A 144,179-nucleotide genomic window follows, 5' to 3' on the forward strand; every position below is an offset into this window, starting at 1 on the left:
GCCGAGAGAGCATCCTCCTCTCAGTGCGCCTGCGCCGACTGAAGACCAGTACGGCGCAGGCACCAGATTTTGAACGCAGATAGGGCCAGCCAAAAGACGAGCGCGTTCGCTGGCCCTGTCTTTATGAAAGGAGGATGCGGCTGCTACCAGCAAGTAGCCGCCCTACTTGCTGGTAGAGAGCTCATTTACATATTATAAAAGTCTGTTTTTTGAAGAAACGACCCAACCAAAATGAGTAAGAGCACTATATATTAATATATCGCATTATAAGGAATTTAAGTTGGGAAAAAAAAAAAATATGACTTTAAGCAGCTGCTGCCAGTAGATGAATGAATCTGGTCAGGTCCTGGAGCCGGGGGCGGAGCTGGGGACGGGGCCGGGGACGCGGCAGCGGTGGGTGGAGACTAGAGAGTGAGACCGCAACTGCACAGAGTCCGAGACTCAGATCATCAGATGTGAAGATGATGTCCGGTAGGGCTGCCTAGTGCCTACACAGTGCACAGCAGCGCAGCATACACCAACTATTACCAAAATGAATGGGAGACATTTTAGTTGGGGGGGCACAGCTTGATGTAGGGGGGGCCGTGGCCCCCTCTGGCCCCCCCCTGGCGACGCCACTGTCTACCACACCACGAGGCATAGCTTCAGAATGAACTTGTGGAAGCCACCCTCGTGTGAAACAGTTCAGCCCGCTCAAAGGCTCACAACAACAACGTGATTTTAGAAAATTTATCCATCCTCACTTACATTAAATCTGTTTCCTTTAACAAACACTGGATAGTTTTTTTTTGTCCATATCCATTATTAAAAACATTAACTGGTTAGTAACTGAAATCCACAAAATCTCAAAACTATACCACCAATATAAAAAAAAAAAAAAAAAAAAAAAAAGGAACAAAAATACAGAACCGCACAAGTTACGCTTCAAAATTATTTGCTACATTGAAAAGTTTCTGCAAATGATAAGACTCGGGTTATTTGTATTTGATTTTTTTTTTTCCCTGGTGCAAAATCAGCAGGTTTGACCTTCACAAAATTCTAGTTCCCATTCCAAAAGTGAGAGGGAAAAAAAAAGAAAAAAAAAAAAAAGGGAGCGAAACATGAGGTTTATGGGTCTCATTATTAAATAGCAGAAGTATCCAATACATTAAAATATAAAAAGTACAATTCATGTTCAGTAGCGGTGGGTTGGGTGGAGAGAACGTGAATGGTTGTGGAAAAGCTCAGAGGCTTTTCTGTTTGGAAAAGTTCCTTTCAGAATTTGCTCCCCCGTTGACTTGCAACGTGTCTTCTTCAGGTTTGTATTCTTGTTTCTGACGGCGGATTTCTTTATAGCGCAATGTGATGTCCCTGCGGAGAGAAGGTAAAAAGTTATCAGCAATAAAGTAATTTCATAACCTACACTACGGAGGTGGATAGAGAAATAAAATATATGAATTATATAGAACACGTCGGCGTGCTCTGTGTTCTCATACTGTGCAACGTCGGGTCACAAATGGTGTAATCTGAGGTCTGATTAACCTTTGGGTCTTATTAACAAGGAGGTGTGATCTGAGGTCTGACTGGGGGTCTACGTAACATTGGGGGTGTCATCTGAGGTCTAAAACATTGGGGGTCTGAGCTGAGGTCTGATGGAAAATATATTTTTCTTACTTTTCTTCTCTAAAACCTACGTCTTACCATATGGTGTTCTCTGGGTCAAATGTAATGTTCTAGTGTCATGATTAGTGTTGAGCGAGGCGAGCTGAGGATGTTTCATCCGAAGTCGCTTTGTTCAAAACTTCGGAAAAATACCTCACAGAGATTCGTCTCCGTACAGTATTAGAATGTATGGGCTCCGATGAGCTAAAGTTAGTTATTCACCAAGTTGCACGCGATTAACTTCGGTAGTTGATTTTTGGAAAACCACTTTAAAATTTGAAACCGAGCTCTGCTTCAGTTCCAACTAGTACCTCAGAACCAAAGCAGAGTTCGGTTTAAAGTGGTTTTCCAAAAGTCAACTTCACGAATAACTAACTCCGGCTCGATGGAGCCCAAACAAACATTCTAATACTGTACGGAGTCTGATCGCAGTGCAGTATTAGTCCAAAGTTTTGAACGAAGCATCCAAAGCTCGCTTCGCTCAACACTAGTCAGGATGTTACGTCATCATAGATGAGAGGGGAAAAAGAGCACATTACCTTCTTCAGGACTGGAAGGTGTGAAACCCTGGGTCAGTCTTGTCTAATGACTGGAGTTCTTTAAAACGGGCACGGCGGCCCATAGCAACCAATCAGACTAATCCTTTCATTTTTCAGAGCTCCCTTTTCTTGTGCAATCCATCGTCGTGCCTATTGGGTGCAGCAAAACCCATGCAGTACAGCTATTGCTCTTTCCACAAAAAGGAAAGAGCGATGCTCTGCTGTGGGTGCAAATGTCCTTAGAAATCAGGCAGAGGAAGTTCCTGCTGACTCTGCTCACCTGATAAAGAATCGCCATGCGGTCCACACTAGGACAAGAACAATCCCCAGAATCCAGCACTGCGCGACGTAGAACGGGAGCGGTAGTGTTATAGTATAAGGATCATATTTTACAACAATGAGGAACTCCGTCACGGTGATGGCAGCCACCATCCACGCCTGCTGGCCCAGCTTCTTGTGGAACTTCCTGTAGAGTAAACAGGGACATTTTTTGGTTATCTGGCAATCAATCAGCGAGTATTTCTCCACGGTCAGTAACCATTCATCCATATAACATTTTTGGAACCGGCAGACCTCGTCACCGCCTTGTGATAACAAAAAGTGTAGCCCTGTTGTCATACTGGATTACAGCTCACCTTCACTTGGTACCAGTGCAGAAGAAGAATTGGAGGAACACTGCCAGTTTGCACTGCATCCAAGCGCTACAATAAAATTTAAAGAGACTTTGGGGTTTTAGGAGGAACCCTGACAACATTGGGATCTCACTAAAATTAAGAAAAAAAACAGGCAAGTACTTTCCTTACAGATCCCGTGCAGCTGTTCTGGTTCTTCCGGCTGAGGTCTATTGACTCGGCTGCAGCAGTGCCGTCACGTAGTCAACACATGACCAGTACAGCCAATAACTGGCCTCAGCGGTGCACCCAAGGAGGCCAGCGATTGGTTACAACGACTATGTGCCCTCAACATGATGTCACTGCTGCAGCCGGGTAATTAGATCCCATCTAGAACTGGAGCAGCGGTGCAAGATCTGTGAGGTAAGTACTTACTGTTTCTTTTAATTTCAGGCAGATGCCAGGGGTACCCAAGCTTCCTCCTGAAATCGGACAACCTCTTTAAAGAGGTGATTCCATGAGCAATACTTATCTCCCAGCCACAGGAAAGTGTCTGATCAGTTCGGGTCAAAATGATGGGACCCCTACCTATCATGAGAATGGGAGTCCTGTCTTCTCCCATTTCAATGGAGCACCAGTCGCACGTCTGCCGCTGCGCCATCATCATAACACTGAGTGCCACTGACAAAGGATTGTCTCCAACTACCACCCCCACCTTCCAATAGGACGTTTAAAAGCATCATTCGTGCAGGTCAGGGGAGTAGCACCTAAGCCACACAGTGCCTTCAAAGGCTATGGACACCATCAAGGTAATTTTTTTATGACTGCATTTTACTCATTTTGGCCTTAAAATAATTTTTCCAGTTGGTCTTTGTTAAAAATTTTATACAGGTTAGAAATACAGGGGTTAAAAATCAATTTGAAGAGTATCACCTCTTCGTTCCATCAGCTGACTTTGCCATGCGATGAAAATTACTAGATGTACGCGTCACGATAAATACACGGAGGCCAATTTTTTCATGTTTTATGGGTCAGAAAAGAATTTCTCATATTTCTGTCATATAGCCATAAGAGCTTGATTATTTTCAGTAGGACGAGTTATAATATTGTTTTCAAAAGGTACCATATGGGTACTTAGGGCCTCTTTTATCAAAACTGTCTAATAGGGAGAACGGTCTTAGTGGCCCATAGCGATCAGAGCCCACCTTTCTTTAAAAAAAATTGGCTGCTATGGGTAACTATTGACTTTTTATTTAATTTTTTTATCATTTTTGAGTGGAGAAAGAAAATCTGCTATAATTTTAACGCATTGTGCAGTATAAATAATAATTTATCTTTATTCCAAATACCAGAACATGTAATTTTTATGACAAACCATTTTTTTTAAAAATTCACAGGAAAATTGAATTAATAATACAAGCATTATTGCCTGTTGGGGGTGAACTTTGCATGGTTGATAAGACAGGCATGGGGGCTTATGTTAGGTTCCCAGTTGACATGGAGACCCATCAATGAAGATCCCGAGAATCATAGATGCCACAGTCACTAAGGTGGTAAACTGCTGCCAGAGTTATCTCCGACCCCAGCAGCTGCCCAATCTCGTATGTACAATAGGCAGTACACACAAAAATACTGTGCCAGATATTTTTCTTATGCGTGGAACAGCAACCGGATTTACAGCTGTATACCTTAGTGGTAGTTAAGGAGTTAACTGCATAATATATGAGTGTCAATGCATGGCGTTTAGTGGGTGCAATAGACGCCAGCAACTTACTTCTAATTACTGACCTGATAGATGTCCCAACCTAGTGAATGATTAAAATAAAAAGCTCTATACTGCCATCCAGTGTAGTTTAAAGGTACTACACAATACAGAAAAGCATAACTATGGCTCTGTAATCGACAAATATACCTCATTGGTTATCATGGCTATAGCAAGCTATTTAAAAGGGGTTGTGCACAAATTTCCAGACCTCTCCGATTGGTGAGACCCATGTTGGTGATCATACTTACCTTTTCCCTGACGCTGGGTCCCAGCTCGTTTGCTCCTTAGCCTCCAATGATTGTCTCAGGTCCCTTCATGTAAACTTTCTGTTTGACGCTGCAGCAGCCAACCACTTTTTGCATCACATGACTATATGACATGACGCAAGGGAGGAAGATCCCCGCTGCAGCCAGTGGTTGGCTGCAGCAGCGTTAAATAGAAGTTTACGCAGAAGAACCCGAGACAAGCAACGGAAGTCGGAGAGCGAACGAGCCGGGATCCAGCGCCGGAGATCAGGTAAGTACGACGACTGAAGAAGATCATGAACTTACAAGTCGTCCATGAAGTCGTAGATCTCTCTCATGGCCACCCCGCCTACGTTCACGAAAAACACCAAGCGCAGCAACACCAGGTAATGTTCTGGAGGCATCCACAGGACGAATTTGAGGTAAAATGTGTTAAGTTCTGCCAGTAAAAACTGTAAGAAGAAATCACAGGTTATCAGACATTAACCCAAGTAGACTGCGCCGCCCAATTCAAAAAGGGCTGATTATGAAAGCCGCCTAAGTTAGTGCCCGTATTACGGCCGCCATTCCAAGCCTGACAGAGTTGAATGACCCAAACTTACAGCATCTTCTCTGCCTAGGATGCTGTATGATCGTCATGTGACGCGCGGTATGGCGGACGCTACTGTTCATAGCAGAAGCCACAGCACATCATCAAAGGGAGCCGGTCACCTACTTAAGACCGCTCATATCACGTTCTAGCACATTTGCCCAACATTAAAATTTTACCTTTATTGTGTCTGTCCCACCTCCAGTAGCTGAAAAAAAGAAAAAAAAGAAACTCTTTATAAAGATATGCAAATTAGGTCCTGGCAAGTGCCCAGGACCCTCTCCGATGTGCCCACATAACCGCTCCCCTTGCAGTCCTCTGGCCCGCCCTCCTTCTCTGGCTTGGAGATCTCACACGAGCGCCAGTCACCGCCGGGCCCGGGTATGATCATAGGGGCAGAGAAGGGCACATGCGTGGGCTGGCGGTAGCTGATGCTCGGGCGAGATCTCCAAGCCAGAAAAGGAGGATGAAGTAGGAGAGGAGGGCAGGCCAGAGGACTACAAGGGACACACCGGACAGCGGCCTGGGCACTTGCAGGACCCAATTTGCATATCGTTCTAGATTTTTTTCCCCAGCTTCTGGACGTGGGACAGACACAACAAAGGTACTATTGTTAGGTTGGGCAACTGTGCTATAATGCGATATGAGCGGTCTAAAGTAGGTGACAGACTCCCTTTAACTTACAACGGGGACCAATGGGTCCCATTGTGGTTTCTCGGTCATCTTGATGGAACAAATAGTGTTGCATAAAGTGATACGTTTTCAAGAAATCTGGAGAGATTGAGAACAGCGCCAAAAGGCTCCCCGATATTCGGACAGATTATCGCTAACTAGGGTTCTTACGAATAATCAGTCTGTTTAAAGGTGCCTCCGATTACCCGATGAACGAGCAAGATGCTTGTTCATTGGGTAATTTGTTCTTTCAAGCGGTCACCTAAATCGGTTGCGGGCAAAAGATCGGGATGTCTAAACTGCTTTTGCTGCCGGCAAACAACGATTCTGTAGGGGACAAGCGATGTCTCCTTCAATGACGAGCAGGACATTGTCGGGAAGGACAGTTTCCTTCACAACAATCGTCTGCTCCATCGAGCAATTAATACAAGTCTGATCCATTTAGGATCATTTAGGTCTGATGCACACAACCTGATGTTCAGTCTGCTTCCAATGCGCAGTAGTTGCAGATGGGATGCGGTCCCATTCATTTCAATGGGGCTACAAACCCTGCGGACAGCACACAGTGCGTTATCCACATACGCATAAAAATAGCACATGTCCTATTCTTGTCTGTTTTGCGGACATGAATAGGCATTTCTACAGGCATGCACACAGGCCGGGACCCATGTTTTGTGGATCCACGATTTGTCGACTGCAAAACGGATACGGTTCGTGTTCATGAGGCCTTAGAATCTTAAATTTACTCCAATGCCAACAGATCAGCAGCAGGTCGGTACAATTATTACATCGGACTTGTGACCTTTAAGCATTAAAAGGGGTCCGTCAACCCCATAATCGGTTTTACAGTAAACATATCGTCATGTAGGTGCCCCGAAACGTGGCCATACCTTTCCTGCGAAGTGCAATGATACTTACTACAGATATAATGCCACACACTGCCAACCATCTGCGGAGATTTGATGCCGGCTTCCATTCAAACTTCACCCAGCTGTAAGGTGTGAACTGGAAGGCTATCCGCTTCATTTTACCCCTAGACGGAGAAAGAAGCCCCCGGAAGTACAGGCTCACCATCCAGATCACCAGCTATGGCCAAGACAAGAAAGGCTTCGTACCAATCATATAAAACGGAGACATTTATTCTATTCCGGGGATCCTCAGGTCTACAGTAATCATGTCAGACATTTGTTGCTCTGCGTCAATCTTGAGCTTGCACTTACCTGTATGTAGGAATGTTCCACAGGCCCTGCCATTTGTACGGTTTCATAGAAAGCCACTTTAAGGTCTTCATCCCACAATAGATTCCCAACCCATTACACACGAGTACATCCATAATCCACTAAAAAGATGTAAAAAAAATATAAAAATAAAAATAATGTATAATGAATACTGAAAGTGTATATTTAACAGGTCGCTTCAAGGGGTCGTCTCACTTCAGTAAATGGCATTTATCATGTAGAGAAAGTTAATACAAGGCACTTACTAATGTACTGTGATTCTCCATGTTGCCTCCTTTGCTGGCATAATTTTTCAATCACATTATACACGGCTGGTTTCCATGGTTACGACCACCCTGCAATCCAGCAACGGTGGTCGTGCTTGTACGCTATAGGAAAAAAGTGCTGGCCAGAACAGTCAAGGCTCACATAGATCGCTTTTTCCTATAGTGTTCAAGCACGGCCACTGCTGCTGGATTGCAGGGGGGTCGTAACCATGGAAACCAGCAGTGTATGATGGGATGGAAAAACGTATCCAGCCAGCAAAGGAGGCAATATGGAGAATCACAATACATTAGTAAGTGGTTTGTATTAACTTTCTCTACATGATAAAAAATATTTGGTGAAGTGACAAAAGGGTTTTGACCAACTAACTGATTTACCTGAACTCAGCTCAGGCTGTCGGAAAAGTAGCTAAAGGGGTTCTCCAGGAATTAAGAAAGTGAAAATACTTTATAATAAATATATTCCCAAATACCTTTCATTATTTATAATGGCTCCTTTTGTCTGGGGAGCAATCAGGGGAAACAAAATGGCCGCCGTCCTATTAGTGCGCACAAAACCTGTCCTAATCATACAGGAAGAGAAGTTACTTCACAATAATGAGGAAAAGAGCTGCCTCGTCCTCCTCTCTGCTCTGCTCAGTCAGGGATTATGATCCTGAATACAGGTGAAGCTCTGTAGGAATGGAGATGATGAGGAGACATGAGAGGAGGGTGAGGTGTGGCTAATGAGCAGCAGCACTTGTATTACAGTCTCCATTACCACAGTCTGTCCTGTCCATCCTCTCTGTACTTCATGCCTTCCTCTCTGTATCAATTCCCAAGAGATTCAGCTAAAGTTCTTATCCGCTGTATTCAGGATCATAATGCCTGACATGTAGGGCAGAGGGGAGGATAAGGCAGCTCTTTACCTCAGTGTTGCGAAGTAACTTGTCCTCCTGTGTGATTAGGACAGGTTTTGTGTGTACTAATAGGACGGCGGCCATTTTGTTTCCCCTGATTATTGTTCCACAGAAAAAATAAGCCATTATATCTAATGAAAGGTATTTGGGAATATATTTATTATAAAGTAATATTTAAGTATTTTCATTTTCCTAATTTCTGGAAAACCCCTTTAACTGGTGAGAGCTGTTTTAGGTGCTGATATCTCCTGATTGGTAGCAGCTAGAAGCATGCAACTGGTCTTGTTTGAAAGCTGGTATTGACAGTATTAACCCAAGATAAGCAGGAGATATCACTGGTTAGAAACAGAGTCGAGAATAAATGCTATAAACCCCACTTTTACTTTCACTTTCAGCTGCATTCTCTGCATCCTGATTTCTAACAGTGATATCTTCCCATGTACAGAAGATAATGCTGTCATTCTGGTATCTCTAGCTGCTACTAAAACAGAGATATGAGCAGTTAAAGGGGTTGTCTAGGTTCAAAGCTGAACCCGGACAAATCCCAGTTTTCCCCCTAGGCAGCCCCTCTGATAGGAGTATTGTAGCATTTCATGCTCCGATGCTCTCCCTTTCCCTGCACTGTATCGCGCAGGACAAGGGCTGTTTGTTTATATTTTTTACACTGCTAGGCGGAGGATATCATAGATTGGCATCAAACATCACATCAGTCTATGTTAAATTCTCCCCTTAGTGTTTAGCCCTGACAACAGATCTAATGTGAATGATCCAACTGGACTGCTGCTATAGGCGTCAGTGACAAAAGCAAGGCTACAGTCACTGGGGCAGATTTACTAATAGATGGAGTAAGCTTAGACAGACTGTCCAGACCTGCAGCAGATTTAGCATAGGAGCTCAGGCTGGAATTGATGAAGGCCACATGACAAGTTATTGAGACTGACATTTTTGTGGGGGTATACCCAGCACTGGTGTCGGCTTTTGTTTTTGTTTCAATAAATTGTTTGAGATTAGGAAATCACCATCGCTGCTTCTACTTAAATGCCAGGCCTCTCATGATATAATATCACGTGAAGTTTTTACGTTCTCCATAAATTTCACCCAAAAGCCAAATATCCCTAACTTTTTGTGAGTAATATAGGTATCATGTGAGGTCACCGTCTGACACTCACTTACCATATAGGCAACTTACGTGATCCCACCAGCATTCACTGAAATTGGGCAGCTGATGCTCCAGGCTGTACTCCAGGAACTCAAACATAACGCTGATCATCATACACATCCACCAGTCTCGTATCACTAGTGTCTAAGAAACAAGAGGACAAGAATGAGGCCGGATAGAGACGACGTAGGCACCGCTGAGATATACTAAACATCCTTCCAACGACAGGCTACCCAATTCTAGAGAAAAGGCGACACCAAAAGGGCGATGGTCCCTCATCCCACCACATATGACTATGAAAACAGACCAAACCAAAAGCAGCGCTTGCCATGACTTACTTTGATATACCAGCCAAGGAAGTGTGCGGGCACAAAGCCATCTATCTTGTCCTAAAAAAACATCACAAGAAGGCAAATCAGTTGTAATACAAGTCAACGGCAGCAGCTCTCCATGCTGGATAATGGGAGAGGGTCCAGAACAAGGGGAGCCCCGCTATGGTGTCCATATACCCCAAGGGGCACAATTCATGAGCAGACAATCTCTTTTATATAGTTAAAAAAAAATCCCTTTCATACTTGTTTTCTGAGTGATATACATTATAAGACACTTGTGCTGCTTGATACGGGATGTCGAGAGTTAAAAAACAGCGACGCACCTGGCCACAGGTTGGGAGTAGTACTGCAACTCAACATTCACTTCAATGTAGCTGAGTTGCAATACCTCACACAACCTGTGGACAGGTGTGGCACTGTTTCTGGAAGAAAGCAGCCATGTTTTTCTAATTCTTAACCTCTTGAACGGGGTTGTCTCATCTCAGACAATGGGGGAATATCACTAGGACCCGCACCTATATCGAGAACGGAGCCCTGCAAAGTGGTGGCTGGAGGACTCTGGTCCAGCCACCACCAAGCCCCATTGTCTGAGATGAGAACCCCTTTAAAGCCCCATTTGCCGTATCCGTTTTACTATCCGCAAATCGCACATCCGCAAAATATGGATGCACTGCGTGTCGCATCCGCATTCTTTCCAGAGCAATGGGTTCGCAATTTGCAGACAAGTATAGGACATGTTCTATCTATTTGTGGAATGGATTATACGTATTTCTGCATCTGTATGTCCATTCTGCAAAATGCAGACCACGGACCCATTGAAAACAAGAGTCCCCAAATAAAATGCGGACAGCACACGGACCGCATCTATATTTTGTGGATCTGCGTGCATGGGGCCTAAAGGCGTCGTCCCCTTTAAAAACCCTGTGGATAGGAGATAAGTCTCTGATCGTCAGGGTCTGACTGCTGGAGCCCCCGCTGATCATTTGTCACACGTGCACACTGCCACGTCATGGGACCGCCCGAGATAGCAGAGTACAAGCACATGGCTGTCTCCAGCAGTCCTATAGAGCTGAATGAGGCGCAAGCACGCAAGCATGACCGCGGCGCCATTCAACTGGGAAAACACAGGGCCCCTGTTCTCGTGATCAGCAGGGACTCCAAGGGACAAATACAGCCCATCGGACACTCATCCCCTGCCGTTGTAAATGGGACAGCCCCTTTGGGAAACTGTTTTCCTCCCCGGCAGATAGCCCCGGGTCCGGGTCCCATTCTTGGCACAGCACATATCTCCCTTATGGTTCTGAACGCGGACATATTTGCCTTCCTCGCGCACGGCCCTGGCTTCTCGGCTTAGGAGTTACTATGTCATTTAGGAGCTTTAATCTGATAATCTCGTTTCTAAACACATGGAGACAGGAATGAACGCCCTCTCCGGTACATTGCGTCCGCAAATCCAGGAAATCTGTGCTCGTCTCAATAAACCGATAGATGTAGCAGAGCCGACAAGAATCAAATGTTTCTCTGTGTTCTAAAGCAGCAGAGGTCTATGGGGCCCAGCAAGGTTTGCACCGAATTGTCAGCACCACATGCACATTGTGCACTTGCTCGGAGTAATCGCCTCACCCTTCTTCTTGTCATTTTGTTACTGGAGTTTAGACAGAGAGATGACAAATCCTCTCCAATCCTTTCTAATCCAGGCTTGGGCCGTCTATGACTTCCAGATGTGGAATGTCACACATGGACTGCCGGCGCTGCCATTTGTGTGTTCTTTAAGTGGCCGGGGACATGCACAGCGGGTCACTTACTGGAGCTAGAGAGCCAGAAGAATAATCCTGCCCAAAGGCCGTGCAGCCATTGAAATTCGCAGCCCCGACTGCTAGAGGGCATCACAGAGGCAGATCTGGGTGCAGAGCGAGCATGATGGGTGCGATACAGCTGCCTATAGCGATGCATAAATTACGACCAGATAAAAACCCACAAGAACCAGAAAGCTCAGGATGAACACCGCTAAGGACATCCTTTCCGATAGGGACATGTTGTAGTGTATAGATATTTTAGGCCAAGTTCACACGTGGTGAATCATTTCTGCTGACGATTTGACGGTGCACCCGTGGCAAATCCTGCTCGTGTTACAAGTGGAATCTGTTGCTGATTTGCCCCAGATTTCACCCCAAAGCATTGCAAAGAGTGAAATCCCCGGTGAACTGAAAAGCCACAGCATGCTCTCATTTTCATGGATTTTTTTTCCTGGTACATGTGAATGGCATTTAAAAAATAAAATAAAAAAATCCATCCAGTTCTATTTCACTGTAATAATGGCTGCAGAATCTACAATGCAAATCTGCCACATGTGAACTTAGCCTAAAGATGCATTCACACGAGGAAATGAGGCTCTGACTGCAGCTCTCCGCAGCAAAATCCGCTCTTCCTGGTCTCAGGAACCAGACTTGCTGCAACTGACTGTCACACGCGGCCGTCATGTTAAACAGGATGCCTCATGAGCCAACCCCCTTAAAAAAATAAAATTACAAAAATAACTGGGGAAAAAACTGAAAATTACCACGGTGGCATCCTTTTCAGCTACAGACCCAATGATTCCCAGGCTCCTCTTCAGTCATCCAAGATCCACACGCATGTCAACCGTGCTGGCCAATCCAAAAGGCGGCAGAAAGGGTCTTGGACTACCAAATGGACAGTGGGCATCCGGTAGTCTGAGAGGTGGTGCGGCCATCTTGGATGTCAGAAGAGGAGCATTGGAATCGAGGAAAACGAGGGCACGAGGCGAGTGCTCTGTTCGTTTCCCAGTTAACGCAATTTTAATTTTTCTTAACCCGAAGAGTTACATTAAGGCTGGGAACACCTGCAGTTTTTAATGCAACATTTGAGCCAAAAGTGGATCTAGAAAGAAGGTGAAGCACAAGTCCTTCCTTTATATTTTTCTCTCTTGCTAAACCAACTTCGATCTTCGATGTAAAAAAAAAAATATAAAAAAATACCAAAACTGAAATTTTATTTATGCTATATAAATCATAATGTTTGTACCAATTTTTGAAGAAATTACCAAGTAAACTTTTCAGTAGATTTTCTTAAAGGGTCACTAAGTTTAGGTAACACTTTTGCTTGGTCATAGAGACTTATATAAAAAAAAACAAAAAAAACAAAAAAAAAACAACTTATGATCGGTGGGGGTCTGGGCGTGGAGATTGACACTGATCACTAGAACGAGAAGAGAGAAGCAATCACAAAGCACTCTATGTCCTCCTCATCAGGTCTGAGTGTGAAGACTGTCGCCGATCACTAGAACGAGGAGAGAGAAGCAATCACATAGCGCTCTCTCTCCTCGTCCTAGCGATCGGTGGAGATTGACCATGATCACTAGAACGAGAGGACAGACGCATACACAGCGCACACTCTCCTCACGGCAGGAGACGAGCTCATGAGAAGTCTATGGGTCTTGATGCAGTCCGGAGAAAGCGCGATATGTGAGCGCTTCTCTCCCCTCATTCTAGCGATTGGTGGAGGTCTCAGCGTTCAGAACCCCACCAAACAAAACTTTTCTTAGGTCTCCGGCATATAACGTTTTTACCAAAACTTAGTGACGCTTGTGGATTAAGGTGACAATAGTCTTACCCAGAGGTTGTGGTAGGGATCAGTTTTATTGTTCGGATCGTATATAAGGCAGTTTCCGCCATAATCTCTCTCTGGTAGAGGAACTCCCAATTTGGGGTCAATAAACTTCATGAATTGTCTTCCGTCGTGCACAGTCTGCAAAAATCAGAAATTGCATAAAATACAAAATCCATTAAGGCAGTCTATATTAGTTATACACGTATTCAGACAGCGCAAGCGAGAAAGCTTCTCTGTGACAAAGCGTTGCCTAAGTTTCCAATGGATCTGCTGCCCCTCACCCTGCAGGCTACTGGTGAGAGGACGAGATGCAATCAGCTATTTTTCCGCAGGAGAGCTGGGCATCTGATTGAGTTACTGTATCTCACAGGTATCCCGGTGAACAAAAACTGTACAAATGACAAATTCAGCTCTGCGATATTAGTAAAGCTGCCCACGGTGCCTTAAAGGGATATTCCGGCTAGATAGAGTTATCCCCTATCCACAGGATAAGGGATAACTGAGAATGGTGGTGGGTCCTACCATTGATCACAAGAACAGGGGGGGGCCCCCCATACCCAATAGAGCCACCTCTGAAATGGCCAGAACAGCTGGTCGGAATGCGTACTGCCGCTATATTTATTTCTATGGGTGAACTGGAGATAGAGTGCTATACTGCATCTCTGACGCTTCCATAGAAATGAATGGAGCGAGTACAGCGCTCTGCTATCTCTGACGCTTCCATAGAAGTGAATGGAGCGAGTACAGCGCTCTGCTATCTGACGCTTCCATAGAAGTGAATGGAGCGAGTACAACGCTCTGCTATCTCTGACGCTTCCATAGAAGTGAATGGAGCGAGTACAACGCTCTGCTATCTCTGACGCTTCCATAGAAGTGAATGGAGCGAGTACAGCGCTGTGCCATCGTCGGAATTCCCATAGAAATTAATGAAGCGGTGGCGTGCATTCTTACCAGCCGATCCGTCCATTTCAGAGGGGGCTCCACGAGGTATAAAGCCCCTGCTCTTATGATCAGTAGGGGTCCCAGTACTAGGATCCCCACCGATCTAATAGTTATCCCCTAGCCCCTGTGGATGGGGATAACTTTTTATAACCGGAAAACCCCTTTAAATATTTCTTGTCAATTTTAAAAGGATCCACGGGGCTGCCAGACACAATGTCATAGAGCCCAGCGTCACTTCTTCGCCAAACATAAATGGCATTGAGGGAGCTGGGGGAAAGCAGCACGGGGGCTCAGTGGTTAGCACTGGTGCCTTGCAGCGCTGGGGTCCTAAGTTTAAATCCAACCAAGGACAACATCTGCATGGAGTTTGTATGTTCTCCCTGTGTTTGCGTGGGTTTCCTCTCCAAAGACATACTGATAGGGAACTTAGATTGTGAGCCCCACTGGGAACAGTGATGATAATGACTGTAAAGCGCCGCAGAATATGTTGACGCCAAATGACACCGGTGAATAGCTTCATTCAGACCTCAATCTACAACTAACCAGGAATGGTATAATCCATGCATGAAATTGACATTTTTAAAGATGATCAATTGTGGCAGAAGAACATTCTTCATGGCTTTTCACGTTCATACGTAGGGTGGTTATAGCGAAAAGATTCTGGATTCTGAATGACAGCAGCTCTTAAAAACGCACCAATGGAAACTGTATAAGATACAGCATTAGCGTTTCTCAGAAACCGCACAACGTTTGACCATAGGTAGTGGCAGGTTGGCAGCTCACTTGCTATGGACATGAGATGAGGATATGAAAAATTCTATGGATAAGCACAAACGTATAAATAAATTCTAGATACATCTACATACAGTACATTAGGAAAGCCTTCAGACACTCACTTTTGTCACATGTTGTGGTAAAATTTTAAAAAATGCAGGGTCCCCCCATTGACCTGCACTCAATGCCCCATGAGAAAGAATTTTAGAAATTTTTGCAACATTTATTGAAAAAGGTAAAACTAAAATTTTGCATAGACTCAAGTATTCTGACACTTTAGATTTAGCTCTGGGGGGGTCTCCCATTTCTCTTCATGTTTGAGATGCTTCTACACCTTGACTGGAAGCCACTTGTGGTAAATTCAGTTGACTGAACACGATTTAAAAAAAATCACAGCCCCGTCTATATAAGGTCTCACAGCTGACAATGCACATCAGTGCAAAAACCAAACCACGAGGAGGAAAGAACTGCCTGTAGAGCTCAGAGACAGGATTGTGTGGAAGCACAGATCTGGAGAAAATGTCTGCTGCCCTGAAAGTTCCCAAGAACACAGTGGCCTCCATAAATCTTAAAACAAATTTTGAACAACCAGGATTCGTCCTAGAGCGGCCTGCCCCATCAAACTAATTAATCGGGGGGAAAAGATCCTTGGTAAGAGAGGTGACCAAGAACTCAGGGGTCACTCTGGCTGAGCGCCAAAGATTCTGTGTGCAGATGGAAGAAAGCAATCTGAGCTTTAGGACAGTGTCCAGAAAGAAGCCTCTCTTCTGTAAAAGACAGTTTGCAAAAAAAAAAAAAAAAAAAAAAAAAAAGGACTCTCAGACTGTGAGGACCAAGATTCTCTGGTCTGATGAAACCAAGATTGAACTTTTTGGCCTCAAGTCAAAGAATCATGTCTGGAGGAAACCAGACACTGCTCATCACCTGCCCAATAACGTCCCCACAGTGAAGCACTGTGGTGGCACCATGCTGGGGGGGACCTGGGGGAGTCCAGAGGCTGACTGTCCCCATCCAACCTCACAGAGCTTGGCAGAAAATCCAAAAATTCAGGTGTGCAAACCTTGTGGCATCATCCCCAAGAAGACTGGAAGCTCCAATCACGCCCAATATGCTTCAAACTAAGGCCTAAGTAAAAGGGACTGAATACTTAAGTCAATGAAAGATTTTAGTTTTACCTTTTCAATAAATTAGAAAGATTTCTAACATTCTGTTTTCACTTTGTCATTATGGAGGATTCAGTGCAGAACGATGGGGGGAAAACCTCTAAGGCTGCAACATAACAAAATGTGACGAAGGTGAAAGGGTCTGAAGACTTTCCGAATGCACTGTATATAAAAGGAGACCCAAAAGAAATCTGCAGCACACAACACACTACATTAAAGGGGTTGTCCAGGATTGGCCATCAACATCAGACCAGTGTCTTCTGACATTATGCAATCTCTGCTCCAGCAGCAGTAGAACTACGCACTCGGTCCAATGAGTAGTGGAAGGAGAAGGTAACCACAGTGCTTCGTCCACCACACCATGGACAGAGCTGTGCAGTTCCAGCACAGGAGGACCTCTGAAACATCTGATCGCAGGGAGTTTCACTACCGCCAATCATATATCGAGGACCTATCTTGAGAAGAAGGCCATTAATATCAAAATCCCGGACAAATCCTTTACAGGGGTTGTGTCATTTCAGCAAGTGGCATTTATTATGTAGAGGAAGTTAATACAAGGCACTTACTAATGTATTGTGATTGTCCATATTGCCTCCTTTGCTGGCTACAGTCATTTTTCCTATTCCCACCCTTTAATCCAGCATCAGTGGCCATGCTTGCACACTATACAACAAAGCACCGACTTTTCTGGTGGCCGGGACCACAGGAACGCACTTAGGCAAGCGCTTTTTCCTACAGTGTGCAAGCATGGCCACCGATACTGGATGGAAGGGTGGATACGAGCAGTGTATAATTGTGATGGAAAAATGTATCCAGCCAGCAAAGGAAGCAATATGGACATTCACAATACATTAGTAAGTGTCTTGCATTAACCCTTTCTACACGATAAGTGACATTTGCTGAAGTGAGACAACCCCTTTAAGGCTGGGATGTTTAGCCAATTATTTTAGGCCAGTTTCACACAAGCGTATTCAGTCCGGGAAACCAGCTCCATGTGAGCGGAATTTCCCAAAGCTCCTGTAACATTAAAAGGGTTTTCTTGGATTTAAATACGGATGACCATTCCTCTGGATAGATCATCAGTGTCTGATTAGTGCGGGTCCAACGCCCAGTATCCCCGCTGACCCGCTGTTTGAGAAGGCAGCGGTGCTCCTGTGAGAACCGTGGCCTTCGTCCTGTTCACCAAGCACAGCTCCGTACATTGTATATCGGCCGTGTTTGGTATCGCAGCCCCTTTCACTTTACTGTTCCTTCCTTCCTGACCGCGGGTCTATTGAACTTTCATAACTCGGTGCCTACAGTTCAGAAGACTCATGGTTAGGGCTCATGCAGACGGCCGATCCCCGGCCGGGCCTGCAAACAGCGGGTCCGCAATATACGGGCCCCGGCAGTTTGTGCACCGCATCACGGATGCAGACCCATTCTATCTATAGGATTATGGACCCATCAAGTTGAATGGGTTTGGATCCTTTGAGGCAGCTGCACGGATGGTGCAAATTACGGTCCCGAATGGACAGAACAGCCATCTGCATAAATCATTAAGATGCTGCGAGTTCAGAGAAGTATTGTTCAGTCGGGGAAATACAGTTCTCACGTGAAGTGAGTGAATACGTGCGTGTGAAACCGGCCTTACGCTGAATATAACTGATGAGATCTATGTGCACCGATCCAGCGTCCACAGCCAAATATAGCTGCATGCTGCTGTCCAGTCCAAGAAAACATCTGCCGCTATGACCGATGTGCTGGACGCCAGAAATGATTCCATAGAAAACCATAGGATCATTCTGGCATCAGTTTCCCTTCAGCTTATCACTACCCCAAAAAAAAAAAAAAATGGCCAGATATATGGGAACCCATATATCAACGACACTCAACCAAGGTCTATATGCTTCCAAACCTTACCTGGAAGAGTATGAAGATGAGGAAGAGCTCATACACCACACTGACACACAGCCAGAACCGCCAATAAGCTGCAAAACAGCGATGCAGACACCATTAATATGCTGCCAGTATATGCATGGATGCAACGTTTGATCTGATGACACGTGTACAATGTTCTGCAAGAAGCAATTTATAGCCTGCCAGTCATGACTACAAGGCATCATTCACATGAGCGTACTGTGGATGTGTTGTATGGATGTGTAATGTCCCCTATAGGAGATTATGGAGAAACAGTCAGGACCCTTAAGGAGTCCATGAGGGATAAAAAAAATATAAAAACTTTTTTCCAATTGGAGCATAATGGAAGTCAAAGGGAGAATCCCAGGCTCGGAAGAGAAGAGGGTGTCTGGTTCATAAAATTTCATTAAAAAATTAAAATAAATAAATTTGAAATTCATGAAAACCCCATCAAAATGGTTTGGAAACAGCATTAAGAGGATGGCTGGATGAGTCTTGGAATCCTATTATCTATGACATACAATAGATAACCACGCAAAGGCTATATGCCAAAAGCCAGGTATTGTCAAGCCAACAATCTATCCATGAGACAGATGACAGTCCGCATACCTTACAATGGCAGCCTTGTGCACTATGAGACATTCCAAACCAGCTCTCATCTGACTGAGAGCCAGTAAGCCTCAAAGTTGCTTCACATCTGTTGGATGGCTTGGGTGGACCTGCGCACCTAGATCATATCATTAGGGTGACAACGTTTTCTGCTTGTCCTAACATAATATTCAATGACCTTTCTATACAGTTTTGTCATGTAAAAACTCATTTGCATAAACATGGGCCTATGGGAAAGACCTACAAATGAGCAAATACTGGCTTTTTTTCAGCTGAAAAACCATTTGCATCGAAAATTCGAGATCTACACTACTCATGAACAGCGCCATCTATTGGATTCATAGTCTTGTCATAAGACTAAGAAACCAATAGATGGCGCTGTTCATCTTGTTGGGGCGCTAGTAAGGGGGGCACCTTGCTCAACAGAGTCCACACGCCGTGTATCACTCAGCCTATAATAGCCTGCGCTAACACTGAGGTGTATATCGGATTGCTGCTATCATTCACACATCTTCTAGCACTTTATCTGCGGTAATATAAGCTTGCTAGGGTGTATCTGAGGACTATTGCCCTGCTTGTAATGACTCATTAACAGCACCATCTATTGGTTTCATAGTCTTATGACAAGACTATGAATCCAATAGATGGCGCTGTTCATGAGTAGTGTAGATCGTGAATATTCTAATCGTGAATTTTCCATGCAAGAGGCTGAGTGCTACACGGTGTGTAGACTCTGTTGAGCAGGGTGCCCTAACTTACTAATAGTCCTTGTCATAAGACTATGAAACCAATAGATGGTGCTGTTTATGAGTAGTGTAGATCACGAATTTTCCATGCACATGGTTTTGCAACTGAAAAACAAGGCAGATTCTGCTCATTTGCATTTCCTTCCCATATTTATGCAAATGAGGTTTTACATGACAAAACTGTATAGAAAGGTTATTGAATATTATGTTAGAACAATCAGAAAACTTTTTGTCACCCTAATGATAATGATCTAGGTGTGCAGATCCACCCAAGCCATCCAACAGATATGAAGCAACTTTGAGGCTTACTGGCTCTCAGTCAGATGAGAGCTGGTTTGGAATGTCTCAGTGCACAAGGCTGCTATTGTAAGGTATGTTGACTGTTATCTCTCTCATGGATAGATTGATGGCTTGCACATACCTGGCTTTTGGCATATAGCCTTTCTGTGGTTGTCTATTGTATGTTGTAGATAATAGGATTCCAAGACGCATCCACACATCCTCTTAATGCGGTTTACAAACCATTTTGATGGGGCTTCCATCAATTTCTAACCTTTTTTTGTGAACCAGGCACCCTCTACTCTTCAGAGCAGGGGGTGCCTGGTTTGATGCTCGGGTCTCCCATTGACTTTCACTGTATTAAATAGTATTCGAGCATCCACAGTATTCGGCCGAGCACTCCGATGTGCGAGCATAGTGATGCCCAAGCCGAACAGCAGTTCAGCCGAGCATGCTCGCTCAACACTAGTATCTATTATTTCTAAATTACTAAAAGGTCACAATCCTTATCAGTACAATAAGAACTGAGCTATAATGAGTGTTCATAAGGTCAGAGAGCAGAGATAAAGAGCCCATCAGGTGAGCTGCTTCACAGAGCAGAGGGAAAATTCAGAGCCTGCTACTATAAAATCTCAAGGCTGCACAGAGACAGGGGATCAAAAATTCTAATTAAGACCAATTGAAAACATGATTTTTAGCTCGAAACGAGTGCAATGCAATAAAAAAATATTGCCCCCAAAAAGGTGTAAATAGCCTTTAAGACTGCCCACGATAAAGCTCTACCATATGGAGCCACAGGGACAGCTGCACAATCCAGCAAGAAACTCGGGACCCACCAACATACCTGGATGGGGTCTTGAAAACGGTCCATCTTTCGCTTGGGTCACTCCAAAACATAGGAAAACTAATATACTGGCAACAATTCCTCTGGAACGACAAGGGAAGAAACATGAGCATTTCAGGCTATATAAATACAAATATATAACAGTATAACCACCCACATGGGCAGTTTAAAAAAAATTTAAAAAGTCTCTCGAAAGTCCCGCTGTTCCAGCACTACAGCTCCCATCCCTGCTGTTTCAGGTCCATACTAGACCATAAGTAATGACTTTTTTCCCCCATTTACACGACTGCTGCAGCCAATCACTGGCCTCAGTTGCCATGTGTGCAAGAAATGCATGCCACTGCAGAGGCTCAATGGTCATGTGCTGTTCTCGACAGCGATTGGCTGCAGCAGATGCATGAACAGGAATAGAACATCATGACTTCCAGTCCGGCACAGGCCCGAAACACCACAGATGGAACCTGTAGTGCTGACAGAAGGAACCGGAAACTGCAGGGGCAGGAGCTGTGCCACTGGGGCGGAAACTGCAGGGGCAGGAGCTGTGCCATGGGGCGGAAACTGCAGGGGCAGGAGCTGTGCCACTGGGGCGGAAACTGCAGGGGCAGGAGCTGTGCCACTGGGGCGGAAACTGCATTGGAATAGGTAAAAAGAAAAAAATATTCCACTCCCCTGCACCTAAGCTTTAAAGGGTTATCTAACCAAAGAGAAAAAAAGTCATGTCATTATGGGAGTCAGCAAATAACGGGCTACCATAAAACTGCCCAAGTGTTCAGTAGTGGCCCACGTTGTAGGGGTACTCCCGATCTCTAAAAGGGGCGATTCTGCTAATATTACATGCACTTTTTACTTTTATACTACTTGTGAACTTGTCTGATGCAAGAAGCCGTCAGGAAGGGTTGACAAGGACAACAGGACAAAACTTCCTCCTGTTCCCTGAACGCAAGGAATAAACAGGAAATCTCCAGATCCAAATTCAGGTCACAACAAGTATATTTATAGTGGACACGTTTTATACTGATTTGTGGTGCAGGATGTCCAAACTCTTATAGACTACGGAGAAAGGAGAGGGGGCAGGTATAGTGATAACCGAAGGGGAAAGCTGCGCTCACCATCTCTGCGCATGGTACTGGGCACCAAGGCGTAAACCGCAGGATAAAGACCAAGGAACTGTCCACAAAACCATCCATTCAATGACTATGGAAGCATTTATTTTAATTTATTTTTATAACTGAAATGCATGTATTTTTACAGAAAAATCGTTTTGTTGCGCCGTTTGGGATAGATGCTGCAGAAACCAATCACTTGAATGGCTTAAAGCTCCAATACCCTGCATCGTCGCTAGTTAGTAGACAACATACAAGTAGATGGCACGACTGTAACCAAACAAGGGGCTGTTGGCACTTTAAACAGCTTTTCGACAAGGGTCCCAAGACCTGCAAGTCTCTAAACCGATATTGATGGCCTATACCAGTGATGGCGAACCATTTATAGGCCAAGTGCCCAAACTGCAACCCAAAACCCACTATTTATCGCAAAGTGCCAACACTGCAATTTACCTTTAGTACTACAGTCCAATAGCACATCTTCAATGTACTTTATCAATTAGCTATAATAGCCTGCCTTCATTTAATGCACTGCCTGTGCTGTATATAGTGTGCCATGCGCAGATGAAGGACAGGAAAACTGAGGCATATTGGTACACCATAGACATTTTCCAGGGTGTGGGTGCCCACAGAGAAGGCTCTGAGTGCAGCTTCTGGCATCCGTGCCATAGGTTCGTCACCACTGGCCTATACAGTATCTGTTTGGGGGGAAAGTGGTATCTTCATTGCCTCCCAGCAGCCTGTAGTGCCCCTTTCCCTCACAGCAAGCTTTTGGTAAATATTCAATTGCCTCCCTGGCCTCCAAAACAGTAAACCAGAAACAGAAGATGGCAAGGTGTGGGTATGCAGCTGCAGTTTCTCACCCAACAACATGAGGTGGAGTGGAGTGGAGATCAGGCTCAGAGGAGGATCCTGTCCACCTAGCAAGCAAGGAGAGAGAAAATGCACCAGCAAATGAGTAAAGCACTGCATTAGGCTAGATCAAGGGAGTGTCAGTTTTGATTATTCAAACCTACTGACAGCACTGGGCAGGAGCCACAGAGAGCAGGACAAACGTACATTTTGCTGAGCTTTTATTATTATTATTAGGAGTAGTGTGAATATGAAGCTTTTTTTCTGCTGGGTGCTGCTCCCGTGATTGCCCTGGAAATGGAGTTTCACTGTGAAGTGCTCTCTGCACTGAGCTGCTTCACAGCCCACCCCTCTCAGTAATGGCAGTAGCGTCCAACCAGGAGACCACCACAACCATTACTCAGAGCAGAGGATGGACACTCGCAGTGCCGTGCAGAATAAAACTTCATATTTACACCACTCCGGATAATATAAGCTCCACAAAGCGTATCTAGCGCTGTCAGCAGTTTTTCATTGTCATATGCAGTGCAGTATTACAAACCCATGTCATATAGGGGTTGTGCAATGTGATGATACTGGAGGACCTATCCCCAGCATAGGTCATCAAAATTTGATCGGTGGGGATCCGACACCTGACACCCTCGCCCACCAGCTGTTTGAAGAGGGCACGTCGCTCATGCGATTGCGTCCACTTCAATGTTGCAATATAATTACAGCGTCCTGTCCCATACAAGTGAAATGCAGAGGAAGCTGTAATTGCGTTGCACTGGCGCTACAAGCGAGGCGGCGCGCAGTTAAAGAGGAAGCAGCTCTCGCAAGAGCGCGTGACCTCTTCAAACAGCTGATCAGCGAGGGTTGTGGGAGTTGGATCCCCACAGATCAGACACTGATGTCCTATCCTGAGGATGGGTCATCAATATCATCACATTGCTCAACCCTTTTGAAGACCACTAAATGTGTGTCTACAAGCAGATTGGATTGACAGATTAGGCTACTTTCCCTTATAGGATCTCAATAGTGGGGGAAACTAGCTTCAGTTTTGCCCCCACTGTCATTGGGGACACAACATCAGTTCAGTTTTGTCCCAATGACAATGAATGGGGACAAAACTGAAGCTCGTTTCCCCCACTATTGAGATCCTATAAGGGAAAGTAGCCTAATCTGTCAATCCACACGTTGCACTGCTAAGACAATCTGCTTGTAGACACATATTTAGTGGTCTTCAAAAGGTCTTCAATGTGATATTGATGACCCAACCTCAGGAGTCACCAGAATGTATTCCGTTCTGTTTCATTACGTTCCCATGACGCACACGAAAGTGCTGCAAGCAGCGTTTTTTAGTGCGTCCTTGGAAACGGAGTAAGACGGATCAGTCATGACTCACAATATAACACATTGGTGACGGAGCCGTCCCCCATTGACGTACAATGGTTTTAGAGACTGGATCAGTCATGGCTATTTTAGAGATAATACAACCGGATCCGATCAGAACGGACGCAGACGGTTGTATTATCCAGACTGAGGCATTTTTGGCTCATTCATGACGGATCCCCCCCCCAAGAAAACTGCAGATGTGAAAGTAGCCTTAGATTAGATTCAGATTCTTGGCGTAAGCTCATTCAGCAGATTGGCAGGGCCCGGCAGTGAAAACATCACCAAATCTCGTCCTGTAAAAGTGCAGGGGGTGCGGCAGTTGCAGAGAGAGTAGAGCGTCTAGGTGTAATGGTAACGCCCCAGTTGCTCCTAGCGGCTCTTTTGCATATAATAAAGCATCATTTTTCTCAGCAATGAGGGCACATATGACCATGGGACCAGTGTACATGTAACAGGTCAGCCGGTGTCACAGGTACAAATCTGCTGACAGATGCCCTTTAAATACAAGGTACTTACTAATGTATTGTGACTCTCCATATTGCCTCCTGTGCTGGCTTGATTTATTTTTCCATCACATTATCCACTGCTCGTTTCCAGGGGTTACCGCCACCGCTGCGCCGCCTATAACAAGGTGGCCAGGACAGGAGCTGCTGCGCATGCATGTCTATGTGCGCTCCCACAGTCCCAGTAAATAGAGAGGCCTGAGCTTTTTCCTATAGTGTGCAAGCACGACCACCGCTGCTGGATTACAGGGTGGTCGTAACCCCCGGAAACAAGCAGTGTATAATGTCATTGAGAAATGAATCAGGCCAGCGAAGGAGACAACATAGACAGTCCAAATACATCAGTAAGTGCCTTGTATTAACTTTCTCCATATGATAAATGCCATTTGCTGAAAGGACACAACCCCGTCAATGTCATGTGAAGTGACGCATTTTCCCCTGTAAGGTGTAACGGAGGCATTAGGCGCAGCAGCTGTGCCCGACAATTCTCCAGACTGACTGGTGTCACCTCGGCGCCCGGCTTAGAGACATTCCGGTTTAATTACCCGACAGGTTACACAAAAGGTAATCCCTGAGCTCTGCGCTAAATCGTCAGATCCCACAACAGACCGTGCCCTTGAGATAGCAGCCGCCTGGTAACGAGAAAAACCGCCACCCCTTGTTATGAGCATGAGTAAGTGCATGGAAAAAAATAATAATGAATAAATAAGTCCTTGAGTCGTCGCTTCTCTGAAGCTATTCGAAAATCTATTCAGATTTTTATTTTGATCCCTCCCATTGCAGGCCAACGACGCCAAATCAGCCAGAACATAAAAACCATGGACGACTGATGTGGATGACACGGATTATCTTGTAACAATGGCGCCTGGTACATTAGCAGCAAGTGGTCAGGGCTGGAAGCAGGAAAAATGGGCGAGGATTTTGGCGACTTTACAAAGGTCAAATGGTGAAGGATAAACGCCCATCAGGACGCCTCTAGTGCAGGGGAATGCAGCGGTTACTGACCACCAAATGTGGTCCAAGAAAGGACAGTGAACCGGTGTCGGGGTCTTGGGCAAGGCTCATTGATGTTGGCGGGGAAATAACCCTAGCGTCCCTCTACTATTATTCCTACAAATTACCAATAAAATCGACAACTGACCCTTGGATGAACTTGATGGATTTATGTCTTTTTTTCAGCTGGATTAGGCTACTTTCACACTAGCGTTTTTCTTTTCCGGCACCGAGTTCCATCCTAAGGGCTCAATACCGGAAACAACTGATCAGTTTTATCCCTATGCATTCTGAGCAATCCGTCCAGGATGTCTTCAGTTCAGTCACTGTACAGTTTTTGGACGGAAAAAATACCGCAGAATGCTGCAGGTATTTTCTCAGTCCAAAATTCTGGAACACTTGCCGGATCCGGCATTATTCTACATTAAAATGCACTAATGCCAGATCCTGCCCTAAGTGTTCCGGAAAAACAGATCCGGTTTTGTGGTCTGCACATGCACAGACCTTTAAAAATGTGAAAAAGATAAATACCGGATCCGTTTTTCCAGATGACAACTGGGGAGACGGATCGGGTATTGCAATACATTTGTGAAACTGATCCACATCTGGATCAGTCTACAGATGGTATCCGTTTGCATACAGATTGCTGGATCCGGCAGGCAGTTCCGGCGAATCTAGCAACGCTAGTGTGAAAGTACCCTTAACTATGTAACTATATGAATGTCACAGGCGGGGCGTGTCCTTACGCTGACTGTACCAGACTGCGTGGGAAACATGCAGCTTTGATAAGGGGCTCAGTTATTTTCAGAAGTCCCATAGAAATTAATGGAAACTGAGCCGCGCATGCGCAGCCAACGCTCCTTTCACTTCTATGAGACTCCTGAAAATGGCTGCGCCCCTTATTAAGGCTGCATGTAGTCTGGTACAGTCAGCGCTGATAGGACATGGTCAGCCTGTGTAAGGACATGCCCCACCTGGTAACATTCATATAATGTCCCATCAGCAGTGACCGTACCAGCGAAATCCCATAGAGAAGAATGGAAAGTGCGCCGCGCATGCGTAGCCAACGCGCCTTTCACCTCTATGGGACTGCTGAAGACAGACAAGCCAGCTCTTGGCTAATTTCGGAACTGTGATAGAAACGAATGGAGGGTGGCCGCACCTGGGCGGTGTGCTCGCATTCACTTTGCAGGCTCCGTTCCAGAGATAGGTATGGGACCCGCACCTACCGATGGCGATATACCACCAATGTATGAGGTGAGACAACCCCTTTAAGACTCGACATCACAGAAGGACACTCCTCAGGCTCGGTTCATGTCACAGCATCCAATATAGTAACCGATCCTCCATCCGACGAAGCCATACGATTAATAGTGTCCATCGGGGTTCAGCTATTTGACGGCTAAAACAACTAGGTATACCTACAGTCAAAAGTGAGGGTGACCCTGATGGAGGTTCGGATCGCTGGAGCGGCGCCCAACAGGCACAGGTCAAATAGTAAATGAGCAACTATGACGCCTCATGGACGTTACCTTTTAGTATTGTAGGCCGTGTCGTGTGGCGTCTCTTCAAGTAACGTGACGTAGACCAAGGAGCACGTCAGGATGAACAGGACGGTCAGCGTGTGCGCTCTCCTGTAAGCAACGAAGAAGGGAGAAAAAACAAAGTTATTACAATGCGCTAATGATACATCTACATAGCGCAAGGCCTCACGCACTTGAGCGTATTTTGGGTCCATGTCCAATGCTCATTTTTTGCAGATTGCACGTGAACCCATTCATTTCTGTGGGACCGCAAAAAATGCAGACATGTCATCCGTGTGCCCGTCCCGCAAATTACAGAATATGTTCTATTCATGTATGTTTTGCAGACAAAATTAGGCATTTCTACTAGGGATGCACATGGGCAGCATTGTTTTTTTATTTTATTTTTTATTTTAAGGATCTTAGGTTTCCAGACCTCAAAATACATACCGTCATGCGCATGCATGGAGCGGCCGTCCGGGCACGCGTGCAGCCACTCCATTCACTTCTATGGGAGTTCCGGAGATAGATGAATTCCCATAGAAATGAATGGAGCAGCCGCACGCATGCAAGACCAGACGCTCTGTTCATTTCGGGGGTGGGGGGGGGAGAAGAGGCTGCAGGGGGTACGAAGCTCTCGTTGTTTGTGATCAGGGGGGGGGGGGGGGTGTCCCAGAGGTAGGACCCACCGGGTCAATCCCTTTAACAGAGCAGTTTAGTTAGCCTTCCTCTTCCGATTTGACGTTAATGGCACCAAACTAATAATTATCATTTATTTTGGGGGGCCACCTCCACACTTTCCGTAAGCCCACACATAAGCGGAGAGAGACACCTAATTTTAGACTGACCGCTGTTATCCCAAATAAAGAGGTCCTAATAGAGCAAGCTCCAACCTATGTATTACACAGTCGGCCTATCATAACGGCTACAGATTTTTCTATACAGGGTGCATTCACACGACCGTAATTCCGGGTCCGCATCCGTTTCGCGTAACGGGTGTGGACCTATTCATTTCAATGGGGCAGCAAAAGATGTATCCGTTGTTCCGTCCCGCAAAAAAATAAAAATAATAGAGCAGGTATCCGCAAAACACTTACGGTCGTGTGAATGCACCCTTACAGGGGGTCTTTCTAACTGCCCCAAAACAGAGCCTTATTCTTTGAAACTGTGAGCTGGACATCACTGCTAAAGGGGGACCCCAACATCCAACAAGGCAAGCAAAGATGGTCAAATGGAAAGGGCTTGAAAAGGTCTAGTCACGTAAATGGCGCCGAGCTGTAGCATCGTACGCAGCTGATGCTTGACCAGTGTGTCTAATACAGAGGTCCGCTACCTTTGGCACTCCAGCTGTTGTGAAACTACAATTCCCAGCATTCGTTTCTATTAGAGTTCTTAAAAGGGCAGAGGAAGTATGCATGCTGGGAGTTGTAGTTTCACAACCGCTGGAGTGCCGGAGGTTGCCTACCCCATGTCTAGTAGAACAGTGAAGGGCCACCATACTCCAGCAGGTGCCAAACCCCCTTCGTTCTGTTTAGCAGTGGAGGTCCGCAAGGTTGTCCATGAAAAAGAAATGTACTGTGCATTTTTGAAAGCTTCACCCGGATCTAAATAAAAGTTTACAAAAACATGTAATTAAAAATAGCTGTATAGCGCCACCTGCCGTTCTTTTCCTAATTTCTCCACCTCCGCAATATCGCTGAGGTGGTCACACATGCTCAATGCCATCCTTCAACTGCCGCCAGCCGTATCTACTGTTAGAATCGGTGATAGCTAAAGGGAGAGCGCTGCAGCAGAAAGGACACGCAACCTCAGGTGTGGCAAGGAGAGCGCTGCAGCAGAAAGGACACGCAACCTCAGCTGTGGCAAGGAGAGCGCTGCAGCAGAAAGGACACGCAACTTCAGCTGTGGCAAGGAGAGCGCTGCAGCAGAAAGGACACGCAACTTCAGCTGTGGCAAGGAGAGCGCTGCAGCAGTAAGGACACGCAACCTCAGCTGTGGCAAGGAGAGCGCTGCAGCAGAAAGGACACGCAACCTCAACTGTGGCAAGGAGAGCGCTGCAGCAGAAAGGACACGCAACCTCAGCTGTGGCAAGGAGAGCGCTGCAGCAGAAAGGACACGCAACCTCAGCTGTGGCAAGGAGAGCGCTGCAGCAGAAGGGACACGCAACCTCAGCTGTGGCAAGGAGAGCGCTGCAGCAGAAAGGACACGCAACCTCAGCTGTGGCAAGGAGAGCGCTGCAGCAGAAAGGACACGCAACCTCAACTGTGGCAAGGAGAGCGCTGCAGCAGAAAGGACACGCAACCTCAGCTGTGGCAAGGAGAGCGCTGCAGCAGAAAGGACACGCAACTTCAGCTGTGGCAAGGAGAGCGCTGCAGCAGAAAGGACACGCAACCTCAGCTGTGGCAAGGAGAGTGCTGCAGCAGAAAGGACACGCAACCTCAGCTGTGGCAAGGAGAGTGCTGCAGCAGAAAGGACACGCAACCTCAGCTGTGGCAAGGAGAGCGCTGCAGCAGAGGGGTGGGGGCACACCCCTGAGCAGTGATGGGGAGCTGCCAGAGAAGGGACACAACCCCTGAGCTGCCAGCTTGAAGTGAATGTAGCGAAGCAATTGGAGCAGTGAATGTGGAGATCTCTGGGTCCATGACGTACAGGGCTGGTTCCCTTTTTTTTTTTGCTTAGATAAACCTCGTAACTGCTTTATAATCTGTGCGGATTTTCTGCTGCAGTAAAAAAATTTAAATATATTACCTGCTTTGTGAATTTTAAATCTGCAACATGTCAATGTAGGCTACTTTCACACTTGCGGCAGAGGATTCCAGCAGGCAGTTCAGTCACCGGAACTGCCCGCCGAATCCGGCAATACAGACGCGAACTGATGGCATTTGTCAGACGGATCAGGATCCTGATCTGTATGACAAATGCATTAAAATGCCGGATCAGTCTCTCCGGTGTCATCCGGAAAAACGAATGCGGCATTTATCTTTATTCCAATTTTTTCGGTCTGCCGGATCCGTTTTGTTAATGCATTTCAATGGAAAAAAAGGCATGTGTTCCGGAATTTTGGACGGAAATAAAACCGCAGCATGCTGCTGTATTATCTCCGTCCTGAAAAGTAAAAAAGACTGAACTGAAGACATCCTGATGCATCCTGAACGGATTGCTCTCCATTCAGAATGCATGGGGATAAAACTGATCAGTTCTCTTCCGGTATTGAGCCCCTAGGACGGAACTCTGTGCCGGAAAAGAATAACGCTCGTGTGAAAGTACGCTTCAGTTGCAGCTTTCCACCAGAGGGCATGGAGTAAGATCAGTGGCAAATCCACGTTTCCCACGTAGGCTTTGTCGTCACTGGATTGGCTCAGATGTTACCAAAGGAAAAATAAAAATATATATATATATATAAAAAAGTAAAAATAAACGCTGGAAATTCCTCCCCGTGCGGCTTTGAATTCCTGAAAGCCCAATGTGGGCAGTCACATTATATACACCTCGGGAGGATCAAGTCAGTCGCCGGTCATCATTAACCGGTGAGCGCAGCATTATATCATTTGCGTTTTAATCCCACAGAAGAAAAAGCAAACTAAAGCCTTCTAATGCCTCTCCGTCAACCTAAGCGTGCAATTATACGGAATTTAGCCTCTGGCATCTAATGCAGCAAGGATCTAATCGTGGACGGCTTTAATATCTTACCTAGGACAGTTATAGTTCCCGCTCTCTGTTCCTAGTAACGGCAGCAGAATCAAATAATACAGAGCGAGAGAAATGTGAGTTGGGGGGGTGACAAGATGCATTGAAGAAATCAAATACCCTAAACTATAGGAGTTCTGTTTTTGGCCTGTTTATTCCTTATTTAAAATATAACCTTTATTTTCATCAAAACAAAACTTCCCCCAAAAAAAAAATTTGTGTGATTATTTCCAATGAAAGCCTTATACGAGTCCAATTACGGGATCGAGAAAAATGGGGTTACAAGAAATAGAGAAAATAAATAATCTAATTAAAAAATGGACAGATTCATGTTTCTTCATATGAAATAACGGAAGATGGGGGGGGGGGGGGGGGTCATTATTACAAAAAGGCCTGACATTTTCACCAGTACCACAGTGTGATGAATTTACATGGATTAAAGACGTTCGGGTACTTTCACACTAGCGTTCGTGTCATCCGGCAGACAGTTCCGTCGGAGGAGCTGCCTGCCGAATACGCAGATCAGTGTGACAACTGACAGCATTTGTAGACGGATCTGGGTGCGGATCCATCTACAAATGCTTTGCAAGAACGGATCCGTCTCTCTGCTTGTCATGCGGATGGACGGATCCGTGTTGCAGTCTTTTTCACAGTTTTCTCAGTCTGCGTATGCGCAGACCAGAAGGACGCATCCGTCCTTCAGTTGTTTTGCAATGCAAGTCAATGGGAATTAATGCCGGATCCGGCGTCTGATCAGGCATTTTGGACGCACATAATACTGCAGCATGCTGCGGTATTATGTCCAGCCAAAACGCCTAACAGTGACTGAACGGATTTCTATTCAGAATGCATTGGGATATGCCTGATCAGTTATTTTCCGGCATAGAGCCCTTTTGACGGAACCCTATGCCGGAAAAGAAAAACGCAAGTGTGAAAGTACCCTTAATCTGTTTGCACGAAAAACTTGCACTTCATTAAAAAAAAAAACAAAAAAAAAAAAAACACACACCTACATTCTGAACACGATCTGAAAAGAACGTATGATAAGGAGAAAAAAAACGTGTTGAGACCCCGGAGAGCTAAGTAAGAGAGAACGAAGGCCTAGAAAAAAAAAACTTTAGAACCACCATTCACTACTTTGAAGTCTAAACGAACACCTTTTTTGCAGTATAAAGAAATAGACACTTTTGTGAATTTGGTCACTAAGGACATAAAAGCGTTGAAATTACGAAAAGACCATATGAGGTCGAATTTAATACCGCAGGAAAGTGAAGCTTTGGATGCCCTAAGCAAGAATGACATGATAGTAACAAAACCAAGCGATAAAGGTGGTAACAGTCATACAAGATACATGTGACTATGTAAATATGGTCTTCAGATTACTGAATGATAGACAAACGTACCAATTACTTTCAAAAAACCCACTGAAGACCATTTACAAGAATTGAAACAACTTCTGATGAAAGCAAAAACTAAAAAAGTCAGATTAGCCAAGAGGAATTCCAATATCTATTCAATGAAAGTCCAACGACCTCAACCTTTTATGCTCTTCCTAAAGTACCCAAAAAGAAATTCCCTATAGCAGGAAGGCCGATCGTATTTGGAAATGACAGTTTGACGCAAGGAAAAAGTAATTATGTGGATCAAATGTTGAGGAATTTTGTAACTTCACTAAACTCATACATTAAAGATACAAAAGACCTGCCTTTGAAGATAAATGATATGTCCCTCTCTCAGAAGGCTTTTTTGACCAGCTTAGACGTTGGGTCACTCTACAGTAACATACAACATACTTTGGGAATGAATGCAGTGAAATATTTTTTAGACACCAACATAACACTTGTCTTATCAATACTTCAATTTATTTTGGAGCACAATTATTTCACTTTTCAGGAAAACAAAGGGGACCGCGATGGGAACGGCCTGTGCACCAATATATGCAATTTTTTTAAAAAAAAATTTCTAGGGTGGTGGGAGAATCAGTGTTCACGGAGGAGATGTCGCCTTATACCTGCCACATAATTTTTTGGGACAGGTATATAGAGGACATCCTTATTTTGTGAGAAGGCACACAATCTTGTTTTTGGGAATTTGTTCACATCCTAAATAACAACACGATAGGGATGATGTATACACGTGAGATTCAAGATAAGGAACTAAAACTTTTTAGATCTGAAAATAAAGAAATTGGATAATGGCACTTTGAGTACAGAGAAAGCCAACGTCAACCAACGGTTATTTACACTGGACAAGCTGGCACCCCTCCCCTCTAAAAAGAGGGATCACAACAGGTCAGTATCTTCGAGCGGGACAGAAACCCTTTAAAGAGGACCTTTCATCTGTTTTACTTATAGGAGCTAAATACCTGTACTTGCGGGGTACACCCCCCGCTGATGCTGCCACCCAGTTTATTTTTTTTTAAACATCGCCCCTATGCCCCGCTGCACCCGCCTGAAGTTTTCAAGCTCAGTATCTAAATCCTGATCATCGGTACAGGGAGGAGGAGACTCCAGGGTTTCTCAATGGGTGTCTCCTCCTAACTGGCTGTGCCGCAATCCAATGTGATTGGATCGCGGCACAGCCAGTGAGGAGGAGACACCCATTGAGAAACCCTGGAGTCTCCTCCTCCCTGTACCGATGATCAGGATTTACATACTGGTTGACAGTCTTTTTGGGGGAAATAGGGAAAACAGACTAAGTAGGAATACATGCGCAGATAGTTTCAGCGGAGTTCCTTTACCCTAAGTCCATAGAGACAAGTAGCGGAGAAGCAAAAAAAAAATAAAAATGACCGATACTGATGACATGCGCGATGGGCACGTAAGGCAGTGAGCCCCGAGACACTGTTTTACACGCAAGCGCTGGATAATGGATCCGATAGGATGATGGATTCAGATGTTAGACACTAAAAGCGAGAGGCACAGGAGGTGAGAGACTCTCTCCCTCCAATGAGATGTACCGCATCTGTCATTTAAATATGAGTAGAGCTCTGAATGGATAAGGTGGTTGGCAGAGGGCGCTCCTGCCCGACAAGTACATACAGAAAGAAGCGCTTGGGTGAGCTGCTCCAAACATGTCGAGGGGAGCACTAGTTTGTTTTTAGCACAAAAGCATTAGTGGCAAACCCAGAGAGCCGTACTGCAGACGCCCTCACCGGTTAGAATATCCTATAAAGGGAGAAAGGTATATAGTGGTAGTATAGACGAGCATCTGGTAGTAAGGGATGGTTTATGGAATTACTGAATTTAAAAAAAAAATTATTTTTTTATTGGAAAAATTCTACCACAGTTTTTACGGCGTTTCCTTAAACTGACCTGTTACCTTCAGTCTCTGGGTCAGTACGATTACAACGATACCACATATTTTTCTTGCACTTTAATACAGAAAAAATAAAATAAAATAAAATAAAAGCTTTGGATCAAGCATTTTTTCATTTTCTTTGCATCGCCATATTGTGAACCCCATAAAAAAAAAAAAAAAAAATTTATGTCTACGGAGCTGTGTGAGGGCTCATTTTTGGGGGAATGATCTGTACTTTTCATCGATACCATTTGTGTATGTATGAGTGTGTATGAATTTATCACTTTTTATAAAAGAAAAAAAATTGTGGGAGGTGAAGCACAAATGGTGAATCAGCCATTTTTCTTCTTTTTTTTCCCATTTCGCCGTATGGGAAATATTTTTTTTATATTTTAATAGTATGGGCATTTTAGCACACAGAGATGCCCATGATGTTTATTTTTAATTACACATTTTTTATTTGAATTTTGGGTAAAGGGCATTAAATTTTTTTTATTTTTATATATTATACACTTTTTTATAGTTCCCCTTAGGAAACTTGAACAAGCAATCCTCATCTTGCTTTGCTCAGACTCCAATGCATTAGCATTGAAGTTTATGAGAATTTCACTGTGTTCCTATGCAGCTCTATAGGAACCTATGGGCTGCAGCTTCGAATAATTCAGAACACGTGAATAATGCCCAACGACGTATATGCAGAAATGAATTGCACTTTCGGCCCCAGCCCCACCGCTTTCGATACCTGTTGAGTAGCATTCTTCAGGTGTAACTGCACATTTCAGAGAATGGTAGAACGTGATAAGACATGACAGGGCCATAGAGCGTTGCCATAAGCGAGGTATGCTCCGTAAATGCAAACGTTTTAGGAATCGTGATCATATCTCAACCCTGAAGTCTGGGGAGTAATACACCTAAGGAAAAGGCTAGCTCAGATAGTATAAGGGTATGTTCACACTTGTCAGACTTTGCTGTAAATCGGCAGCAGGAATCTGAGGCTGGCACTTGGATTTGTGCCACGGGTGTGTAGTTTAAAGTCTCACGCATCGACACAAGGATTACCCCCATTTATATGCATGGATATGGACGGCTTGGTTGATGTCAGCATGGAATCCAAGACTAAATCCATGTCAAAGCCAACAAACGTGAACTGAGGCACCTGGACTACAATAAAGGACCTCAGTACAAACCTACACTGCAGTTTAGGTGGGAACCAGTCACCAACAGATGACCAGTCAAAAAAAACTGTATCCACTATATGGATTTTCTCTGCCACTGGTTGGTTACAACCTTGAGTCTACGGTATGGTCAGCTGGCTAAATGACCACCAATCTATGGATTATTTCCCTATTGCCTCTGGGTCTTTGATTTTCCATTGCCAAATATTTGCAACGGCATTGGCCAGTAGGACAACCAATCGCTCATTAATGTCTTGACCGATTGGTTGTCTTTAGTGGAATTTGTGATACTTGCCAAAGCCTTCATTGTTCATAGAGACATCAGGTGTGCCACGGTCTTGGGCATCTTCAAGAACAGAATTAGTCTAAAACCCTGCAGTTCTCCAAGTATCAGAACTAACATTTTCATACAAGATGTGGAGGAAGTCTGTGTAAAAAAATTGTCTACATCCTCAACTGAAGCTTTCCAATTCCTGAAATCCACTGCCCTCTGCAAGGACTTGAGAAGATTAAAGGGTTCTTGAGAATAACAAGATAACGTAAGATAACATCTAGGAGAACTGGTGATGGGATTTTTACTCGGTTGCTGTTTTGCTGGTTTTTGCTTTCCTTAGTGCATCGCCACCAGAAAAATTCAAGTGCAACGTTTCTGGTCAAATATGGTAAGATCCAAGAGCTTCTCACTAAAAGACCACCTCTTCTGTAAATGAGGACATGTTTATGAGGTGATCACCATGGGTCTGAGACTTTTCACCCTCAGCCATTAATTGTAGATGGCCAGACATAACATGGAGACAATTTATTGAACAGGCAACCGTGTATCACCTAAGTCCCCCAGAATATGAGCTCGTCATTTGCCGATGATCTTCACTCTGGCTAATGGGGGAGTGGTCCCGAGTAGGCCCCATTGGATTCAAAAGGGCAACCTAGGAATGACCCATCTAAAATGGGTTGGTTTAGTATTAGGCAGACATTGCTGCTTTCTTCAAAAATCAGCACCCCACCTGTCCACAGGTTGTATGTGGTACTGCATCCCAGGGGGGGGGTCACAAATAATAAAAAAAAAAAAACGACCGTTTTAACTTCTGAGCTGGCGGCGGATCCGCCAAAGTTATGAAGAGGCTCCTCAGCTGCCTTTTAGGTTGGGTCCAGCTGTGCTCTGACTACAGGTCAGCCCCAGTGTGTAGCGGAGTCTGCGGAGTCTGCGGTAGTCTGAGACACACCTCCTGCCTCCTTATGGGGCTCAGGCTGCTGCTCTCCTCCCCACTGCATTCCCGTCTCCTTTGGTTGGTTGATGTGCACGAATACAAGTTCATCCTAGGCCCAAGGGAATGTCAGCGCACGGAGGGCGGATTGCCAGGAAAGCAAGGTCAGAACGATTATGATGAATGGATTACTAAATCACCTAGATAATCAGATAATTGTTACATATATACCAAGACAAAGGAGGCTCAGAAAGAGGGAGCCTGGAGGGTTGCTTCAAATATATTACAAGAAAAAAATAAAAAAAACTTGCACAACCTTATTGCTGTTCTCACAGGTCAGTTATTGTGTAGTCCATCACAGGACTCCTTGCAGGTGTCAGGGGTTTCAAGGAGCACAAAACAGACATGAATGATAAAAGTGAAGAAAAAAAAAACGTACCCGCAATAAGCGTCACTCTGCAGGGTGTTCTGCATGCTCCCAAACCAACGTCTTGAAGAAAGCCTATAATGAGCACAGGTGCTACCTGATCCCTTCTAATTTCATCTGACAGATGAATGAACAAGTGGGACTTAGACAACCGGTCAGATTGTAGGTGCGGTGCCATCTGGGTGCGTTACAGAGCAGGAGGAGACGATTTATACAAAAGATTTACTATAACTTCTAATTTAAAGGGGTATTCTGGATGTTGCAAGTTATAACTATCAGATCGATGGTGTTCCTACCGCTGGGGCCCAAGAACGGGGGGCCCGGTAAGGCTACTTTCACACTCGCGTTGGATCTGCACAAACTCTTTCGTTCTGATAATACAACCGCCTGCATCTGTAACATAGCCAAAACTGATCCGTCATGACCACCATTGAAAGTCAATGGAGGACGGATCAGTTTTCTATTGTGCCATATTGTGTCAGTGAAAACGGATCCGTCCCCATTGACTTACATTGTGTGTCAGGACGGATCCGTTTGCCTCTGCATCGTCAGGCGGACACCAAAACGCTGCAAGCAGCGTTTTGGTGTCCGCCTCCTGAGCGGAACGGAGGCGAATGATGCATTCTGAGCGGATCCTTATCCGGTCAGAATGCATTAGGGCAAAACTGATCCGTTTTGGACCGCTTGTCAGAGCCCTGAACGGATCTCACAAACAGAAACCAAAACGACAGTGTGAAAGTAGCCTAAGCCCTGAAAAGAATAGAGCGGCAGTTCTCACATGCACACGGCCGATCCAGTCATTTTTATGGGGGTTACAGAGATAGCGGAGCGGTGTACGCCTGCCGCTGGGACCCCCGCCATTCTCATAGTTATCTCATATGCTGTGGAAAGGGGAAAATAAACTAACCGGAATACCCCTTTAAATCCCTGCTCACTAAGTCCAAAAGTAGGCAGTCGGTCGGTCATCTTGATGTCTAGGACCACCCACTGGACTCCTAAGCACAGAAAAAGCAGGGACTACAATGAATAGAACGCCAGTTCTACTGAATTTTTTTCCCACCAAAACTACATACCAGCCGCAGATTACCAATTCGACATGCTGCAGACTCACATTTAAAGGGGCTGATCTGGGTCTGGCCCCCCGACTGCAGCAAGAATTATCTTATTTTTTCTGTGATGTGGATTTCAAATCCATGCTGTATAAACTGCGGCCTTGGGGGAGGAGGGCTCACTACACCCTCGCTCCGACATTAACATATAGTACATATTGGCGAGTGTTGCTTTCAGGCTGCTCAGCCATGATGGCATATCATAGGGAGGACCACATCATTACCATCCATTGTAGAGCAAGGTAAGGCCGTGTCCGTTGTGCTGTCTGCAAACCATGGATTCACAAAACAGATACCGGCTGCGTGTGCCCTGAACGTTGACGTTCTGCAGGTCCCGCACTATTGTAGAAATCCCAATTGTTGTCCACAATATTTATTTTGCAGAGTGGCGAAATGGACATACGGACAGCATAGAAATGAGCCGGTCCGCATCCAATCAGCAAAAAGACGTGGATTGGATGCAGACCAAAAATATGGTCATGTGCATAGGGTCTAAGGTGTAGTAAGGTCCCTGCCTTCTCAACCCCCAGGGCAGCTGTGCAAGTGGTGGCAACCGGTTCTTCTCACATTCCACAGATTGCTGGTGGCAATTCTAAAATCGGTCCCTGAGAACCCCTTTAAGGGAGGAATAGCTGAGATTTTATTTCACTGAAGGTTTTAGAACATGTAACCCAAAGGGCACGAGGACAATGGCATCAACAGGAAAACTCTGAAAATAGGACAAAAACACCCGGCCACAACGCCCCACAGCACATTCTTTACATCTGCCAACTGCGCTGTTAGACTTCACGAACACTTAAGAATGTCACTAGTAAAAATAAAAATAAAAAAAAAAGAGTTAATACGAGGGAATGCTGACCGCCATTCGCCTGACCTCTCGCTGTAAGGAAGGGGACATATAGCTGGCAGAACAGGTTCAGTGCAAGTGGCAGATGAAGGCAAAACCACTCCTGGCTACGGTTTACAGCTCCGTGCAAGCAACTTCCATTTGTACGCCATTTTTTTAGTACATGCCACCAATTCTAATTCCCTCCTAACAATGTTGGTTGAGATTATCTAAGTGTACATGAGATTTATCTAATCTCCATCACTTTGCTGGTACTGTACTACGTTGCATTTCTTCCACACGAGAATCTGCGCTGGAGAAGGAAAAAATAAAATAAAAAATAAAATAAAAAAAAACAACTGGAAGAGCTCAGATAGCTGTATTTTGTTTGCGGTACACAAAAACTCAGATCTGTTTTTTTGCAGGCAGTTCAGCATGTCCGCAAACAAACGGAATGTATGGTTCAGTGGTTCTGTAGGTCTTCCTTTTTTGCAGATCCATAGCCGCAGAACAGATTTTTACCTGTTCTGTGTTCCACAGAACGGAACGACCATTGAGATAAAAGGGTCCGCACGTGTTCCACAAAAATGCAGAACCTAAAAAAAACGGTCGTGCGAATGAGCCCTAACCCACAAAGGGTAATTTCACGCGAGTTCGTTCGGTGCGAGAAACTAACTCCGAGCGATGGCTGCATTTCCCAGACCGAACACTGCTCCAGAGCTGACAGCATCATAATGGCCGCTGAAGCAGTCAGCTCCTGCCTGAACGCGGGTACACTGAATACAGTACAGTAGACTCGCTGTCGGGCATGAACTCACAGCACCATACAGCACTGATGCTGCGAGTTCCATAAAGAGGAACAGTGTTCAGTCCAGGAAATGCAGCCATCACAAGGAGTCATGTGTGACATTAGCCTTAGGGTCCTCTTAATGGGCTGATGCCAGAGCGCCGATCGATGACATTCAAGACTATCGGTGCCTTTTACACGGCAACAACGAACAGTGCAATGCGTGAAAAGATGAATGATGCAGGTAAACCAACAAACGAGGAGCGGTTTCTGCAGCAGGAGCTAGGATTTTGGAAAGCCTCATTCAGATGGGACATCTGCAAATATTTCTGCAACAAATGCACTGCGTGCGAATACATGCTTAGGGGGTATTCATAGAGTGCAATGATATGATGGTTTTTACAAAACTGCAATAATATTTTTTTTTTTTAAAAGCAAAATGAATACACCATTAACGCTCACTTCTGTGAAAAAGCGAATTGATGGCAACTTTGGTAAGAAGACCTGCTACTGGCATCCCTCGGCCACCAGCTACTATCCCTGGGTGAAGAGTCTGCCCAGCATTTATAGTCCCGGTAGTCATGCTGCAGATAATACATGCTGCCTCTCTTGGGACCGCCATTACTTTACAATCAATGAAAAAGGTTTTATCTACAAGACCCCCATAGATCCTTAGAAGGAAGGGCCCACAGCGACCGTTTAGTGCTGCTCCCCATTTGACCGGCCATCCACCGTGCAGCCAACTCAGGCACTGCCCATTAAAGTGAAGGAGGTTGGCTGCAGTTTCCTTAGATGACAGTGCCAACATGCAGGGACCCCAACCCACAACTGAAGGGGCTATGCCATGACTTACGTAAAAAGTAAAACAATACATCATATAGTACATCATTTCCTTCTAAAATAAAAGCCCTGTACCTCACATGGATCCAGAGATCCCCCGTTCATTGCTCCAATTGTTCTTCTAGATCAGGCATGGCCAACCTGCGGCTCGCCAGCTGTTGTAAAACTACAGCTCCCACCATGCCCTGCTGTAGGCTGCTAGCTGTAGGCAGTCTGGGAGTTGTAGTCTTGCAACAGCTGGAGAGGCTCCGGTTGGCGATCCCTGTTCTAGATTCTCTTCAGACTGGCCACTCGGGGGGGGGGGGGGGGGGGGTTCTTTCTGCTGCAGCTCTCATGCTATCGCAGCTCAGCGAGTGTGTCCCTTCTGTTGCCGTTTTCTCCCTATCACAGCTTGGAGGGGTGTCCTGCCCGCTGCAGCTCTCTCCCTATAACTGCCAACAGTAGACATGGCTGGTGGCAGCTGAAGGATGAAACCAAGCATGTGCGACCACCTTGGGAGGTGGACGTTCACATTACTATACAGACTAAACACCAGGGGGCGCCATTATAATAAAAGAGAAAATCTCAACTGTAGCTTTTTTTTTTTTTATGTTTTACAAAAAGTACATTTTAAAAGTAACTAGTTTTAATTCATGCTGAATTATATTATACCTACTGTGGCATACGTCCTTTAAGGGATAACATTTTCCCAGCAATATCCCATCACTTTACAAGATTAACCCTTTAACGATCCATCGATGCAATATACAGATGCACCCCCAAATGACCTGGCGTTATACCCCATTTATGTGGATTTCCTCTAAATTGAAGCCAGTGTGTCCTCAATCACATGAGACAGCCGTAATAAGACAGACTATATGAAGGGCCTTCTGAAAACAATAAGCCATTCCTCAAGTCATCAGCAGGAGGCGCCAGTTATAACACACCGACAGGATATCCACAGAACAGCAAGGCCACTGTCACACTGATCACAGTGTTATGGGGAGTAATAGGACATGTTACTAGAGCTGCAAACAAAGATCAGGCATGCTGAAATCAAACAGCCCGCTCCTTATTACCACGGACATCTGCCATCATGGAAGAGGTGGGAGGACCGTACACCATACACATTAGAACGGCTAGCCGGGTTGAGGAGAACAGGCTGAACTGGATGGACAGATGTCTTTTTTCAGCCTTATAAACTACGTTACTATGTTGGCCCATATATCCAATGCGTATGGCCAGCTTAAAGGGGTTTTCTGGGAGTAGAATATTGATGACTTATCCTCGGGATAGGTCATCAATATCAGATCGGTGGGGTCTGACACCCGGCACCCCCACCAATCAGCATCTGACACCCTTCGTTCCCCCCTTTTCGATCAGCCCAAGTGCATCAGTTCCCCCAGTACCATCATCTCAGTTCTCCCAGTGCCATCAGCTCCCCCCCCACCCCAGTGCCATCAGCCCCTCTATGCCATCCAGTGCCCCCAGATCGGCCCCTCCATGTCCCCCAGATCGGCCCCTCCATGCCCCCCAGTGCCATCAGATCAGCCCCTCCATGCCCTCCCCAGTGCCATCAGATCAGCCCCTCCATGTCCCCTAGTGCCATCAGATCTGCCCCTCCATGCCCCCCCCAGTGCCATCAGATCAGCCCCTCCATGTCCCCTAGTGCCATCAGATCTGCCCCTCCATGCCATTCATTGCCGGCTGTTCCCCTTCAGTGCCATGTCCCCAGCACCAGTGAAATTAAATACTTACCTTTCCTGTAGGGGCGCCGCTCCACAGCTCCTTCACCTTCTCTGCGCGCTGCACTGGATCCTGACAGCACACTGCATCGGGTCATAGTGCGCGCTTACGTACGGGCCGGCGGTTGACCACAGAGCGGTAAGAAATAGCAAACGCTTCACTCCCGCTCCGTGGTCACATGACACAAACGATTCCTGATTTGTGTTGAATTACTCGATTCAATCGAGTAATCGTTTCAGCCCTAGTCCCAGGTGTCAAACCCCCACCGATCTGATATTGATGACCTATCCTATTAAAATCTTGGAAAATCATTTTAAAAGGGCTGTCTCACTTCAGCAAATGTGATGGAAAAATTAATCCAGCCAGCAAAAGGAGGCAATATGGACAATCACAATACATTAGTAAGTGCCTTGTATTAACTGGTCTACATGATGAATGTCACTTGCTGAAGTGAGACAACCCCTTTAACGCCGCCCTGCTCTGCTGTTTCCATAAGCCCGGTCACCTGGGGACGGCACTAGTCCTATCTCTCTTAACTCTCTCAGTCAGACCATCGCTGTGACCAGAGAGAGCTCCCCCCTGTAGTGACTCATTTAGGGCATCACACCGATCAAGTCAATGTTCTTCTGTGAGCATCCTGATGAAGGCATATCAAGAGGACAACACAGCCATCATAATGTAAAGTGTGAAGATGCTGTGTCTGATCATTTACATTCCATTTTAAGACCAGTGAATGCAGGTGCAGGGGAGTAAGGCTTTGTCTACATAGCTGAAGGTTGTTTTGGGATTGTGACTCTCTGCGGACCTGGGCTCCAAGGTCTGGGGTGACAGCAGATGAACAACACGTACACAGTGACCGCTATGGAGCACATGCGCTGGCTCCGTTCCACTAGGGCAGGGGTCAGAAACCTTCAGTACTACAGCTGTTGTGAAACTACAATTCCCAGCATGCTCCATTCATTTCTATGATATTTCTTAGAAGAGTAGAGCAAGTATGCATGCTGGGAGTTGTAGTTTCACAACAGCTGGAGTGCCGGAGGTTTCCTACCTCTGCACTAGGGAATGGAGATTTTTGTTTAATCTGTATAAGGGCTCATGCACACAACCGTATTTTCCTGCTGTGTCAGGTTTTTTTTTTTGCGGCCTGTATGCGGAACCATTCATTTCAATGGGTCTGCAAAAACGGAAGTTACCCCGGAACATTTCCCATTATTGTCCACATTACGGACATAAGGATAGGACTGTTCTATTAGGGGTCAGCTGTTCCGCTAAATACGGAATGCACATGGACGTCACCCGTATTTTTTGCGGACCACTAAATACATATACGGTCGTGTGCATGCGGCCTAAGGGCTCATGCACAACCGTATTTTCTTTCCATGTCCATTCATTTTTTTTTGCAGCCCAAATGTGGAACCAATCACTTCAATGGGGCTTGAAAAAGAAACAGAAATGACTCCAAGTGCATTGCGTTTCCATATGTCCGCTCCGCAAAAAAATAGAACATGTCCTATGATGTCATCCGTTTTTTTTTTTTTATTCTAAACCCGTGGTTTGCGGACCACCAAATGCATACGGTTGTGCGCATGAGCCCTAAAGCTGTGCCCCTTCAGGAAAGAAGTCAGAAGCTCATACTAGCGACCTAATCAGTGTTTTCCCGATCGGGACACCGACTGCTTTCGCTGAAAGGGCTTCCCAGCTGATGTGTCGCCGTCAGATGATGTTAACTCAATCGGTGATTATGTACCTTCCTTCTGGATGTCGTCAGGACTCCAGATGAAGTGTTGATGCAATTGTGTATTATGTTCTTTATCCTTTGTTTATAAATAAGCGCAAAAGCAGGACATTATATCGCTATATGTATATACTACCGTATTTTTCGCTTTATAAGACACACTTTTTTATCCTCCAAAAGTAGGGGAGAAATGGCCATGCGTCTTATAAAGCGAATACTAGTGAGCGCTTCCATTATGGAAGTGCTCACTAGTATGCATTAGGGGCTGGGAGGAGGACGAAGCGCTTCCGATAATCACCCTCCCTGGTCTTCTTGCTGGGGCCGGCGCTGCACTGTCATGACCATGTACAGCATCAGGACGTAGTGAGCGCACTATGACCCGACGCTGCACGCAGTCAAGTGACAGCGCAGTGCGAGCCGGAGAAGACAGGGGAGTGCGACTTCTAAAGAGACCGCCGGACCCGGAGCAGAGCTGCGGCGCAGAAGAGGTAAGAGAATATTTATTTTTTGTCTGATGGGGTCGGAAAGAAAAGAGCTGATGGGGGATCTAAAAGAAGAGAGCTGATCTGAGGGTCGATGGGGGATCTAAAAGAAGAGAGCTGATCTGAGGGACGATGGGGGATCTAAAAGAAGAGAGCTGATCTGAGGGTCGATGGGGGATCTAAAAGAAGAGAGCTGATCTGAGGGTCGATGGGGGATCTAAAAGAAGAGAGCTGATCTGAGGGTCGATGGGGGATCTAAAAGAAGAGAGCTGATCTGAGGGTCGATGGGGGATCTAAAAGAAGAGAGCTGATCTGGGGGCCGATGGGGGATCTAAAAGAAGAGAGCTGATCTGGGGGCCGATGGGGGATCTAAAAGAAGAGAGCTGATCTGGGGGCCGATGGGGGATCTAAAAGAAGAGAGCTGATCTGGGGGCCGATGGGGGATCTAAAAGAAGAGAGCTGATCTGGGGGCCGATGGGGGATCTAAAAGAAGAGAGCTGATCTGGGGGCCTAAAAGAAGAGGGCTGATCTGGGGGCCGATGGGGATCTAAAAGAGGGCTGATGGGGGGTGTCTAAAAGAAGAGGGCTGACGGGGGATCTAAAAGAAGAGAGCTGATCTGAGGGCCGATGGGGGATCTAAAAGAAGAGGGCTGATCTGAGGGCTGATGGGGGATCTAAAAGAAGAGGGCTGATCTGAGGGCCGATGGGGATCTAAAAGAGGGCTGATGGGGGGGGTGTCTAAAAGAAGAGGGCTGATGGGGGGGGTGTCTAAAAGAAGAGGGCTGATGGGGGGGGGTGTCTAAAAGAAGAGGGCTGATGGGGGGGTGTCTAAAAGAAGAGGGCTGATGGGGGGGTGTCTAAAAGAAGAGGGCTGATGGGGGGGGTGTCTAAAAGAAGAGGGCTGATGGGGGGGGTGTCTAAAAGAAGAGGGCTGATGGGGGGGTGGTGTCTAAAAGAAGAGGGCTGATGGGGGGGGGTGTCTAAAAGAAGAGGGCTGATGGGGGGGGTGTCTAAAAGAAGAGGGCTGATGGGGGGGGTGTCTAAAAGAAGAGGGCTGATGGGGGGGGGGTCTAAAAGAAGAGGGCTGATGGGGGGGGGGTGTCCTAAAAGAAGAGGGCTGATGGGGGGGGGTGTCTAAAAGAAGAGGGCTGATGGGGGGGGGGTGTCTAAAAGAAGAGGGCTGATGGGGGGGGTGTCTAAAAGAAGAGGGCTGATGGGGGGGGGGTGTCTAAAAGAAGAGGGCTGATGGGGGGTGTGTCTAAAAGAAGAGGGCTGATGGGGGGGTGTCTAAAAGAAGAGGGCTGATGGGGGGGGGTGTCTAAAAGAAGAGGGCTGATGGGGGGGGTGTCTAAAGAAGAGGGCTGATGGGGGGGGTGTCTAAAAGAAGAGGGCTGATGGGGGGGGTGTCTAAAAGAAGAGGGCTGATGGGGGGGTGTCTAAAAGAAGAGGGCTGATGGGGGGGGTGTCTAAAAGAAGAGGGCTGATGGGGGGGGTGTCTAAAAGAAGAGGGCTGATGGGGGGGTGTCTAAAAGAAGAGGGCTGATGGGGGGGGTGTCTAAAAGAAGAGGGCTGATGGGGGGGGTGTCTAAAAGAAGAGGGCTGATGGGGGGGGGTGTCTAAAAGAAGAGGGCTGATGGGGGGGGTGTCTAAAAGAAGAGGGCTGATGGGGGTCTAAGAAGAGGGTCCGGTATAAAGAAGAGGGCTGATCTGAGGGTCTAAAAGAAGAGGGCTGATCTGAGGGTCTAAAAGAAGAGGGCTGATCTGAGGGCTGATGGGGGTCTAAAAGAAGAGAGCTGATCTGAGGGCTGATGGGGGTCTAAAAGAAGAGAGCTGATCTGAGGGCTGATGGGGGTCTAAAAGAAGAGAGCTGATCTGAGGGCTGATGGGGGTCTAAAAGAAGAGAGCTGATCTGAGGGCTGATGGGGGTCTAAAAGAAGAGAGCTGATCTGAGGGCTGATGGGGGTCTAAAAGAAGAGAGCTGATCTGAGGGCTGATGGGGGTCTAAAAGAAGAGAGCTGATCTGAGGGCTGATGGGGGTCTGACATGGAGGGCTGATATGTGGTCTGATCTGAGGAAAAATATATTTTTTCTTATTTTCCTCCTCCAAAATTTGGGGTGCGTCTTATCATAAAGCAAAAAATACGGTGCTTAATATATTTAATAAAATCATATTATAAACCTTCCTTTGAAGTGTAGCTGTAGTTCAGTTAAGAGACTCTTTAAAGAGGACCTTTCATCGGTCCAAACATTGTGAACTAAGTATCATGACACATACAGCGGCGCCCAGGGATCTCACTGCACTTACTATTATCCCTGGGCGCCGCTCCGTTCTCCCAGTATGTCCTCCGGTATGGACCGATGAAAGGTCCTCTTTAAGGAATATCCGAACCTGAAGTCTTGCTGTCATCAGCAAAACATAATGTCATCCTAATTCTCCACCTACACGTATCATGAGGATTACCAATCAGATGACGTCTGCCCCTCACAGCAGCAGTGAACAGTCAATTGATTACCTAGGTATATAGGAGGCCTTATACGTGGTAACTGCAACAGAAAGACAAGATTTTGCATTTAAAGGGGTTGACCAGGATTAGAAATACATAGCTGCTTTCTTTCAAAAACAGCACCACCCCTGTCCACAGGTGTTGCATGGTATTGCAGCTCTGCCCCTTTCACTTCAATGGAGCCAAGCCGCGATACCAGACACAACCCATGGACAAGGGGTGGGGCTGTATTTTGGAAGAAAGCAGCCATGTCTTTCTAATCCTGGACAAGCCCTTTAGTTTTCAAGGGCATAGTGCTGCCGAAATGAAAAAGACAAACTGCCAAAAAAAAAAAAAAAAAATTGTTTACAGTGAATATTAAGTTAAAAAAAATATTAACTCTTTCTGAAGGAAGGATCTATTTAATCTATTTGAAAGGCAAAGCTGGAAAACGGCAGAGTCCTTGTAGGAGACCTTATTAATGTCCCATGACTTGAGGAGATAAAGCAGCAGCATTCCAGCGCTCCAGAACAAACCAGTGCCAACTAACTGGTGACTGATTAGATGGAGGTCGGTGCTCATTACAGGCATTTAATGAGCATATAGTAAACTCCTTGTTTCAATACTGCAAGATAAGGGTAAGCTTATGAAGAAAGTGCGACCACAAGGTTATATTCCAGTAGCGGTGGAAGGAAAATTCTATTTTAAAAGGGGGCTTTCTGGGACTTTGATATTGAGGACTTAACCCTGTGAGGGGATCGGCATATGGGGGGCAGTTTATAGTATTTGATAACCCCTTTAAACGGGTTTGTCCATTTCAGTAAGGCTCCTTTCACACGGGCGAGAATTCCGTGCGGGTGCAACGCGCGAGGTGAACGCATTGCACCCGCACTGAATCCGGACCCATTCACTTCACTGGGGCTGTGCAGATGAGCGTTGATTTTCACGCATCACTTGTGCGTTGCGTGAAAATCGCAGCATGTTCTATATTCTGCGTTTTTCACGCAACGCAGGCCCCATAGAAATGAATGGGGCTGCGTGAAAATTGCATAGCATCCGCAAGCAAGCGCGGATGCAATGCGATTTTGACTCGTGGTTGCTAGGAGATTATCGGGATGAGCAACCTCGGACCCCATTAAAGTCTAATCACTATTATTTTCCCTTAAAATAATAGCATTGTTAATACAGAATGCTTAGCATAATGTCAATTAAGGGTTAAAAAAATAAAAATAACTCACCTCATCCACTTGATCGCGCAGCCGACGGTCTTCTTTCAGGACCTGCAAAAGCACCTTTGATGACGTAATCGCGCTCACCACGTGGTGATGTCAGTGCAGGTCCTGCTGAATAAAGACAGAAGATTACGTCATCAAAAGGTCCTTTTTGCAGGTCCTGAAAGAAGAAGAAAGACTATGCCGGCTGCGCGATCAAATGGATGAGGAGAGTTGTGTTTATTATTTTTTTAACCCTCAATTGACATTATACTTAGCAATCTGTATTAAAGAATGCTATTATTTCCTATTATCAGTGTGTTATAATGGAAAATAATAAAATATACAGAACACCTAACCCTACCCCGAACTTCAGTGAAGAAGTCTGGGTACCACATTCAGACAAAACTGACTGCAATTGCGTGCCTACTCGCGCGGGTTTCCTGCAATGCACCCTGAACACATCCGGCCCTCACCCGCGACGCCCGTGTGAAAGAGGCCTAACTCTCAAAGACTCCAATAAGGTCAAAGATATGGGTGGCCAACTTAGCTTACAGAAGATGAGTGCCGGCGACCCTGAGGGATCTTCGTGGTGGGACGTCTGCGTTTTGTACCACGAGAGGCAAATAGGCCACTGCTGGCTTCCAAAATCTGACCCTCCATCTTTCAAGTCTTTGACAAATCTCCTTCGGCACTGGCTAGGCATGGTTGTATGGATCTTCTTCTCAGTAATTTACCATCCATGGCTTGTTACACCTCTTGAGGAATTCGGACACCAGCTCCTGGGACATCTGCCGTCACATATTTTGAGCTCTGCACACTTCAGATAACAGGAGGCTGGAGGCCAGAAAGATTGCTTCACATTCAGAAGTAAACATGACTCATGAATTCAGAGATTTGAATTTAAATTTAGGCAGCAGACGGGAGCAAATTCCATCTAACAAGTAACCAAAAAGACCCGGAATGTGACCACTGCAGCCTCCATTATTGGTCTCCATCATGGGGCGACCAATAAACTTGTTATAAGGCCACACACAAGGACTACTTTGTGTGGCCCACCGCAGGAATGAAGCAAGAGGGCTCCGAGGGAGAGGCAGATACAGGGGGTCACCATTTACATGAGGTCAGAGAGACCCGAGACCCCCGCCTATCAGCTGATTGAGAAGGCACCCATGCACTTCAATGGGGCAGAGCTGCGCCTAGGCCATGGGTGACCGATTAACATGACGTCACATGGCCTAGGGAGAGCAGAGAGAAGGCGGCGGTGCTACTGTGAGCGCCAGCGCCTTCTCGAACAGCTGGTCGGCGGCAGTCCCAAGTATGGAACCCCCACCGATCGCATACGGATGACCTATCATTTATGCCATGCACTTCTTCTGCCCCCATGTTCACATATTTGACAATAATTTGACCCATATTTCCCTGGCAGAAATCCTACTCTGACCCTCTGATCTCCACCACGGATAGACAAATCCGCACCTCCTCAACTGCGCGGAAAGACACGTCGATGGGGTTTGTGGAAGTACTCGCTCGCACCGGAGATGGACTGTTATCAGATCTGACGCAGATTATGGCACGAAACCCACGTCAAACTCCAGCTCATGTGAACACGGCCTCAGAGAGGCGGCAGGGAGAAGACGGTAATAAAGGACCAAATATGAAATCGAAAATGGCCCAAGCACCAAATTTGTCAAGTTTGATGACCCTCTAAATACAGCGCTTTTTCACCCAACTTTGCCGATATCCTGAAAGGCATACCTGCTGACATATGCAGGGATCCTGAAGTAAAACCTCCGTATATTCATTAGTATGGGCCAGGCATGCTCAATCTGCGGCCCTCCAGCTGTTGCAAAACTACAACTCCCAGCATGCCTGAACAGCCTACAGCAGGGCATTGTGGGAGGCTGCAGGTTGAGCATCCCTAGTATGGGCTAAAAGGGGACTGCAACTGAAGGAAAGAGAAAAATGTAAACTACCGGGACACCTACAGTACACGTGGCTTGTGGTACGGAAAGTTGTACCAGGAGGGAGTTCACCAGCTGCCCTCAATCCTGGCGTGTGCGCCCGCGGCGTGTTAACATGATGCGCTTTATCCAGAACATTAATCTCCATACTCCTAATCCAGGCTCTTGGAGGCATCGCGCTCATTCTACTAATTCATTTATGAGAAGGTTTCGTGAGGAGGAGGGTGATCTCCATCAAGCCCTGCAGGGGAAAGGTGCTGTTTCCACCGGCCGAGGCTCCATTACAGTAACTCCATGTCCAGGCTGCTGCAGAACCTCACATCAAATAACCTTTACGCCAGGTCCACCGGTGACAACTGCTGCGGACGCACCGTGCAGCAATACTGCAGCGTTGTACAGGGCCAGGAAAAAGCTGCAGAGCAGGCCTCATGCACACCACCTTATCCATTTTGTGATCCGCAAAATACGGATGCGGTCTGTGTGCAGTGTGCTTTTTTTTGGGGGGGGGGGGGGGTCCATCTTTTTCCGGAAAGGACAAAAAGACACAAAAAGCACACAGATGATCCTTTCCATGTCCATTTAGCAAAAAGATAGAACATGTCCTATACTTGGCCACAAAATGCAGACCCATTGAAGTCAACAGGTCTACGGTATACGTATTTTGTAGATTGCGTGTGCACGAGGCCTTACAAGCTGAAATGCTGCTGATTTCCTGCTGCAGAAAATTTACAGCATTAGGTTCTTGCACACGGCTGTGCCCGTATTGTGGCCCCAGCCGCGTGATCACCATATCAGGGATGTGGACCCATTCATTTAAATGGGTCCGCAATTCGGGAGGCGCAGCGCGGAACTGAGGCACGGAACCCTAAGGGAAGCACTATGGACTGAGTGCTTCCATGGGGTGTCTAAACGTGCCTCCCTACTAATAAAATCGAACAGGTTCTACTTTTTTTGTGATGCGGACAGAACACTGACCCATTCTCACACCAGCCGGGAAAGCTCATGGGCGTCATCGAAACCTCCCGGAAAGCAGCGCTCCATGAAATTGGCGAGTTGCTGCATCATCATACTCCAAAGGCCTCATGCACACGGCTGTTTTGGTCCGCATCCGAGCCGCAGTTTTGGCGGCTCGGATGCGGACCCATTCATTTCAACGGGGCCACAAAAGATGCAGATAGCTCTCCATGTGCTGTCCACATCAGTTGCTCCGTTCCGTGGTCCGCCCAAAAAATATCACCTGTCCTATTCTTGTCTGCGTTTTGCGGACAAGAATAGGCATTTATATCAATGGCCATCCGTGTTTTGCGGATCCGCAATTTGCAGACAGCAAAAAACACAACGGTTGAGTAAATGAGGCCAAACACATGCTCCAGGTGCTGTACAGGGGTTTGGTCTGCTAAAAAGGGAAGGTTAGGCTGGTGTATCATTAGGCGTTCGATAAAAGTTGGCAAGCATACGCATAAAGCACAGAACGCCCGAAACACCGAGTGTGAGCATTACATGAGCGCTGCGCTTGTATGCGGCCTCATGATAGCCCTATAATCTATAGTGTAGTGCACAATATCCTCTATAGGCCCCACTGTGAAAGCGTCACACATTATACGAGCGGTGATGTCACGGTGCTGCTGGCATTTATCCGTAGCTTCCGGCAATCTGAGAAGCAGAATGGAAAGCAGTCACAGTACAATACGGGCAGATATACAGCGCCTCTTGGCGGTTTTTACAATCTTTGTGTTGTTTTAAGCTCCATGAATAGATCTCTGTATAACGTTGTTGCATCAAAGGGATTGCCAAGAGCGAGAGTCTGTAGCAAGTGCCGATTATTATTTTTTTTAATACTGTGCCTCGCCATGCACCCATGGTATGCCGCTTTAGCTCACCGCACGGAGCGACAAAATAGGCTGGCACTCACCCCTTTAAAGTGTTTAAATGTCTTCTTTAATAAATCTTTGCCTTCCGCACGACACAACAATTCTGGAACATCTTTTCTTACAAGTCTGAACTGTGCCATTCCTCCGTTACTCCTATTTTCTGAATGTATTGACGGCCGGGTGTTACCAGTTGGGGCTGTGTCCCCCATATAGCCGACACTGTCCAGTCAGTGCTGACGATACACCCCTACTGACGAGGGGAATGGAAGCTCCCAGTTTTCAATTCATTCATAAATACTTAGGGGGAATAACAGAGGTACGGCACAGTGCAGTTATGGGGAAAGATGGTCCATAATTGTTCCTTCACAGGGATTGCAAGTATTTAAAGGGAACCTGTGACCCGGATTTGTGTATAGAGCTGAGGACATGGGTTGCTAGATGGCCGCTAGCACATCCGCAATACCCAGTCCCCATAGCTCTGTGTGCTTTTATTGTGTAAAAAACAATACATATGCAAATTAACCTGAGATGAGTCCTGTATGTGAGATGAGTCAGGGACAGGACTCATCTAAGGTTAATTTGCATATGTATTGTTTTTTACACAATAAAAGCACACAGAGCTATGGGGACTCGGTAATGCGGATGTGCTAGCGGGCATCTAGAAACCCATGTCCTCAGCTCTATACCCCAAATGCCGGTGACAGGTTCCCTTTAAAGCAGACATGTCAGGATGTGTCCCCTTTTTAAGGCAGGGGTGCACAACCTGCGGCCCTTGATACCATTCTGTGCGGCCCCCAATCATCTGGTAAAAAAGACATGTAGGTCTATGTCTTATGGCTTCTTACATGTATCTTTCATGTATTCTCCTATTAGATGGGAGTCCTAGAACGGTAACTAGACATTTATAGTATATACTGTATGTTCAATATGCCAAAAATTTCAGTTGGCAGTACCCCTTTAAGTTTTTTACTTTTGGCCCGTGGAATTGGTTCAGGCTGACAATGTGGCCCCCAACCAGAAAAGGTTGTGCACCCCTGCCTTAAGGGCTCACGCACAAGACCAAAGCCCGGTTTGCAGTCCACAAATTGGCAGATCTGCAAATTACAGATACCGTCCGGGTGCATTCTGCCTTTTGCGGAACGGAACATCCAGCCCCTAACAGAACAGTCCAATACGCAATGATAATGCGGACAACAATAGGACGTGGCCTTTAGTTTTGGCATGGAATGGACAAATCTTCTGCGGCCCCACTGAAGTGAATGTGAAAATTGCGGAACGGATGTGGATCGCACGCGGACCTACTGAATTCATTCCTATCAGACCGTGTGCTGTCCCACAAATGACAGAACATGTCCTATTTTTGTCCGTTTTGGGGACAAGAATAGACTTTTTTATGGGGCCCACGGAAGGTGCAGATGCACAAGGACCGCCTTTGCATTTTGCAGATTCGCGATTTGCAGACTGCAAAATGGACTGCAGTTGTGTCACTCATGTGCATGCCCCCCTTAATTAGTAGGTTTGCCCATCTAAACCACACATTCCCCAATTTATTCATGGACACCAAGCAATTGTCATAGACAAGCATTAGCAGAACAACAGAGGGAACAGTTTCCCGTACGTACACAGAGCTCACGTAATCTATAATCGCCAGCGCGGTGCAGACCGGTAGCACATACCACTGCTCCGTGTGACACATCGTGACCTCTTCAGTCCGGCATTCACACTGCACACAGTGAGGACTGCCAGTTCCTTCTTCACAGGGTTCATTGAACTAAATGTTGATGCCAAGAATGAAACTTCCCCGGGATGCTGTGAATGTAATGCTCTACGTCGCAGTACAGACGCCAAATACAAAAGGTTAGGCCTCGTTCACATCTCTGGTTGGAGATCCAGAAGGCTGTTCCGGCACAGAGTCACCTGTTGGATCCTCTACTTCACCGCTGGATCGCCACTAACTGCAATGAGGTCCGGCGGTGATCTGTTCAACTTCCAGCATAAATACCGGGTTTCGCACAGACAAAAGCATTGCAGGCAATGTTTTTTTGCTTGCAAAAGGAGGAGATGTGAACGCAGCCTTAGGCCTCCTGCAGACGAACGTAGGTGTCCCATTGCCGTATCACGGAAAGCACATGCGGATCCGCAATACACGGGCACCGTTCCGTGTGCATTCCGCATAACTGATGCGGACCCATTGACTTGAATGGGTCCGCAAATCCGAAGACGCGGAACGGTAGCACAGAACGGAACCACTACAGAGTGCTTCCGTGGTTTCCGTTCCGTGCCTCTGCACCGCAAAAAGATCGAACTTGCTCTTTTTGCGAACGGACGGATCGAGGACCCCATTCAAGTGAATAGGGGTTGCAAATCCGCATGCGGCTGGCCCACAGTTGGTGCCCGTGCATTGCGGTCCGCAGCATGGGTAACCCTAAGCCTTAAACTACGGTGCACAGGTCCTCCTGCTGCCGAAGGAACGCGGACCGATCGGGCATTAGTAGATATCCAGGCCATCAGTATCCAGAATCCCATTGTATCATCTAACCAGAGGATTGGCGACAAATGGATGACCTATGGGACCCCCATTAATCACAAGAATGGGGGTCGACAAGTCTTTGGGTGATACACAGCAAGCAGCAATTCATTCGTTTGACATCAGTATCTTTTTACATCGCTTGCAATGGAAAGGAACGGAAAGGACGTACGAATATTCATTCCCGATAATCGCCGAGTGGAAAGGTCCTTTTACACTGAACAATTATCTGAAAGACCCTCCTGACAACTGCCCGATCCTTCAGTGGACACAAGGGCCGCATTACGCATAATCACCCCCGCTATACAGGGGACGAGCTATCGATTGACCCCATAGACAATCACTTTCCTGCGTTTCGTTCCCGTTAATCTGCCAGATCATCGCTACGTGTAAAAAGGACATTAAAACTACCGACAACCGTTTTGCTGTACAGTTGGGCAATTTATCTGCCTCTAGAAAAACCCCAAGGCTACCTGCACACGCTGCGGACGACGTGTGGCGTTTCCACGCAGATTTTCACGTTGAAAAAAAAACGCAGTGTAATCCACTACCAGCGAGGTGAACGAGATCTGCCAATTCTCGTGTACACTCGCATATTTTTTCAGTGTGGAAATTAATCTTCCGTGTCCATTGATCTGCAGATTTTTAGTGCGGATTTCATCCTTTGCGAAGAGGGACAAAGCCGCAAGTAACACCTGTGGATTTCGCTGCAGATTTGGTTTGGAAACGCCGCCTCCGACCGCTACAAAGCGGGGGGGCCGTGGACTTTCATCTGGAAGAAAACACAGGATCGGCGTCTGACAAGGCAGGCTATTTTTACGATCATTTGTGTGAAGACGAGAAGAAGCTGTGAAGGTATTTCTGTCTATGACGGTGGAGCCCGTGTCAGCTGTACCCACGCAGAGCAGGGGACGGGATTCACGCGTTCTGCGCAAACAAGTACAACTCCAAAAATGTAACCGTCTCAAAGGGGAACGCGGCAGGTGAAGCAGGAGCCCTGTTCTTGGAATCTGTGGGTGGACCTGCCCCGAGCAGAGCGCTATCCAATACCTTGTGGATAAGGGCTCATGCACATGGCCGCAGAGTCAGTCCGCATCCAATCTGCGTTTTCTGGTAGGACCTATTCATCTCAACGGGGCCACCCATTGCGCGGTCCGCATCCGTAAGTTCGTTCCGTGGCCGCGCAAAAAAAAACAAAACCTATCCTGTTCTTGTCCGTTTTACAGACAACCATAAGAGATTTCTGCTGGAGAAAAAAAAAATGGCAGCCGGAATCCATGTTTTGTGGGCCCGTGATTTGCAAACCAAAAAAACTATGCAGAAACTATAATGCTCAGATTAGTCACACACCCTTTAAGGGGGTTATAAGGCTACGTGCACACGACCGTATGTGTTTTGCAGTCCGCAAAAAAATAAATAAAAAATGGATGACGTTCCGTATGGCATGTTTTTTTGTGGATCAGTTTTTTTTTTTGCATGTCCATTGTAATAATGCCTATCCTTGTACGCAAACTAGGAAAAAAAATAAATTAAAAAAAAATTAAAAAATCGGACATGCACTATTTTTTTTGCGAGGCAACGGAACGGACATACTGATGCAGACAGAACTCTGTGTGCTGTCCACGTTTTTTGCAGACCTATTGAAATGAATGGGTCCACATCCTATCCGCAAAAAAACAAAAACAAACAACGTTTGTGTGCATGTAGCCCTAAGACAACAAATCCCTGATGGACAAGATGAGGGATAAGTGACCAATCAGTTGGGATCCAACTGCTGGGGACCCCACCGACCACAAGAATGGGGGCCGAAGAGCTTAGTTTGACTGGAGAGATAGCTCACTGCCGCTACATTGAGTTCTATGGGACAGTCAGGTACAAGGACCGTCTCCAGGAGCGCCAGAGAACTGAAAATGCGTGACCGCAGCTCCATTCAAACAGGGGTGAACGAGTCCCTGTTCTCATGATAGGCGAGGGCCCCTGCTGATCAGACACTTAGGCCTCATGCACACGACCGTTGTTGTGTTCTGTTCCGCAAAATGGGGTTCTTTTCTGTTCCGCAAAATGGGGTTCTGTTGTTCCGTTTTTTGTTTCCGTGTGTCTTCCTTTATTTTTAGAGGATCACCAGACATGAAGGAAAGTAAAAAAATAAAATAAAATAAAAGACAGGTTTGCCATGCAAATGATAGGGAAAAAAACGGACGGAGACGACAATCTTGTGTGCCTCTGTGTTTTTTAGCGGTCCCATTGACTTGAATGGGTCCGCGAACAGTCTTCCGCAAAAATAATAGGACAGGTTATATTTTTTGGACGGACTGGAACCACGGACGCGGGATGACAAACTGTGCATTAGCCGAGTTTTCAACGGACCCATTGAAAGTCAATGGGTCCGCAGAAAATCACGAAAAACGGCACAACAGACACGGAATAAAACAACGGTCGTGTGCACGAGGCCTTATCCTGTGGATAAAGGATAAGTTGTCTTAATTGGACAAAGTTTTTTTTCCGTAAAAACACGGCGGTCAGAAAGTAAACGAGTCTATAGTGAAATCTAAAATGCACGACAAACACTGGGGGAGATCTATCCAAACCGGTGTAAAGTAGCAGTGGCTTAGTTGCCCATAGCAACCAATCAGATTCCACCTTTCATTTTTCACAGCTCCTTTAGAAAAAGAAAGGTGGAATCTGATTGGTTGCTAAGCCAGTTCTACAAGTCTCCCTCAGTGTTTCTGCTCATGGGAATTTTCCCTACAGAGCTTGTAAAACAGCACAAAAGCAATGAAGAAAAGCGTGTGCAAAGGTCTAAAGCGGTTCCCTGATGTGCCCTTTTTTAGTAAACTTGCATTTTCTTTGTGAAATTACTTTTATAGAAAATTTTTCCCCTCAACTCTTCCTCTGTTGCTCGGTTACTCCTCTTAGAAATGCATGAATAAAGGGAATGATAAAAACCATCTGTCAGTTTATCAAAGGGATGTGTCGCTACAGAGGCTGGCGCAGACTAGACAGCGCCAGAGTGAAGGGGCACACCCCCAGCTGGTATCACACCGCTGTCCATGTATTCAAGGGGTCGTCTGACAGTGGAAAGTACATGGGGCTGAACGCAACGTCAAATGTTCAAGAAGAAAAAAAACTAAGTGTCCCAGGTCCAGGGCCGAGCTCCGTCACCACCGCGTCTCGCCCCCACACTTCACCCTAATCAATGACCTCAGCAGTGATGCGTCTTGAACGGCACGTGCAGCTCCCGCACCGGTCTCCATGAGGGCTTTGCCACTGTCTGGCCCGGTCAGTCAAAGCAGGACAGGGATGGAGCTTGGGTGCAACGAGAGCAAAGGTGACGCCCTCATTGCTCCAAAGGCCTAATTTGCATTTTAAGAAAAAGTATTATAACTCAGCAACAGAGCCTCAGATCCCCAAAAAAAAAAACATGTTTCATTCGGGTGAATTACAGCTATGTGCCTATGCAAACAGTTTGGCGGGGAGGTCGCTCGCTGGTGACAGGTTCCCTTTAAATACTCCTGGAAGCGCGGCACAGGACACTTTAAAAAGCTTTTCTTTTGATTTTGCATTGTGTCCACCCCATGGAAATTACTTTCCATCCTCAGACAGTCCCTTGAATTAGTTTTCAGGAGGAATAACAGAGGAACAATACAGAGTTGTAAGAAAAGTTGCTGCAGACTCCGTACTTCATGAGGGATACTAGTGGAACGGACGTTGTCAGATGACAACACTTTTCATAGCTGTGTGTACAACCGTGCTAAGACTTCATCTCCATTGGGGCTCATGCACACGACCGTATGTACTCTGCAGTCCGCAAAAAAAATAATAATACGGATGACGTCCGTGTGCATTCTGCAGAACAGAACAGCCGGCCCCTAATAGAACAGTCCTATCCTTGTCCGTAATGCGGACAATAATAGGTCATGTTCTACCACTTTGTAGAACAGACATACGAAAACAGAATCCACATGGAGTAACTTCCGGGTTTTTTGTTGTTGTGTTTTTGCGGACCCATTGAAATCAATGGTTCTGCTAACGTGTGCAAAAAAAACACGGAACGGACACAGAAAGAAAATACGTTTGTGTGCATGAGCCCTTCCAGGAGTTTTCATGCTCAGGTCACCCACTGGGCGTATACCTGCCTTAAATGATGGGAGTTGTCGCCCCAAAGCAAGCGTCTGGCCAACTCACTCGAATGAAAGCCGTGCAGTAAATTTCTCAGCAGCAGCCATGACACTGGTGTGAACAGAGCCAAATGCATTCATTTAAGTGGCTCCTAATAGAGGCGGAAGCCATAAGCATCCAAATATTCCCAGAGCATTTACTGTATACAGGGCACATGAATAATACAGGACGCTAATGCCCAGGGAAGCCTTCTAGACCATCAGATGACAACCCCCATCATTCGCAATCAATGCAGTTGTAGTTTACCTAAACATAGAAAGCTGCAGCCTACATCCCAGAACAGGACCTTGTTCACCATGTCCGGGAGCCATTTGGCCAGCCGCATCAGAGGTTACCTGCAGGGGAGTTGGACTTCAAGGTCATAGACCCGGGGCTTTCGGCACATGCCTCAAGCTGGCTCGGAATACCACTTTAAGGGTCCATTCACACGTCTGCAATTTCGTTCCGCATTTTGCGGACCCGTTCATTTCTACGATGTGCTGCCCGGATCCGGAATTGCGGATCCGTACTTCCGGGTCCGCAATTCCGCTCCCGAAAAAAATAGAACATGTCCAATTGTGGATCCGCAAAACACACACAGACATGTGAATGGACCCTAAAGGGGTTGCCTCATCTGAGACATGGGTGTATAATATCGCTAGGAAATGCAACCAATGTCAGATCGGTGCAGGTCCCAGATGTGGGACCTGCACCTATCTTCAGAACGGGACACCCAAAGTGAGCAGAGGCGCATGCACGGCCACCCCCTATTCATTGCTATGGGACTGCTGGCTTCGCTTTCTCCAGCAGTCCCATAGAAATGAATGGAGCGGTGTCTGTGCTTGCGCGGTGAGCTCCCCATTACCTTCTATGGGACTTCCAAAAACAGCCAAGTGCACTCAGCTATTTTCAGAACTTCAACAGAAATAAATGGAGAGCATGCAGCGCATGCGCAGTGCACTCTCCTTCATTTTCAGCAGCCCGTTCAGGAGATAGGCATGGGTTCCAGAGGTTGGTCCAGCACCTGACATTGGTGGTATATCCTATTCTCAGGAGAGGTCAAAAATCCCATCAGCAGCGGTATGGCCCCCGACACCCCTGCCGATCTGCTGTATGCAGCAGCTGTATTACCCAAACCGAGAACGAAAAGTACACAGCTCCATGAGTGGGACCCCACCGATCTGATATTGATGGCCTATTGTAAGGACAAGTCATCAGTACTTAAAGGGGTATTCCAGTTATTACAATTTATCCCGCATCTACAGGACAGTGGATAACTACTAAATAGGTGGGGGTCTTACTGATGGGTCCCACACTGATCACAAGATCAGGGCCCTTTAGCCCTCAAACTCCCTGGAAACAAACCGCAGGATCAAGCATGCGGACCACCACTCCATTCATTTCTATGGGGAGATAGCCAAGACTCCAACAAAATGGAACAGCATTGCGCATGCCCAATCAGCTGCTCTATTCCTTTCAAGGGGTACAGGGTTCCCGTTTTGATCAGTGAGGGTTCCATGTAGAAGTTATTCCTTATCCTGTAGATATGAGAACTTCTAACCCCTGGTCATCAGAGACAGCTAAGGCTTCCAACCTAGAGCTCCACACCCCTGATCCTCCAGAGCAGCTAAGGCTTCCAACCTAGAGCTTCACACCTCTTTTCCTGAGGAACAACTAAAGGCTTCCAACCTAGAGCTCCACACCCCTGGATCCTCCAGAGCAGCCAAGGCTTCCAACCTAGAGCTCCACACCCCTGGTCCTCAGGGACAGCTAAGGCTTCCAACCTAGAGCTCCGCACCCCTGGCCCTCAGGAACAGCTAAGGCTTCCAACCTAGAGCTCCGCACCCCTGGCCCTCAGGAACAGCTAAGGCTTCCAACCTAGAGCTCCGCACCCCTGGCCCTCAGGAACAGCTAAGGCTTCCAACCTAGAGCTCCCCCCCCCCCAATCCTCAAGGACAGCTGAGCCTTCTAACAACTGGAATACCCTTTAACCTCCAGAGAACTTTTTTAAAATCATTGGAATTTTGAGCTTTCCTTGTTTTATTTAAAAAATGATCAGATTTTACGTAATGCTAAAGAACGCAGACCTAAGAACATTGGCTAAAAAGGCTTTCTAAAACCCGTGCCAGCATATGACTGCAGTTTTGGCCAGAACTTTTTCCTGGCACTTGGTGCTATGGCAGAGAGAGAGACTGAACACTACTACTGCCAGGTGTGACCGGAGCGCAACAGGCTCCAATATTCCTTCTAGAAGGCACGTCACAATCACAGAATGCACTGAAAACCTGACCTGTAAATTGACTCTGCAGTCACAGGAGGACACCATGGGTGGTAGGCTGCAGGGTGAAGATTTTATCTCGCCTTTATTTGCCTTCATGCACCGTTCTCAGCGATGTGTATCCTGATACATGTCAGTAATGTGCTGCACGTGCCAGGAGGAGCTCTACGGAAAATAGTGCAGGCACCCGGAGGACGTGGCAATACAGGATGATGATCTGGACGAGAAATCCAGCCAGTCATCCGTCAATCAATGCTCATCTACATAAGGCCTCATGTAGCCAGGTCCGTTTCAATCCGCACTTTTCTCACACCCATCAGTAGAAAGGACTATTCTCCTCTGCAATACGGAAAATAATAAGACATCATCCACACGGAGCCACAAAAATATATAAAATACAGAAGTCGGCATGGTCCCATAGAAACAAATGGGTCAGTGGGCTGTCTGCAAAAAATGCGGACACATATGAACATGGGACCAACACGGATGTCTTCAGCTGCCAAGTGCACATGTAACAGGTCAGCCAGCGTCATAGTGCACTTGGCAGCTGAAGGCATCTGTGTTGGTCCCATGTTCATATGTGCCCGCATTGCTGAGAAAAATTATGTTTTAATTTATGCAAATGAGCCTCTAGGAGCAACAGGGGCGTTACCATTACACCTAGAGGCTCCACTCTGTAACTGCTGCGTCCACTGCACTTTGAGAGGACCAGACAGTGCAAACGTGATCACACCTGGTCCTGTCAAAGTGCAGAGGGCGTGGCAGTTGCAGAGAGAGCAGAGCCTCTAAGTGTAACTGCAACGCCCCCATTGCTCCTAGAGGCTCGTTTGCATATAATAAAACTTCATTTTTCTCAGCAATGCGGACACATATGAACATGGGACCAACACAGACGCCTTCAGCTGCCAAGTGCACATATAACAGGTCAGCCAGTGTCATGGATACAAAACTGCTGACAGATGCCCTTTAAAGTGAAGTGGTCAGTCACTTATTAACCAAGTCTGCGGTATTAGCCACATTAAGGAGGACCTCTGACCTCTCCTGACAAATCTGTTGTAGTAATTACTTGCATTCCCCATGAAATAACAATTCTGGAGCATCTACTCTTATGAATCTTTGCTGTGCTGTTACTCCGTTATTCCTACCAGAGGCTAACGAAAGACCTGCCAACAGGTCCAACTGGGTGTTACCAGTGAGGGGTGCGTCCCTGCACAGTCTGACACTACCCAATCAGTGCTGGCAGTGTCAAAAACCGTTCAGGGACACACCCCAACTGGATCACTATTGCAAACTGCTGGTAGGTCATTCATAACTTCTAGAAGGAATAATAAAAGAACAGACCCTCCAGTATTATTGCCAGTAGTCACAAAAACAGACCTGACAGGAGAGGTGACAAAGGGTCCTCTTTAAATAAACTGCAAATGTCTGGCAGAAATCCAGGGGTCGGCCTCTTCGTGCACCTGCCCCTATACACACAAACCCAGGCGGTAACTTTCCACTATGTATGAACAGCTTCAGCCCACACCTGCACTTGGCATCACCACCTCTATGCCTTGCACAAGTACGGGCATAGTGCCATGATGTAGTCTTAGGAGAGACTCTGGGTTACTTCACATAAAAGATCCATCTACAAAACACACATTGCAGGCAGGAGACCAGCCCGGACCTCTGGCTATATACAGCATAGTAATATACGTATATCTTCTGACACGTCTGAGAAGATCACAGGTGGTCGATTGGCCCACTGCCTCCAAAAAATAAAGATACTACAGTTTTCCAAGGTTTAGGTGGTCTACAGAGCACCACGCAACCTTCTCAGAGTTGAAGGACCCCACCAATGGCATCAAAGTGCAGGGGCATTACCCAAATGTATAAACCGTAGACAAAAACACCAACATTGCAGATAAAGAAACTCAAGCACGGATTCCAACCTACAGCTCCTCACCCTTGGTCCTCAGGGGCTGCTGAGGCTTCCGACCTACAGCTACTCATTCCCGAATCTCAAGGATGGCTAAGCACTCCAACCCTGGGCTCCTCACCCCTAGTCCTCAGGGACGGCTGAGGTTTTTAGACTTGAGATGCTCACCCCTTGCCCTCAGGGACGGCTGAGGTTTCCAACCAACGCTCCTCATCCCTGGTCCTCAAGGACGGCTAAGGATTCCAACTTAGAGCTCCTAATACCTGGTCCTAAGGATTCCAACTTAGCGCTCCTAATACCTGGCCCTCAGGAACAGGTAATGATTCTAACCTAGAGCTCCTCACCCCTGCTCCTCAGGGACGGCTATGCACACATTCTTCAAATCCTTGTAGACCACCGTGTAACTCTGCCATCCTAAGCGGGTAACAATGAGAGCATGCACCACTAAAGAGTCATCATAAAGAAGCCATTCATCTCCTCTGTCCTGATGGACTGGGGGAAGGGGGGCACTGAACATAGTCGGCTACTTGCAGCCCCCACGACATGTACACCCAGTATTTAGGCTCTACATGGGCGTGCGATCACCATCTCTCGGACCTACCACCTGTATTGCTATGGTTACAAACCAACCCCCCACCCAACCCTGGTTAAAACAATAGGGGGTTTTCAAGATTTCCCATGTGTTGCACTGAACCTCAGCAGAGCATGCTGGGAGTTGTAGTTTCTCCACTACTGAAAAGCAACAGTCTAAAGCTGTGCTTACTGAAAAGCCATTAGGCCAGACCTAAACAGAGGGGCTAGCACTTAGTACATCCCCCTGAGGCATGATGGGAGTTGTAGTACTACAGCAAGTCAACAGGTTCAGCTGGCCTAAGCATTACTCTAGCGGGACGGGCTGCCGGCTCACCAGAAGAAAGTGTTGGTGCCGTCATCAAACACTTCGGACTCGGTGGTGCTCCTGGACGTGTCCCCCCGGAGCAGGGACTTGGCGGCCGGGTATCTGCTTCTAACTTCCGCCTCCTCCCAGCACTGTCCGTCCAGGGAGGACTTCCTAGTAGCGGCTCCCTTCCTGCCTTCATGGCGTATCATGGCTCAGCAGCTCCCGTCTGCCTCGGCTGCTGGAAACTCTCCCACTCACTGACCGGGGGAGGGGGAGGAGCGGCCGAGGGAATCACGCTTTCGCCCCACCACGTGGGTCGGGGGCACGTGACCGCGAGACGTCGGCTGCCCTGACAGCCGGCTGGACGAGGCCGCTCAGTCGTTGCTAAGGGGCGGGGTTTGGGGGAGGATCACGCTAGGCACAGCTGGGTCCGTCACGCATGCGCTGTCCGCGGTGCTGAAGCCTGGCGCTTCCAGTCATTGTAGTTGCTGCTCATGATGGGGTCAGGGGAATATGAACTGGTATCAGAGAGTTCTGCTGCCACGTGTAGCCTAAAGGAGGCAGGAGGTTACTGCAAGTGAACTTTCTAGTGTTCATATCTGTGTCAGAGAAGGCATTGCAGGATTACGGGCAGCGAAATTTTGCTGTGAATTTGATGCAGATTTTGCACTGCAAAGGGGTTTCAAATTCTCGCCGCACTGGAAAAACATGGCGTATTCGTCCTGTGTGAACGTACCCTAACGAAACTAAACGGCACCCGACACATTCCATTGACTTATAAGGGGCTCCAGTCAGAATCGTAACTTGTAGCTCCCGGGCCCCAATTATGGGCCCTCACCCATCATGCTTTGTTTACAGTACTGGTCTCCACATTTGGAGAGGTGAGACCTTATGGGCCCCCTCCGGCAGCTGGGGCCAGGTGCACCCTCTGCACCCCTTATAGTTATAGGGTGTACCCTCTGCACCTCTTATAGTTATAGGGTGTACCCTCTGCACCTATTATAGTTATGGTGTGAACCCTCTGCACCCCTTATAGTTATGGTGTGAACCCTCTGCACCTATTATAGTTATGGTGTGAACCCTCTGCACCCCTTATAGTTATGGTGTGAACCCTCTGCACCCCTTATAGTTATGGTGTGAACCCTCTGCACCCCTTATAGTTATGGTGTGAACCCTCTGCACCCCTTATAGTTATGGTGTGAACCCTCTGCACCCCTTATAGTTATGGTGTGAACCCTCTGCACCCCTTATAGTTATAGTGTGAACCCTCTGCACCCCTTATAGTTATAGTGTGAACCCTCTGCACCCCTTATAGTTATAGTGTGAACCCTCTGCACCCCTTATAGTTATAGTGTGAACCCTCTGCACCCCTTATAGTTATAGTGTGAACCCTCTGCACCCCTTATAGTTATGGTGTGAACCCTCTGCACCCCTTATAGTTATGGTGTGAACCCTCTGCACCTATTATAGTTATGGTGTGAACCCTCTGCACCTCTTATAGTTATGGTGTGAACCCTCTGCACCTCTTATAGTTATAGTGTGAACCCTCTGCACCCCTTATAGTTATGGTGTAAACCCTCTGCACCTCTTATAGTTATAGTGTGAACCCTCTGCACCCCTTATAGTTATGGTGTAAACCCTCTGCACCTCTTATAGTTATGGTGTGAACCCTCTGCACCCCTTATAGTTATGGTGTAAACCCTCTGCACCCCTTATAGTTATGGTGTGAACTCTCTGCACCCCTTATAGTAATGGGATGAACCCTCTGCACCTCTTACAGATATGGAGTAAATCCTCTGCACCCCTTATAGTTATGGGATGAACCCTCTGCACCCCTTATAGTTATGGGATGAACCCTCTGCACCCCTTATAGTTATGGGATGAACCCTCTGCACCCCTTATAGTTATGGGGTGAACCCTCTGCACCCCTTATAGTTATGAGGTGAACTCTCTGCACCCCTTATAGTTATGGTGTGAACCCTCTGCACCTCTTATAGTTATGGTGTGAACCCTCTGCACCTCTTATAGTTATAGTGTGAACCCTCTGCACCCCTTATAGTTATGGTGTAAACCCTCTGCACCTCTTATAGTTATAGTGTGAACCCTCTGCACCCCTTATAGTTATGGTGTAAACCCTCTGCACCTCTTATAGTTATGGTGTGAACCCTCTGCACCCCTTATAGTTATGGTGTAAACCCTCTGCACCCCTTATAGTTATGGTGTGAACTCTCTGCACCCCTTATAGTAATGGGATGAACCCTCTGCACCTCTTACAGATATGGAGTAAATCCTCTGCACCCCTTATAGTTATGGGATGAACCCTCTGCACCCCTTATAGTTATGGGATGAACCCTCTGCACCCCTTATAGTTATGGGATGAACCCTCTGCACCCCTTATAGTTATGGGGTGAACCCTCTGCACCCCTTATAGTTATGAGGTGAACTCTCTGCACCCCTTATAGTTATGGGGTGAACTCTCTGCACCCCTTATAGTTATGGGGTGAACCCTCTGCACCCCTTATAGTTATGGGATGAACCCTCTGCACCCCTTATAGTTATAGGGTAAATCCTCTGCACCCATTATAGTTATAGGGTAAATCCTCTGCACCTGTTATAGTTATAGCCCGTGCTCCTTTTGTATTTTGATAAAAAAATAGAGCTGCATACTGCACAAAAGGGAGGTCATTGCCGACGGGGGGTCTGAGCAGATCCGCAAACATAGACTTATTAAAGGGGTTGTCCGACATTTTGATATTGATGGCCAGGGGCAGATTGGCCATAGACCTTACAGGGAAATTTCCCAGGGGGCCGTCTGGGCCCTCCTCACGGTCGGCCAGTGGAAGTGTTTGGGGATGTATTTTGTGATGATTGTGGTGTTTGGCTGCTGGGGTGGTTTAATGGGCCACAATATGGTATTGCTGCCCCTGCCTTCCATCAGTTAGTTTGGTCCCGACTACAAAACGGGGCCACTTTTAGTATTTTCTCCAGGGCCACTTTAAGTTCCCAGTCCACGCCTGTTGATGGCCTATCCTTGGGTTTCGTGGGGGTCCTATTCCCAGAACTTCTGCCGATCAGCTGTTTGAAGAGGCCGCAGCGCTCCGATTATGGTATAGCGGCTGTGCTTGGTATTGTAATCGCATAAAAAATAGTCCTTTTTGGATTGTCGCTGCCATCCTTGTTCTTTTTATGATGTTAATTTCAGTCATCTGGAGTTTATTCCAACTTCCCCCCATGACTCTTAGGGCTCACGCACATGACCGTGTTTTTGTCCGCAGACGATATTCATTTTTTGCGGGTCGGATGAGGACCCATTAACTTTAATGGGGTCTCAAAAGATGCAGACAGCACTCAGTATGTCCGTTCTGTGGCACCTGCAAAAAAATAAAACATTCCCTATTCTGGTCTATTTGGGAGACACTAATAGGAATGTTCCATAGAAGGCAGGACGTTCTGTTCCACAAAATGCAGAACGCACACAGCCGGTATCCATGTTTTGCGAGTCTGCGGACTGTAAAAACACCAACGATCGTGTGAATAGACAGAGCTGTGTAGGTTTGGCGCTGGAGCTACTCTGAAATAGTTGAGAGTGCAGGTTGTTGCCACTAATATTAAAATACTAGAAAATTCCTTTGAAGGGGTTTTCCGAGATTTTTATACTGATGACTTATCCTCTGAATGGGTCATCAGTATCTGATTGGTGGGGGTCCAACACCCGGAACCCTCGCCAATCAGCTGTTTGAGAAGGCACCAGCTTTCTCTCAGCTTTTCCCAGGCCATGTGAAATCACATTTATCGGTCACGTGGCCTACCAGCAGCTCAGCCTCATAGAAGTGAATGGGACTGAGCACGATACCAATCGCAGCCACTATACTATGTATGGCGCTGTGATTGGTGAGCACGGAGAAGGCCGCGGCGCTCACAGGAACTTCGTTGCCTTCTCAAACATCTGGTCTGGGAGGTCCTGTGTGTCGGACCCCCACCGATCAGATACTGATGACCTGTCCAGAGGATAGTTCATTAGTATTAAAATCTCTGAAAACCCTTTTAAGGTGTTAACTCGGCTGTCACGGCTGAGGATGGGGAAAACCCTCAGCCGTGCGATGCTCAGAAATGTCCGGTCGCTACTCTGTCAGGGCAACAAAGTTAGGGAGCAGGTCACCTCCTTTTGCGTCCCTAACACTGACCCTGTCTCCTGTCCGTATGAGCCGACCCTGGTGGTAGGAGGGCTCATACTCTGGAACCTAATAGTCCCTACAAGCCCTCAGGATGGCCCTGAACTAAGGAGCAGGGTAAGACAACCTACTCCTCCTAGGCACGTAGGAGCAGGAGTCTCACTGGCCAAGCAGCATGAAAGAAGGGGAACGTGAACAGAACTATGAATATGACAGGTGAACCCAAACAGTTCCACACAAACCTGCCACAGCCTTGCTGACTGGAACCCATGCTCAGAAAACGCTGTCCACACAAACATAGACAGACAGCACACACATAAAAACACACAGGAACCAGGGCATCCATAGCTGCAATAAAAACCAAAGGTAACGGACATAAACTAAACATCAGGGGTTTGGATTTTATGACCGGAAGGGTGGCCCTTACGGGAAGATGGTATTCACAGGCGGCTGCTCCAGCTAGCTAAGCATGGCTGAAGCAACCCACTGAGCCATGCCAAACACAGAGGCTATATAGGCCTAAGTGGCCACACCCACACAGACACACCCAGTGTCTCACACACACCGAAAGGGAGTTAACCCTTCCATCACCAGGGAAGGGAAAACACCACTATTAGGGGAAGTGCACACAATAACATAAAACCTAGTGCACACATGACATATGAAGTGCATAACATACACACACACACCTAACAAAAGGTTGCTAGGTGCAACCGCATGCACAGCATAGCAAGCTGCCACAATACAGCTCAGACTGCTATGCTGCCACATACATACTGTTGCCAGCGGCAACCACAGGTGAGGCAAATACCACTGCCCTCACCTGTGATTGACAACCAAACCAAACCGCTGACAACCGCATGCGGTTCAGGAGTCACGGCCATGGCATCGGCCCCCTCACACATATAGGCTCAGCTCAACCAAGCATGGGAAATAGTAGGAGGCTCCCAATACACATCACCCAAGTGGGTTTCAGACAACAATAGCCTAATGTGTATGGGGTCTCCAACCTAGTTTTCTGGCCAACGTAAAAAATCATCAACAGCTCATATATGGATGGACAAAATGGAAACCTGTAATATTATTAGAAATAAATGTCTACAGTCTATAATAATAATAATAAAAATGTGTATGGATATGGAGGACTTGGAAGAGACAGCTGTTGGCCGCACACGCTACGGTATCACTAACACAAGGGATATGTATCTCAAAATGTCTCCTAAAGAAATTAAAGGGGTTTTCAGAGACTTTACAACTCTGGATAAGTCATCAGTATCTGATCGGTGGGGGTCCGACACCCAGCACCCTCGCCAACCAGCTTTTTGACAAGCCAGCAGCCCTCGCAGTGCCCCTGCCTTCTCGTCACGTTCATTGGTCACATTGCCTAGGCGCAGCTCAGACATAAAGGGGTTTTCCTAGACTTTTAGACTGACAACCTATCCAGAGGTACATCTCGATAGATCCCGGGTGTCCCCCACGATCGGCCCAGACCTATCCAGAGGATCATCAGTATAAGGCTCAATTAGACGACCGTATGAATGGCTCCGCATCCGTTCCGCAATTTAGCGAAACGGGTGCAGACCCGTTGATTTCAATGGGGCCGCAGAAGATGCTGACAGCACACGATGTGTTCCGTTCTGTGGCCCCGCAAGAAAGATAGAGCAAGTCCTATCCTTGTCCGCGACTGCAGACATGAATAGTCATTTCTATCATAGTGCTGGCCATGAGCGGTCCGCAGAAAGCACATGGACCGGTATCTGCATTTTGCGCATCCGCAATTTGCTCACCGCAAAATACTACAGCCGTCTGAATGAGCCCTAAAGTCTCGGAAAACCCCTTTTAAGTCATGCAAAAAAACAAACCATCATACACTGTAGTTACTATAGGCCAATGCAAAACTGAAAACACTGCGCTGTTAAGGGGTTAATGCACTTCATATATTTATTGTTACATTTTATAAAATGGTAAAAGATAATGTAATAATAAGATACATAAGATATTCAGATCTATAATACATGTACAGACAGATAAATATTGGCATGGAGATTATAGTGTTATCTGCGGCTCGTTATCTGCACAATCCGCGATATCCCGAGCTACGTGTCACATTTACTTGCAGTTACTTGATAATGGAGTAATTTAGTAGTTTTACCGCTGTCATTTAGCCAGTAAAATCTGGATATTTGTCATCCCACTGTCTTTTTATATTGACCTTATGACGAGTTTTATCTCTGTGTACTTTGGACGACAACAATCCACTTGTCTACAACCCATGGGGTGATCGGATCCTCGCCGTGTGTAAAATTCACTCGTCCACAACCTATCGGGTGATCTGATGGTCGCCTTATGTAAAAACACCTTACAGTACATTGTCCTATGTGCTACTGCTCTGAGATTGCTCCTATTAATTTACATACGAGGCAAACATAAAGTCACACAGTACAAGAGATGAACCTCGGACTGATGCCCGAGATATTAAACATAAAGATCTGATAGAGAGTATACTATGACCATGTCAGGGATTACAGACGCCTGGAAATTGTACTGTACTGTATATACACTCACCTAAAGAATTATTAGGAACACCTGTTCTATTTCTCATTAATGCGATTATCTAGTCAGCCAATCACATGGCAGTTGCTTCAATGCATGTAGGGTTGTGGTCCTGGTCAAGACAATCTCCTGAACTCCAAACTGAATGTCAGAATGGGAAAGAAAGGTGATTTAGGCAATTTTGAGCGTGGCATGGTTGTTGGTGCCAGACGGGCCGGTCTGAGTATTTCACAATCTGCTCAGTTACTGGGATTTTCACGCACAACCATTTCTAGGGTTTACAAAGAATGGTGTGAGAGGGAAAAACATCCAGTATGCGGCAGTCCTGTGGGCGAAAATGCCTTGTTGATGCTAGAGGTCAGAGGAGAATGGGCCGACTGATTCAAGCTGATAGAAGAGCAACATTGACTGAAATAACCACTCGTTACAACCGAGGTCTGCAGCAAAGCATTTGTGAAGCCACAACACGCACAACCTTGAGGCGGATGGGCTACAACAGCAGAAGACCCCACCGGGTACCACTCATCTCCACTACAAATAAGAAAAAGAGGCTACAATTTGCACGAGCTCACCAAAATTGGACTGTTGAAGACTGGAAAAATGTTGCCTGGTCTGATGAGTCTCGATTTCTGTTGAGACATTCAAATGGTAGATATAATTCAGTTAGCCAGAGGCTACAAGTTTCCCGTTTGTGGTCATTTAAAACGTAACATTTATTGTTTTTTCTATTAAAAGTAAATCGGGAAGAGAAAAAAAGGAAAAAATCCTGTTTTAAAATTACAGGTGTAGCTGGGATATTAGGCAATATGGGCACAGGTTGCTTCACCTATGTTACTGCCTTTAATAATATGCGTCCGCACTACCAATAAGTGTTATAATGACACTCTTATTCCCTCTATTTACCAGCTCAAATAGAGCATCGGCTAGGTAGTTTTGTTGGTCTCTGCACAGATCGTGATATTAAAGGTCATGTACGATCGCTTTTGTACTAGTCTGTGAATAATAACATTTTGTTGCGATTCCCTGCCTGTATGTGTCTAAGGCTACTTTCACACTAGCGTTCGATCCGTCTGCATTATTTTGGCATATAAAAGCTAAGTGTGAAAATAGCCTTGTACGGATCCGTCCAGACTTTCAATGTAAAGTCAATGGGGGACGGATCCGCCTGAAGATTGAGCCATATTGTGGCATCTTCAAACGGATCCGTCCCCATTGACTTACATTGTAAGTCTGGACGGATCCGCACGCCTCCGCACGGCCAGGCGGACAGCTGAACGCTGCAAGCAGCGTTCAGCTGTCCGCCTGTCCGTGCGGAGGCGAGCGGAGCGGAGGCTGAACATCGCCAGACTGATGCAGTCTGAGCGGATCCGCTCCATTCAGACTGCATCAGGGCTGGACGGCTGCGTTCGGGTCCGCTCGTGAGCCCCTTCAAAACGGAGCTCACGAGCGGACACCCGAACGCTAGTGTGAAAGCAGCCTAAGCCGTATGGGTTCATAGTGCCCAATCTAAATATCCAGCGAGCCTCACTCCTTAAGAGTTTTTTATCCAAGTTTCCTCCTCTCGGTCCTAGGGATATCTTCTCAATCCCCCAGAAACGTAGGACCGAGCTCTTGTTGCCGTGAAAATATTTTACGTGTCTAGCTATAGGTGTGTCTTTCTCGGTTTCAATGGTGCTCAGATGACCTGAGATGCGGCGTCTCAGCTCTTGTGTTGTTTTGCCCACATATAATTTGGGGCATGGGCATGAAGCCACATAGATCACACCTTGTGTTTTACATGTGATCAGCTGTCTTATGTCATACTCTTTTTTGTCCACAGGATTAGTGAATTTCTTAATGCGTGGAATAAATTTACAAAAAGAGCAGTCTCCACACGGCGATGAGCCTCTGTAGCTCTCCCTTGATGTTCCGGGGTTTACGCCCTTCTCCAGAAGGTGGCTGTGGACCAGCTGATCTTTCAAGTTAGGGCCTCTTCTATATGTCACAGATGGATTTGAGGTGAGTATCATGCCCAGATCTTTGTCTGATTTTATAATATGCCAGTGTTTCCTGATGATGCCATAGATCTCTCTGTTGTACCCATCATACGTCCCTATACACCTAATCACTTCACTCTTTTTAGGTGGTACGACTTTAAGTAAATCGTCTCTGTCTGTCCCCTTAGCTCTGTTATATGCTTTTTTTAGGGATCTATTGGGGTACCCTCTTTTCTTAAACCTTTGAAGGAGTTGCTCGCTCTCTCTGTTGAAAGAGACGTCATCCGAGCAATTCCGACGTGCCCGCAGATATTGGCCTACAGGGATGCCCCTTTTCAGGGGAGGTGGGTGCCAGCTGTCCCAGTGTAGGTAACTATTTGTCGACGTAGGTTTGCGGTACACCTCTGTTGTCAGGTGACCATTTTCTGTTTTCTTGATTTTCAAATCCAAAAACACTATCTCCTTATCATGTATTTCATAGGTGTATTTCATGCCGATATCATTATTATTCAGTGCCTGAGTGAATTCATGAAACAATGTGTGACTTCCATCCCAAAGGATGAGAATGTCGTCAATATATCTGCCCCAAAATATAATGTGGCATGGTCAATAGACATAACCCTAAATAAGAATAAGTTCAGACGCAGGCGCAGAACATATAAACCCTAACCGAAATAAAACCAAGTCCAGACGCATGCGCAATAGACACCGTCCAGACGCATGCGCAATAGACACCGTCCGAGATGGCAGTATGACTAATCGAGTCAGAATAAGACTAAGTCTAGATACATGCGCACTAAACATCCTCCCGATGCGAGAAGATGACGAACTACCTACGGATGTGGTGAGTGGACGGATCATTATTCTGTCATACGAGCGACGGATATTGATTGGATCTTAAACTAAGAAATACCTACCCATAGAGGTTAAAAGCCTCTTCCTGTATGTCGCTCGTGTTGTCAGTAGCTCCATATCCCCTGAAGACGCCACATCTGTGGCGAAACATGTCGGGGGAGCTACAATCTGAATTTTAGTTCAAGTGCAGCTGTGATAGTGTAACTGAACGGGGTCTGACTGCAGACACACCTCGTGTTAGACACATACAGGCAGGGAATCGCAACAAAATGTTATTATTCACAGACTAGTACAAAATATCACGATCTGTGCAGAGACCAACAAAACTACCTAGCCGATGCTCTATTTGAGCTGGTAAATAGAGGGAATAAGAGTGTCATTATAACACTTATTGGTAGTGCGGACGCATATTATTAAAGGCAGTAACATAGGTGAAGCAACCTGTGCCCATATTGCCTAATATCCCAGCTACACCTGTAATTTTAAAACAGTATTTTTTCCTTTTTTTCTCTTCCCGATTTACTTTTAATAGAAAAAACAATAAATGTTACGTTTTAAATGACCACAAACGGGAAACTTGTAGCCTCTGGCTAACTGAATTATATATATTATTATTTCTCGGGTCCAAAGGGTCCTTGCAGGAAATCATTCAAATGGTAGAGTCCGAATTTGGCGTAAACAGAATGAGAACATGTATCCATCATGCCTTGTTACCACTGTGCATGGTGTGGGGGTAATGGTGTGGGGGATGTTTTCTGGGCACACTTTAGGCCCCTTAGTGCCAATTGGCCATCGTTTAAATGCCACAGGCTACCTGAGCATTGTTTCTGACCATGTCCATCCCTTCATGACCACCATGTACCCATCCTCTGATGGCTACTTCCAGCAGGATAATGCACCATGTCACAAAGCTCGAATCATTTCAAATTGGTTTCTTGAACATGACAATGAGTTCACTGTACTAAAATGGCCCCCACAGTCACCAGATCTCAACCCAATAGAGCATCTTTGGGATGTGGTGGAACGGGAGCTTCGTGCCCTGGATGTGCATCCCTAAATTCTCCATCAACTGCAAGATGCTATCCTATCAATATGGGCCAACATTTCTAAAGAATGCTATCAGCACCTTGTTGAATCAATGCCACGTAGAATTAAGCAGGTCTGAAGGCAAAAGAGGGTCCAACACCGTATTAGTATGGTGTTCCTAATAATTCTTTAGGTGAGTGTATATTATTGCTGGTGGTGGCAAAAAAAAAGAAAAACAAAGGGTAAAGTAGTGCCAGGGTCGGACAGGGAAATTAAAGGCGTCATCCAAGACCTATAATGCCTCCCCCCCATTTGCCCAGGCCTCTTACACAGGTTTTACCTACCTCGCTCCCCGGCACTCGCGTCGCTTCTGATGCCAACACAGCCGCTGCTGCATCTCCCTGTTACGTGGACAAAAACATCCGGCAATTGAGGGAGGCAGCAAATAGCAGGCTGTGACGGGAACGAGCCTCCCTAGCATCACCTGCAATGTTTTCATCCCCCCGACGGTGAGATTGTCACGATTAATGGGGAGGGGAAAACACCAAATAACACACAGAAGGAATAGACTGGAGTCTAGTCCTCAAAGCTATGGGAGAGGGATGGTGACCTCCTAGGAATCCCTAGACCTCTCCCTGACTCCTACCAGTATGAGTAGACCCCGAAGGTGGAAATACTCATACACCGGAACCTAGGCCCTGAAAACCCTGGAAGGAGCTAGGAATAGTGGCAGGGAATAAGACTCCTGGTTCCTTCCCAGATGAAGGAACCAGTGCCTCCCTGTGGCCTAGACAACACACATAAGCGAACAACAAAATGCAAGACAAAATGCACTTAGCTTAAAGCAGAATGGAGGAGCAGGAGATCCAAAGGAACAACACACCAGCTCAACCAACTCCAGCAGGAAATATCAACCGCATAGTAAGCAGTGTGAGTCAAAACTAAATAGGGCCTCAGTAATGACTACAAGCTGCACCTGACAAGAGGTGTGGTCATTACCAAACACAACACTGAAAGGAAAAAACAGAGAGACTGTCAGATACCCTCATGTGCCGCCAGTCTCTCCGATCTTCTCACCTCTGTCATGGGAGGGACCGTGACAGAGATGCAGCGGCGGCCATGCAGGGACCCAGAGCAAAGCGGGTTCCAAAGAGGGAGGTAAGTACAACCCGTGTAAGGGGCCCGGGCATATGTAGGGGGGCATTATAGGTCTTGGATAACCCCTTTAAAATGGCCCTGGAAAAAAAACTAAAAGTGGCCCCATGAAGTAGAGGGGGGCTAACGCAAGTAGGCAGGGCCAACAATATAATTTTGTGGCACAAAATACCACCCCAGTGACACAAAATACCTGTCATGGCTGTGTCATGGTCTGTTAGTGGACCGACAGACCGTGACACTTTTGCTGCGCATGCTTGTTGCTAGTGGCAACGTGTTATGTTAAGCATGCATGTGCACTTCCCCTTTAAGGCTTTTTCCCTTCCCATTCTGGTGTGTTAGGGGTTAAGGTGTGAGCTAGGTGGAGCTGGGTGTGGCCTCTTGGCTCTTATAGTACTGGTGTTTGGAGCTTCTGTTGGAGCTGGAGTTATGCTGCCATCCTGGACTTTTCTATCTGTCCAGCTTGAGGGCCACCTTGTTGAACATAGTTTGTCTTCCCATTCTATCCTTCTTGTTCTCCTACCTTACCTGTGTGGTTGTTTGGTATGGGTTTATGTTCAGGGTGTGGTGTCTCGTCTTGTTGCTTCATGTCTGGTCAGTTGGTGTTTTATGTCCGACATGTATGCAAGGCGTTACCCTGGGTGTTGTGCCTCCGGTGAGGGGGCTTCTGTGTTCCTCGGAGGGGGAACACTGTTGACCACCAGCCTGCAGAAGTGGGCTCCATGGTCAGGGCAGGCGCTTCCATATAGGCAAGGGGGGCAATTGCTCCCAAGTCCTTAGGGGCCCCCAAGCCCACCACCTGACACTAGAGATGTCGCAAACATAAAATTTTCAGTTCGCGAACGGCGAATTTTTTGCAAATGTTCGCGAACGGGCGAACAGCCATAGACTTCAATAGGCAGGCGAATTTTAAAACCCACAGGGACTCTTTCTGGCCACAATAGAAATGGAAATGTTGTTTCAAGGGGACTAACACCTGGACTGTGGCATGCCGGAGGGGGATCCATGGCAAAACTCCCATGGAAAATTACATAGTTGACGCAGAGTCTGGTTTTAATCCATAAAGGGCATAAATCACCTAACATTCCTAAATTGTTTGGAATAACGTGCTTTAAAACATCAGGTATGATGTTGTATCAATCAGGTAGTGTAAGGGTTACGCCCGCTTCACAGTGACAGACCAAACTCCCTGTTTAACGCACCGCAAACAGTCCATTTGCACAACCGCAAACTCCCCATTTACACAAGGTTGGATACCAAGCTAGCCATGTCCCATTCCTTGTCCTCACTGATGTCATTAAAGGTCTCTTCCTCCACCCAGTCACGTACAACACCAAGGGTCCCCGAAAGGTGACAACAAGACCCCTGAGATGCCTGCTGTGTTTGGTCTTCTACCTCCTCAAAGCCACCTTCCTCCTCTGACTCCTTTTCTTCAGACTCCTCTCTCTGCGTTGTCTCTCTGCGTTATTATAAGGTGTGTTAAGTAGTACTATTCCTATCAGTTTAATCCCTGTTACGTCCCCTATTAGGAGACGTGTATATGGAATCGATTTTAGGAACGGGAGATGGAAAAAGATGCTTGGTCGGTCCTCCTACTTCCAATTTGGGGCACTGCGCGTGCAATCTACTGTGCCACCAGATAGGAATAGTACTACTTAACACACCACTCCTATCAGTTTAATCCCTGTTACGTCCCCTATCAGGGGACGTGTATATGGAATCGATTTTAGGAACCGGGAGATGGAAAAAGATGCTTGGTCGGTCCTCCTGCTTCCAATTTGGGGCACTGCGTGTGCAATTTACTGTGCCACCAGATAGAAGTGGTGTGTTAAGTAGTACTATTCCTATCAGTTTAATCCCTGTTACGTCCACTAGTATTATTATTATTATAAAGTGTGTTAAGTAGTACTATTCCTATCAGTTTAATCCCTGTTAGGTCCCCTATCAGGGGACGTGTATGGAATAGATTTTAGACAACCGCAAAGAGTTGTCAATAGTTGACACACTCATGACATCAATTTTATTCCTCTATGCGTCAATCTTGGTGTAGTGATGACTGTGCTCGTGCGCACGTTTGGGAGATTGCAGGCGATGTTTTTTTTTCAAAGCTTATGGTCATGCTGCGGTAGTTCAGTGACAGTTAAGTGACCCAGAAAACAATGATTCTGCAGTGTGGGCCCATTGTTGGCCTAGTAAGCTTTAATGATCACCTTAGATGATCACAAAGAAAAATTAGGTATTGTTGCAGCGGCCAGTAATAATTTATGTTTCCCAGGCAGAAAGTGTCCTAAAACATTGCGGCTTGAACCCTAGTTGGTGGCGGATAAGTCACGCAAGTCATCCGGCATTCAGATATAAAATACAGCAGCGTGTGGACCATTTTTAGCCCAAGGCAGCTCATCTCATCAGGCCTTTTTTAGTCAAATGTATCGCCCCCTGTCAGTCCCTTCGGGATCCATGCCTCATTCGTCTTAATAAAGGTGAGGTAATCTAGACTTTTTTTTAACCTAGGCGACTTCTCTTCTCAGTGACAATACCTCCTGCTGCACTGAAGGTCCTTTCTGACAGGACACTTGAAGCGGGGCAATCCAGAAGTTCTATTGCAAATTGGGATAGCTCAGGCCACAGGTCAAGCCTGCACACCCAGTAGTCAAGGGGTTCATCGCTCCCCAGAGTGTCGATATCTGCAGTTAAGGCGAGGTAGTCTGCTACCTGTCGGTCGAGTCGTTCTCTGGGGGTGGAACCCGAAGGGCTGTGGCGATGCGTAGGACTTAAAAAGCTCTGCATGTCCTCCATCAACAACACGTCTGTAAAGCGTCCTGTCCTTGCCGGCGTGGTAGGAGGAGGATTACTTTCACCTCTTCCCCTGTTAGATTCCCGTTGTGCTGTGACATCACCCTTATACGCTGTGTAAAGCATACTTTTTAATTTATTTTGGAACTGCTGCATCCTTTCCGACTTGCGGTAATTCGGTAACATTTCAAGCACTTTCTGCTTATACCGGGGGTCTAGTAGCGTGGCCACCCAGTACAGATCGTTCTCCTTCAGCCTTTTTATACGAGGGTCCCTCAACAGGCACGACAGCATGAAAGACCCCATTTGCACAAGGTTGGATGCCGAGCTACTCATGTCCCGTTCCTCGTCCTCAGTGATCTCACTGAAGGTATGTTCTTCCCCCCAGCCACGTACAACACCACGGGTACCAGATAGGTGACAACAAGCACCCTGGGATGGATGCCTGCTGTGGTTGGTCTTCCTTCTCCTCCTCCTCAAAGCCACATTCCTCCTCTGACTCCTCTTCCTCACACTCCTCTTCCAGCGTTGCCGCAGGTCCAGGCTGTTTCTGGTGGTGATGGTGACCACAACTCTTCCTCTTCACGCTCATCTACGGCCTGATCCAGCACTCTTCGCAGGGCACGCTCCAGGAAGAAAACAAATGGGATGATGTCGCTGATGGTGCCTTCGGTGCGACTAACTAGGTTTGTCACCTCCTCAAAAGGACGCCTGAGCCTACAGGCATTGCGCATGAGCGTCCAGTAACGTGGCAAAAAAATTCCCAGCTCCGCAGAGGCTGTCCTAGCACCCCGGTCATACAAATACTCGTTGACGGCTTTTTCTTGTTGGAGCAGGCGGTCGAACATTAGGAGTGTTGAATTCCAACGTGTCAGGCTGTCGCAAATCAAGCGCCTCACTGGCATGTTGTTTCGCCGCTGGATATCTGAAAAGTGCGCCATGGCCGTGTAGGAATGCCTGAAATGGCCACACACCTTCCTGGCCTGCTTGAGGATGTCCTGTAAGCCTGGGTACTTATGCACAAAGCGTTGTACGATCAGATTACACACATGTGCCATGCACGGCACATGTGTCAACTTGCCCAAATTGAATGCCGCCAACAAATTGCTTCCGTTGTCACACACCACTTTGCTGATCTCCAGTTGGTGCGGAGTCAGCCACTGATCCACCTGTGCGTTCAGGAGTGCTGGTTCGGTGTGACTCTCTGCTTTCAGGCAAGTCAAACCCAAGACGGCGTGACACTGTCGTATCCGGGATGTGGAATAGCCCCTGGGGAGCTGGGGGGGGGTGCCTTTGATGTGGAGTAAGACACAGCAGCAGAAGAGGACTCAGCCGAGGAGGTTATGTAATAGGATGGAGTAGGAGGAGTAGAGGAGGTGGCAGCAGGCCTGCCTGCAAGTCGTGGCAGTGTCACCCACTCCTCTGCAGAGCCACGCATTCCATGCTTGGCAGCCGTCAGCAGGTTTACCCAATGCGCAGTGTAGGTGATATACCTGCCCTGACTGTGCTTTGCAAACCAGATATCAGTGGTTAGATGGACCCTTGCCCCAACACTGTGTGCCAGACATGCGATTACTTTATTTTTGCACAATCGAGTACAGGTTGGGGATTGCGGTGTCCCAATAGCTACAAATTTTTTGAAGGCCTCAGACTCCACAAGCTTGTATGGTAAACGGCAAGCCAGCTGTCAGACGCCGGGAAAGGGGGTGACTTTGTGACATTGGCTTCTTACACTCAAACATGTCCTTGACAGACACCTGACTGTGGGCAGATGAGCAGGAACTGCTCAAGGCGAGAGACGGAGTGGCGGATGGTTGAGAGGGGGCAAGGAGGACAGCAGTGGTTGACGTGGCTGAAGATGCTGGACCAGGAGGAGGATGGCGGCTTTGAGTTTGTGTGCTGCTTGTACTCATGTGTTGATCCCATAGAAGTTTGTGATGTGCGATCATGTGCCTTCGCAAAACAGTTGTACCTAGGTGGGTGTTGGACTTCCCATAACTCTGTCTCTTTTGGCACAAGTTGCAAATGGCATCGCTGTTATCAGAGGAAGACACACAAAAAAAATGCCACACTGCTGAGCTTTGCAATGACGTCATTCTGGTGGTGGCAACATATGCGTTGATTGGCGTGCTGTCTGGCTGACCCCGGGTGCCGATACATGCTGTCTGACTGTGCCACTAGCTCCTTGCGATGACCTCCCCCTGCTTCCAACTCGTTTCCTCCTCCTTCTCTTTGTCTCCCTATCTGAACTTTCCCCCTGTTCTTCTTCTCTTCTAGCGGGCACCCACGTGGCATCCACGGACACATCGTCATCAAACCGCTTCACTTGTATCTGACACCTCAGCAAAGGAAGCAGCAGCGGGTACAACATGATCATCATCATCACACTGTACGTCCATGTGTGTAATGCTGCCTGACTGAGACATATCCCTGTTATCTACATCCCCTGGCAATAATGGTTGCACATCACTCATTTCTTCCAACTGATGTGTAAATAACTCCACTGACAGATCAAGTGAAGCGGCTGTGGTGCTAGGGTTGGTGGTGGCGGCAGGCGGGCGAGAGGTAACTTGAGAGGGGCCCGAAGCTGAGCTGGAGGAGGATGGTGCGTCAAGGTTCGGAGCGGAAGCTGTAGAAGTTTGGGTGTCCTGTGTTAGCCAGTCAACTATGTCCTCAGAACTTTTCAAGTTCAGGGTACGTGTACTCTGAACACTGGGCATTATTCTAGGGCCAAAGGGAATCACAGCACCACAACCACGACGGCCCCTGTGGGGTGGCCTGCCTCTGTCTGTTATTTTTTTTAGATTAGTTTAGTTGTACTATGCGTGCAAGCTACTGTGACACCAGATATGAGTGGCACTGTGCACTGGCAGAAGTTGGCAGAGTAGACGCTGTAGGCCTGACACACACGCTGGCAGACAACTAACTGCTATTCAATCTATTACAGTCAAAATTGTCGTTTTTTTTTTTAATGTACACTACTGTTACACCAGATATGAGTTGCACTGGTGTGACACTGTGCCCTGGCAGGGCCTGAAACGCACACGCGTGCAGGCAACTGACTGCTATTATATTACTAGTCAAAAATGTTTTGTTTTTTTAAATGCAAGCTACTGTGACACCAGATATGAGTGGTGGCACTGGGCAAGTGGGCACAGTATACGCTGTGAGCCTAACACACACGCTGGCAGGCAACTGCAATTAGATTACACAGGAAAAAATAAATAAAAAAGCAGACTGATGTTCTAGCTCTAAAAAGGGCTTTTTGGGGTGCTGTCCTTACAGCAGATCAGATGAGTCCTTCAGGACTGCAGTGGACACTGAATACACTGGCCTAGCTATCGATTTCCCTATTAAATAAGCAGCAGCTGCACTGTCCCTCCTCTCACTAAGAATGCAGCTTCCGAATGAATCTAAAATGTATGCTGTCCAGGAGGTGGGAGGGTCTGGGAGGGAGGGTCTGCTGCTGATTGGCTGGAATGTGTCTGCTGACTGTGAGGTACAGGGTCAAAGTTTATTCAATGATGACGAATAGGCGGCGGACCGAACATCACATATGTTCGCCTGCCGCGGCGAACACTAACAAGCTATGTTCGCCGGGAACTAGTCGCCTTCGCCGGGAACTATTCGCCGGCAAATAGTTCGGGATATCTCTACCTGACACCGGCTGTCCTGAGCATTTTTTTTGTGAGGTCTCACGCTGGTGGGGGCCTTGCTCTGGCTCCGGGAAGGGTCTGTGCAGTGGCGGCAGATCACAGGGAGATGAACGCTTCAATTGTGGAAGCGTTCATCTCCATAGGCATCTGCATCGCCGAACTCAGGACAGCGATACAGATGCCTGTGCTGTGGGGCAGGGGAGGGAGAGGCGTCTCCCTTCCCTGTTCCTCTGATAAGCTGCGCGCCTTGTGCGTCATCGCGCCGTCCTGAGCCGTACAGCGAGGGACACAGGCTGCAAGAGGCCTGCATCGCATTGCTGTGTGATGGAGGTAAGTATAAGTGTATTTTTTTTAATACCGGACTTTTACTGCCACATAGGGGGAGCGGGAGGCACTTGATACTGGCACATGGGGATGAGGGGGTTTGGCACTTGATACTGGCACATGGGGGGGGTTGGCACTTGATACTAGCACATGGGGGGAGGCACTTGTTACTGGCACATGGGGGGGAAGAGAGGCACTTGTTACTGGCACATGGGGATGTAAGAAAGGCACCTGATACTGGCACATTATTATGGGGCACTATGGGGGCTTCTACTGAGGCCACAAAGAAGGGGTATTCTATATGGGGGGCTCTGTTTGGTACAAGTATTATCAGGGGTATTATCTGTTTCTGCAGTATAGTTTTAGGGAGCACAGCGGCACAGAATTGGGGGTAGTAGGATGATTTGTCCAGAGGATGGGAGGATGGTGGAAAAGTAGTAAGCTAAGATTTTTATAATTTTTTTGTTGTCAAACTGCAAAGACGGAAAATAGCGACAAAATGGTGGTCTGGTGCTCAAGATCTGAAAGGAGAAGACGAGGACAGAGAACATCTACATCAAAGGAGACGTCACTGGATGTAAGAGGTATGGGGCGCTGTATTTCTGTAGTGATGGGGGGGACGTTAAAGTCAGCAAGTGTGTGGGGGGCCCCCTTATTATTTTTCGCCCCAGGGCCCCATTTCACCTAAAACCAGACGGGTGAACCACAAGTCTAGGCAGTGAGCGTTTTTCTTCCCGTTGCTGCGGCAGGTAAGTGCTATGTGTCCCAGAGCTTGTTTTCCAGGTGGGATTCCTGTCTCTGGGTTCTTACCTGCCGATTCTCTTGGTTTTTCACTGTCTTTTCTGTGTTTCTATGGGGATTCCTACAGTTGTGGTGATGTTCTAGGGGTCAGGTGGATCCGCTCTAGAACATGATTGTAGTGTTGCTGTTTTCCCTGTTGCTACTGGTTGCTAGGCCTGTAGGAGACTCTGGTTCATCCGTGTCATGGATGAACCAGTCGTCTCCTAGCCCTGAGATTTTTTCCATGGATCTCCAGGGTTAGTAGGGCCCAAGGTTCCGGAGTATGAGCCCCCCTACCATCGAGGCCTGGCTCATACAGTTAGGAGGTCAGGGATAGGATGAGGGTGGCGTTCCTGGCCTAGTGGCTTATCCCACAATTCTTCATTGTACAGTGGGGGGTTTCCCCAACTCCCCACCATGATAATAGCTCCCTAGAAGATGTCCCACTGTTGTGACCAGCACCACATTAGGGTCCGGGACAGTGGTTACAGAACCACTGTGCTAACCAACTGGTTTGACTTAGGACTCGACCTCAGGGCATTATCCTGGCAGTCCCCTGATTTTCACTCTTTAACCCCTATACAGACATCTGTTCTTCGCTGCAGAAGACCCACCAGGCTGCTATCTCTTAGAATAGTCTTGGTGTAGTTTGCTGCTTACACCGGTGCATAGGCCAAAGAGTTTATGCAATATTCCTAGTCAGGTGACGAGCCAAGGTCAGGGCAGACAGAGTGGGTGCGTATCAGTGAAACTAGTCCAAGGTCAAGACAGGCAGCAGTGAATATGAAGAGTGAATATGGTAAATAGGCAAGGGTCAGACAGCATGGAGTCCTAGTGGGTAAATGGGCAGAGGTTGGAAGAAAGCTGATATACAAATGTTTGCAGAAGTAGCCTAGCCTGTAACCACATAGGACTACATAGAAGCTGCATACACAAAACGGGAGGACATTTTTAGCAAATTGCTTCTTTTTTGAATGCAGAAATTAAAGGGGTTGTCCGGGTTCAGAGCTATGGCAGGCTATGGCAGCGCTAAAGCCCGCCTATCAGTGCCAGTGACATCACCGGGCTCACTGCTGGGCGGAAGCCTCCACCTGGCGTACGTCACCAGATTTCTAGAAGTCCAGGGCAAAGGAGTGCCCCGAAGCATGAACTGCTCCGATGCTCGTCAGGGGGGCTGCCTGGGTGAAAATGGGGATATGTCCGGGTTCAGCTCTGAACCCAGACAACCCCTTTAAATGGCTTTTCCGAGATTTCAATACTGATGACCAGTCCTCAGCATAGGTCATCAGTATCTGACCGGTGGGGGTCCGACACCCGGGTCCCCTTCCGGTCAGCTGTCTGTGAAGGCACTGGTGCTGGCACTAGCGCCGTGGCCTTCTCTCAGCTTTTTATAGGCTACTGACGACATGTTCATCGGTCACATGGCCTCGGCACAGCTCAGCCCCATAGAAGTGAATAGGGCTGAGTGCGATACTAAGCACAGCCGATATACAATGTACCGCTGTAAGCTGCGAGAAGGCTGCGGCGCTCAGTGGGGCACTGGTGCCTTCTCCAACAGTTGATCGGCAGGTGTCCCTGGTGTCGGACCCCCACCGATCAGATACTGAGGACCTATCCTCCGGATAAAATCTCGGAAAACCCTTTTCATGGCAAAGGTTAAAAAATAAAAATTAAAATCATGTGCTAGTTACCTTTTATAAAATAAATCTTGGGAATAATGTCCCTTTAAGAAAACCACACTATAGAGCAGGGATGCCCAACCTGCGGCCCTCCAGCTGTTGCAAATCTACAACTCCTAGCATGCCCTAATAGCTGTAGACTGTCAAGCATGCTGGGAGTTGTAGTTTTGCAACAGTTGGAGGGCCGCAGGTTGGGCAACCCTGCTATAAAGCTTGCAGAACATTCTAATCCAGAAAGGATTTTTCTTTTGCTCTGCAGCGATTGACTGAAGATCCCGGGCATAATGTGTTCTCTCTGAGGATGAGATGCAGACAGGTCCATGCGTGGGAGTCAGTCAGCTGAAGGCCACGTAATTCATTTGACAAAGGTTTTCCAAGGTAAAATCACTAAGCTCTGAAAAGAAGGAGAAATAATGGAGATTTATTATTACTGCCAAATATATTCACCTACAGTACATTACCGGGATGTGACTGCACAAAATTCTAAGGCCCCTTTCACACGGGCGACTTTTCCGTGCGGGTGTGATCCGTGCGGCGAACGTATGGCACCCGCACTAAATCCTGACCCATTCATTTCTATGGGGCTGTGCACATGAGCGATGTTTTTAACGCATCACTTGTGCGTTCAGTTGAAATCGCAGCATGCTCTATATTTTCCGATTTTGACGTGACGCAGGCCCCATAGAAGTGAATGGGGTGCGTGAAAATCGGATGGCATCCGCAAGCAAGTACGATTTGCACGCATGGTTGCTAGGAGACCATCGGGATGGAGACCCGATCATTATTATTTTCCCTTATAAAATGGTTATAAGGGAAAAAAATAGCATTCTGAATACAGAATGCATAGTAAAACAGCGCTAGAGGGGTTAAAAAATAAAATAAAAATTTAACTCACCTTAGTCCACTTGTTCGCGAAGCCGGCATCTCCTTGTGTCTCCGCTGCTGATGAACAGGACCTGGGGTGAGCTGCTCCATTAAATAGAGCTTAAGGACCTTCGATGACGTCACTCCGGTCATCACATGGTCTTTTACCATGGTGAATCACCATGGTAAAAGATCATGTGACGTACCATGTGATGACCGGAGTGACGTCATCGAAGGTCCTTAACCGGTATTTAATGGAGCAGCTCACCCCAGGTCCTGTTCATCAGCAGCGGAGACACAAGGAGATGCCGGCTTCGCGAGTAAGTGGACAAAGGTGAGTTAAATTTTTATTTTATTTTTTAACCCCTCTAGCGCTGTTTTACTATGCATTCTGTATTCAGAATGCTATTTTTTTCCCTTATAACCATTTTATAAGGGAAAATAATAATGATCGGGTCTCCATCCCGATGGTCTCCTAGCAACCATGCGTGCAAATCGTGTTATAAGGGAAAATAATACAATCTTCAGAACATCAATCCCAAGCCCGAACTTCTATGAAGAAGTTCGGGTTTGGGTACCAAACATGCGCAATTTTTCTCACGCGAGTGCAACGCATGACAATGTTTTGCACTTGCGCAGAAAAAAATCGTGCATTTTCCCGCAACGCACCCGGCTCTTATCCGGGCAAAAAAAATGACGCCCGTGTGAAAGAGGCCTAAATGCTTCAATAATAGGGTCTCAGGGACTTTAAAAAGGATACGTTCATCATGAAATTTTAAAGGGAACATAGTTGAACACGTTAAACATGGTGTCAAATCTGCAGGCAGCATATTATAGAGCAGGAGGAGCTGAGCAGAATGATATATAGCTTCATGGGAAAAGATACATTGTATCTAATAGTGGTTTTCTGGGATGACTATGGATATTAACAGATATACTTCGATCGTTGCTTATTTCAAGGGGTTGTCCTACGAAACATATTCTACAGTTTTTAAAACAGCCCTTGGATCTGAATACTTTTGTAATGGCATGTAATTAAAAATGTAGCATAGCCACTGAGTTATTCACTGAAATATATCTGTATAGCGCCACCTGCTGTTTGTTCCTTTTTTTTATTTCCTTGTCCGGCTCACTGAGAAGGCCGCACATGCTCCGTTTCATCCTTCAACTGCCTCCTGAGCTGAGATAGGGATAGAGCTGCAGCAGAAAGGACATGACCCCTAATCTGTGATAATGAAAAAGTTGCAGCAGAAAGGACGTGCCTTTGAGCTGCCAGCCTGAAGAGAACCTGGCACAGCAATTGCAATGAATGGGGAAAATGTTTGGGAAGGCACAGGCAATCCTATTAGCACCATGGCCTTCTCCCTGCTTACCAAGCACAGCGCCACACATTTTATAGTGGCTATACTTGGTATCACACTCAGCCCTATTCACTTCTATGGGGCTGAGCTGTTCCTAGGCCATGTGACCGATGAACATGATGTCACTTGCCTAGGGAAAGCTCACAGGAGCGCCGGTGCCTTCTCAAACAGCTGATCGGCAGTGATCCCAGGTGTCGGACGCCCACAGATCAGATACTGATAACCTATCCAGATACTAATGGTCAATTTCCAGTCTTTCTTGGCTGAAACTGGTTCTGTGTTGCTACTATTGTCCTATTAGTGTAACTTAAAGGGGTTTTACTATCACATACAATGAGGGCATATCGCTAGGTGCGGGACCCATCTCTGGTGGCATAGCGGAGAAATTATGATTTCCTAATAACGGTGCCAGCCGCACCGGGTCCGCCCCCCCATAACGGTGCCAGCCGCACCGGGTCCGCCCCCCCCATAACGGTGCCAGCCGCACCGGGTCCGCCCCCCCACAACGGTGTCGTCAGGAGTGTGTTGTGTCTGTGCTATATGTTACATGTACGGCGCCTCTGAAGAAGTGCTGCCCCCTTTAATTTTGGAGGGGTTCAAGCCTATCGGTCCAGGCTCTAATAGAAGACAAAGCTGAAGGTGAGTTTGGCCTTCCAATCCTGGGATGATGGTGGTGGTAGTGACCCTGCGCCAGGGGGCGAGACCCCTCTTCCCTTGTGGCCATGTAGACATGTAAGGTGCTGAGCTGAGGCTTGCAGAGCAGACAAGGCAGGTCATGGGACAGAAGCGTTAGCGGAGAAATTATGATTTCCTAATCATTTGCCAGAATATAATTTTCTTGGAAAAAAATTACATCAAGAGAAGCGTCCGGGGCCCTGCAGACCATGAAATGGAGTTTCTGGTGCAAGGCGCTAATGCTCTGTTACTGCACACAAGTTAGCGGACGTCCGCGAATCACCTTTTGCAGCCGCACCGTGTCCGACTTTCCCAGAACGGTGCCATCCGCACCGGGTCCGACTTTCCCAAAACGGTGCCATCCGCACCGGGTCCGACTTTCCCAAAACGGTGCCATCCGCACCGGGTCCGACTTTCCCAAAACGGTGCCATCCGCACCCGGTCCGACTTTCCCAAAACGGTGCCATCCGCACCGGGTCCGACTTTCCCAAAACGGTGCCATCCGCACCGGGTCCGACTTTCCCAAAACGGTGCCATCCGCACCGGGTCCGACTTTCCCAAAACGGTGCCATCCGCACCGGGTCCGACTTTCCCAAAACGGTGCCATCCGCACCGGGTCCGACTTTCCCAAAACGGTGCCATCCGCACCGGGTCCGACTTTCCCAAAACGGTGCCATCCGCACCGGGTCCGACTTTCCCAAAACGGTGCCATCCGCACCGGGTCCGACTTTTCCAAAACGGTGCCATCCGCACCGGGTCCGACTTTCCCAAAACGGTGCCATCCGCACCGGGTCCGACTTTTCCAAAACGGTGCCATCCGCACCGGGTCCGACTTTCCCAAAACGGTGCCATCCGCACCGGGTCCGACTTTCCCAAAACGGTGCCATCCGCACCGGGTCCGACTTTCCCAAAACGGTGCCATCCGCACCGGGTCCGACTTTCCCAAAACGGTGCCATCCGCACCGGGTCCGACTTTCCCAAAACGGTGCCATCCGCACCGGGTCCGACTTTCCCAAACGGTGCCATCCGCACCGGGTCCGACCCCCCCAAAACGGTGCCATCCGCACCGGGTCCGACCCCCCCAAAACGGTGCCAGGCAGGTCATGGGACAGAAGCGTTAGCGGAGAAATTATGATTTCCTAATCATTTGCCAGAATATACTTTTCTTGGAAAAAAATTACATCAAGAGAAGCGTCCGGGGCCCTGTAGACCATGAAATGGAGTTTCTGGTGCAAGGCGCTAATGCTCTGTTACTGCACACAAGTTAGCGGACGTCCGCGAATCACCCTTTGCAGCCGCACCGGGTCCGACTTTCCCAAAACGGTGCCATCCGCACCGGGTCCGACTTTCCCAAAACGGTGCCATCCGCACCGGGTCCGACTTTCCCAAAACGGTGCCATACGCACCGGGTCCGACTCCCCCCAAAACGGTGCCATCCGCACCGGGTCCGACCCCCCCAAAACGGTGCCCTCCGCACCGGGTCCGACCCCCCCAAAACGGTGCCCTCCGCACCGGGTCCGACCCCCCCAAAACGGTGCCATCCGCACCGGGTCCGACCCCCCCAAAACGGTGCCATCCGCACCGGGTCCGGCCCCCCCAAAACGGTGCCATCCGCACCGGGTCCGACCCCCCCAAAACGGTGCCATCCGCACCGGGTCCGACCCCCCAAAACGGTGCCATCCGCACCGGGTCCGACCCCCCCAAAACGGTGCCCTCCGCACCGGGTCCGACCCCCCCCAAAACGGTGCCATCCGCACCGGGTCCGACTCCCCCAAAACGGTGCCAGGCAGGTCATGGGACAGAAGCGTTAGCGGAGAAATTATGATTTCCTAATCATTTGCCAGAATATACTTTTCTTGGAAAAAAATTACATCAAGAGAAGCGTCCGGGGCCCTGCAGACCATGAAATGGAGTTTCTGGTGCAAGGCGCTAATGCTCTGTTACTGCACACAAGTTAGCGGACGTCCGCGAATCACCTTTTGCAGCCGCACCGTGTCCGACTTTCCCAGAACGGTGCCATCCGCACCGGGTCCGACTTTCCCAAAACGGTGCCATCCGCACCGGGTCCGACTTTCCCAAAACGGTGCCATCCGCACCGGGTCCGACTTTCCCAAAACGGTGCCATCCGCACCGGGTCCGACTTTCCCAAAACGGTGCCATCCGCACCGGGTCCGACTTTCCCAAAACGGTGTCATCCGCACCGGGTCCGACTCTCCCAAAACGGTGCCAGGCAGGTCATGGGACAGAAGCGTTAGCGGAGAAATTATGATTTCCTAATCATTTGCCAGAAAATGCTCTGTTACTGCACACAAGTTAGCGGACGTCCGCGAATCACCTTTTGCAGCCGCACCGGGTCCAACTTTCCCAAAACGGTGCCATCCGCACCGGGTCCGACCCCCCCAAAACGGTGCCATCCGCACCGGGTCCGACTTTCCCAAAACTGTGCCATCCGCACCGGGTCCGACCCCCCCAAAACGGTGCCATCCGCACCGGGTCCGACCCCCCCAAAACGGTGCCATCCGCACCGGGTCCGACCCCCCCAAAACGGTGCCCTCCGCACCGGGTCCGACCCCCCCAAAACGGTGCCATCCGCACCGGGTCCGACCCACCCAAAATGGTGCCATCCGCACCGGGTATGACTTTCCCAAAACGGTGCCATCCGCACCGGGTCCGACTTTCCCAAAACGGTGCCATCCGCACCCGGTCCGACCCCCCCAAAACTGTGCCATCCGCACCGGGTCCGACTTTCCCAAAACGGTGCCATCCGCACCGGGTCCGACTTTCCCAAAACGGTGCCACCCGCACCGGGTCCGACTTTCCCAAAACGGTGCCATCCGCACCGGGTCCGACCCCCCCAAAACGGTGCCATCCGCACCGGGTCCGACTTTCCCAAAAACGGTGCCATCCGCACCGGGTCCGACTTTCCCAAAACGGTGCCATCCGCACCGGGTCCGACTTTCCCAAAACGGTGCCATCCGCACCGGGTCCGACTTTCCCAAAACGGTGCCATCCGCACCGGGTCCGACCCCCCCAAAACGGTGCCATCCGCACCGGGTCCGTCTTTCCCAAAACGGTGCCATCCGCACCGGGTCCGACTTTCCCAAAACGGTGCCACCCGCACCGGGTCCGACTTTCCCAAAACGGTGCCATCCGCACCGGGTCCGACCCCGGATGGCACCGGGTCCGACCCCGGATGGCACCGGGTCCGACTTTCCCAAAAACGGTGCCATCCGCACCGGGTCCGACTTTCCCAAAACGGTGCCATCCGCACCGGGTCCGACCCCCCCAAAACGGTGCCATCCGCACCGGGTCCGACCCCCCCAAAACGGTGCCATCCGCACCGGGTCCGACCCCCCCAAAACGGTGCCATCCGCACCGGGTCCGACCCCCCCAAAACGGTGCCATCCGCACCGGGTCCGACCCCCCCAAAACGGTGCCATCCGCACCGGGTCCGACCCCCCCAAAACGGTGCCATCCGCACCGGGTCCGACTTTCCCAAAACGGTGCCATCCGCACCGGGTCCGACTTTCCCAAAACGGTGCCATCCGCACCGGGTCCGCCCCCCCAAAACGGTGCCATCCGCACCGGGTCCGACCCCCCCAAAACGGTGCCAGGCAGGTCATGGGACAGAAGCGTTAGCGGAGAAATTATGATTTCCTAATCATTTGCCAGAATATACTTTTCTTGGAAAAAAATTACATCAAGAGAAGGGTCCGGGGCCCTGTAGACCATGAAATGGAGTTTCTGGTGCAAGGCGCTAGCTAATGCTCTGTTACTGCGCACAAGAAAGCGGACGTCCGCGAATCACCTTTTGCAGCCGCACCGTGTCCGACTTTCCCAGAACGGTGCCATCCGCACCGGGTCCGACTTTCCCAGAACGGTGCCATCCGCACCGGGTCCGACTTTCCCAAAACGGTGCCATCCGCACCGGGTCCGACTTTCCCAAAACGGTGCCATCCGCACCGGGTCCGACTTTCCCAAAACGGTGCCATCCGCACCGGGTCCGACTTTCCCAAAACGGTGCCATCCGCACCGGGTCCGACTTTCCCAAAACGGTGCCATCCGCACCGGGTCCGACTTTTCCAAAACGGTGCCATCCGCACCGGGTCCGACTTTCCCAAAACGGTGCCATCCGCACCGGGTCCGACTTTCCCAAAACGGTGCCATCCGCACCGGGTCCGACTTTCCCAAAACGGTGCCATCCGCACCGGGTCCGACTTTCCCAAAACGGTGCCATCCGCACCGGGTCCGACTTTCCCAAAACGGTGCCATCCGCACCGGGTCCGACCCCCCCAAAACGGTGCCAGGCAGGTCATGGGACAGAAGCGTTAGCGGAGAAATTATGATTTCCTAATCATTTGCCAGAATATACTTTTCTTGGAAAAAAATTACATCAAGAGAAGCGTCCGGGGCCCTGCAGACCATGAAATGGAGTTTCTGGTGCAAGGCGCTAATGCTCTGTTACTGCACACAAGTTAGCGGACGTCCGCGAATCACCTTTTGCAGCCGCACCGTGTCCGACTTTCCCAGAACGGTGCCATCCGCACCGGGTCCGACTTTCCCAGAACGGTGCCATCCGCACCGGGTCCGACTTTCCCAAAACGGTGCCATCCGCACCGGGTCCGACTTTCCCAAAACGGTGCCATCCGCACCGGGTCCGACTTTCCCAAAACGGTGCCATCCGCACCCGGTCCGACTTTCCCAAAACGGTGCCATCCGCACCGGTCCGACTTTCCCAAAACGGTGCCATCCGCACCGGGTCCGACTTTCCCAAAACGGTGCCATCCGCACCGGGTCCGACTTTCCCAAAACGGTGCCATCCGCACCGGGTCCGACTTTCCCAAAACGGTGCCATCCGCACCGGGTCCGACTTTCCCAAAACGGTGCCATCCGCACCGGGTCCGACTTTCCCAAAACGGTGCCATCCGCACCGGGTCCGACTTTCCCAAAACGGTGCCATCCGCACCGGGTCCGACTTTCCAAAACGGTGCCATCCGCACCGGGTCCGACTTTCCCAAAACGGTGCCATCCGCACCGGGTCCGACTTTCCCAAAACGGTGCCATCCGCACCGGGTCCGACTTTCCCAAAACGGTGCCATCCGCACCGGGTCCGACTTTCCCAAAACGGTGCCATCCGCACCGGGTCCGACTTTCCCAAAACGGTGCCATCCGCACCGGGTCCGACTTTCCCAAAACGGTGCCATCCGCACCGGGTCCGACTTTCCCAAAACGGTGCCATCCGCACCGGGTCCGACTTTCCCAAAACGGTGCCATCCGCACCGGGTCCGACTTTCCCAAAACGGTGCCATCCGCACCGGGTCCGACTTTCCCAAAACGGTGCCATCCGCACCGGGTCCGACTTTCCCAAAACGGTGCCATCCGCACCGGGTCCGACTTTCCCAAAACGGTGCCATCCGCACCGGGTCCGACCCCCCCAAAACGGTGCCAGGCAGGTCATGGGACAGAAGCGTTAGCGGAGAAATTATGATTTCCTAATCATTTGCCAGAATATACTTTTCTTGGAAAAAAATTACATCAAGAGAAAGAGAAGCGTCCGGGGCCCTGTAGACCATGAAATGGAGTTTCTGGTGCAAGGCGCTAGCTAATGCTCTGTTACTGCACACAAGTTAGCGGACGTCCGCGAATCACCTTTTGCAGCCGCACCGGGTCCGACTTTCCCAAAACGGTGCCATCCGCACCGGGTCCGACTTTCCCAAAACTGTGCCATCCGCACCGGGTCCGACTCCCCCCAAAACGGTGCCATCCGCACCGGGTCCGACTCCCCCAAAACGGTGCCATCCGCACCGGGTCCGACTTTCCCAAAACGGTGCCATCCGCACCGGGTCCGACTTTCCCAAAACGGTGCCATCCGCACCGGGTCCGACTTTACCAAAACGGTGCCATCCGCACCGGGTCCGACTTTCCCAAAACGGTGCCATCCGCACCGGGTCCGACTTTCCCAAAACGGTGCCATCCGCACCGGGTCCGACCCCCCCAAAACGGTGCCATCCGCACCGGGTCCGACCCCCCCAAAACGGTGCCAGGCAGGTCATGGGACAGAAGCGTTAGCGGAGAAATTATGATTTCCTAATCATTTGCCAGAATATACTTTTCTTGGAAAAAAATTACATCAAGAGAAGCGTCCGGGGCCCTGTAGACCATGAAATGGAGTTTCTGGTGCAAGGCGCTAATGCTCTGTTACTGCACACAAGTTAGCGGACGTCCGCGAATCACCCTTTGCAGCCGCACCGGGTCCGACTTTCCCAAAACGGTGCCATCCGCACCGGGTCCGACTTTCCCAAAACGGTGCCATCCGCACCGGGTCCGACTTTCCCAAAACGGTGCCATCCGCACCGGGTCCGACTTTCCCAAAACGGTGCCATCCGCACCGGGTCCGACTTTCCCAAAACGGTGTCATCCGCACCGGGTCCGACCCCCCCAAAACGGTGCCATCCGCACCGGGTCCGACCCACCCAAAACGGTGCCATCCGCACCGGGTATGACTTTCCCAAAACGGTGCCATCCGCACCGGGTCCGACTTTCCCAAAACGGTGCCATCCGCACCCGGTCCGACCCCCCCAAAACGGTGCCATCCGCACCGGGTCCGACTTTCCCAAAACGGTGCCATCCGCACCGGGTCCGACTTTCCCAAAACGGTGCCACCCGCACCGGGTCCGACTTTCCCAAAACGGTGCCATCCGCACCGGGTCCGACCCCCCCAAACGGTGCCATCCGCAGGGTCCGACTTTCCCAAAAACGGTGCCATCCGCACCGGGTCCGACTTTCCCAAAACGGTGCCATCCGCACCGGGTCCGACTTTCCCAAAACGGTGCCATCCGCACCGGGTCCGACTTTCCCAAAACGGTGCCATCCGCACCGGGTCCGACCCCCCCAAAACGGTGCCATCCGCACCGGGTCCGTCTTTCCCAAAACGGTGCCATCCGCACCGGGTCCGACTTTCCCAAAACGGTGCCACCCGCCCGGGTCCGACTTTCCCAAAACGGTGCCATCCGCACCGGGTCCGACCCCGGATGGCACCGGGTCCGACTTTCCCAAAAACGGTGCCATCCGCACCGGGTCCGACTTTCCCAAAACGGTGCCATCCGCACCGGGTCCGACCCCCCCAAAACGGTGCCATCCGCAGGGTCCGACCCCCCCCAAAACGGTGCCATCCGCACCGGGTCCGACCCCCCCAAAACGGTGCCATCCGCACCGGGTCCGACCCCCCAAAACGGTGCCATCCGCACCGGGTCCGACCCCCCCAAAACGGTGCCATCCGCACCGGGTCCGACCCCCCCAAAACGGTGCCATCCGCACCGGGTCCGACTTTCCCAAAACGGTGCCATCCGCACCGGGTCCGACTTTCCCAAAACGGTGCCATCCGCACCGGGTCCGACCCCCCCAAAACGGTGCCATCCGCACCGGGTCCGTCTTTCCCAAAACGGTGCCATCCGCACCGGGTCCGACTTTCCCAAAACGGTGCCACCCGCACCGGGTCCGACTTTCCCAAAACGGTGCCATCCGCACCGGGTCCGACCCCCCCAAAACGGTGCCATCCGCACCGGGTCCGCCCCCCCAAAACGGTGCCATCCGCACCGGGTCCGACCCCCCCAAAACGGTGCCAGGCAGGTCATGGGACAGAAGCGTTAGCGGAGAAATTATGATTTCCTAATCATTTGCCAGAATATACTTTTCTTGGAAAAAAATTACATCAAGAGAAGCGTCCGGGGCCCTGTAGACCATGAAATGGAGTTTCTGGTGCAAGGCGCTAGCTAATGCTCTGTTACTGCGCACAAGAAAGCGGACGTCCGCGAATCACCTTTTGCAGCCGCACCGTGTCCGACTTTCCCAGAACGGTGCCATCCGCACCGGGTCCGACTTTCCCAGAACGGTGCCATCCGCACCGGGTCCGACTTTCCCAAAACGGTGCCATCCGCACCGGGTCCGACTTTCCCAAAACGGTGCCATCCGCACCGGGTCCGACTTTCCCAAAACGGTGCCATCCGCACCGGGTCCGACTTTCCCAAAACGGTGCCATCCGCACCGGGTCCGACTTTCCCAAAACGGTGCCATCCGCACCGGGTCCGACTTTTCCAAAACGGTGCCATCCGCACCGGGTCCGACTTTCCCAAAACGGTGCCATCCGCACCGGGTCCGACTTTCCCAAAACGGTGCCATCCGCACCGGGTCCGACTTTCCCAAAACGGTGCCATCCGCACCGGGTCCGACTTTCCCAAAACGGTGCCATCCGCACCGGGTCCGACTTTCCCAAAACGGTGCCATCCGCACCGGGTCCGACTTTCCCAAAACGGTGCCATCCGGACCCGGTGCGGATGGCACCGTTTTGGGAAAGTCGGACCCGGTGCGGCTGCAAAGGGTGATTCGCGGACGTCCGCTAACTTGTGTGCAGTAACAGAGCATTAGCGCCTTGCACCAGAAACTCCATTTCATGGTCTACAGGGCCCCGGACGCTTCTCTTGATGTAATTTTTTTCCAAGAAAAGTATATTCTGGCAAATGATTAGGAAATCATAATTTCTCCGCTAACGCTTCTGTCCCATGACCTGCCTGGCACCGTTTTGGGGGGGTCGGACCCGGTGCGGATGGCACCGTTTTGGGGGGGTCGGACCCGGTGCGGATGGCACCGTTTTGGGAAAGTCGGACCCGGTGCGGATGGCACCGTTTTGGGAAAGTCGGACCCGGTGCGGATGGCACCGTTTTGGAAAAGTCGGACCCGGTGCGGATGGCACCGTTTTGGGAAAGTCGGACCCGGTGCGGATGGCACCGTTTTGGGAAAGTCGGACCCGGTGCGGATGGCACCGTTTTGGGGGAGTCGGACCCGGTGCGGATGGCACCGTTTTGGGGGGAGTCGGACCCGGTGCGGATGGCACAGTTTTGGGAAAGTCGGACCCGGTGCGGATGGCACCGTTTTGGGAAAGTCGGACCCGGTGCGGCTGCAAAAGGTGATTCGCGGACGTCCGCTAACTTGTGTGCAGTAACAGAGCATTAGCTAGCGCCTTGCACCAGAAACTCCATTTCATGGTCTACAGGGCCCCGGACGCTTCTCTTGATGTAATTTTTTTCCAAGAAAAGTATATTCTGGCAAATGATTAGGAAATCATAATTTCTCCGCTAACGCTTCTGTCCCATGACCTGCCTGGCACCGTTTTGGGGGGGTCGGACCCGGTGCGGATGGCACCGTTTTGGGAAAGTCGGACCCGGTGCGGATGGCACCGTTTTGGGAAAGTCGGACCCGGTGCGGATGGCACCGTTTTGGGAAAGTCGGACCCGGTGCGGATGGCACCGTTTTGGGAAAGTCGGACCCGGTGCGGATGGCACCGTTTTGGGAAAGTCGGACCCGGTGCGGATGGCACCGTTTTGGGAAATTATGATTTCCTAATCATTTGCCAGAATATACTTTTCTTGGAAAAAAATTACATCAAGAGAAGCGTCCGGGGCCCTGTAGACCATGAAATGGAGTTTCTGGTGCAAGGCGCTAGCTAATGCTCTGTTACTGCGCACAAGAAAGCGGACGTCCGCGAATCACCTTTTGCAGCCGCACCGTGTCCGACTTTCCCAGAACGGTGCCATCCGCACCGGGTCCGACTTTCCCAGAACGGTGCCATCCGCACCGGGTCCGACTTTCCCAAAACGGTGCCATCCGCACCGGGTCCGACTTTCCCAAACGGTGCCATCCGCACCGGGTCCGACTTTCCCAAAACGGTGCCATCCGCACCGGGTCCGACTTTCCCAAAACGGTGCCATCCGCACCGGGTCCGACTTTCCCAAAACGGTGCCATCCGCACCGGTCCGACTTTTCCAAAACGGTGCCATCCGCACCGGGTCCGACTTTCCCAAAACGGTGCCATCCGCACCGGGTCCGACTTTCCCAAAACGGTGCCATCCGCACCGGGTCCGACTTTCCCAAAACGGTGCCATCCGCACCGGGTCCGACTTTCCCAAAACGGTGCCATCCGCACCGGGTCCGACTTTCCCAAAACGGTGCCATCCGCACCGGGTCCGACTTTCCCAAAACGGTGCCATCCGCACCGGGTCCGACTTTTCCAAAACGGTGCCATCCGCACCGGGTCCGACTTTCCCAAAACGGTGCCATCCGCACCGGGTCCGACTTTCCCAAAACGGTGCCATCCGCACCGGGTCCGACTTTCCCAAAACGGTGCCATCCGCACCGGGTCCGACTTTCCCAAAACGGTGCCATCCGCACCGGGTCCGACTTTCCCAAAACGGTGCCATCCGCACCGGGTCCGACTTTCCCAAAACGGTGCCATCCGCACCGGGTCCGACTTTCCCAAAACGGTGCCATCCGCACCGGGTCCGACTTTCCCAAAACGGTGCCATCCGCACCGGGTCCGACTTTCCCAAAACGGTGCCATCCGCACCGGGTCCGACTTTCCCAAAACGGTGCCATCCGCACCGGGTCCGACTTTCCCAAAACGGTGCCATCCGCACCGGGTCCGACTTTCCCAAAACGGTGCCATCCGCACCGGGTCCGACCCCCCCAAAACGGTGCCAGGCAGGTCATGGGACAGAAGCGTTAGCGGAGAAATTATGATTTCCTAATCATTTGCCAGAATATACTTTTCTTGGAAAAAAATTACATCAAGAGAAAGAGAAGCGTCCGGGGCCCTGTAGACCATGAAATGGAGTTTCTGGTGCAAGGCGCTAATGCTCTGTTACTGCACACAAGTTAGCGGACGTCCGCGAATCACCTTTTGCAGCCGCACCGGGTCCGACTTTCCCAAAACGGTGCCATCCGCACCGGGTCCGACTTTCCCAAAACTGTGCCATCCGCACCGGGTCCGACTCCCCCCAAAACGGTGCCATCCGCACCGGGTCCGACTCCCCCAAAACGGTGCCATCCGCACCGGGTCCGACTTTCCCAAAACGGTGCCATCCGCACCGGGTCCGACTTTCCCAAAACGGTGCCATCCGCACCGGGTCCGACTTTTCCAAAACGGTGCCATCCGCACCGGGTCCGACTTTCCCAAAACGGTGCCATCCGCACCGGGTCCGACTTTCCCAAAACGGTGCCATCCGCACCGGGTCCGACCCCCCCAAAACGGTGCCATCCGCACCGGGTCCGACCCCCCCAAAACGGTGCCAGGCAGGTCATGGGACAGAAGCGTTAGCGGAGAAATTATGATTTCCTAATCATTTGCCAGAATATACTTTTCTTGGAAAAAAATTACATCAAGAGAAGCGTCCGGGGCCCTGTAGACCATGAAATGGAGTTTCTGGTGCAAGGCGCTAATGCTCTGTTACTGCACACAAGTTAGCGGACGTCCGCGAATCACCCTTTGCAGCCGCACCGGGTCCGACTTTCCCAAAACGGTGCCATCCGCACCGGGTCCGACTTTCCCAAAACGGTGCCATCCGCACCGGGTCCGACTTTCCCAAAACGGTGCCATCCGCACCGGGTCCGACTTTCCCAAAACGGTGCCATCCGCACCGGGTCCGACTTTCCCAAAACGGTGTCATCCGCACCGGGTCCGACCCCCCCAAAACGGTGCCATCCGCACCGGGTCCGACCCACCCAAAACGGTGCCATCCGCACCGGGTATGACTTTCCCAAAACGGTGCCATCCGCACCGGGTCCGACTTTCCCAAAACGGTGCCATCCGCACCCGGTCCGACCCCCCCAAAACGGTGCCATCCGCACCGGGTCCGACTTTCCCAAAACGGTGCCATCCGCACCGGGTCCGACTTTCCCAAAACGGTGCCACCCGCACCGGGTCCGACTTTCCCAAAACGGTGCCATCCGCACCGGGTCCGACCCCCCCAAAACGGTGCCATCCGCACCGGGTCCGACTTTCCCAAAAACGGTGCCATCCGCACCGGGTCCGACTTTCCCAAAACGGTGCCATCCGCACCGGGTCCGACTTTCCCAAAACGGTGCCATCCGCACCGGGTCCGACTTTCCCAAAACGGTGCCATCCGCACCGGGTCCGACCCCCCCAAAACGGTGCCATCCGCACCGGGTCCGTCTTTCCCAAAACGGTGCCATCCGCACCGGGTCCGACTTTCCCAAAACGGTGCCACCCGCACCGGGTCCGACTTTCCCAAAACGGTGCCATCCGCACCGGGTCCGACCCCGGATGGCACCGGGTCCGACTTTCCCAAAAACGGTGCCATCCGCACCGGGTCCGACTTTCCCAAAACGGTGCCATCCGCACCGGGTCCGACCCCCCCAAAACGGTGCCATCCGCACCGGGTCCGACCCCCCCCAAAACGGTGCCATCCGCACCGGGTCCGACCCCCCCAAAACGGTGCCATCCGCACCGGGTCCGACCCCCCCAAAACGGTGCCATCCGCACCGGGTCCGACCCCCCCAAAACGGTGCCATCCGCACCGGGTCCGACCCCCCCAAAACGGTGCCATCCGCACCGGGTCCGACTTTCCCAAAACGGTGCCATCCGCACCGGGTCCGACTTTCCCAAAACGGTGCCATCCGCACCGGGTCCGACCCCCCCAAAACGGTGCCATCCGCACCGGGTCCGTCTTTCCCAAAACGGTGCCATCCGCACCGGGTCCGACTTTCCCAAAACGGTGCCACCCGCACCGGGTCCGACTTTCCCAAAACGGTGCCATCCGCACCGGGTCCGACCCCCCCAAAACGGTGCCATCCGCACCGGGTCCGCCCCCCCAAAACGGTGCCATCCGCACCGGGTCCGACCCCCCCAAAACGGTGCCAGGCAGGTCATGGGACAGAAGCGTTAGCGGAGAAATTATGATTTCCTAATCATTTGCCAGAATATACTTTTCTTGGAAAAAAATTACATCAAGAGAAGCGTCCGGGGCCCTGTAGACCATGAAATGGAGTTTCTGGTGCAAGGCGCTAGCTAATGCTCTGTTACTGCGCACAAGAAAGCGGACGTCCGCGAATCACCTTTTGCAGCCGCACCGTGTCCGACTTTCCCAGAACGGTGCCATCCGCACCGGGTCCGACTTTCCCAGAACGGTGCCATCCGCACCGGGTCCGACTTTCCCAAAACGGTGCCATCCGCACCGGGTCCGACTTTCCCAAAACGGTGCCATCCGCACCGGGTCCGACTTTCCCAAAACGGTGCCATCCGCACCGGGTCCGACTTTCCCAAAACGGTGCCATCCGCACCGGGTCCGACTTTCCCAAAACGGTGCCATCCGCACCGGGTCCGACTTTTCCAAAACGGTGCCATCCGCACCGGGTCCGACTTTCCCAAAACGGTGCCATCCGCACCGGGTCCGACTTTCCCAAAACGGTGCCATCCGCACCGGGTCCGACTTTCCCAAAACGGTGCCATCCGCACCGGGTCCGACTTTCCCAAAACGGTGCCATCCGCACCGGGTCCGACCCCCCCAAAACGGTGCCAGGCAGGTCATGGGACAGAAGCGTTAGCGGAGAAATTATGATTTCCTAATCATTTGCCAGAATATACTTTTCTTGGAAAAAAATTACATCAAGAGAAGCGTCCGGGGCCCTGCAGACCATGAAATGGAGTTTCTGGTGCAAGGCGCTAATGCTCTGTTACTGCACACAAGTTAGCGGACGTCCGCGAATCACCTTTTGCAGCCGCACCGTGTCCGACTTTCCCAAAACGGTGCCATCCGCACCGGGTCCGACCCCCCAAAACGGTGCCATCCGCACCGGGTCCGTCTTTCCCAAAACGGTGCCATCCGCACCGGGTCCGACTTTCCCAAAACGGTGCCACCCGCACCGGGTCCGACTTTCCCAAAACGGTGCCATCCGCACCGGGTCCGACCCCCCCAAAACGGTGCCATCCGCACGGGGTCCGCCCCCCCAAAACGGTGCCATCCGCACCGGGTCCGACCCCCCCAAAACGGTGCCAGGCAGGTCATGGGACAGAAGCGTTAGCGGAGAAATTATGATTTCCTAATCATTTGCCAGAATATACTTTTCTTGGAAAAAAATTACATCAAGAGAAGCGTCCGGGGCCCTGTAGACCATGAAATGGAGTTTCTGGTGCAAGGCGCTAGCTAATGCTCTGTTACTGCGCACAAGAAAGCGGACGTCCGCGAATCACCTTTTGCAGCCGCACCGTGTCCGACTTTCCCAGAACGGTGCCATCCGCACCGGGTCCGACTTTCCCAGAACGGTGCCATCCGCACCGGGTCCGACTTTCCCAAAACGGTGCCATCCGCACCGGGTCCGACTTTCCCAAAACGGTGCCATCCGCACCGGGTCCGACTTTCCCAAAACGGTGCCATCCGCACCGGGTCCGACTTTCCCAAAACGGTGCCATCCGCACCGGGTCCGACTTTCCCAAAACGGTGCCATCCGCACCGGGTCCGACTTTTCCAAAACGGTGCCATCCGCACCGGGTCCGACTTTCCCAAAACGGTGCCATCCGCACCGGGTCCGACTTTCCCAAAACGGTGCCATCCGCACCGGGTCCGACTTTCCCAAAACGGTGCCATCCGCACCGGGTCCGACTTTCCCAAAACGGTGCCATCCGCACCGGGTCCGACTTTCCCAAAACGGTGCCATCCGCACCGGGTCCGACCCCCCCAAAACGGTGCCAGGCAGGTCATGGGACAGAAGCGTTAGCGGAGAAATTATGATTTCCTAATCATTTGCCAGAATATACTTTTCTTGGAAAAAAATTACATCAAGAGAAGCGTCCGGGGCCCTGCAGACCATGAAATGGAGTTTCTGGTGCAAGGCGCTAATGCTCTGTTACTGCACACAAGTTAGCGGACGTCCGCGAATCACCTTTTGCAGCCGCACCGTGTCCGACTTTCCCAGAACGGTGCCATCCGCACCGGGTCCGACTTTCCCAGAACGGTGCCATCCGCACCGGGTCCGACTTTCCCAAAACGGTGCCATCCGCACCGGGTCCGACTTTCCCAAAACGGTGCCATCCGCACCGGGTCCGACTTTCCCAAAACGGTGTCATCCGCACCGGGTCCGACTCTCCCAAAACGGTGCCATCCGCACCGGGTCCGACTTTCCCAAAACGGTGTCATCCGCACCGGGTCCGACTCTCCCAAAACGGTGCCATCCGCACCGGGTCCGACTTTCCCAAAACGGTGCCATCCGCACCGGGTCCGACTTTCCCAAAACGGTGCCATCCGCACCGGGTCCGACTTTCCCAAAACGGTGCCATCCGCAGCGGGTCCGACCCCCCCAAAACGGTGCCATCCGCACCGGGTCCGACTTCCCAAAAACGGTGCCATCCGCACCGGGTCCGACTTTCCCAAAACGGTGCCATCCGCACCGGGTCCGACTTTCCCAAAACGGTGCCATCCGCACCGGGTCCGACTCCCCCCAAAACGGTGCCATCCGCACCGGGTCCGACTTTCCCAAAACGGTGCCATCCGCACCGGGTCCGACTTTCCCAAAACGGTGCCATCCGCACCGGGTCCGACTTTCCCAAAACGGTGCCATCCGCACCGGTCCGACCCCCCCCAAAACGGTGCCATCCGCACCGGGTCCGACTTTCCCAAAACGGTGCCATCCGCACTGGGTCCGACTTTCCAAAACGGTGCCATCCGCACCGGGATCCGACTTTCCCAAAACGGTGCCATCCGCACCGGGTCCGACTTTCCCAAAACGGTGCCATCCGCACCGGGTCCGACTTTCCCAAAACGGTGCCATCCGCACTGGGTCCGACTTTCCCAAAACGATGCCATCCGCACCGGGTCCGACTCCCCCCAAAACGGTGCCATCCGCACCGGGTCCGACTTTCCCAAAACGGTGCCATCCGCACCGGGTCCGACTTTCCCAAAACGGTGCCATCCGCACCGGGTCCGACTTTCCCAAAACGGTGCCATCCGCACCGGGTCCGACCCCCCCCAAAACGGTGCCATCCGCACCGGGTCCGACTTTCCCAAAAACGGTGCCATCCGCACCGGGTCCGACTTTCCCAAAACGGTGCCATCCGCACCGGGTCCGACCCCCCCAAAACGGTGCCATCCGCACCGGGTCCGACCCCCCCAAAACGGTGCCATCCGCACCGGGTCCGACCCCCCCAAAACGGTGCCATCCGCACCGGGTCCGACCCCCCCCAAAACGGTGCCATCCGCACCGGGTCCGACCCCCCCAAAACGGTGCCATCCGCACCGGGTCCGACTTTCCCAAAACGGTGCCATCCGCATCGGGTCCGACTTTCCCAAAACGGTGCCATCCGCACCGGGTCCGACCCCCCCAAAACGGTGCCATCCGCACCGGGTCCGACTTTCCCAAAACGGTGCCATCCGCACCGGGTCCGACTTTCCCAAAACTGTGCCATCCGCACCGGGTCCGACTTTCCCAAAACGGTGCCACCCGCACCGGGTCCGACTTTCCCAAAACGGTGCCATCCGCACCGGGTCCGACCCCCCCAAAACGGTGCCAGGCAGGTCATGGGACAGAAGCGTTAGCGGAGAAATTATGATTTCCTAATCATTTGCCAGAATATACTTTTCTTGGAAAAAAATTACATCAAGAGAAGGGTCCGGGGCCCTGTAGACCATGAAATGGAGTTTCTGGTGCAAGGCGCTAATGCTCTGTTACTGCACACAAGTTAGCGGACGTCCGCGAATCACCTTTTGCAGCCGCACCGGGTCCGACTTTCCCAAAACGGTGCCATCCGCACCGAGTCCGACTTTCCCAAAACGGTGCCATCCGCACCGGGTCCGACTTTCCCAAAACGGTGCCATCCGCACCGGGTCCGACTTTCCCAAAACGGTGCCATCCGCACCGGGTCCGACTTTCCCAAAACGGTGCCATCCGCACCGGATCCGACTTTCCCAAAACGGTGCCATCCGCACCGGGTCCGACTTTCCCAAAACGGTGCCATCCGCACCGGGTCCGACCCCCCCAAAACGGTGCCAGGCAGGTCATGGGACAGAAGCGTTAGCGGAGAAATTATGATTTCCTAATCATTTGCCAGAATATACTTTTCTTGGAAAAAAATTACATCAAGAGAAGCGTCCGGGGCCCTGCAGACCATGAAATGGAGTTTCTGGTGCAAGGCGCTAATGCTCTGTTACTGCACACAAGTTAGCGGACGTCCGCGAATCACCTTTTGCAGCCGCACCGGGTCCGACTTTCCCAAAACGGTGCCATCCGCACCGGGTCCGACTTTCCCAAAACGGTGCCATCCGCACCGGGTCCGACTTTCCCAAAACGGTGCCATCCGCACCGGGTCCGACTCCCCCCAAAACGGTGCCATCCGCACCGGGTCCGACTCCCCCCAAAACGGTGCCATCCGCACCGGGTCCGACTCCCCCCAAAACGGTGCCATCCGCACCGGGTCCGACTCCCCCCCAAACGGTGCCATCCGCACCGGGTCCGACTCCCCCCAAAACGGTGCCATCCGCACCGGGTCCGACCCCCCAAAACGGTGCCATCCGCACCGGGTCCGACCCCCCCCAAAACGGTGCCATCCGCACCGGGTCCGACCCCCCCCAAACAGTGCCCTCCGCACCGGGTCCGACCCCCCCCAAAACGGTGCCCTCCGCACCGGGTCCGACCCCCCCAAAACGGTGCCATCCGCACCGGGTCCGACCCCCCCAAAACGGTGCCAGGCAGGTCATGGGACAGAAGCGTTAGCGGAGAAATTATGATTTCCTAATCATTTGCCAGAATATACTTTTCTTGGAAAAAAATTACATCAAGAGAAGCGTCCGGGGCCCTGTAGACCATGAAATGGAGTTTCTGGTGCAAGGCGCTAATGCTCTGTTACTGCACACAAGTTAGCGGACGTCCGCGAATTACCTTTTGCAGCCGCACCGGGTCCGACTTTCCCAAAACGGTGCCATCCGCACCGAGTCCGACTTTCCCAAAACGGTGCCATCCGCACCGGGTCCGACTTTCCCAAAACGGTGCCATCCGCACCGGGTCCGACTTTCCCAAAACGGTGCCATCCGCACCGGGTCCGACTTTCCCAAAACGGTGCCAGGCAGGTCATGGGACAGAAGCGTTAGCGGAGAAATTATGATTTCCTAATCATTTGCCAGAATATACTTTTCTTGGAAAAAAATTACATCAAGAGAAGCGTCCGGGGCCCTGTAGACCATGAAATGGAGTTTCTGGTGCAAGGCGCTAATGCTCTGTTACTGCACACAAGTTAGCGGACGTCCGCGAATCACCTTTTGCAGCCGCACCGGGTCCGACTTTCCCAAAACGGTGCCATCCGCACCGGGTCCGACCCCCCCAAAACGGTGCCATCCGCACCGGGTCCGACTTTCCCAAAACTGTGCCATCCGCACCGGGTCCGACCCCCCCAAAACGGTGCCATCCGCACCGGGTCCGACCCCCCCAAAACGGTGCCATCCGCACCGGGTCTGACCCCCCCAAAACGGTGCCATCCGCACCGGGTCCGACCCCCCCAAAACGGTGCCATCCGCACCGGGTCCGACTTTCCCAAAACGGTGCCATCCGCACCGGGTCCGACTTTCCCAAAACGGTGCCATCCGCACCGGGTCCGACCCCCCCCAAAACGGTGCCATCCGCACCGGGTCCGACTTTCCCAAAACGGTGCCATCCGCTCCGGGTCCGACCCCCCCAAAACGGTGCCATCCGCACCGGGTCCGACCCCCCCAAAACGGTGCCAGGCAGGTCATGGGACAGAAGCGTTAGCGGAGAAATTATGATTTCCTAATCATTTGCCAGAATATACTTTTCTTGGAAAAAAATTACATCAAGAGAAGCGTCCGGGGCCCTGTAGACCATGAAATGGAGTTTCTGGTGCAAGGCGCTAATGCTCTGTTACTGCGCACAAGTTAGCGGACGTCCGCGAATCACCTTTTGCAGCCGCACCGGGTCCGACTTTCCCAAAACGGTGCCATCCGCACCGGGTCCGACTTTCCCAAAACGGTGCCATCCGCACCGGGTCCGACTTTCCCAAAACGGTGCCATCCGCACCGGGTCCGACTTTCCCAAAACGGTGCCACCCGCACCGGGTCCGACTTTCCCAAAACGGTGCCATCCGCACCGGGTCCGACCCCCCCAAAACGGTGCCATCCGCACCGGGTCCGACCCCCCCAAAACGGTGCCATCCGCACCGGGTCCGACCCCCCCAAAACGGTGCCATCCGCACCGGGTCCGACCCCCCCAAAACGGTGCCATCCGCACCGGGTCCGCCCCCCCGTAACGGTGCCAGGCAGGTCCGACTTTCCCAAAACGGTGCCATCCGCACCGGGTCCGACTTTCCCAAAACGGTGCCATCCGCACCGGGTCCGACTTTCCCAAAACGGTGCCATCCGCACCGGGTCCGACTTTCCCAAAACGGTGCCATCCGAACCGGGTCCGACACACCCAAAACGGTGCCATCCGCACCGGGTCCGACCCCCCCAAAACGGTGCCATCCGCACCGGGTCCGACCCCCCCAAAACGGTGCCATCCGCACCGGGTCCGACCCCCCCAAAACGGTGCCATCCGCACCGGGTCCGCCCCCCCGTAACGGTGCCAGGCAGGTCATGGGACAGAAGCGTTAGCGGAGAAATTATGATTTCCTAATCATTTGCCAGAATATACTTTTCTTGGAAAAAAATTACATCAAGAGAAGCGTCCGGGGCCCTGCAGACCATGAAATGGAGTTTCTGGTGCAAGGCGCTAATGCTCTGTTACTGCACACAAGTTAGCGGACGTCCGCGAATCACCTTTTGCAGCCGCACCGGGTCCGACTTTCCCAAAACGGTGCCATCCGCACCGGGTCCGACCCCCCCAAAACGGTGCCATCCGCACCCCCCCCCCCCGGTGCCATCCGACCCCCCCAAAACGGTGCCATCCGCACCGGGTCCGACCCCCCCAAAACGGTGCCATCCGCACCGGGTCCGACCCCCCCAAAACGGTGCCATCCGCATCGGGTCCGACCCCCCCAAAACGGTGCCATCCGCACCGGGTCCGACCCCCCCAAAACGGTGCCATCCGTTCTCCTTGTAGGTGCGTGTCCCAGAGACCCGCACCTATCATACATTGAGGGCATATCCTAGTGATTTGCCCCCAATGTTTGTGTTGGGAATACCCCTTTAAAAGGGGTCTTCCGGTAGTCCTCAGAATAGGTGGTCAGTGGCTTATCGGTAGGGGTGAAACAACTGGCACCCCAACCGATCAGCTGCAGCGCCCTCACAGCATGCTAGCACACATAGATTGTATAGTGGCTGTGTTTGGTATTGAAGCCCAGGCGCATTTACTTCAATATGGCCTAGGTCATGTGACCAATGAATGTGACATCACAGGCATAGGAAGACACCCGGGACCCCCGCTGATCAGCTATTAGAGAAGGCAGCAGTGCTCCTGTGAGTGCCGCAGTCGCCCCTCTGCTTTCCCTTGGCCAGTGACGACACGTTCATGGGTCACATGGCTTAGGAGCAGCTCAGTCCCATTGAAGTGAATGGGACTGAGCGTGATGCCAAGCACAGCTGCAATACCCCAACCAATCAGCTATCCAGAGGATAAGTTATCAGTTAATAAATCCTAGAAAACCCTTTTAATACATTAGCAATATTCTTTCACCATCATGACAGTGTTGCTTGCCTTAATAGGAATGTGTCACCAATAATTTTGCTCTGCCAGTTAAAACCAACAGACAGTGTCATATCTCCTTTTTTCTAACCTGTTTTTATTTTATGATTGTAGATTTTTTTTTTTTATTCTATTTTCTGAACATGATTATGGGGGCGGCTATCTTGCCTGAGCTGTTCTTAACAGTATTTAGAAAGCATTAAGAAAATTGCTTTGCGGCAGCCTCATGGTCCATGGACACAATGGTCAGGAGGCGACCTCACTGACTTCTATGGGAGAGTTTCCTAGGCCTGCTCTGTGACCTGTGCAGAAGTCATTGTACAAGGAAAGAATAGATAACTTTGTGAATGGTGAATCTTGTGTTGTTTATTTAGGTGTTAGGCTAGTTTCACACTAGTGGCAGGGGACTCCGGCAGGCTGTTCCGGCGGGTGAACAGCCTGTTGGATCCGTCCTGCTGCTAGTTCACATGTGCCCCCGGACTGCCGCTCCATCCCCATTGACTATAATGGGGGCGGAGTTCCGGCAGCAGCATGGCAGCTCATGTCAAGAGGCGGCCGGAGTAAAAGTACTGCATGGCCATTAAACCCAGAATCCAAACAAAGAAAAATTGCAAACCATGAAATAAACCCGATAAAGCATATACCGTCATATAACTAGTGCAGCTTGCCGTTCAGGGTTTTGGAAAAGCTGGGTGACAACACTATGCATATCAAGACAGCATATCAGGGAGGCATTGGTTTATTTTATATAACCAATATGTCCCCATTACTGTGCCACACATTTTTCCCAGACTACAGAATGCAGATCAGACTATATATGAATTGGTAAGTCCCCAGTATTGTATTATACTAAGCTGGATTTGCCAGCCAGGAGCCTGGAAAAGCTGAGTAAGAATCCCAGTGACAAGTCCTACATACTCTAGCATAGCTAGACAGATTTGTCATTCAGAGTCCTGGGAAGGCTGGATAACAAATTAATGATAATGCCAGTAAAGTGCTGTGGAATACGTTGGCACTATAAAAGTGAGTAAAATAAACAAATTATATTGATCCGTAAAAGGAACTGCTAAATAATAAGTCTACCTTAATAAATCAGGTTTGCCTTTCAGGGTCCTAGGAGAGCTGGTTTTCAAACATCTGGTGCTGTAATAGACTGCAAAATACTAGATCTACCAAGATAAATCCTCCTCCTCACTCCTAAATAGTGCCATAGCTAGGAATATTTGCCTTTTAGTGTCCTAGGAAAGCTGGATTACAACAATGTGATACTGTAATAGACTACAAGATACTAAATCTATCAGGATAAATCCCCCTCCTCACTCCTAAATAGTGCGATAACTAGGCAGATTTGCCTTTCAGGCTCCGAGGAAAGCTGGGCTACAACCATGCGAATTGAAATAGACTTTAGAATACTAAATCTACCAAAATAAATCTCAATTCTCACTCCTAAATAGTGCCATAGTAGGTTTGCCTTTCATGGTCCTGGGAAAGCTTGGTTACTTGCACTATGTAAGTGTAACATTATATGGACAGCTCTGCAAGACTTGTAATCCAGCTTTCCAACACTGACGAATGCAGTGTTGGACTTGGGTGCCTAAGGACTACCAGTAAAATGCATTCTGGGGGCCCACTGTACAACTACATGCAAATGCCACCTGTTGGCACAGGAACAGGCAGCATCAACATGCTGAAAATGATTGATTATGGTTGTCCCTGCAGGGATTTTGAGAAGGCAAGTCAATGAGAAAAAGAATAGTGGCTGGCCTGCCTCTGTGCCTAGAAGTCATCTCAGCCACCTGATCAATAATAATAAACTGCCTATTAGGGTCGTTTCGGGTATCTAATTTTCGATACCCAATCGATACTTTTGCCTGGTATCGACCTCGATACCAGGATTTGCCTTTTTTAATACTAGGCTTCGCTATTGAGCAGTCTAGTATCAGAGAACAAGGAGCGCGCTGATCATAGCGTGCTCAGTGTTCTCCTCGGCAGCACAGGGGGGAAGGAAGCGGTCTCTCCCTCCACCCTGTGCTGCCGTTGCCACCAATGAGGAGAGAGGGGCGGGACACTGCTCCACCAATGAAAGTAAATGTTTAATACAAATCCCAGAGGCGGGTGCTGGCGGGGAGCTGCGATTAGTGGCAGTTAACCCCTCAGGTGCCGCACCCACCTCCTGTATTAAATGTTAATTATATTATCATTGGTGGCGCCGTGTGCCCGCTCCCCAGTATTAAAATCATTGGTGGTGCAGTGCGCCCCCTCCCCTTAACCCCCAATATTAAAATCACCGGTGGCGCAGTGTGCCCCCTCACCTCAACCCCCCAGTATTAAAATCATTGGTGGCGCAGTGCGCCCCCTCCCCTAAACCCCCCCCCCCCCCAGTATTAAAATCATTGGTGGCCCAGTGCAACCCCCCTCAGTATTAAGATCTTTGGTGGCAGTGGCCACAGGGTCCCCTCCCCTCCTCCTCATTGGTGGCAGTGAACACAGGGTCCCCTCCCCTCCTCCTCATTGGTGGCAGTGGCAGTTCCGATTGCAGCCCCAGCAGTGTAATCCTGGGGCTCCGATCGGTTACCATGGCATCCACTGAAGCTGTGTGTACTATGCACAGGGCAGCAGGGAGTGTCTGAAGTTCTATTTACCCTAATAGAGCTATATCAGGGTGAATAGGACAAGGGATTAAAATATCCCAGGTTCTGGCCCCTAAGGGAGAAAATAGTTATTAAATAAAAAGTAAAAAAATAAATAAAATAAACCTTTAAAATATTAAGTATAAATCACCCCCTTTCCCAATTTTACATATAAAATATATAAACAATAAATAAACATATCACATATAGCCACGTCTAAAAAGTCCAAACTATTAAAATATTTAAAAAAATGTTGGATGAGCGCCGTAACAGAAAAAAATTAAATAAAAACTGTGTGATTCGCCATTTATTTTGTCACCTTGTCCCCCCAAAAAATAGGATCAAACTGTTCTATTATGGGCTGGACGTTCCATAAAATGCGGAATGCATGCAGCTTTTTTTTGGTGTTTAATTTTTTTTCGCGTGGTATCGAATGGTATTGAGTATCGCAATACTTTTTTAGGATATCGAAACCGAATCCAAATTTTGGTATCAAAACAACCCTACAAGTGCCTATCTATATGTAGTGCAGTCTATCTACTCTGCCTCTTGTGCAGGAGGTAAGGGACTAGGTCCCCATTTTGCTCAGGGGCCCACCAGGGGATTCACCTGTTCGTCTATATGGACTAGTCCGAGCCTAGATGAATGTCATATTTGTATAGTGAGAAATACCTCTTGGCTATATAAGCAAACTTGACTTTCAGGCACCTGGAAAAACACTTTCTGGTCTGGTGCTATATAGGATTCCTGCACAGATACAGGGGTTGGTTTTGTAAGAAGTTGCTGAAGTTTTGCAGTTTCCACCTCTTTTCCAGTGCTCTGGATGTCTATTGAAGTGAATGCAGTGTTAAACCCCATGCCCTTCCCGAAGCTCCTGTTTGCCTATGAGCTCATGCACAGAGCCGGTCTCCAGCCGAAGATGGAGAGGCAGGGAGAAAGCAAACTCTTTACTGACTGCGGGATATCTGTTTAACTTCTCTCTGCAGTAGATTGAGATGTCCATGAAGAATGGACTACAGACATCAATGCGGTCACATATGAATATGGGACCAACACAGATGCCTCCAGCTGCCAAGTTAGCAGTGTCATAGGTACAAATCTGCTAAGAAATGCCCTTGAAGCGTCCTTACATGTATAGTAAACAATAGAGGTTTAGAAGCATGGCAGGAAAACCTCAAGGCTCCTGTTTGCACGAGGGACCTGTGTCAGATGCAGGATTGTGACAACCGTCAGAGATAATGAGGTCTCAGCTGGATGGAGGCAGAAACAAACATTTATTCCAGCCTTCAGACAATAATGGAAGTGTTTGTGTCAGTGCAATGACTCCTGCCACTAAATATTCAGCTTTTTTCATTAAATAATGCCACATGGGGCTGCCATAATGTCATTGCAGACTGTGCTGGGCTATTGGATGTGAATTCTGGTTCCTATGAGTTATGTACAGTTTAATTGGTAGGGAGGAACAGATGCAAGAGTACTGCTACACAGCACTAAGGGCACGCATGATGCCATGGCACGTCCCCATCGTACTGCAAAATCATGCGGCCATTGCCTGTCGCAGGTGGGCATGACTTGACCCCAATGTAGCTATAAGCCGTGTACCGGGGTGGACTCCTCAGATACAGCAAAGTCACGAACAAGGAAAGCAATTGAAACTCTAGTTTTGCCAAAACCGTATTTTTACTTAAACATGATCATGGGCGCAACCACAGATGCTGGTTACACACAAATAAGTTTACATACACCTAGCCCGGGGCTGGGGCCCTTGTGCTGCACAGCACGGCACCCTCCGGTGGATGCTGGAGGTATTAGCAGTAAATTTACCTACTGGCGGGCTCAGATAGATCAGCCGCCCCTTACCTGTAATTACCCTAGAGTCAGGAACAATTGTTGGGTGCGTAATGCGGGCTAGCCTGCGGTACAGCACAACAGCTTACAATCTTATTCCATGCTATAATGATTTGCTCCCCCAACAACTGGTTAAACAGCACGTGCTATAGTGTTTCTCCTAAATACACCACTCTGGCTTGAATTCGTTGTGAAGATTCTCAGGTCTCCAGTGTGAACTGACACTTTAAAAGTGAAGTCCTTGTTAAAGGGAACCTGTCATGTGGATATTTGATTATAATCTAACTAATTATATACAATCATTAACTACTAAAAAGTGCCTTAGACGTATTCACTTACTGGTGTGACAGATGGTTACCTCATAATATACACACAAAGATGCCGCATGCTGCATGCTAATGAGCTGATTCGAGTCCAGCGTGATGTCATTGAGTCCAGCATATATTTAATTAACAGCTATAGCCACTCCCCTGCCCACCTGTTGCTGATTCATATGGAAACAAACTGTCATTCTGCAGCAGGTGGGCGGGGAGAGTCAGGAGCTCATGAATATTCATGACTCATCATTATCAGCTGGAGCTTTTCAATACAAGATGTTGGCAGATTGACCGGGTCAATTAAAGAAAGTGACCCAGCATTGTGCTAAGAGAATCAGTCACTTATTTATGTTGCCCTTAGTTAGGACACCATAAAACTGGTGACAGGTTCCCTTTAAGAGCAGTTAACAATACTTATGGCCTGACACAAACCTGCCTAACTACAGGCCTGGTCTCAGTCTCTAGGATCCTAGGCGCCAAAACTGTATGAGATGCGTGCACAATTAGTCTTACCGACCCTGCTCTGTATAAGCTAGTGACTTTGGACGGACAAGGTTTTCTCCAACCAGCGCGCAGTATCGCAGTGTCTATTGCCTTACTCCTTAGCTCCCATCTAAGTTCCTGGCAGCAGTTCCTCTTCCTGTGGACAAGATCAGGGTAATGGACACGGTCAGCTCCCCTTGGCTGCAGCTCTGGTTCCTGCAGGATTCTCCTACGCTTGGATGTCGATGGACTCCAAGCTCACCCTAAGATGGCTGCTTCTTTCCTTCCCCAGGCTTGTAACTCTATCCCATGAGCGTTTTCAATATCATATGACTCTAGAAATGCAGTACTTTTTAGCTATGCTTTGGAAACAGCGGCCTCTTGTGGCCAAACAGCAGAATGTCAGTCCAAATAATTTAACTGCATTTACACAAATTAATGTCCAGACAATGTGTGCTGTTTTCTCATCTCACACTGCCAGGCTGTCCCATCGGTCCATACCTTAATGTAGCAGTGCTCGCATAACCTTCCCTGTAAATTAGGACTTCCTATCTATCAGACTGTGTGTCTGATGATATGCCCTAAATGTTTAAGTTGAGAAAAGCTCTTAGAGGGGTTGACTCATCTGGGACATTGATGGCATATTGCTAGGTTCGGGGACCACTTCTGGGACCCCTACTATCTAGAGAATGGGGCCCCAGAGGTTAAGGAGAGCACACAGCGCATGTGTGCCATGCTCTTCATTCATCCCTATGGGACTGTCGGAAATAGCCAAACCAGGCTGCTCTCTGTTCAGTTCAGGGTTCCCGTTCTGGAAGTGGTTCCCAGACATAGGACCTGCACCTATCTGACATTAATGGCATACTATGGCGATACGCAGTCAATGTCCCAGATGGGAATTCCCCTTTAAAATGGACATATAGTCTGAGCTGCAGGCAGCATGTCATAGAGTAGGAGGAGCTGAGCAGATCGATATATAGTTTCGTTCAGAAAAATTCTATATAACTTTCATTATTTTCCATGATTTGTATGGATGGTCTAATAAGCAAGACTGTCAATCACTAATAAGATCACCTACCAAACTCTTAAGACAGAGCAAACAGGTGCAGTGGGTGGCTCCAACGCTACGCTGGGTCCCCCGGACACCGTTGAGGTGTCACCACGTGTTGCTGCTCTCCAGAAGGGATGGTAAGGCGTTGGTGCACCCCAATGGGAATTAAGTCCAGAGAGTCAGGGTCTGCAGGAAACCAGGGTGATTCTTTACTGGAGGAATTCAGGTGCAAAACAATCCAGGTGAGGCACAGGGCCTGGCGTCTCCAGTCTCCTCCCTGGCAGAAGAAGGGTTTGATGCTGAGGAAAGGCCTGAGCTAGCTGTTCCTCTCTCTCTTTCTCAGAAGGCTGGTACTCTGGTCAAAGGGCTGGTGGACAGGGTTTGTGGCTCAGTCGTCCGTCTGGACCTCTGGTCAAAGGGCTGGCGACCCATGGTCCGTGGTAGAGTATCCCAATCTCACTCGTGTCTGGAGAGCTATTTGTTCACAGTGCATTTTGTATAGACAAAATTTATTTTGTAGAATTCTATGTCACAAAATTACATCCTGTGTCGCAAAATAACATTTTGTGAGACAAATTGTTTTCTGTGTGACAAAATAATTGTGTGTCACAAGATAAAATTCTGTGCGACAAAATTATATTCTGTGAGAAATATCTGTCAGTTAAACAAACTAGCCAATGTGTTAGAAAATAACATTCTGTGCGACAAAATCAATTCTGTGCCATAAAATTCTGTTAATTTTGTGACACAGACTTCATTCTGCAAAAAATGACACAAATGAATTATGTGCCACAAAATGAATTCCATGTAACAACTCTGTGCAACAAAATGGCGGAAATGAATTTTGTGTCACAAAATAACATAATGTGCGACAAATTTTTTGTAAAGACAAAATGAGTTACGTGATTACTTCATTCCTTTTGTGTCACAAAACACATTTTATGTCACAAAATACATTGCGAACAAACAGCTGAGTCTCTCCTACTAAACACTGGCTTTTATCTGCAGACAACTAGGGGCTCTACCTGCTCTCCTTTTATACAGTTTCTAGCTGAACTATAACCTTTTAGTCGTAGGGGTGGATTGGAGAATCACAGCCTAAACAGGCTTGTATGGAGTTTCAATACAAGTTTAGGGTCCATTCACACGTCTGTAGAATGGGTCCGCATCCGTTCTGCAATTCTGCGGAATGGGTGCGGACCCATTCATTCTCAATCGGGACGAAAAAGATGCGGACAGCAAGCATTGTGCTGTCTGCATCCGCATTTCCGGTCCTGCGGCTCCCTTCTTCCCTACTTCCAGGCCGCGGCTCCTAAAAAAAATAGAACATGTCCTATTCTTGTCCGCAATAGCGGGTGCAATTTGCGGATCCACAATACACTACGGACGTGTGAAAGGACCCTTATGGGAATGACTAAGCAATTTTTTCCTGACATAAACAACAGAGCTAAACCGGACAGTCGGAAGGTCGGTGTAATAACAGCGTAAATAAACAGAATATATTCCAATAAACATATAAAATGCAGCTCAACAATATAAAACATAAGCGTATCACAGTGCAAGGTAACCCTTCCAAGTGCACTAAAGTAGTGATCTGATAGCTTTGCATAGTAGCACTAGGGGCAAATGTCCACAAACATCCATAGTCCGAAGCACCCTTGCTTCGGGACACTACATAGGAAAGAACTGCAAATGAGGTCAATGGCCACAAAAGTGCAGGGTTATAAAAGTTTGTCTTACAGAGCGAAAACGACAGTAATGTGTACGGTAACTCTGTACCCAGTCCCTTAATGAAGCCAGTTCAACCAGAGGACACAGATGGTCCATTTTAATGTTTCATTGACTTTGATGCTTGTTCAGCCCAGTACATGTAGTGGGCTAATTTTAAGGTACATAAGGCCATGAAAATGTGCTGCATTTTATCAAAGGTGTTGCACAGGGTGTTTTAGATCTCCAAGTGCAGATTTGAGCTGAACCAAAAACCTGAGATTATGTTGAACCCGGGGAGCTCAGAAGAGCAGAGGAGGAAGAATTAGTGTAAGTCCTCTTTCACACGAACGTGTGTGTGTCCCCCCCCCCCCCCCCCGTGGCTGCAAATTGCGGCCCGCAATACACGGGCACCGACCTTGTATATACATACAGCGATATAATGTCCTTCTCTTGCACTTATCTATATACAAAGGATAAAGAAAATAATACACAATTAGTAATAGACGAACATCGGCCGGGACGGTTCGCAAACACGCGTTCGCGGTGAGCCCTATTGACTTTAATGGCAGGCGAACCTGAAAAACCTTCTTCAAGTCATATTTGCAGCCACCAAATACTTACTAGAAGTGCACAAATAGTCCCACAACATGGACAGTGATATACCAGAGGAGGATCATTGGCAAAAATTCCCACAAAAAATATGTATTTTAATCAGGGGCCATTTTTATGCATCTTAAAGGGAAACTCTCAAAAATGTGCCCTGCTTGAGCCTAGAAAATTTTTATTTTAGGCCACGGGCATACAGGCCCCAAAAATTAGGCATTCACCGGACAGAAAAGAACTTGTGATGATGTGGCTGGAGGTACATTAGGCGGTCACCGGATAAAAATGTTACTGTAGGCCACTGGAGTACAGGCCCCAAAAATTAGGCATTCACCTGACAGAAAATAACTTGTTATTATGTGGCTGGAGGTACATTAGGCGGTCTGACCAGTTTGGTGATCTCATCAAATGGCCGTAGAAGTCTGCATGCGTCGCGCATGACCAGCCACTGGCACGGTTAAAAGAAACCAAGCTCCCCAGAACCTGTCCTGCTGCAGAGTTCGTACAGGTAGTCGTTAATGGCACGTTTCTGCTGGAGAAGCCTATCAAACATATACAAGGTGGAGTTCCAGCGCGTTGGGCTGTCACAAATCAGACGTCTGACGGGCAGGTGGTGTCGCCGCTGAACGTCAGCAAGGTGAGCCATGGCGGTATAAGATCTTATAAAATGGGCAGAGATTTTCCTGGCCTGCCGCAAGACGTCCTGGACCACGGGGTATTTGGCAACGAATCGCTGCACGACTAAGTTCAGGACGTGTGCCATGCACGGCACGTGTGTCATTTTGCCCTGCTTCAGCGAGCTCAGCAGATTAGCACCGTTGTCGCACACCACTTTACCAACTGTCAAATTGAGCGGGGTTTGCCACTGATCGGCCTGTGACCGCAAAGTTGAAAGGAGTGCAGGATTGGTGTGGCTCTTGGCTTCCAGGCACAACAGCCGCAGCACAGCATGGCAACGTCTCACCTGGCACGTCGAATAGATTCTGGGGGGCGCAGCGGAAGAGGCGGTAGCAGTGGAAATAGAGGAATCAGCCGAGGAGGAGACGGAGGATGGAGTAGGAGGAGGAGAAGAGGCAGGTCTGCATGCAATCCATGGCGGTAACACCAAATCCACATTGGAGCCACGGGTTACATGCTTGACGGCCGTCAGAAGGTCCACCCAGTGGGCAGTAAAATTTATGTACCTTCCCTGCCCGTGTTTGCTAGACAACGTGTCTGTGGTCAGATGTATATTGGCACCAACACTGTGTGCCAGAGATATATTCACTTGCCACTGAATGTGGCCATGTAGCTCTGGAATGCCCTTCTGGGAGAAATATTTCCTTCTAGGGACCTTTCATTGCGGTGTGCCAATGGCCACAAATTTTCTAAAGGCCTCAGAGTCCAACAGTTTATATGGCAGCAGGTCAGCCCTTGGGCAAGAGGGTTATCTGGCATCTTCAACTTTTTACGCTCGAACATTTTTGCCACGGAAGCCTGCCTTCTGCCAGATGATTGCGACAACGGCACGGTGGAAGGTGAAGGACAAATGGGAGGAGAAGGAGAAGAGGTAGGACGTTTAGCGTTGGGAGTGTGGCTTTGTGGATCCTGATGGCGTTGCTCCCACTGGGCTCGGTGATGAGAGGCCAGCGGCCTTCTTAGGGTGGTCGTCCCTAGGTGAGTGTTGGGCTTACCGCGACTTATGCGTTGACACACAGGCTGCAGATGGCAACACTATTGTCAGCAGCTGACACGTTAAAAAAAGCCCACACTATGGAGCCATGTGCCTACATCCTGGGAGCGCCAGAAGTGACCATGCATAGTGGATGGCTCGCTCCAAATACATTTGCAGTATGCTTTTTGCCTCCTGTGCACTGCGAGCTCTGCCTGCTTCTCCTCCCTCTCTGCTGCTCCATCTCTCCCTCTGAACTCCCCTCCTCTTCCTCTCTCGTGAGCACCCACGTGACGTCCATCGACAAGTCATCATCGTCACCTTCACCACCACTGACATTTGAGATCTTGGAGAAGGCAGCAACATCGGAGACCTCCCTTCTTGGACTGATCTGGGTACTGTCCTCAGACCGCTGGGTGGTGGCCGCTGCTACCTCTTCTTCCTCATCCGATGTCAAGAATGGCTGCGCATCAGTAAGGTCTGGGAATTGATGGGAAAATAATTCCTCTGATTCGATTGGAGGGGCTATGGTGGTGGTGATGGTGGTGGGGGTGCAGATACAGAGGATGAGGAGGGTGCAGAAGCGGAAGGCTGAATGAGCCACTCAACCTACTCTGGTGCGTCCTTTAAAGTAATTGCACGTGCCTTCTCCAACTTCCCACTTAGGCTCTGGCCTGGTGCACCTGCCCATCCCCTATCACCCCTCATGAATGGCCTGCCTCTTCCTTTGCCTGTCATTTTCAAAATGACCCTGTGCCTAAGTCCCTAGAGAAGTGCAGTATTTGTGGAAGCAGGTATATCGCAGGTGTCGATCAATATTTGGTGGAAACAGGTATATCAATCCCCTTAATCAGTACTTTGTGGAAGCAGGTATCTCGCAGGCCTCAACCAATATTTGGTGGAAACAGGTATATCAAACCCCTTAAACAGTATTTTGTGGAAGCAGGTATATCGCAAGCCTCAATCAATATTTGGTGGGAAAAGGTATATCAATCCCCTTAATCAGTATTTTGTGGAAGCAGGTGTTGTGGAAAATTATTGTTCGCCATATGGTAGCCATCTATCCTATGGAGATGCGCAGATTCGTTCGCATCGCGCAGAAACTTTCACACGATGGTCTGGTCATCCTGACCTGTAGCTGATTTGTGCCCAGCCTGGTATTACTGCAGGATACCAGTGTCAAGGGCCCGTCTAAGGCGGGAGGGATGGGGACCGTCAAACAAAGGTTTCTTCATCCGCGAGGATAAGCGCGGCAACGAAAAGGGCGCGAATAAGTGTGCGAACGCTCTAACATAAGTTTGTGCGATCATTCACATCTTCGCCAGCCAATCACTTCATACCATAACCTGTCTCCCCATTGGTCATGATTGTAAGACCGCCTTCTAGCCAATCACCTGTCTCCCCATTGGTCGTGATTGTAAGACAGCCTTTCAGCCAATCACCTGTCTCCCCATTGGTCATGATTGTAAGACCGCCTTCCATCTTCTGGTATAAATAAACCTCGCCTAGTTGTTGGAAGCAGGCGCATTATTGGATCTTACTTGAGAACGTCTCTGTGACGTTATTTTGGAGGAATTGCGCACACATCGACGAACACTACACCAAGGATTTCCCGATTGTACTTCTGGCGGTCGTTTTCGGTTGTGAGAACGAGACAAAGGAGCAAACGGCGATATCACAGGTATATCAAACCCCTTAATCAGTATTTTGTGGAAGCAGGTATATCACACCCCTCAGTTATTTTTTTTGCCACAACAGTTTTATCACACCACCCTGTTTATTTGGGCAACAGGTATATCGCAGCCGTCAATCAGTATTTTGTGCAAGCAGGTATATCACACCCCTAAATCATTTTTTTTGGGGCAACAGGTATATCACACCAGTTGCAATTAGTTATTCCAATAGCGTCTGTCCCTCTATATACCTGCAGTATCGCAGCAGAACCGCACACAACTGCTGCACAATACAAATGCACTATAATATACTTTCTATGTTACAAAGTATATTATAAGTATATCACACCCCTCAGTATATCACACCTATCAATAGCACACCTATACCAGTCCTTAAAAATACTTTTTTGGCCCTATTAGCTAGCATTTGGTGTCCCTAACAGTCTGTCCCTGCTCCACAAAGCAACCTCTCCCTACACTGGCAAAAGACTGAATGTAAAATGGCGGGCAGATCGGCTTCTGTTATAGGGTGGGGGTATGTCCATGTGCTGAAATGTCTCAATTGGCTGTCCTGTCCCACCTGATGGATGTGTCATAGGTAAAAGTTCGGCGCAATGCAAAATAATATGTTCGCATGTTCAGCGAATCGCGAATGTGCAAAGTTCGCCGCGAAACGACCGCTGGGCAATCCGCAAGGCCATCTCTATACACAATTATATCAACACTTCATCTGGAGTCCTGATTACATCCAGGATGAAGGTACATACATCACCGATTGAGTTAACATCATCTGACAGCGACATCAGCTGGGAAGCCCTTTCAGCAAAAGCAGTCAGAGTCTTGATCGGGAAAACACTGATTAGGTCCCTACGCGAAGCGCCCCCTGTAGGCTGAGTTTCTGACTTCTTTTCCTGAAGGGTTACAGCTTTATACCGATTAAACAAAAAGCTCCAATCCCTAGTGAAACGTAACCAGCGCATGCGCTCCATAGCTGTCACTGTGTACGTGTTGTTTACCTGCTATCACCGCAGACCTTGGAGCGGCCAGTTCCCAGGTCCGCAGAGAGAATTCCAAATCGACCATGAGATCTGTAGACAAAGCCTTACTCCTCTGCACCTGCATTCACAGGTCTTAAAACTAAATGTAAATGAACAGATACAAATCTGAATTCAAATGATCTGAAACTACATCCTCACACTTTACCCAGCGATAACCCAGCTTAGGCACCCCTACTTACTAGTACTGGTGCCATGTATTTGCTTATCTGACAGGTCTCAGTCAGTGGCAAGAGAAAATGTCAGTCACCCAAATTAAAGTTAGAAAACTACAAACTTCTTTCCACCAGAAGTATTAATTCCCCTGGTAACCTGGTTTGTGACCTTGGCTTTGATTTTCCTACTCCCCAGTGGCCTAAATGAGTTGCTCACCTCAGTCACAGGAGTGTCTCTTGCAATTGCTTATCCCCATCTTATTCTTATATTAAGACGTTCACATTGTTTATGATAAGCTTCACATGTTTGCATAGCCTCATGTCTAGCTGATGGGAAGGACTGGAGGGACCTGGGTGGTAGAGACGACCAAGTGGTGAAGGCCTAAGGGCCACTGCTCCTTTTCCCTTCCCAGACAGTGCCTCATGGACATCAGGTGGGATTTGTTTGATTGAATTTTCTTTCCAACCTTTACAGCTTGTCATCACAGTTAGAGAACAATATTCCTGTCCTTGCTTAGCATATTTTAAAATCATCGAGATAAAATAAGCCACATGAACTGGAGGAGTTTTGTTAGCAATGGCGGAAAAAGTTTTATTTCCTGCTTATCTGTCACATGTGAGTGCTCGTTTGCAGATCAAGACTTGTAATCTCAGAGGCTGGAGCAAATCTAGAACTGAAAGCTGAAGCTGATAATATTTGCTAGTTGATATTGGCTTCCTGAACAGTAGTCAGTAAATGATAAGAAGCACTAGTCCTATATATATATATATATATATATATATATATACACATATACATACATACATACATACATACAGGAGCCTCTGATATGCTGCAAAACAGCTCTTCAAGAAAATGATCACAAAATCATGTTGTCAATAATTGCATAGACATTTCTTATAGGCACAAAGCATAAAAGTGACTAAATGAAAAATAAGTCCATAAGCCATCTAAAATTCTGACAAGAACAATAGCTGAAGCTTCACCCTCTGAACTGTGCACACGGTGCTTGATGTAATACTGATAGTCCTCATATGCCCTAGTGTTCACTGCCATAGTCACTCAGCTGTCACAGAGCTGTACTTCTGGCTATGTTTGGGGTGGTGGTCCCATTGCTACGCTGGGTCCCCCGGACACCGTCGAGGTGTCTCCACATGTTTCTGCTCTCCGGAAGGGATGGTAAGGTGTGGTGCACCCCAGTGGTAAATAAGTCCAGAGAGTCAAGGTCTGCAGTCTGCAGTAACCAGAGTGCTTTACTGGAGGAATTCAGGTGCAAAACAATCCAAGTGAGGCATAGGGCTAGCTTCTTAGGTCTCCTCCCTGGCAGAAGAAGGGTTTTATGCTGAGGAAAGGCCTAAGCTAGCTGTCCATCTCTCTCTCTTTCTCTGTGAAAGCTGGTACCCTGGACAAAAGCTGGTGATCCAGGGTCTGTGGCAGAGTATCCCCGTCTCAGCGTCTTCTTATGGTCACTCCATAGTCTGGCAGAGTCTCCTCTTCTAAGCACTGATCCCTAACTGCAGAACACTAGGGGCTCTGACTACCCTCCTTATAGCAATCAGATGGCCACAAGAGGAGAGAAGGCGCTCATAGGTGAAGGTGAACAAGATGATGCCACTTACCCCTAACCAGGATAAGTAGATATTACTCACCTGGTTTGGTTGTACTGGGTACAGTGCAACTTTGGTGAAGGGAGGCTGGAAGGATTGAGGCTGTCTGGGTTGGTGCTGCCGGATGGTGTCCAAAACTACCACGGGCGGGGGCCCAGCCACCACTTTGGTGGGTGTTGGAGTTATTGAAAAGATAGTGCATTTCATGGGGTACACAGGACCCCTTTATCAAGTCTCAAGCTCCCCAACCAAAACCTTGTATCCAAGCTCGGGTTGTGATTTGCGCCTTGTGTCCATCTGCTCGCCGTACCGACCCAGTGCAGACGAGTTCCTCTTTGTATACCGTCCTTATATACAGTTTCTAGCTAAACTAGAACCTTCTATTGGGAGGGGCGGAGTGCAAAACCTCAGCACAAACAATTGTTACTAATGCGGTGTGGGTGTAAAACTCCACACCAAGCACAGGAGGAAAGGGGACAGGAACTAGGCCTGGAAACTAGGGTAGAGGAGAAGGTCACCTCCTAGAACAACCCTAATCCAAGTCCTGACTATCAGTATGAACTGACCTCGATAGTAAGAAAGTTCATACACAGGAACTTAGAGCCCTAACACACTCTGTAGGGCCCTGGTATAGTGACAGGACTTGAGACAACCTATTCCTCCACCAGAAGGATGAACAGGAGTCTCCCTCAGACCTATATCCAAAAGACAGGGAAATACAACAAACAAAATACAAATAGGGAAGACGACACTTAACTTCACATGGAGCAAAGGCAGCGCCAGGAGCTCAATCAAGATCCAACAACCAGCTAGCCCAGAGTCCAGAAACTGAAGCTGTAAACTGCATTAGAGCTTCAATAATACTCAATGGCAACTACATGTTTTTCAAAAAATAAGTCTTCAGACATAATAACATAGCAGCACCTGACTTTCAAAAGGTCAGTCTGTCTGGTTTTGGTGGTAAACAAATCTGGCTTTTTCCCTCCAAAACATGCTATTCTTTAAACCTTATGGTAGCTGTAGAAAATTGCCTTCTCATTATTAGCTAGAAAGTCCCAAAAGTCTCTTGGTATTTATTAGCCCTTTTCATAATGCTGTGCAAATGCAATGCAAATGAACAGGATATATATTGTGGCAGTGGAGCTGCCAGAGGGTTGGGAAAATAGTGCTTTTCCTCTGTGTGTATCGGCCAGGCTATTAATGAGAGGTACAGTAATTAGCAGCCAGCTGAGGAGCTCAGGTAAAGGTGGGCTGGGCTCATCAATCAGGGCTCCCCGTCTGGGGAATAAACAGGCTGTGCCAAGGCCTGTGGAAGCCGGGATCCTCTAACCCTGCGTGGGGTAAGCACTAAGTTGTGTTTTGGGGAGCTGGGTTGTAGACCCAGATCCCGATAGAGAGGGCAAAACTACTGTGTAGTTAGTGGCCAGACGGCCTAGGATTTATGTTTATGGGTTATGTTTGATGCCTGTAAAAGTGACAATAAAGCTAGTCGTGGCCAGTTTGTATCCAGATCTGCAGTGTTGGAGTGGCTTCTTGAACTCTGCCAAACTTCTAAGCTGAGAAGACGGCGATCCTGGAGAGCTAAGTGACTCCGAGTTGTTACATATGGTGGAAGATGCAGACTTGAAAATGGCACACGAAGCTGGGTGCTGCAGAGCTTAAAGGGCCAGAAGCCTTTTGTGGAATAACTGTTTGCAAGGAATTGGTGTGTTTGAGCCCAATTTAAAGAGACTGTGATCTCTGCTGATAAGGCTACATGCACACAACCGTATGTGTTTTGCGGTCCGTATGCCATCCGTTTATTTTTTTATTTTTTTGATCCATTGTAACAATGCCTAAAAACGGATAAGACTAGGGCATTTGAATTTTTTTTTTTTTGCGGTGCTCCAGAACGGACATACTGATGCAGACAGCACATGGTGTGCTGTCCGCATTTTTTGCAGACCCATTGAAATGAATGGGTCCGCATCCTATCAGCAAAAAAACTGAATGGACACAGAAACAAACAACGTTTGTGTGCATGTAGCCTTAGGCTGTGATGTCTGCGGTGCAAAAGAAATGTGAATGCTGAGTTTGTCTCAAGAGAAAGAGAGCGACACCTGGAGGCTTTGGTCTCTGATAAAAGTGGACTTGCTTGCTGAAAAGTCTGTTGCCATGGGTCTCAGTGAGGAATATGCCAGGTGGTTGTGGCGGATAAAGCAGCAGGAAAGCATGGCCACACTGACTGGTTATACCCAAAGTCAAATGGTGCGGTTTGATGCAGAGCAGGAGGCTTTGGAGGCGCAACTGCAGTTGGTCATGGAGAGAAAGTCTGCAACGCTGAGTGAACACTTTGTGAAGGTCCAAGTTGTCGGTGATGTACCTGGAGTTCAATGGGTCCACCAAAAAAATGGAAGGTACTCCGTGTGCATTCCATTTCCATATGTCTGTATTTCCAAATAGAACATGTCCTATTATTGTCCGCATTACGGACCAGGATAGAACTGTTCTATTAGGGGCCAGCTGTTCCGCTCTGCAAAATACGGAATGCACACGGACGTCATCCGTATTTTGTGCGGATCCGTTTTTTGCAGACCACAAATTACATACGGTCGTGTGCATGAGGCCTAAAGGTGGTCGTGGCCAGTTTGTACCCAGCTCTGCAGTGTTGGAGCAGCTTCTTGAACTGCGCCAACCGTCTAAGCTGAGAAGACGACGACCCTAGAGAGCTAAGTGACCCCAAGTTGTTACAGTAGTGATATATATCACAACGCACATATAAAAAGTAGTTACACAGTATAAAACAGTATAAAGTCAATGCAAGTTAACCCTTTAAAGTGAAATAAAGTAAGGAGTTGATGACTTTGCATAGAGGAAACAGGCAAATGTTCACAAATGTCCAGACATCAAAGTACCTTTACTCCAGGGCACTACAAAGGGGTTTTCCTTTGTATAGGTCATCAGTATCTGATCGGTGGGCATCTGCCACCTGGTACCCTCGCTGATCAGCCATTTGAGAAGACACCGTTGCTCACAGTAGTGCCATGGCCTTCTCGCAGCTTTGCTTAAGCCACGTGATGTTCATCAGTCACATGTCCTAGGTGCAGCTCAGCCCCATTGAAATGAATGAGGCTGAGCTGCAATACCAAGCACGGAGAAGGCGGCAGCGTCGGTGCCTTCTCAAATAGGTGACCGGTGGGGGTCCTGAGTGTCAGACCTCCATCGATCAAATACTAATGACCTATCCACGGCAAATAACACAAAGTCTGCTCATGGAGGTGCAATTGGTTGGAGCATCAACAATCTTGAGAAAGAAGGTGACTAGCCACTGGTAATATGTATTCCCTGCAAGGAGGAGAAGGAGGAAGAGGGGAAACCAGACGATACACGCTATCAAATAGCTCTGTTCTGTAAAATAGGTATTAAACAGGGCTACACTTTTGTTCTTTTTTTTTTTTTTTACTACAAGTACCTTAACAATTCACTAGATGGCGCCTTATCCCTTTTCTTAGATAATACTGACATATTCTAGGTTTATCAGGCAGGGGTTACGTCATTCTTTTGATGTATGCAACTAAAATGATTAAAAGAACCGAAAAATTGAGAAAGCAACGTAATAGGCAAAATTTTTTGCCATCAAATATGAGGTCTCGGCGGATGGTATGAACAGGTGGCACAGAACAGATTTTTTTTGCATATATAGAGCTTTGCAAATATTTTTCACCAAGCCTTGATCCACATCTTTGGCATAAAAAATGGGAAATCAAAAGAACTACAATTGAAGGGTTGAGGGGTGTTTAGTGGATACAGATATGACATACCTACGGACTTCCATTTGTTAGGCCATAGATAAGAGAAGGGCCGCATCTGGTGAAAGATGCCAATTTAAAATTTCATTAAATTCCAAGTCTTTTACATCTGCGTTTAGCTTTCCGTTCTTCTGATCCATCAGAACAAAAAAAATTAGAAATGTGAGCATCAGTTGTGCTCCGTTAGCATCCATTAGCACTGAAAACTACAGATTCGCCCTTTTTTTTTTGAGCATCGTTCATGGTCCGTCATGATCACTCCGTGTCACTTCCATCAGAGACCTGTTATTTTCAACAGTAAAAAAGGACTGAAGAAGAGACAGAAATTTTTATTTTATTTTTTAAAAGTACAAAACGAGAGCAAAAAGTCCTAGGAGACCTCCGGGTATCCTGCACACATTTTCTGGCCAATTGGAGTAGTGAACATATTCGAGGGGAGCCTCCTGCTAGATACCAAGGACAGAGAATTGCTACAAAGGGTGTCTCTTGCTCTGGAGGACCCAACAGCATAACAGACCTTTAATTTGAATGGGAGCTGTGTAATGCCTCATTTCGTCTGCGGGGGTGCTACGTAAAACGTTGTATTGTAGATGATGTGGTGATGTTATGTGACCATTGGGGGTGCCTTCTAATAAACTGAATTGTCCTTTAAATTCTGATCAAATAGCCCTGACTTTGGCACCAACGACAAAGTCAGGGGGAGATGGAAGGTCCTTAAAAATGATTTTAGGGAACTAGGAGAGAAGCTCAAGTCCAGGACCTCCAAGGTAGTGTTTTCAGAAATACTACCAGTGCCACGAGCGTTGCCAGAGAGACAACGGGAGTTTAGGGAGTTAAATAAGTGGCTCAGAAGCTGGTGCAGGAAGGAAGGGTTTTGGGTTCATGGAGAACTGGGACGACTTGCGTGGTCGGTTACAGGCTCTGCAGTAGGGATGGGCAGTACCTTAATGGAGAGGGTACAACTGCCCTGGATGAAAAATGGTTAGGCGGCTGGAGGAGCTTTTAAACTAGGATCTGGGGGGAGGGTGGGGGGGTCAGACTAATAAGGAGGTAGATAGTGTAGATAGAGAGTGGGATATAGGAGGGGGCAGTGGGGATTTAGTGGGGGCTGGGGTTAGTGAGGAAAGTAGGGAGAAGACTGGCCAGAACTGTACACCGATGAAAAATAGAGCTGTTGGTAACAAGAACCTGTTACATACTAACATCAACCAAGGTAACCCAAAAATCCCAGCTATTCACTTTACAGGTAACAGTAATTTAAAATGTATTTTCACAAATGCCAGAAGTCTAGCTAGCAAAATGGGGGAGCTGGAGGCTATGGCACTAGAAGAACACATAGATGTAGTTGGTGGGGCTGAGACATGGTTGGACTTCGCATAACTGGGCTGTTAATATTGAGGGTTCTACAATATTTAGGAAAGGGGCCAGCGCATGTATCAGCAGGGAAGGGAGGAGGGGCTGGGGGCCGGCCTCCTGTTTTGTAATGGCAGCGGGGCCCGGTGCAGTCACTGTATTCTATTACACCGGGCCCCGCTCACTGTATAAATCATATAGGCAATGTTAAACTGTAGAATTCCTCTCCAATCCAGCCTGTAGTACTTACTACAATCTTCCGTAGCAGGCAGGAGGCCGGGCGGGCGGGAGGCGGCAGCGTACCTCACTACGTCACACGCCTGCTCCTCCCACTTTATGAATGAATCAGGCGGCGCAGGCGCGTGACGTAGCGAGTTATGCTGCTGCCGCCCGGCCTCCTGCCTGCTATGGAAGTTAGTAGTAAGTACTACAGCCTGGATTGGAGAGGAATTCTACAGTTTAACATTACCTATATGATTACTACAGTGAGCGGGGCCCGGTGTAATAGAATACAGTGACTGCACCGGGCCCCGCTGCCATTACTGTCATTCACTACACAGGAACACTGTTATGGGGGGATCTGTGGATGACACATAGCATAAGATGCTATTTGTCATCCACAGATCCCCCATAACAGTGCCATCCCCAGATGCCCCCATAACAGTGCTATCCCCAGATGCCCCCCATATCAGTGCCTTCCACAAATGCCCCCATAACAGTGTCATCCACAGATCCCCCATAACAGTGCCATCCACAGATCCCCATAACAGTGCATCATCCACAGATCCCCTATAATAGTGTAATCCACAGACCACCATTAGTTCAAAACCCACCAAAAGCACACCTTTGGGTTAAAAAATTTTTTTTTCTTATTTTCCTCCTAAAAAAAATAGGTGAGTCTTATGGACTGGTGCTGCGTCTTATAGGGCGAAAAATACGGTAAACACTGAAAAAATAATACTTGGTGTAATCTATAGACCTCCGAACATCACAGAAGAGATAGAAACGCAGCTGTATAACCAAATAGAGCGGGCTGCACAGGTTGGTACAGTGGTCATAATGGGAGATTTTAAATTTCCAGACATTGACTGGGGACATGATTCTGCCTCAACCGCAAAGGGGAGAAGATTCCTCAACTTGCTGCAGGACAACTTTATGGGCCAAATTGTAGAAGCCCCCACTAGGGGCTTGGAAAGTATAGTTTGTAATTGGATTAAAAAACTGGCTGAAGGAGTTGTCGTCAATGATTCCTATTCAGAATGGTCCCGGGTTATAAGTGGTGTAACCCACGGTTTAGTGCTGGGCCCTTTATTATTTAATTTATTTATTAATGATATCGAGGATTGGATTAATAGAACTATTTCTATTTTTGAAAATTACACCAAGGTATGTAGTACTGTACAGTCCATGGAAGATGTCCATAAACTACAAGCTGACTTGAACACTGAGTGGTTGGGAAATGAGGTTCAATGTGGACAAATGTAAAGTTCTGCATCTTGGTAGTAATAATCTCTGTGCTTCATATGTCCTAGGCAGGGCTTATTTTCTCAGAGAAAAGGTGGTGGAACTCACCCCCCCTCCCCTGGCCACGCCCCTACCCACCCCTAGGACCGCCCCCTAAAACCACCCCTTTAGAGAACAGGGATGCAAGTAAAATTTGGGGGGGCTATTTCATTGCTCTATTCCAAGGGGTTGCAAAAAAAAAAAAAAAAAGGTTAATCAGCGCTTGTTTGCATCAGCCTATTACACAGGCCAATGCAAAGTGAATGGGGAGGAATAATCGCTACCACAGTCATTCCTCCCTCATTCAGTTCTGTTGATTATTGGCAGCACATTCCTGATTACACGGTGAGATGTGCTGACAATAATTGTAAATCTTTTATCCGGATAAAATATGCAAATAAGCCAACAAATGAGTGATCTCTGGTTTATCAGCTGATCCGCGGCACAGTTATAAAGGACAGATATCAGGAATGAGCGCTCCTATGAAGGCTTGTTCCCAGTAATTGTCCCGGATATCGTGCAGTGTAAGGATTTTGAACACGTTCCTGCAGCATGGCCCTGAGACAGCAGATTCATACTCTCCTGCTCCCGCCGTCTCCATCTTCTGGTCCCCGCGCTGTTCACATCCGGCTGGCTATGGGTATAGTCACATGCTCCGCTCCAGCCAATGACTGGCTTAAGTGGTGATGTGGCCACAAGCAGTGTTTCACCGCTGAAGTCAGTCATTTGCTGGCGAGGTGCTCCGCGACCGGAAGATGGAGACAGCAAGACAATAACCAGTAAGCACATTCCTTCACCACAGAGGACGGCGCTCACTGGTTATTACAGCCTCCTGCCCCCAGTTATAGGAACCCTGCAATAACCAGTAAGCACTTTCCTTCACTGCAGAGGACGGCGCTCACTGGTTATTACCGCCTCCTGCCCCCAGTTACAGGAACCCTGCAATAACCAGTAAGCACATTCCTTCACCACAGAAGACGGCGCTCACTGGTTATTACAGCCTCCTGCCCCCAGTTACAGGAACCCTGCAATAACCAGTAAGCACTTTCGTTCACCACAGAGGACAGCGCTCACTGGTTATTACCGCCTCCTGTCCCCAGTTATAGGAACCCTGCAGTAACCAGTAAGCACTTTCCTTCACTGCAGAGGACGGCGCTCACTGGTTATTACCGCCTCCTGTCCCCAGTTATAGGAACCCTGCAATAACCAGTAAGCATTTTCTTTCACTGCAGAGGACGGCGCTCACTGGTTATTACCGCCTCCTGCCCCCAGTTATAGGGGCCCTGCAATAAACAGTAAACACTTTCCCTGAGGGCTCACACACACGACCATTGTCTTGGTCTGCGTCCGTGCTGCATTTTTTTTTGCGGCTCGGATGCGGACCCATTCACTTCAATGGGCCTGCAAAAGATGCAGACAGCACTCTGTGTGCTGTCGGCATCCGTTGCTCCGTTCCGCAAAATGCAGAACACACATGGCTGGTATCCATGTTTTGCGGACCACAAAACACGGTATGATCATGTGCATGAGGCTTGCTAGTGGGGAATGCACTTATTGGTTTACCCTTTAATAACCAGGCCTGAAACTTGTAACTTTTTTATTTGTTGAATTACCAAAATAACTTGCAGCTTTTTATTACCGTATATGACACAGGGCTTTTAATATATTTTTTTGTTTTATTAGGAGGAAACTTTACAAAATGTTTTCAAAGTCATTTTTATCCAAACTATAGCTCATTCGTTAAATATTCAAATTATTATAATTAGTTCCCTATTTTGTGTTGGATCGTTTAATTATAAAATATGTATAGCTTCATGTGAATGGGGTGATAATAGTAATGGTTGATGTGGCCATTTTTTTCTTTTATGTATTATATTATTTTTTCTTTTTTTTTATTATTCTTAAATAGCTTTTTACTACAAAAAGACCTTTGGGGGACACTGACTTTTTTTTTGGACATTTTCCTTTTTTTCCTTTTATTTGTATTTTATTTAATTTTTTTGTATTTTTAATTTTTTTATAATTACTTTATTACTTTTTTGTTAAATATATTTTGCTACATATATCCCCCAAGAGGTCATAAAAAGGCCGTTGGGGGATAGTGAACAATTTAGCATTTTTTTTATTGCATTTTATTTTTCAAAATTTTTTGTTAAAATTCTTTTCTTTTTTTTTTGCAGGGGCAGGAGCTGTCATCTTTCGATGTGCTGCACTCCAGGAAGACAGGAAGAAACACAGCTGATCGCAGGATCAGCTGTGCTTCTGTCCAGCAGGACGGGGGCCGCAAACCATGGCTCTGGGGGCCGCAGGTTGTGCACCCCTGTTGTAGATTATAGATTAAATAACAGCATACAATGTCAATCAGCTGCTTCTAAGGTTACCAGGATATTGTCATGCATTAACTGAGGCATGGACTCGCGGGGCAGAGATGTAATATGACCACTTTACAAAGCATTGGTGTGGCCTCATCTGGAATATGCAGTTCAGTTCTGGGCACCAGTACATAGAAAGGATGCTCTGGAGCTGGAGGGAGTACAAAGGAGAGCGACTAAACTGATAAGCGGCATGGAGAATCATAGTTATGAAAAAAGATTAAAAGAATAAAATGTATTTAGTCTTGAAAAGATACCTCTAAGGAGGGACATGATTAACCTATACCAGTGGTGTTGAACCTATGGCACGGGTGCCAGAGGTGGCACTCAGAGCCCTCTCTGTGGGCACCCTGGAAAAAGTCTATGGTGTACCTATATGCCTTAGACTTTTCCTGCCATTTATCAGCGCTATGAACGGCACATCACTCCTTCATCACTTTTCATATGCCAGTAGTTATGGTTATGGTCATCGCTCCTACAGAGTTGCACCTACCAGTATTCAGACAATACCAAGACTTGAACTGACAGCAGCTGTTTCAGCATCAGTAAGCAAGTTTCTGAGAGAAGAATTGGAATTAAAAATAGGTACTGTCAGAGAGCTTAGATCTGACCAAGGATGCAAAGAATGAATTGAAGAAAGCTTTAAAAGAGATTCATAAGGAAAAAGTAACTGAGTATTTGTTAGAGAAACAGTGTGATTTTCATATGAATGCTCCACATGCAAGCCATACAGAAGGAGTTTGGGAAAGACAAATCAGAACTGTGAGAAATGTGATAGCCGGAAGAATAGATGATGCTTCACTTAGGACCCTGTTCTATGAAGTAATGTCTATTGTTAACAGTCGTCCACTTACAGTTGATAACATCAACGATCCAACAAGTTTGGACCCTTTAACTCCCAACCATCTACTTCACCTTAAGTCTGATAACATACAGCCACCACCTGGCAAGTTCACCAAAGAGGATTTATATGCTAAAAGGAGATGGCGAAGAGTTCAATATCTGTCAGATCAGTTTTGGAATAGATGGAGGAAAGAGTACTTAGCCAATCTTATGCTAAGAAGTAAATGGCAAACACCCAGAAGAAATGTCCAAGTTGGTGACATAGTGTTAGTAAAAGAAGATTTACCTAGAAGTCAATGGAAATTGGCCAAAGTTCTAGAAGTTCAAAAGGATGAAGACAGACTAGTAAGAAGAGTGTAGTTACAAATAGGGACTCAAAACTTGACAAAAAGGGAAAACATCTCACTACTCCACTCAGGTTGGAACGTCCTATACAGAAGTTAGTTGTTCTACTTGAGAGTGATAAAAAAAACACTTGGAAGTTGAGAACCTGATGGAAAGTTAAATTCATGTTTAAGTCCTACCACTAAGAACATAGAATTATACATAATTTTGGTGGTAGTGTAGCTGGCCAGCTAAGACCTGTCCTAGGTTGCTAATATAGCTTGTGTGTTTATACAGCTAGACCTGCCAATAACCTTAATACAGTTCCTATGTTTATAAGTTAAAGACAAAAGCAGAGTTATTTACTGTGACTTCATCTTTTGGATGTCATATAACTGTTATATATACATATTGTGTCCACAGAAGCAGAAAAGATAATATGCCTTTAAAATTCATTATATAATGTAAGGTAAGGTCAATGACACAGCAGACACAGAAAGCATAGAGTTAAACTGTTGTTGCTGGGCAGGAGTTTCGACCAATCACAGCCAGCCTCACACACAGCAAGAGTTTTTACCAATCACAGCCAGCCTCACACACAGCCTGTGTGGGAAATTCCCCTAGCAGGAGCTGCTATAATCATTACACCAGAGGAGAGAAGCTGAACAGACATTCACTCCACTAAGAGCTGTGTTTTATGGAAGCAGAGAGGCCAAAATAGGTATTTAAAACAGTTATATAATGTTCCTACTGTTAATATAGTGATTAGAACTGTATACTGAACTAGTTATATATGTGTTTACTCACAGTTCCACCAATTGCAAACTACAAAGTTCACAATTGCATACAAACGAACAACTGAGCCATACAATCATACAATCAGAACAAATTGCATACAAATGCGAACTGCTCATACCAGATCATAAGCAATTGTATAGAGCAAACTGCAAACCAAGTAGAGCAAGTAAACTATTGGTTAACCTCAGATATACCTGAAAGATCATAAAGTGCTTAAATAACTTCAAGTGAGAGTACAGATACTCAAGAGAGAAATATATCCACCATTTTATGTTGAATGACAAGATTGAACAGTTTACCCACCATCTTATGCATACCGCCATTTTGTGATATCTTTTCAACACGTGTTATGTACATGGACTATCTGCTGCAGAGGCGGCAGTGTTATATATGAAGAAAAGTTGGAGTTAATAAAGAAGTTATTTCAAGCATTTGGTGTGCTCTTTAAACCTACTGTTTCCATAGAATGGCGCTAGAGGAATTACAGTGTAATGAACAGTCTGGTTAGACTAAAAGTCAGAAGATATCAGAATTTTTCTAATGCCACAGCGCAAAAGGCACTTCATAGTGCTGCGCCTGCCACACACCCTGATGTTGGGGCTCCTGTGTGATCGCAGTTGGGGTGCCCACTGCCCTCTGTGTTGTGGGTTCGGTGCAGGTGCAAGGCAGGAGATTTGGATGCTTTGGCCAGAGTATGCTGCTAGAGTCAGCAATCAGGTCTATTGTAGAAAATAGATACGTCTCTCTTTACTAACGTATAGAATTGGAGTTGTAGTACATCCAGTGGTATCAAAACACAGTTCCAAACAATTGACAATCTTACCAGATAGCAATGTATGGCTATCAGCCAGGGTGGGAATTCCCTCTATCTTCCGAAAGAATCTAAGGCTGGCAATATAATTATTGCAATAGTGACTGTAACTCCAAGCTAAGGGGTACAGGATTAAGATACGGCGGGCCAGACTGTGTCCAAGTGTGAAGGATGTATTAGCAATGTTACTCTCACTGCAGTAAAGTCTATGAGCCTTAAACAGCAAATACCTCACTGACTGACTCCAAGGCTAGGCCATGAAGACCCTGGACCTTCTAGTCCTTCCTTTCTCTTGTCCTGGAGTACTGTGAAATAGAGATGGTTCTTTTGCTGTGGATCTTTCAGAGATTCTCTGGGATATAGGCCTAGTCCTTTTGAGGAGCGAACACATATAGCTCCCTCTTACTTCCTCTGCTAACTCACTGCACTGAACTAGGGGTGGTGCAAAATCCTTCTCCGAGCTTCCTGCAGGGGTAGAGTCAGGATAGTTAACCCTGACTGAGCCATACAAAACTATTCTGGTGCATTACAAGGCTTTCACATGTTAAATTATATTAAATAACATTACATACCAAGAACAGCTTGGAAGTACACTATTCTGATATTCTGCAATACTACCATCTACCTCCTGAAATGTAAAATCTTGACCCAGCAGTACAGAGCAGTTGATGACATTGATGACTGTGACATTAAATTATAAGTTAGTACATTCATACGAGTGATATATTGGGACCTGCTATGGAATACGTTGGTGCTATGAGAACTAAGTTGATAATAAGAATACACAGGGATACAGACAGTCCAGAGGGACAACTTGCTATCAAACCTTGTCGATAGTGACACCAGTCTCTGCAAGATGAATGGTGAAAGGCCTGCCATTACTATGTCTTATTTAATAGCCACATCCATATTCTTGTCAGAAATGCCTACGGATGCCTCGGGAGCACTAATCATTACTTACAAGTCACCAGTATTTCATTATCAGTAGCCAGGAGGTACAGCGGCCCATTGGCTCAATATTAATCACAACCAGTGGAATAAAGAGAATCATTTTTACAAGATTTTGGTCAAGAATCCCAGTTATAATACAAAAGGCAGGAGCAAAATAGAAGACAGTGCACAGAGAATACAGCCAGGTTGGGTTATTCTACTGATTTCTTCATACTACTCATACTTATTAAGGGGGGTATCTGAAATTTTGATTTGATGATCAATATTACATAAGTGGGGGCCTGAACCCTGGCACCCTCGCCGATCAGCTGTTTGAAGAGGCCATTGCGCTCAGCAGAGCTCTGCTGCCTCCTCGCAGCTTACCAAGCACAGCGCCATACATTGTATAGTGGTTGTGCTTGGTATTGCAGCTCTGCTCCTTACACTTGAATGGGACTGAGCTGTGCCTAGACCAAGCAACCAATGTACGGTGACATCACTGGCCTAGGAAGATGCCCAAGCGCTCATGGAGTTCATGCAGCTGATTAGTGAGGGTCCTCGGACTTGAATCTGATATGGATGACCTATCTTAAGCATAGGCCATCAGTATCAAAATCCTGGATAACCCCTATAATTCCTAATTAATATCACCCACCATATAATTACTTCTATTTGTCTCGGTTAGTAAAACATGGACACAACTGATAATGGATTTAAAGTAGCATTGGGATTAAAGTGTTTTTTACTGATGAACTATCCTCCAGATCAGTGGGGTTTCGACACCTGATGGGGGGTCTGACACCCAGTAGAGGTCTCTCTGCTTACCAAGCACAGTGCCGTACATTATATAGCGGCTGTGCATGGTATTACAGTCCAGGCCCAGTCACATGGCTGAGCTGCGCCTAGGCCATGCGACCAATGAACAAGACGTCACACGAACTAGGAAAAGCTGGAGAAGGCTGCAGTGCTACTGCCAGCGCCGGTGCCTTCTCAAACAGCTGATTGACGGGTGTGCCGGGTGTCTGACCCCCACCGATCAGATACTGATGACCTATCCAGAGGATAGCTCATCAGTAAAAAACACTTGGATGGCCTATCCTCACCTATATCATTGGTTGAGGTCATACCTTAGGGACACCCTTGATCATTGCAACATTGCATCTGCTTCACTTTAGTGCTCGACGCAGTGACGTCCATGAACAAGTGAGCAGGGCTGAGCTGTAGCATCAGTGAGTGCTGCTGACCCTTCGTTCTGCCTATCATTGTGGGTCCTGACAGGTGTGAACCATACCAATCACACATTGTCAACCATATTTTGAGACTTCAGTGATTGGTTGATGTCGAGCCAGGAAGCAAACAGCAGCGTGGACCAGAGCAGCACTGGAATGGCAGTGGTGGGGGATGAGAAAAAGTATCAATAATTTGTTTTAATTTTAACCCATTCTTCAATTTTTTAAAGATATTCCCCTGAAAAAAAAACTTTAATACGCGGGAGGATGACACAGGGATGGAAATTTTTTTAAGTCATGACGGGGTCCTCGTTAAAGGGAATGTATCACCAAAAATGACATTCTATTTCAATTTGGTAGTACATATTTATCTGTCTTCATTTTTGTTGTTTTTTAATCTTTTTTTAGTTACTGTCCAGTTTTCACACACATTTGAAAGGGCTTATTCTTCCAGTTTTCTCTAACCTACTTGACAGCTTTTCTGTTTAGACTGGAGGAGAACAAACAGAGTATAAATACATATATATATACAGTGTGTGTGTGTATATATATATATTGTGGGGACTCACTCTGGTAGACAGGATTAGCGGACGCAGTATAGAGGCAACAACAAGTTCTTTGGATCAAACAGTTCAGTGTTTTATTCACACTTTAGGCAAGTGACAAAACAAGCAGTCATAAACAATCAAAAAGTCACCTTGCGGTGTTGGTGGTAATTCACACCATGCGGAAATTCTGCCTCAAATTGTCCTTGAGCATAGCAGCACCAACCTGTTTTCACACAGACACAAGGCTCCCAGATCCCAAAACACAGAGGCCTGGCTTCTGAGCCCAGCTGCCTATTTAAGGACAGCCAGGTGCTGCCAAAACCCGGACCGGCACTTAAAATCCGGTCCAGTATTTTACCTCACCGGGCTGTAAATCAGCCCAGCAACACAATACCTGTTTTCCCAGACAAAACCTCTCACTGTGTCACTATATATATATATATATATATATATATCCAGAAAAAGGACGGCACTCCGGTCTTGTAAAAGTAGAAAAGTTCTTTATTCAACCATGCGGTGCAACGTTTCGGCTCCACTGAGCCTTTCTCAAGCAGTGTTACAAATCAAGTGATTGCAATTATATAGGTGAGTTAATTAAAATTCACATCATGTGATCACACCACACCCATAGGGGCGTGTTCAAAAAATACCATTACATAGAACATGAGATGCACAGTGCAAGTGCAAAACTAGAGCAAATGTCATATATCTAGTGATAATACATCATGAAACTATAATCAAGTACAAAATCAGACATTTGCGTATTAAAGTGAAAGAGGACAAACCCATCGATCGCACCCTTATACAAGTGCACAACCCATGGGTATGTCCAATGTACATGGAAACACACCGAGGGGGAGGAGCTGAGGGACGTGTTAAAGGACACCTGCAAACATTAAAAAATTCCTTCTATGCGTACACTAGATTGTCTATATACATACACTTACATCGGAGCGGCATAGCATCAGACAGGAAGTAGTGATGACATCTACTACAGGACGCCGAGCGTCATCAGAAGCGACCCACGTTCCTACGTCACCACAGCGCCACCGCAGTCAGTCTGGGCGTATTGCGGCGCATGCTCCGTCCATAGGCACGTCAATTGTAGATACATCCAAAAAGCAAAAACATTTATAAATCCTCATACAGGTGAACCCTATGGGATATCATTTCATCTCACGTGCAACTCCAACTACGTGATTTACGTGTTGTCATGTCCATGCAACCTACTCTATGTTGGGGAGACAACAACAGACCTGAAGACCCGCCTTAACAACCATCGCCTGAGCATTCGTAAGAAACGTCTCGATTTACCAGTTTCTAAACATTTTTCTGAGGCTGGGCACAGGGAGGGTGATCTGACAGTTTGGATCATCGACCATGTGCCACAACCCAGGCGTGGCGGTGACAGGTCTAAGTTGCTTAAACGTAGGGAGTTGTGCTGGATCCACAGGCTTAACAGCCTTAGACCCAATGGATTGAATGTAGAATTTAACTTTGGGGAGGTGGTGTGAGGAATGGCTTGCCTCCTGTGTTATGCTGATTATGCCAAGGTACTTTTGTGTACACACTGTGTTTATTTATTATTTTTTAAAACTGTTGGACTAACAGTAATTTTTTCTTCTCTTTTTTGCACACAGATCACCAGCATTTCACATATTGAGGGGTGGAGCTCAAGGATGAAGTGGACACATCTTTGTACATATGAGGTGGATACCTCTAGAAACTATATGTGTTTTTTTTCTTCTTTTTTATTCTATTAAAGAAGTTTTGATTTAATTTTTATATGAAAAATTTTTTTCACTGTCGGATTCGGTACGCATCATGAGTACTACAGTTGGGCTGTGATGGTGCTATAACTGCTTTTCCATCATGTTGGTATGGCTTTGCTCCCTGTGATACCTGGGCACTAATTGGAGGAGAACCCTCCTTGGGTATATATGCGACCAGACACCCCTGATGGAGATCTTCCTGTACATAACGGGTTTTCCGTATTGTCAGTGGCCTCTACTCAGGGTGCAGCATGAGGGCAATCTGGTTACCGGGCTGCCCGTGCTGGTCTAATTTGCAATACCCTGCTGGTGGCCGCATACAGGTAAGGGCTGCTTTTCCAATTTCCAAGATGGCGTCCTGAGAGTGCCTATGGACGGAGCATGCGCCGCAATACGCCCAGACTGACTGCGGTGGCGCTGTGGTGACGTAGGAACGTGGGTCGCTTCTGATGACGCTCGGCGTCCTGTAGTAGATGTCATCACTACTTCCTGTCTGATGCTATGCCGCTCCGATGTAAGTGTATGTATATAGACAATCTAGTGTACGCATGGAAGGAATTCTTTAATGTTTGCAGGTGTCCTTTAACACGTCCCTCAGCTCCTCCCCCTCGGTGTGTTTCCATGTACATTGGACATACCCATGGGTTGTGCACTTGTATAAGGGTGCGATCGATGGGTTTGTCCTCTTTCACTTTAATACGCAAATGTCTGATTTTGTACTTGATTATAGTTTCATGATGTATTATCACTAGATATATGACATTTGCTCTAGTTTTGCACTTGCACTGTGCATCTCATGTTCTATGTAATGGTATTTTTTGAACACGCCCCTATGGGTGTGGTGTGATCACATGATGTGAATTTTAATTAACTCACCTATATAATTGCAATCACTTGATTTGTAACACTGCTTGAGAAAGGCTCAGTGGAGCCGAAACGTTGCACCGCATGGTTGAATAAAGAACTTTTCTACTTTTACAAGACCGGAGTGCCGTCCTTTTTCTGGATATACTAATTTGGGGTAAGAAGTCTATTCCCTTGGAACGTGCACCCAATTTTCTCTACACAGGGTCAGTGCCGCCATTTTTCGTATCTATATATATATATATATATATATAGTGGATAGATAACAGACAGATAGATAATAGATAGATAGATAACAGATTATAGATATATTTTTATTTTTTGAACAGAACACACACATTGGGGAAGATTTACTTTGCTTGTGCCAAAAGAACCTGGCATACATGTTGCGCCATATGTATTATATGTTTCAGACAATGTGCTCCGCTGTGTGCATCATACAAGTGCACTAAAATACACAAAAATTATCTAAATTGAGCCAACTGAGAGGTGGCATAAAGTAGACAAAATTATAATTATCATACATCATGAGCCACCGGGAGGAAATGATTGCATCTAGTCTAAGACTAAGCTTTGTAAAATTTAATCTGCCCCAGTATATTTCTCTTTTACAGACTTATAGCTAATACAACTTAGGTAAAATATAAACTAGAACAGGGTTCAGCAAACTTCGGCACTCCAACTCCCAGCATGTACTCTTGCTCAGCTGTTCTTGTAACTCCCATAGAAGTGAAAAGAGGATTCTGGGAGTTGTAGTTTCAGAACTTCTAGAAGGTTCGGAGGTTGCTGATCCCTGCACTAGATATTCTCTTTAAGAAAGTGTATGAAAATCCGTTTTTTACTCAAAGACATACGTTACTTACAGTGAATGGCATATTCATATTATTCAATGTTTTACACAGAGTTTAGTTAACGTTTCCCTTTAGCTTACTAGACTTCCCTAGTCCATATACTCCAGAGCCAGGTTCAGACGTCATTGGAAGAAGGGTGGAAGCAGTGACACATGGTGGAGAGCACCGTAAATCACTGAGCAGATGGTGCCTTGGTTGGAGTTGGAATCCTGACTCTAAATTGACTATAATTAGCAGCAAAAGGTGACGAATATTTGTAGAATTAAATAAAAAACTCAAAATATATATACGTCTAGCAAAATGTAGCTGCAGTGAGGTTAAAATGAAGACCTGCCTGTGCCTCTGAATCAATATTTGTCAGAAGCTCTGCCCACAAATACTTTGTCCCACTATTAGCACTAATGTATATATAATACTATATCTATAAATAATAGTTATATACTTAACAACTAATGTCACTATACAAAGAACAAATAGTACGACCACACAAAAACAGTAAAACAAATAATATTACCGTACAGAAGTCACATACCCTTTCTGCAGAATATCAGGTTGATAATATTGCAAACTCTTATAGTACAATTAAATCTAGATACTCACAGGAGCCATATTTTCTGATCGGAGCTGTTCACATTCCCTTTTCTTCTCTACACAGCTCGGACCGCTGTGATGACTTCTCCCAGCCACAGCTTGTCTTTGATGATTTTGCTGCTCCCTTCTTTGTTACCCACACAGTATTTGTGCCCCCAAATAGTATTAGTGCCTCTGTATTCTCCTAACACAGTAATGGTGCTCCCTTAGTCCCCTTACATAACAGTTCAGCTAGATGTTAATGGTTCTACCCAGTATTGGTGCCAATTTAGTGCCATCCACACAATATGGTGCCCCTTAGTGCACCCACTCCATAATGCTTCCCCTTTATTGCCCCCCTCCACTCAATACAAGTGCTTTCACTCAGTGATGGTGCCTTAGTGTCTCTCACTCCGTCGTGGTGCTTTTTAGTGTCCCCATTTAGTAATATTCAACTTTTTAGTGCCCCCCACTCAGTAATAGGAATAGTCATCCCAAAGCATAATAAAACTAATATTCACCTAGCCCTGTTCTCATGATGAATAGAGCTGTTTAGTCTCTTTAGGTCTGCAGTCTAGGAGATGCTGAGACAGGATCCCTACATGTGCCGATGCAATGCAGTGACATCATGGCGCCAACCTACCCAGGAGTACCATCCTGGCATCTCATGGAATGCAGGTCTAAAGTAGCCTGCAGCCTATTAAAATGAATACCCTGCCATAGTATTCAAGTGTATCTGTGTTCTGAGATCCAGCACATTGGCCAAAAATGTACAGTGCTGGAGACACTCCTGCGGCTCTCCATAGCTCCAGTGCCTGTAGAGTATTATATTGCAGTCAAAGACTGAATCTTGATTTGTCCGTCAGCAGTGCATCAGACTGATAAACTCTTCTTTTATTTATGGAAGCATTGCAATAATACCCAGACTCAACAGTGCCTTGGGTTCCAGCCTTCAGACTGAGGATATGAGAACACATCAACAACTCCCTGACCCATGTCCTTCTTCGCCTCTCGCTTTCTTAAACTTAACATGGATAAGACAGAATTCATAATCTTTCCCCCATCTTGTTCAACCCCCCCAACAGACCTATCTATCATGATCAATGGCTGCACACTCTCCCCAGTCAACAAAGCCCGCTGCCTTGGAGTGACCTTAGATTCTGCCCTTTCCTTCCGACCGCACATCTAAGCCCTTTCCACCACCTGCCGCCTCCAACTCAAAAACATCTCCCGCATCCGTGCTTTCCTTAACTTTGAATCTGCGAAAATGCTTGTACATGCCCTCATTATCTCCCGCCTAGACTACTGCAACATTCTCCTCTGTGGCCTTCCATCTAGCACTCTCGCACCCCTCCAATCTATCCTCAACTCTGCTGCCCGACTAATCCACCTCTCACCCCGTTACTCCTTTGCCAATCCCTTCACTGGCTGCCCATTGCCCAACAAATTTACTTCAAAGTACTAACAAATACATACAAGGCCGTCCATAACCTGTCCCCTCCCTACATCTCTGAGCTACTTTCCCGATACATCCCCACACGCACTCTCCGATCCTCACAAGACCTCCTTCTCTCCTCTCCTCTTATCGCCTCTTCCCACAATCGACTCCAGGATTTCTCCCGTGCATCCCCCACACTCTGGAACTCGCTACCCCAACATGACAGACACTTGCCTACAGTGGAATCCTTCAAAAGAAACCTGAAAACCCACCTCTTCATAAAAGCCTACAACCAGTGACCCTGCTGCCTCTATACCGCCATGACCAACTTAACCCGCACCTACTGTGTCCTTCTCCCATAGCATGTAGATTGTAAGCCCTCACGGGCAGGGCCCTCTCTCCTTCTGTACCAGTTTGTACCTCATCTTGTCTATGCTTAGTGCTATTGTCTGTATTATGTATGTGCACCGCTTATCATATGTACAGCGCTATGGAATGAATGGCGCTTTAATAATAAATAATAATAATAATGTCGTCACAAACGGCATCCCTCCATCCATTTATTACTCAGTCCACTTGATTCAGTGGCCAACGTGTTATTCTTCATTTCCCCTACGGTGGTGTTGTAGGAGGTTTGAACACCTGCTGTTGGGTTCCTTCACAGATCACTACTGATTGCTGGGGTCCCAGCAGAAGGACCACATATGACCAGCTTGTTTTTCTGATGCCCTTTCTAAAGAGAAATGTATAAAATCATGATACTTGTCTTAAGTAAAAAATTTAAAATCTGATTCTGAATTTTTTAAATACTTTCAACTTATATAATAAAAGTGTCACCCGTCGCTGCGTCTCTCTGCTTGAATTCATTTGTTAGGATGCATGTCGTCCATAGAGTTATAATTATAGCCATTTACGGCTTATGATACGTTGTTATTACTATGACTCAGAATTTCCATTGCTTGTTATAAAAAGTATGTTTATTTATAATGTACAGGACTGTAATAATGAATAAACATCCCACATGCATCACAGCAACTAAAAACGTTATCTTTAGAAGCACCCACTTCACAGGACCCGACCCCTCCATTACTCATTTCCTGGACCACGCAATTTATCTACACCATCCACCATTCCTATCTCTGCTCAACAGAGACATACCTACACTGCCCACTCAATGGACACGTGCCCACACTGCCTACTTAGTGGCATTTTGCCTACATTGCCCACTCAATGGAGATGTGCCTACACATCATAGTTATCATTAGAATAGACATGTCTTCTGCCCCCCCCA

General features: G+C 48.1%; 1 protein-coding gene across 1 annotated transcript; it reads right to left on the bottom strand.

The window, feature by feature from the left end:
- Window positions 1-715: 715 nt before the first annotated feature.
- Window positions 716-64,096, bottom strand: PTDSS2 (phosphatidylserine synthase 2). Its single transcript, XM_044270865.1, has 12 exons — window positions 63,800-64,096; window positions 27,194-27,295; window positions 20,837-20,919; window positions 18,362-18,429; window positions 13,584-13,718; window positions 9,960-10,010; window positions 9,652-9,765; window positions 7,283-7,401; window positions 6,981-7,095; window positions 5,108-5,253; window positions 2,461-2,646; window positions 716-1,350 (listed from the first exon to the last, which is right to left on the bottom strand). The coding sequence occupies exons 1-12, from the start codon at window positions 63,979-63,981 to the stop codon at window positions 1,224-1,226; spliced, it is 1,428 nt and encodes a 475-aa protein (XP_044126800.1). The 5' UTR covers window positions 63,982-64,096; the 3' UTR covers window positions 716-1,223.
- Window positions 64,097-144,179: the final 80,083 nt, after the last annotated feature.

This window comes from Bufo gargarizans, chromosome 10 (genome assembly GCF_014858855.1).
Source record: "Bufo gargarizans isolate SCDJY-AF-19 chromosome 10, ASM1485885v1, whole genome shotgun sequence".
Taxonomy (NCBI): domain Eukaryota; kingdom Metazoa; phylum Chordata; class Amphibia; order Anura; family Bufonidae; genus Bufo; species Bufo gargarizans.

What these genes read in the sequence shown, in the direction of transcription:
- PTDSS2 (XM_044270865.1), bottom strand. Translation starts at nt 63,981, where the DNA reads ATGATACGCCATGAAGGCAGGAAGGGAGCCGCTACTAGGAAGTCCTCC. An exon ending in ACGGCCTACAATACTAAAAG is followed by an intron (nt 20,920 to 27,193) that starts GTAACGTCCATG and finishes TTGTCGTTCCAG; the next exon opens with AGGAATTGTTGCCAGTATAT. An exon ending in TACGACTTCATGGACGACTT is followed by an intron (nt 2,647 to 5,107) that starts GTAAGTTCATGA and finishes TTTACTCTACAG; the next exon opens with GAAGTTCCACAAGAAGCTGG.